Raw genomic sequence first — 144,179 nt, 5'->3', positions numbered from 1 at the left:
TTACTGAAGCATTACACGTCCTGTAGGGGTTCCATGTCGTTCTTGTAAGCTGAATGATCACTTTGCTGAGCTCAGATATAACAAGGTAATACTAATTATCATAATCAATTACTTTATATGACTTTCCTTTAATGGTGTTTTTTAACTGTAAATATAAGCAGCTGATTTTGATTTTTTTTTTAAATGTTATATCTTCTGTTCATATTTTGATTTGATTAAATTACAAAAATATTGGTAAATGTAGTGAAGTATTAAAAGCGAAAGTATTGCGAGTTGTAGAATAATTACTCGAACATAAAAGTACCTCAGTACTTTTGTTCCTTTAATACAAGAAAGTATGAAGGCAAACCATTGTTCTTAAGGCAAACTGAGGGAAAGAAACTAGTATCTAACGCTCATCATTATCAATATTTGACTATAATGTTATTATTAGACTACTGACTATGCTGTAACAATCATACATCAAACTTTCTGAAACTTCTCGAACAGGAAAAGGAAACAAAGCGTCACAAAGGAAGCAGAGCAGTGTATCAGAGTTTAATTAAATGTTTCATCACGTTTGATGTAATACCCGACGCATCTATTTTTACAAACCACTTTCAGACTCGATCCTCCGAGTCGTATTACATGCTTCACTCCTCTCTTAACGAGTTAGTCATCCCTTATAAATACATTTTCCTCCTCACATTTACACCATGTGGACAAATGTTTGTGGACAGTGAAGGTGAGGAGGCCTGGGGTCAAGTCGGCTTTTCTATTAATTACAAAGGATGTTCAGTGGGGTTGAAGTCAGAGTCGAGGTACGACATTTTAGAACCGAGGCCCCGAGTCACGCACAGGCTATTTTTACGTTCATGAAAATCCTAAACGTTCTTAGGGGAAATAAATAAATAAACCCTTCATGTCAATAATCGCTGTCCTGAATGTGTAAATTTGCAAAACCTCAACTTCTAAATCACATAATTAACACAGATTACTGCAATTTTACATTCTTTCTTTTTTTCCTTAGGGCCATGTCAACTTCTATGGTTATGCTCATGCTGAAAGCTTAGTTTTGTTATACGATTCGATAGAAATTTTTTTAGAAAACATTTAAGATTAATTTCTCTAAAAACTTTAATACTTCGTTTGGGTTGATTTGCTTAAAAACCTTTTCTTTAAAGAGTGTCAACAGAGTAGAACAATTCAAGTATTACAGTCCATCAAAACATGCTTAATGGACATCGGGATTCGACGGGTTTGGCATTTTGTGGGGATTTTCTCTCGTTAGTAAAAATGTGTGTGTTCATCTTGAGTGTCCTATTCGGCATCGTGTGTAAATAACTTCATCCCAGCGATTGTTAATGAGAAATATGTCCCCACCCCCCCAACAAGAGCTTTTTGGCAGCATTGTCTGCTTGCTCAATTCCAGAGATTCCTGAGTATCCAGGTACCCCGCTGAAGAGAATACCAAACTTAATTTTTAAGATTTATTATTAAGAAAACCCATTGTCGAGAAAGCTTTATAAAATGTATGCCAAAAGTCGGGCGTTTGCTTCTGTCACTTAGCATTTATACAGCCAATATATTCTTTTTTTTTTTGTCTAACATTTAGGACGTGAAGTTTGTCTCCCATCTGCGCATGCAATTACAGCATAGATGTGTAATTTCGAAGAAACAGCTGAACACAGCGATGATGTGCATTGTGGAACGCAACGGCGAAGGCTCCTCACCGTGGCAGCTCGAACAGCCTTGATATTCTCTAGAGTGCGGGCTGTTCGAACACCACCTGGGCCCTTCTTTTATACAGATTCAGAATGAAGTTACACAAGTTGCGAGACCAACAGCAGCTTTTGTAAACCGCAAGTATTTTTCTCTATAGAGATCAGCAGAGTGAACAACTGGCTTATACATGACTCACAGTCATCATTTTTAATCAGGAGTTATCAAAAATATTTTCATAAACAGGCAAGATAATATGGTAATTAACCCGGAGTGGCAGAAAGTTCCTCTTCCTATTGCTTTGCAGCTTTAAAAGAAAAGGAAAAAAAAAATGTATTGCCTCGCCAATGATGTACAAATTGAAAGCAGTGTTACCCGAGACTCACCCATCTCTCATTTTCTGTCCATCATGAAAAGTCTATCAAAGAATTTTTGACTTGAACAACTTTATACAAGTGTATATGGTATTTTTTTTTTATACCATTCTACAGTATTTTGAATGAGATTTCAAAACTTTTACAGCTGAAAGAGGAATAATATATATTTTATATTTCATTTTCACATACACATTAATTTATACTTACACAAAAATACATCCGGATACAATCTTTAACATGTTAGCTTAAACACGTTTCTAATAATGTTAGCAGTCAAAATAACTAAAAACATCACAAGATTCCGCACAGACATGTGACGTGTAAAAAAAAATAATAATATGTTTATTGTGGTGAGGAAACTTGATTGCTGGGTGTATGTATGGATAGATAGTATTATATAAATAAAATAGACATATATATTATTATAGTGAGGTCATTATTCGACACGCCCCCTCAAAAGACATCTTGTGATGTATCGAAACGATCATATTGCTAAGGAAAATCGCTGTATGTTTTCCAGACACAAGTGAATACGTCCAGTGACGAGTTTGACACCGTTGCGTTTTCTTTAGCGAATCTCACAATCTAGTTTGAAACCTACAGTAATTAATTGTTTCATGTGATTGACAAACAGCATCATGGAGTAAGTGTTTTTTTTTTTTTTTACTGATTTATTTTACAAATCAGAAAAAAGTAAAGATGAATTCAGAATCAGCATCAGGTTTATTGGCCAAGTGTGTTGACACACAAGGAATTGGTTGCAGCTGTTGGTGACTCTTATGAGTACAGACATAAATACCACTATGTTTATCTTAGACAACACACACAATATACAGAGTATATAACTGACCAGTAATTTACATAAAGTGTGAGTCTGCATCCTAATTATTTCAATTGTTCCTGAAGCAAAACAAAATTATTTTCCTTTTTTTTTAACCCTATAGATGGTTACTGAGCATTAAAATCATCACACTACTCCGTTTTTTTCATTACGGTTAGTCTTCAAATGTTAAGAAACTCCGATACGCAGACTTCAAACCTACTTAAAGTTTGGTTTCAACTCGACTCAAGTATTTGCCTTCCGAGTTTTCTTGATTTGTAAAACTTTACAGAGCAAGGACAGAGTTCTCGATTTGAGAATTATAGCTCATGACAACAATCAAGACGACAGCAGGACACGTTCATAGGATGCTTAGTCTTCTCTAATTACAGAACCGAGTTACTTTAACAATGTCTTTATTTCTTCCATCCTTCATTCATTCATTTACTCCTTGATATGCAGAATTGTGAAGATTTTCTCCCTTTAAAAGGATTAACACTATGGATTCTTTAGCATTTTCATGCATACGCAAAGCAAATCTTATTTTCAGTACGGTGTAAGTGGACACAGTGAATCATAATTTTGTGTTGTTTTGTTAATACCCCCAGCAGTGTTGTAAATGTTTGAAGTTTAAAAATAGTAAAAAAAACAACAACAAAAAAAAAGATCAAAGTGCGAGGCACAGACTAAAACTGAAGTAAAAGGTACACTTTAGGTACCAGATATCGACTTGTAAAAACTGACTGCAGCAAAGTGTACTTTGACTGATGTACCTGCAACAGACAATGATAAAGAGTACTTCAGGTACCTGAGATTGACTGTGGTGAAATGTACTTCAGCTACCTGGGACTGACTGAGGAAAAGGGTACTTTATGCACCTGAGACTGACTACAGTAAAAAGTAATTTAGGGTATTTCATGTACCTAAAAAGTTGCCTTGGGTACCTTAAACTAACAGTGGAGAAGTGTACCCGAGTCTCTAGACTGACTGCAATGAGGGGTACTATAGGTACCCGAGTTTCGACCGACTGCAATGAAGGGTACTATGGGTACCCGAGTCTCCACTGACAGCAGTGGAGGGTACTATAGGTACCTGAGTCTCCACTGACTGCATTGAAGTAAACTTTATGTACCTGAGAGTGACCAAGAAAAAGTGTAGTTCAGGTATTCGAGAGACTAAGCAAAGAGTTCTTCTGGTACTTGAGAGCAAAATTGTACTGCAGGTACTAACAGGTAAACTAACAACAGTAAACGGTACCTTGGTTACCCGCAACTGCAAAGTTGCGAGTAACCATGGTACCCGCAAGTACTTACCCGGTAAGTACTTGGGACTTAAGGTACCTTATGTACTTAAGGTACTTGGGAATGGAAACTAACAGCACCGAAGTGTACCTCTGGTACCGGACCCTGACTCCATACATGTAGCTTGGACGGTGGGCTGGTTAAAGTCGCAAGCACGCGCAGAGTATAAGAAATGTATTAGCCTGTTAGCTTCACCGCCATTAAACCACCCGCTAAACACTAGCTGTACACTGAACTGTACCACGGCTAGGCTAATGTTATTTTAAACCTTACTGCTAATTAAGTAGCCGTGCTAACGCGCTACTTGCTAACTCATTCCCCCCATGTTCATTAATCTCTAAGCTAGCTCTCTAAGCTTTAGCATAGTTAGCCCAAACGCTACTCACATTTGCGCAGCCACTTCAGCCAGGAGCGCACGATGACACTGTGATATTTCTTGTTCTCGATGCACCAGGTGGATAATCCCTGAATGGACTCCATTGTGTTCGAGACGCCTTGAAACCGCCGGTCTAAAGACGACTCGAGGACCGCGCCGGACCCGCGGCTATTGCCGCTTACAGCTTCACTACCAGCCGCCATTTTGTATCAGCAGCAGTGTGAGTGTGAGGGTCAGAATGAATCTCCTTTCCGCCTCCGGGCTTTAACTCCCATCCTACAGCCTGAACATGAGCAGGGGACATGCAGGAAGCACTTAAAGGAACAGGTCACTGGGAAACAGGATTTAATATTTTCATGGCCAAATAATATAAGAAAGTAAGAAAGTTAAAAAGTTAAAACACCAAGCAAATAAACCAGACTAAGTCCAAGTCCAGAGTTAAGTCAAGTCACTGTCATTCCAGCCATGTACAGTACAGTATACAGTTTATAAGACAACATCAATGAACAAGTAACACAAAATTCCCCGGGACATGACAAAAAGTGCATGTGTGTGTGAGACACAAGACAGTGAGACGGAGGACGAAGGGACACTGCAAATAGTGCAAATAAATTGTCCATATAATAATGAATAATGTACATGTAAGCACTGAATTGAAATGTGAATACAGCATTTCTGTGCAAACAGTTTATGAGTTTGTTTATTTGTGTGTGTGTGTGTGTGTGTGTGTGTGTGTGTGTGTGTGTGTGTGTGTGTGTGTGTGCGTGTGTCTATAAAAAGAAACTCTTACACAGTATGGATGTGAGGAATACTTTGATTTCTTTTGTGTGTGTGTGTGTGTGTGTGTGTGTTCAGCCACTATGCTGCTGGCTGTGTAGATGCACCATGTACTGCAAATCTCCACGATGGAGAATAAAAAGACCTTGATGATTTTCTCAGACATCCTCATTATTCACTGTGGGGTCTTGCGATCTAAAACAATGCAATTCCCAAACTAAGCAGTGATGCAGCTGCTCAGGATGTTCTCAATGGTCCCTCTGTAGAACGTTCTGAGCATGTGTGGTGGCAGCTGGATCTTCCTCAGCTTTCTGAAGAAATAAAAAAAAAAAAAGATTGTGTTCAGTAGAAACAAAGTCAGGCAGTTCCATACCCTCTTCTGCACTTTTACCTGATCTGCCACCAACGTATTCTGATAAAATAACGATGAAACTATCCATCTCTATTTTTTAAAAGGTAACGTGATCTATTCGTGGTCAAGGCTTTGGCCTGTTCATGACCCTCTAACATAGAAAACACCTTAAGCCCTGATGATCTATTCTTTTAACACACCACACATTCAGAAAATAGAAATAAAGCACATTGTGTTCACTTGTGCTTTAGATATGCTGATTCTAACACACATTCACTTGCTTTAATTATATATTTTGCCTGCGTATTACAAGAATACACAATAGAAACACATGATAATACGTGTAAAAAAAAAAAAAAAAGTACCACAATCTCTATAAAAAATATCGCTGCTGAAAAAAAAACTGGAAAAACCCTAAGAAAATCTATAATGTAATAATATTTATAATTTGAATTTTATTGGTTTTAATCAGCGCTGAAAATTAAAGGTTTTTTTTTTAAATAAGCAACTTTATTTATCAGAGTATTTTCATTTTGGGGGAAAAAAAACTTCACTTTATTTTAATGTGTAATATTTTACCTTCTATTTACTACATTAAAAAAAATTATATATATATATATATATATATATATATATATATATATATATATATATATATATATATATTAAAGAATTTAATTAAATTCCATCACTGCAGTCAGTTTCCAGTCTGAGGTTGCTGAAGCACACAGTCAGTATCAGGTACCTGATGTACCTTTCACTTTACCTTTTATTTAGCTTCAAGTACCTGAAGTGCAATTCACACACAGTCATGTTCCAGTACCTAAAGTACCCTTAACATAAAAATTTTTAAATAATATTTTATAAGTATCAATGCATTATCAAAGTATAATTTATATTTATAATTTTTTTTTTTAATTGACAATTTCCATTTGTAATATTTCTCTTTACTTCACTACATTTCAGTCATAAAGCAGAACCTATCACTAGTTTAAGTTCAAGAAGCTTTTATTGTAATTTTAACCATATATAGCTGATGCAGTACACAGTGAAATGAAACAACGTTCCTCAAGACCACAAGAGTAAGTTCTTGCGAGATTGAGGGCCAGGGGCCGAGAGTAAATGTTGCTGTATACCAAAGTATATTATATTAGTCAAACCAAAGTCAAGTAAGATGCTTTTATTGTCATTTCAATCATATATAGCTGACGCATTACACAGTAAAATGAAACAATGTTTCTCCTGAACCCTGGTGTGGGGAGGTGGTATTTCATTGATTAAGGTGATGGGTTACTGATCGGAAGGTTGAAGGTTCAAGTCCCGGTATCGCCAAGGTGCCACGCTTGGGGCCTTGAGCGAGGCCCTTAACTCGCTGTGCTCCAGGGGCTTCCGAGCAAGCTGGGATATGTAAAGAAAGAATTACACTGTGCTGTAATGTATATGTGACAAATAAAGGCTATTCTATGAATAAATAAATACACACAAATATAAAGCAGTAATCTGCTTGTAAGTTGTGATACGTTTTAATTTTTTAAGTTTTCTAATTTTAAAGTTTTAAAAACAACAATCTTATGGTAAATTAGAAATGATGATCTGTGAATGGCATTTTCTCCCTTTTTTTTTGATTTACGGCATGTGGCCTCCAGAGTGTTTAATTTAAACTTATTTATGCAGCTGATCAGCTGTGGTGGTGAAGGCCTTGCTTATGGTCCCAGAAGTGGCAGCTTGGCATGGCTTGGATTTGAAATCATGACTTTTGGATCCAAAATCCAATGCCTTAACCAGTAAGCTGCCACCTCCCACCTCCTCTAACCACCTCCACTTTTTGCCTTTTTTCTCATATATGGCATTGTGGGACATATATGCATTTAAAGGTTAAATATAGAGCTCTCATAGAGCTGTACTTTTGCTTTTGCTATTAAAGTCGATTCCAAGTAGAGGACATTCCCTGCTGGTTTTAACAAAATCTCTAATGGTCCCCGCTGATCTCTAATGATAATGTTTTGCATTCTGTCAATTACATGGTAAATCAAGTGGATACAGTTTGGGAATAAGTGAACACTTTTAGCAACTTGTAGATCTGACAGGCTGATTCTTAAATCATGATGATCATATGCGGTGCAGTGTGCTGACTGGACAGGCCATACCATTAAAGAGAACACTCCAGCGACTGCTCTCTAAATAACACTTACAGAGCTTGGACATGTGCATCGGGTGCAATTCCATCTGGACTGCGGCTAATTAGAACTGACTTCAATGTACAACAATACAATGACCCGATGCACATGTCCACATGTCCTTTCATTAATTAAAGCCTACGTTCCCACATCAAGACTCCCAATGGTTTATTTTTTCTTTATTTTAAGAAGAGGTTCCATGACACTTGGATTTTTGTAGCTCAAAAACATGTTTAAAAACGAAAAGATGTAATTACTTCAGTTTTAACCAAGTCGAATGCAACATTGATTCACAGAGACATTTAATAGCTATGAAAAAGCTTGAAGGTTATATATTCTTTCCAGATTGTGCGTTAAGTCCACACTGTGATCAGGAATAACATTTCATACACATTTTCGGGTCGTGTCCACTCTATATATGTGCTGTTCCTCTTTGGTGCTGATCAACACCCCAACCACGGATCTTGTCGATTGGTCCTGGAGACGAACGAGAGCTTGCGCGCCATCTCCATGTTGTAGATCCTCTTGCAGTTCTCATAGTTCTCCCTCTGTCTCCGTCTGCATGGCTTCTCGTAGTAGCGTCCACGCTTTACCGTTTCTATGACTCCATCCAGCGATAAGACTCTGAAAGAAAACACAGTTACATGAAACTTAAACATCCGTAATCGCTCACAGTCACAGCAATCTTCATAACCAAGGTCAACATAGAGATTATGGCTAAGGAATTATACTGTGTGCAGGCCTAATACTAGTAATCCAGCACCTGTGGAACATAAACGTTTACTGAATTTACCATTTTAGCTATTTCTCAATAATGAGAATTCTTTTTGAAACAGGATTACCCTGCATTCACACAACCAAGGATGTGTGGTATACCGGTACTGGAAAAATACCCGTATAGATCATATTTTAAACAGTACGGTAGCATAATTTTGCTGAATTCGGTATGTCATACGCTGCTATTCCAAAATTCACCTGTAGGCGGCAGTGCTTCTCAAATTGGTGAGAAATCGTTAAAAGAGTGAAAAGATATTCACATGCATTAATTGTTACTTCAGTTGCATTTTGTTTGGTAGGTTTTTGGTTACATTTTGATACATTTTGTTTGCACTAAAAAGATAAGATTTGAATATATTTATATTGTATTACTTCAGTGATATATCATTTTTTTCCAACATCAAAATATGTTTTCTGTAGGTTTTTTGTTACAGTTTTTGGAACCTATTTTTTTTTTTATATTCTTTTCAATTTACTTATCTTTTGAGGCAGGTTATTTGTCACTTATGGTATTGATTTAGTATCGATACCGAGGTATTACATTCTGATATCGCCCCAAAAATTATGGTTTGGTATGGAAACATCTGGGCTTAACTTCATTAGCTTCATGCAAATTATAGTAGTCAAAAACTACTATCAATTAAACCAAAGCCAACTGTTTAAACAATACTTTGGTCCATCCTATTAAGACTTCAAAACATGTTCAAATACAACATTCTATGACCATGTCCTTATACAGTGCTGACTTCCTTGGGCACAAGCCCCGAATAACATTATATTCTCAGCATGAGTTTACTGGAATTTACAGATTACATATCATTTCTTTATAAATTAAACAATACATCCTGATAACTATTCAATTATTTTAGAAAAACGAATTAAAAATACTATCTAGTGAGCAAACTGGAATAAACAGTGTATATATATATCTCCTTGAAGTAGTAATAGTGTTTGATTACACAAGTATCATTATTACCATCCAAGGACAAATAACACTTTAAACTGCTCAAACCAAAGGTGAGACTCTAACACACACATTTATACACATTGTCTGTCAAAAGTTTGGAAATACCTAGTCTTTTATGTTTTTTAAGACACCTGCATGTTTCTTTTGTTATATGCAAGAAACTAGATAAACTGCAAAACAATAAAAAATAAAATAAAAACAAAGAAATCAGACAGTAAATGTCTGTAATAAAGAAATTAGAAATCAAGAAAAAAGTCTATTGTTAAAAGTGCTATAAAAAAGCATGGAGTGATAATAGAATATAGTATATTATAGTATATGTAGTATAAGATATAATATAGGTGGGATTGATGGTCAGACATAGTTTGGGCCATAAAGTGTTGCTTTTTCTCTACCAGAACTGATGATAAAGTGCATTATTGAATGTTCTTTTGGCTTCTTTTTTGCCAACAGACAGAAACAGACACCAGACAAATGGAAGTGAGGAGTTCTGTATGGCTTTCAAAAAAAAAATTCCTGTATATAAGCCATCAATATAATATATAATATAATGTAAACATATAACCCTACAATATAATAATATAATGTAAACATATAACCCTACAATAGAAATGTCACATGTCATTGAGTGTATATAGTTATATAATAAATATTATGCAGGGTATTAGATCTTTATTTATATTTATATAAGACATTTTATTTACACAGCAGCTCGTAGCACCGACTACACGCAAACTGGAGATATAGAACATTTCACATGCATTAACACTTATGACTACATTAAATTTACATAATATAACAATTATAAAATACCTATTAAGGGCTTTATATGCAGCATCCACGTTTCCCTCCTGAACCATCACTGTTCGGGCAACGAAGCGAAGGTGGTTCGCCATTTTGCGCTGGTGCACCAGTTAACGCTGCTCAGCCGGAAACGACGAGCGCGTATCGTTTCGTTCCGATTCAACCCTACTGTGCATTTGAGCGAAAGTCATATGAAGGTCATACAAAGCTAGCGAAACAGACTTTAGATAGCCGACACTGTGAAGACAACCGAATACAAGGCATATATATGTGTAAAAATATGCGCTCATTCGTTTTAAAGAACATTGATCAGGTTGAAAGAGAAGGCCTGTGTAACAGTCGACATCCCCCCTTTTTTTTTAATCCCAAAGGTGTTTTTTAAGGTTAAGGTCAGGGCTCTTTACTAGCGCTGGAGTTTCCTCACATTAAACTCGTCAAACTGTGTTTAATGGTTTGTGTATGGGGGGAATATCATGTGGGAACAGTGTAGTGATAGATTTTATGTGTATTTGCCAGTACTAAAGGTAACCACTAGGTGTCAGCACTGCTACACTTACCAGCAGTGTGTGTAGATCACGAAGCAGTAGTGAAGCTATCAGAAATCAGAACTTTATCAGAAATAGCTTTATTACCAAGTATGCTTACACACACAAGGAATTTGACTTGGCGCCAGGAGCTTCCAGTGCAGGAGAAGTACAGACATAATGTAACAGAATAGTAAACCAGACAGTTAAATAATGCAATATACACTAGCAATCAAAATTAGAGAACAATTTATAAACACTTCAAATGACTTCAGCACATCTGCGGCCACAGGACAGCACTAGTCTCTCACACTGCTCTGGTGTGATTTTGGTGCACTCTTCTTCCAGTCTCCTTCACAGTTCGGTGACTGTAGTGGGTTTCTTGGCCATAACTTTGTCGCCAAGGATTTTCCAGAGGTTGAGATCAGGACTCTGTTCCTCAGCAAAGCTTAGTCTAGCCTTTTGATTCTTTCTGGTAATGAGAGGTTCGGTCACTGCAGAGTGGGCTTTCAGTTCAAATGCTCTTAAACGTTGAGACACTGTATGACGAGACAGATCCTTACCCTGTTCAGAGCTGAACTGGTGAGCAATTCCAGCTGCAGTGTGGAAATGATTGCCCATTGAGATCCTCTGCAGTTTCCTGTCCTCTCTTGTATTTGTCTTCCGTGGATGACCAGCCTTCTAGGCAGACCTGAATGAGTTTGTGATGTTGTAACGATTCAATATTCTTGAAATCACAGATTTGGAACGACCGACTTGTCTTGCTATGGCTAATAGGGTCATCCCTTTGGCCTTCATCTGGACAACCTGCTGCCGGAGGCTTTCAATCACTTTAGAACGGCCCACCATCTTGCAGAGTCAGTAAAACTGGAAGTTAGGCTGCCAGTTTAATAGGGGTTGACAGATAATCAAGGAAATTAGCACCAGGTACCAGATTAACACTAATAACTGGGAGGTATCTGAAAGTGTTCTCTGATTTTGATCAGTGTGTTTTCTGCAAAATAATGTTTTTTTTTTTAAATGCCTTAGTTATTTTGTGGAAATGGTGTTCTGGTAGCATGGTATAGACAGGACAAAAACTTCTTCAACTGTTGAGCAGTGAAGATGACATTATTTCAGAATTGTTCAATTGTTTATAAATTGTTCTCTAATTTTGATCGCCAGTGTATACAGAGTAAAAATGATTTTAAATAAAAGTACAGATGTTATTTACAAGTGTTCAGTTTACAAATGGACCATTTGGATTGTATGGATTCCATGTCAGTTCTGATGGACAATGTGTAGTTATGAATATTTGAATTGTTTATGCTGAGTATAGCCTGCGGGAAAAAAAATTGTTTTTGTGCCTGGCTGTTCCGGTGGACGGTGCTATGTAGTGCCGACCAGAAGGTAACAGTTCGAAGAGAGAGTGGGCTGGGTGTGTGGGGTCCAAAGTGATTTTCTTAGCCCTTTTCTTCACTCTGGATGAGTAAAGATCTTGGAGATTGGACAGTGGGGCACTAATAATCCTCTCAGCAGTCCTGACTCTCCACTGTAGCCTCTTGATGTCTGATTTGGTAGCTGAACTAAACCAGACATTTATAGATCTACACAGGACAGACTCAATGATGGCAAAGTAGAATTGATGGTGCTTTGATCTATCTGGGAAGAGAGATACACTTGATACACTCTTCATAAAATAAAGATGCTGAAGTGTTAAGAAGCCAGGACGAATCCTTTAAAGATGTGGACACCTAGTAATGTTTAACCTGGAGATAAATTTCACATAAAAATCTACAGTTAGCTTTTTCCTTCTAAGTCTTCTCAGCTTTGAAGGTGAGATTGTAGATGGAAGTCCATACTGCTAGACTTTGGATTTCCTCTCGGTTGGTGGAAGCGACCTACCTCCATGGTATCATCTGCTTGCTTGGTGATGAATTTGGAGTTATTCAAAGGCACACAGTCAAAGGTGGTTAGGGAGTGGAGCGATGAAGTTTTAAAAATTAATAATTAAAATGAACATATATATAATTTTGGCCATATGGGCACTTATTTCGGATGATTGTTGAGAGATTGGGGAGGGAGCAAAGAAGAAAGAAGGACATGGGGCCGTCCTACTTTTAAGAAATGCAGGGACCATGAAAAACAAATGGTAAACATAATAATTTTCATGGTAATTTCTCTTTAAATGATTTCTCTATCCAAGTCTGGAAATGGTCACAAACATTATTACGAATGTTCACACACTGAGGTCATGTAAGCACTAATACGTTTTTGATTGAAAACACATATTTGTCTCTCCAGTTTGGCCTTCCAAACACACTGCAACAGCATTTTCAGGCAACGAATCTAAAAAAAGCTGTTTTCGTGTTGAAGCGTGGACTGTGAAAATGGAGCCTTTTGGAAAACGGTGGATTTTTAGTCATTGGCACAATATTTCAAAGAGACAGAAAGTAAATTAAAGCAAAGCAGAAATTAAGCATGTTATGTTTTGCTCATGTCTAGTACGGGGACGTATTAGTTTTTAGACTTTTCAGCATGGATGAGCAACTTCTGTGAAACAATTGAAAAACGAAAGTCAAATTTATCCAGATTAGTGTAGATGTAGCATGAATTCCAACCCACCACACCCTACCCAAAAATGTTGCAAATTGGAATAGTATGAACTATGCATTAAAAGCCCATTATTTTTAGTCTAACATGTAGTGTTATAGCGCTCTGGTGATGACACTGTCCACTTAATTTATGTCTAAATTTTTAGGGTTTAGGCCGCTGCTTTTAGATTAGATTAGATTAGATTAGATTAGATTAGATTAGATTAGATTAGATAAGATTCAACTTTATTGTCATTGTACAGGGTACATGTACAGAGCCAGTGAAAAGTGGTAACAGTTTCAACAAAAAATTTCAACATCACTACTGTTTTATAAATACTTTCTTCATCTGCAGGAGAACAAGCCAGTGCTAAGTAACTATAAGAGCTGGAATGTTATGTTTTTCCAGTTCAAATGATTGCTATTGATTTTGTCAGTTCCAAAAAATAGGCCACTGAATGTAATTTTAATGAAGCATTGAGAAATGCATTGAGAAAGAGTTCTACCCCTGACTGAACTTCTGCCACGGACTCGATGTGGAGTTCAAAAAATTCAGCCCCCACTTTTTTCCATCTTCCCTTTCCATTCTCCTCATTCACTCTCTCCGTCTCTGTTTCTCTCTGTTCATTTTTTTTTCAGGGGTATCGTTTATGCAGACATGCTGAAATAGAGCTTTTGAAATGGGCTTGAGGGAGGGGGGGAATGTTGGAAAGAGAAAGGGAGGTGAGAATGGGAAGAGTGGGAAAAGGAGAACTTGGTAATTACCCCAGGACGTTTGGAGCGAGGGGATCTGGTCTCGGTTTACACGACCTCGCTTATCTACTCACTCTCTCTTCACTCGCTTCTTTTCTCTCTCGACCTCTTTGTTCCCTTTTAATGAAAGTCTGACCCTTTGTCATGCACACACCGCATTTCTGAGGTGTACCTTTCACAATTTGTTTTGAATCCATTAAAGATAGACAAAAGTTTGTACAGCTAGCTATAGATTAGCAGCTAGATTAGTAATGTGAAAGGTGGGTCTAATCTGTGGTAATGTGAGTGGGTGGAGTTAGTCTGCTGTAATGTGAATAGATGGGGCTGTAACCTGTTATCCGTTCTCTGCCTTAACACAATCAGCATCTTACATCACATATAAATGTTTCTGGTCCAGGTTTTGCTCCAAACCTACAGATAAACCATGTGCCAGACAGTTATCTATATCATCATATACGTGCTCACACATTAAAAAGTCTGCGAAAAGCACTGCGGAAAAAAGAATCTGAAACTAGAAAAATTCATTGCTGACATTAGTAAGCTTCATGCGGTATGCTTGCCATTTCTAGCAAAATCACGGACTGAAGATCCGCTAGCAGATTAAGTGGTAACAATCCATCTGCTGTTGAAAGTTTGGATGATAAATGATTTTTATTTTATGATAAGAAGTTTGAGGGTAAATTGTTTATTTAGCTCAGCTAGAGTCACGATCGAGTGCTAAACACGATAGCCAAATCTACAAAGGCTTTATTTGGAATCTAGCAGAGGTTACATTTGCACATTGTTTTGGAAAAATTATAAACTAGGTGTCAAAAAAATAAAAAATAAAAATGAAATATATATTTAAAAAAATGCACACACAAAAAATATATATATAAATAAATACATTATTTTATTCTACTGATTATATAATGAATAAATGCAATAAAATAAACTACATAACATATACTAATATATCTATATTATTTATTTATTTATTTATTTATTTATTTTGATTTTTTTTATGTAGTTTCTTTTATTGCATGTGGGAACAGGCCTCAGATGACAATAGGGATAAGCAGGATAACAAATCAGGAATGTCTGTTGTCCCCAGTTCTCAGTGGCCTGCTGAATGAATCTCCTTCCGCTTTCCTCATTAGCACGCGTTTGTGCAGTGCATCAATCGCAGTGTGGCGAAAGCAGCAGGAGTGACTTCTTTCATCAAACAGTCAGAGCTGCCTAGTGTACAGTGCTGATGACAACTTATTTTCTCTGGCTGAAGCTCTGATAGCTCAGCACGCAAAGGTTTTTTCAGGCCTCACAGGAGGATGTTAAATCTAACAGGACTGGCCACATGTTCTTTCCATTACCTACAGAATGCTGATCTGGAGCTTTCTTCCAGAGGCTTGAGCCGGACAACATTTTCCATTGTCAATAGAACAGTTACTAATTTTACTGTATATATGAAAAATTGAATTATGTACACAGTGGATATAATGGGTTTCCATTATTTCTTTACGGATTTAGCAAATGTTTAAAAGCTTATATGTTATGAACCTTGCAAAAAAGAGAATTAAATAAAGTGAGCAGAAGTCAAAGACTATCAAACACTATCATATATTGCCAGGAATAGTTTTGCGTTCAATCGTCTTTCCGTGATTGGCTGATAACCTCGAAAATGATGGAACGATAATGAATGGACATTCGATGTCACCCTGATGTAAACGGGTTCTCTTCTGAGTCTGGATCCTCCCAAAGGTTTCTTCCTTATGCCATCTCAGGGGGATTTTCCTCAACACTGTCACCACTGGAATTTACAGATTATTTATCACTGTAAAATTTAGGACAGTGTCTAGTGTTCAAATCGTAACACAAATGAAATTTAACTGAGTTGAACATTAAGGCAATTCTGCAGGAATTACAATCCATTTCGAAATATTTTCTTCACCATTTCTTTTGCAAGCGGCAATTTGGCAGCATCTTTCCAACATTATAGAGTAACCACGGAGATGTCCCAACATCCAATGCTGCTGCCAATGAAACCAATCAACTGTTCAGGGCCAACATAATGTCCATAACATGAATTTATCCATCACATACAGATAGTTTCCCTTTCGTTATTCACCAATTAAAGGAAAGGCATAATCATGCTTTTTACAATTACGTTGTGATCTTCGAAAGGAGAACGTGTAATCTCAGGATAAAAAAAGAAAAATCTTTTGTTATTGCAAGATCACTAAAAAAGGTTAGAATCTAAATCTTTTGTTATCTTAGATGCTCTGATAGCTCGGATATGCTTGGCCTCATGCCTTGATTAAGAGAAATGACATTACTGTGTTGCATTGCTTGTGTAACAGTGTAATATTACGTTGTTTATGTGTACATAAGCTGTTGCAGCCTGATACTACAATCATTTACATTTATGGCATTTGGCAGATGCCCTTATCCAGATCGTATTACACTTATCTCATTCATACAACTGAGCAGCTTTAGGGTTGAGGGCCTTCCTCAGGGGCCCAGGAGTGGTATCTTGGTGTGGCTAGGATTTAAAATCTGATGCAGTCATTCAAATTGATGTTTATTTCTCATGAATCTACACTACGAGCCCATAATGACAAAATGAAAACCAAATTCTTGAAATATCACATGTACATAAGTATTTAGACTCGGAATTTCTTTTTAGTTAATTCACCTGAATTTCTGAATGATCTTAACAAAACTCAAGATTGTGTTATCTGAGGATAAAGAAGGAAAACATTTTTTCTAAAAAAAAAAAAAAAAGAGAGAAAAGGAAATGGGTGTTTACACCTACAGGTAAACTTGGATTTATATCTTATATTTATATATATATTTCTGCCAATTATTATAGGGTTATTTATCATCTTATCATCATATCAAGAGAGAGGGAGAAGTGGAGAGGTTCAGAGAGTTAAAGACAAAGAGAGGGAGAGATAGAAAGGGGAAAAAGAGAGAGGGAAAGAAGAAAAAAGTAAGAGTGGAGGAGGGGAGAGAGAGATGGAGAGAAAGCGGGAAATGAGAGAGAGGGAGAGGGAAAAAAAGGAAAAGGGTAAAAGGGAAAAGAGAGGGGGGGGTAGAGATGGGGAGAGATGGGGAGAGAGATGGAGAGAGAGAGAGAGAGAGAGAGAGAGAGAGAGAGAGAGAGAGAGAGAGAGAGAGAGAGAGAGTGGAGGGGGCACCTTGGAAATTTTAGCGGTGAACTCGCACGAAGGAGCCGTTTGGAGAGAATAAATGAACATGGAAGACCAAGTGGCCAATTTCTCTGGAACCTGGAGAATGAAAAGCTCAGAAAGCTTTGAGGAGCTGCTTAAAGCACTGGGTGAGTTTTTATTATTATACTTATATATTTTAAAGATGATTTCATAAAAAGAATCATAATAAAAATGCAAAGTTTTACTTCTGGTACTTTGAGAATGATGAATGCAGAGGATCTGGATGCTACTTTTGAGTAAATATTGGTCTAAACTGGAGATATTATTGATGGTATTGTGTTGTGTGAGCAGCATGCGGCTGTATCCTTTTCACTGTACCTTTATAACACAGTTCACCAAGTCATTAAAGGCTTCAAGAATCATATACAGGCGGGTTTGGGAATAAATATCACCTCTACTGGTTCTGAAAGGAAGTTCCTTTCCCATTTCCATTGTGCAGACGAAGGCCAATTTGTTTTAACCAATTTTTTGACATGAAGTAACACAATACTGATGCTTTTTGCTTATAATAATGGTAGTGGAAATGCATGAAGTCTATGTATTTATGGGAAATATTAATTGAACATGGCTAGTGGATACACAATTGTTGGATTTATAAGTACACTATGGAAAGAAAGTATTGGGACATCTGTCTTTTCCAGCCATATCTGCTTCTTTCCCAAACTGTTCCCACATATTTGTAGGTACACCTTTGTATAGGACGTCTTTGGATGCGTTAGCTTGAAATTTTCCTTTAAATCTGTACCAGCATGACCTAAAATACACAAAGTGAGTTCTATGAATATTAAATATGTATGGGCTGGAGTGGAACTTGAGTGGCCTGCTAGAGCTTTGACCGCAACCCTACTGAACACCTTTGGGATGAATTGGAATGCTGACTGCACCCCAGGCCTCCTCACCTACATCAGTACCTGATTTTGCTAACACCCTTGTGGCTGAATGATCACAAATCATTATATTATTCTTAACTTTTTTTTCATACATTATAGTTATACTTATATATTTAATATACTTTTTATACTTTTATACTTTATTTGTTTTAATTTTTGGGGGAGTGGTGGCTCCAGCGGTTGAGGCGCTGGGTTGCCGATCGGAAGGTCTGGGGTTCAAGCCCCGGTATCGCCAGGCTGCCACTCTTGGGCCCTTGAGCAAGGCCCTTAGCCCTCTATGCTCCGGGGGTCCCTTACGAGGGAAATATCAAGGTCCGTGACGTCGGAGTGACGTGGGGCCGCCTTCCCGTGGGCTCACCACCTGCAGGAGGGGCCGTAAGGGACGGTGCTGTGAGGATTGGGCAGCAGTCGAAGGCGGGGGCCTGCTTAGACTGCTGCCCCCGCGACCCGAATTACGGATAAGCGGGGGGAAATGAATGAATGTTTTAATTTTTATATTTTGTATTGATTATTTTGTTTGTATATTCTATTTCTATTTTTCATGTTTACATGTTGGACAGTTGTAAAAAGTATTTCACTGCATATAAAGGTATGAATGTGTATGTGACAAATGGAATTTAAATTTAAAATGTAAATCTAGTGGAACATCTTCCCAGAAGAGTGGATGTTATTATAATGGGGTCTAAATGTGGAATAGGAAGTTTAAAACGCACAACCTTATGATCAGGTGTCCACAAACCTTTGTCCATACAGTGCATATAAATAAATATAGATAGATATTATTTTGGGGAAAATATTAAGCTTTTAATGGTTTTAATATCAAAACTCTTAGTGCCGGTCCCAAGCCCGGATAAATTGGGGAGGGTTGCGTTAGGAAGGGCATCCAGCGTAAAACATGTCCAAATCAAACGTGCGGAGGATCCGCTGTGGCGACCCCTAACTGGAGAAGCCGAAAGAAAGTTTTTAATATCAAATCATGGGTCAGGAAATGATTATAAATTGAATAAAAAAAAGTTGGGTTAAATTATTAGCAAATTACAGGATACTACCCCATTCTGATCTCTATTCTTTAAGACTCCTGGGTAGATGGGCCATGTCTCAACTTATGATATTTTCAAGTTATGATGGGTCATTGGAGTGCATCTACATCTTAATTCAGGGTACTAAGTAAATTTACATTACATCCAGTTCCCCTGTTTCTTAAACACACCACAACTATATTCTGCTGTTTCATGCATCCATAGCATATATCACTTTACTTTTCCCTGCTCTACCTATTGTATTTTATGTCTGCTCTCACAAATAATCAAGCCATGTTATAAATGATTTAATTACCCAATAAATTAGTAACGGATAATTTATACCATTGCTAAAAATAAGCCTGATTGGCCCGGTATGTTTGTGTTTTTTTTTTTTTTTCTTCTGGTTGCAGGGGTGGGGTCTCCTTTTTCCATTTTAATGATCAACACATCACCTTATACATGAATGTCACGTCAATGAAGTCGTATTATTCTGTCAAGCTATTTTCACTTAAGGATTTTTAAAGGTTTATCATTTGTTCTCAATTCAATCTGTATTTGAGTTCTTAGTACTTTCCCTTAACATTTTTATTTGGACCATTAATTTACTTTTAGTACCAAATAATAAAAAAGTGTAATGCTGCTCATTTCGTTTTCTTTTTGGCCAGATGTTTTGCCAATCAGATTTGTTCTTGCATTAGATATAAATTCAAAATATTAAACATTAGTTCATCAGCAAACCAAATTGTATGTTTGAACAGGATGCCAGATGACAATATTTTACATAATAAAGAAATGTACACACTGACCTTACTTGAGTAGATTTTTGTCTCCATGCTTCTGCTTGTAATTATATTAAGTACAATTTGAATAAATATTTGTATTTAATACTTAAGTAAATATTCTGTGTCTTTTCCACATCTGCAAATGATTATTTTCTTTGCTATGTTTTGTTAGATTTCTGCTTGTCCAATATATTCATGTTCTGTATGGTGATGTTTTTGACTGTCATAAAAAAGTAATGAACATTGAGTGTCTGACCAAACACACTGTCATGGGCTCTGCTAGGGTCTTGCTTATTTACATTAAATTCTTTTGCCATTGCTTTCAGATTAAGTGGAAAAAAACCTTCTGAACAGAATACGCCACCCAAGGATAAAAATTTATTCATGATTCACTCTTTCCTTGGCCAAGCTGAGGGAAGTAAGGTTTGGTGTATCTGATTTTAATTACTTACAGGAAATGCATTCCATTCCATTTAATGCATTCAGTCAGGAAACCAGGTAACCACAAGAAGCAGTGTTTTGCTCCAGCGGTGCTCTCATTCCTTATTCGGTGCGTGTTTGCAGGCGTAAATGTCTTTTTGAGGAAAATCGCAGTAGCAGCAGCGTCCAGGCCCTCAGTGGAGATCGAGCAGCAAGGAGAGACTCTGTCGATACAGACATCGACCAGCGTACGCACGACTCAAGTGTCCTTCACCGTAGGTCAGGTTTTCAACGAGACCACAGTAGATGGACGACCTTGCACGGTAAATGTAGTTCTTTGGCATTTTGGCCTACTGTAGACTCAGTCCAACCTGATCTTATGCAGTTGTATCACATCTATCTTAAAGTTTATCATGATATGTTTTTTCTGTACACTTAACACTTGTAAAAAGTATTATTTGAGTCACTGTTACCTTTCTCCTTCTTTTTATGTTTTCACCCACAGAATCACGTCTCATTTCAGTTCAGTGTAGTTTAACCGTGCTTTAATAGCATGAATGTTACGAGTTGCATTTTACAAAAAAATTAAAATACACATTTCTACATAAAACTAATATAAAATCAGAACACAATCCAGAACACCACCAAAAAAAAAACCCTGCCAAAATGGTGTATAGTGGGTGTCTTACTGTCCCACACTCTTGATGCTTTTTTTCTTGTTGTTTTTTTGTGTAAAGAAAATCTCCAGAGATCATCAGTTTCTGAAATACTCAAACCTGCCCATCTGACACCAGCAGCCATGCCACCGAGCTGAGATAACTTTTTTGTTAAAGAAAGTTTTTTTGTTAACTAAAGCTCCTGAGCTGCAGAGGCCTAAATTTACACAGTGTACTGCTGCCACTGCATTGGCTGACTGGAATGTGTAATTTACAAGTGACAAAACCAATTGAGAGCATTCAGTTAGATGTTCAGCTATAACAACACACCTTTTCATGTGCTTGTCTTTCCACTTAAGAGTTTTCCAAAATGGGACACAAACAGAAAGATCACCTGTGAGCAGACACTGCTGAAAGGCGAGGGACCAAAGACATCCTGGACTCGTGAGCTGACTGACAATGGGGAACTCATTCTTGTAAGGCAATATCTATATTTGCCATAAAGATACCAGTTGCTATACACAGTATCTCACAAAACTGAGTACACCCCTCATATTTCAGCAACAATTTTAGTATATCATCTCAAAGGAAAATACTATAGAAATAAAACTTGGATATATTTTACAATGTGCAGCTTGTATAGCAGTATAGATTTACTGTCCTTTAAAAATAATTCAACATACAGCCATTGTTTTCTAAATAACTTTTGTGAGATACTATCTATACTGTATATAGTAATCCCCTATTTATTGTGGTGGTTACGCTAAACATTTGACTTCATTTTATGATTAATAATTATATTTCTATGAATTAATTTTTTTATCTCAATATAAAACTCCATAAAAACAATTCCCTATACGTTATTTGGTCTATTGTGCTATATATATATATATATATATATATATATATATATATATATATATATATATATATATATATATATATATATATATATATATATTTTTTTTTTTTTTTTTTTTTTAATAAATATTCTTTTTCCCCATTAATCTACACTCAATGCTCCATAATGACAAAATGCAAACAGAATTCTAGAAAAATCTGTAAGTATAAAAAAAAAAATCAAATGTATATAAATATTCAGACCTTTGCAACAAACAAATTAATTCTGACCCCTTCCAATTCTCTTAAGTGTTGCTGAGACGTCTCTACCCAAAAGTTTATTGCTTGGACATGATTTGAAAACAAACATCCCTATAGAAGGCCTTACAACTGACAATACATATCAGAGCAAAGACCAAGCCATGGAACTGTCTGCAGAGCCCAGAGACAGGATAGATGTAAGGCACAGATCTGTACTACAAAAAAATTGCTGCTGGACTGAAGAGTCCCAAGAGCAGAGTGGCCTTTATTATTTTTTATTTTCAGAAGTTTTATTTTCAGATGTTTTATCTTTTATTATGTTAGAAGTGTGGCACAACCAGGACACTTCCAGGAGCTAGTCGCTTGCCTAAACTGAGCAATCAGGGGAGAAGGGCCTTAGTAAGAGAACCCGAAGGTCACTCTAATTGAGTTCTATGGATCCTGTGTGGACAACCATCACTGCAGCCCGCCACCAATATGGGCTTTATGGCAGAGTGGGTAGATGGATGCCTCTCCTCAATGCAAAACCCATGGAAGCCTGTTTGGAGTTCGCCAACAGGCACGTGAAGGACTCTCAGACTCTTTGGAACAAGATTCTTTTGTCTGATGAAATTGAACTGTTTAAATATAATGTCTGGAGGACATCAGGAACCGCTCATTTTCTGCCCTAAAGCATCCCAACAGTGAAGCATGATGGTTGCAGCAGCATGCGGTGGAAGTGTTTTTCAGCAGCAGGTGGGCAACTGGTCAGTGTTGAGAGAAAGCTGAATGGAGCTAAGTAAAAAGATGTATTCAATTCAAACCTGTTCCACAGCACTCAGAACCTCAATCTTGGTTGAAGGTACATGACAGAAACCTTTATAACCCATATAACAAGCCAAAGGTGCTTCAACTAAATGTACTGATTAAAGGGTCTAAATATTTATGTACATGTGATATTTCAGGTTTATTTATTGTAAAAAAAATGGACGGATATACAGAGTAACTAGGACCAACTTATAAATACTACTTCTACTGGTCTGCTAGTTCTATTAAGATTTTATTTAGGCTTTTATGTCAATGTGCTCTCTCCAGTGCTGTTTCTAACTCAGATGATTAGGTGTTGGAGGCCCATAATTGTATAGGATGTCTTTGGAAGCAGTAGCATTAAATTTCTCCTTTACTTAAACTAAGAGGCCCAGATCTGTGCCAGCATGACAATGCCCCTGTGCACAATGCCAGCTCCATGAAGATATAATTTAAATGGGTTGTAGTGGAAGTGTAGTGGCCTGCTAGAGAACTCTGACCTTAACCGCACTTAACACCTTTAGGGTGAATTGGAACACTTACTGCACTGACAGGCTACTTAGGAACTGATCCTAGTTCCAGTAAAAGGAAATTGTATTGCTACAGGATACACAGACATTCTACAGTAAAACCCTGTTAAACGAGCATAATTCGTTCGTGAAAATTGCTCGTAGGTCTATTTGCTCGTGAATAAGAATGAATGTAAAAGCGATTTTCTGTTCCGAGACGTCATTCGATTGCTTATTTCTGCATTTAAAAAGTATTTGTAGCCTATTTTAACAAATAAATACACCACAAATACCCGTAATGTAAACATAATTTAACACTTACCCATGTGGTAGTGTGAGACGCACACCATGCTCATAACCTTCTTGGTTTCAATGGTAATTCTATTTACTTTCTTTTTCCCAGCACCATTACTGATTTTCTTGGGAGACATTTTTTAAGATTTCTAGTGAAATAAAAATATAACACAAAAAGTTAAGTTTTTGCTGCACTGACGAACGAAAGCGACGAGCGACACAAGATCAACTAAGAGACTGATGCTTCCCTCGGCCGAAAGTGGGGAACTGGCATCATGGGTTTGCTCGTGCCTTTGAAATATCTTCGTTTGCTCGTACTATTAGTTGCTTGTACAATAGGGTTTTACTGTATACACTTGTGTGCTTGCAACTTTGTAGCAACAGTTTGGGGAAGAATCACATACAGGTGTGATGGTCAAACGTGCACATATGTTTGGCCGTATTGTGTGGTTTAGGTCATTTTAAAAGACAGTAGAGCAACATCTGGTGCATGAAGGCAGGTCTACATTGGAATACTAAATTCAAGATCCTATTCACTGAAACCTCAATAGTTCAATTATTTGATACTAAACTGATTGATTGCTTTAACGGCTCTTTTTTTTTGTTTCAGACTATGAGTGCTGGAGATGTTGTCTGTACTCGTGTCTATGAGCGAGAATGAGGGCTCTCAGGTTTTTGGCCTTCTTCAAACCACCCCCTTATCATGTATTCTGTGGTACAAGTGTCTGTCTTTAAAGTTTGCTATCTACTATTGACTGTTCTGATAATCGTTTGATACATGCTCCTATTTTACTGTATGTACAGCACCATGAAAAACTTATTTGCCCCTTCCAGATGTTTTCTATCTTTGCATGTTTGTTTCACTTATTTTTTTGTATTTTCATTTAAATAAAATCTACGAAATCTATATGTTACCTAAAATGAAAATGAAAATCTCAACTCACAAGTTGAGACAGACAAAGAAAACGAACATTATTGGAATTTATTAGTCTGGGAAAGGGTTACAGGGCCATTTTACTACAGAGTCACTACCAGAAACTGTGTTGAAGCTTCCCAGACACTGTGTAGAAGATTCCAGATACTGTGTTGAAGCTTCCCAGAAACTGTGTTGAAGATTCCAGAAACTGTGTTGAAGATTCCAGAAACTGTGTTGAAGCTTCCCAGACACTATGTAGAAGATTCCAGAAACTGTGTTGAAGATTCCAGAAACTGTGTTGAAGATTCCAGAAACTGTGTTGAAGATTCCAGAAACTGTGTTGAAGCTTCCCAGACACTATGTAGAAGATTCCAGAAACTGTGTTAAAGCTTCCCAGAAACTGTGCTGAAGATTCCAGAAACGGTGCTGAAGATACCAGAAACTGTGTTGAAGCTCCAAGAAACTGTGCTGAAGATTCCAGAAACTGTGTTGCCGCTTCCCAGAAACTGTGTTGAAGATTCCAGAAAAACCACAACAAACCAAGAGGAACATATAGGCTACGAAAAATAAATAAATATATAAACACCCAAGTTTTTCATGTTAATGTTAAAATGACCTTTATGGAAATGGTTTCTGTTACATCTGGCTTAAACAAAACACAGCATTCCATAATCAAAACCAACACTAAAATGTGGTGGTGGTATGATCACATTTGGATTCTTTGATGTATACTTTGGAGGAACCATGAACCATTTTGCTCTCTGCAAGGGAGATTACGCAGTGATTTTCGTATCTGCATATAAAACATATCCCATCATCAGATCTGAAGCTCAAATGAAACTGTCTTATGCAGCAAAACAAGAGCAAGTCCTTCTCTGAATCCCATGAAAGCGACATAAATGAATGCTTTCAAACTGGCTTAATCCTGAAAACCCTTTAAGACCTTAAATGAAAAATTTGAGCTTGAAAATCCTTTATTGAGGCTGATATATTCTATTTCTTTGACATTTTAACCATAGTTACTGCTAAATGTGGCAACTTAAATGTGGGGCTGTGGGCAATAACCTTTTCAAATGTGGTGATGTACAGTAGGTGTGAATAGATTTTCCCTTTAAGTAACTGTGTTATGTCATGTTTTGTATTACAATTGTTGTAATCATATACAGATATTTTCCAAACAATAATAATAATTCTCGAATTTCAGTGAACAAAAGATAAAATTTACATGAAGATTTGACAAGTTTTCCAAGCTTTTTTCCTGATGATTTCTTTTTAATTTCAAGGGACACATTAAGCATTTGCTTCCCCTCATTCCGTGATCGTTTTTCACTTCAGACCGTGTGTAAAAACTCATGAAATTCTCATGAACACATTTTTTTTTGGAAGTAATTCAGTGAAGGAATGTTATGATCATAGACCTTTTTATTATGAATATCTGACCAACTTATTTGCTCATCAGTTCATCCCATTTGAGAACATCGCAAGCTTTCTTTTTCTTCTTCTCTCTCTCTGTAGCTGTAGCATGACAAATGGAAAAAAAAAAAAAAAAAAAGCTCTTTATTGGATCCTATTCAGATTGAAAGTCGAACAAGCTCTGCACATACTTTCTGACTCATTAGAATTGTATGAGAGAGACAAAACAAATCCAAGTCCAATTTTATTTCAGTAAACTAAACACGGCTACACACACACTCTTGCAAAAAAAATTAAAAGGGCATTAAACAAGGCAAAATCACCAAAAGGAACATTAAATAAACACAAACACATTCTTTTGCCTTGGAAAATGTTCTGCTCTGGTGTTAACTGCCCTGACGATTCAACAGGGGCGACATTAATCATCGTGTTGTATTACAGCGGGTCGTTGACTCCGTTCTGTGGAAGCCCTTTCCTGCTGGTTTTGGTTTGATTAAGGCCCTGTTTTCTTCCCCCACTAATCCAAACCATACAGACTGGATACAGGGTACAAAACCCACAACCCGCCTGGAATATGCTTCCATCTACTGCCTGTTGCCACAGCAACTCGGCCTCATTCCTGAGACGGTGATGTCATGGGGCCGTGTACAGCTCAATTGGCTAAGGAATGTTTTTTTCCTTTTTTTTTAAAGACCTGAGGGCGAAAACACTGTAAAGCAAAGAATTACAAGGGTTTTTTTTTCCCATCCTGCCTGTTTTTCTAGATCTTATAGACCAATATTGCAAAATATATATTAAATATTATAGCTGATATTCATCATGTTATTACATAGTCAATGTATTGAATATATTTAAAAAAAAATATTTTATATATTTGGGCTTCTCCCATTAGGGGTTGCCACAGCGGATCATCCACATGTTTGATTTGGCACATGTTTTTACGCTGGATGTCCTTCCTAACGCAACCCTACCCATTTATGCGGGCTTGGGACCGGCACTAAGAGGGGCTGGTTCCCTGACCGGGGATCGAACCCGGGCCGCAGCGGTGAGAGCGCCGCATCCTAACCACTAGACCACCTGGGAGAATATAAATTTTTATTTAATTAAAATATTTAATTACACAATTTTATTTGTGCTAAATGTACCTTAAATTAATACTTTTCAAGTTTTTAAGAATCTAATCAACATGGGCATGGACAAATATGGATGCTTTATGCAAATTAATGTTTGTTATTAGTAACATAGAGCATGAAAAATAGACAAGTTTCAAAGGTCATAGAAGAGTTTTCAAAGTACTTGTTCATCTCTATTCGAGACATGAAAACAAGAACATATAAATACCAGGGATCTATTACTTCTCTTTCTTTGCACTGAGTAATTTACTTACACAAGCCTGTTCACATTTTCAGGTGACAGGGCAGCTCATTAAAATAGTCTTGTAGATGTTTTAAATGGTGTTTTAAATTGCGTAAATCATCAAGACACCAAACAGAACTTTTGCTATGTTTCCACACGGACGGTTTTAATTGCTGGACATGTGCATCACGGAGGATTTTGGTACTTGATTTGAGACTTGGCGTATCAGTAAAACAAATGTTTAATGTTAAAAAAAAAGGTTAAACACCATTTTCCACAATATAAAAGTAAATCAAACTTTATAAAAACATGCCAGTAGGTGGATTAGCAACATTGCCTCTAGGTAACCGTGTCTATAAGTGTCAGTTTTTAAAACGTGCTCTTTAAAGACCTACATACCCTGACCAAGATAACAGAGGCAAGTAAAAAACTTTTCAAGATGGTATAAGGATGAAACCTTGAGAGGAACCAGATTTAAAAGGGATTTCATCCTCATCTGAGGAACACCAATCATCTATTCATTATATTTCAATTGTTGCTGAGGTTATCAACTGTTCACTGCTATAGAATAACATCTTAATCATTTCCTGAAGTGATCATTTACATGGGAGGCGAGGATGCTTGTCCATTTACTTATGAAGCAGCGAAACCAACTGAAGCAATGCCAGATCATAACCACTGCTACCACAGGCTTGTACAGTAGGTTCTAGGCAGATCAGTTTGAAGCAGGGTAAATCTGGACTCATCAGACCACATAAATTCTTTCCATTGCTCCAATCTTTATGCCCCCTAGCGAACCAAAGCTATTTTTTGCCAATTTGCTGCATTGATAACTGTTTTTAAGGCAACACAGCTTGTCTTAGCATGTATGTGGAAATGCTCCTACGTTCACTATTAAACATAGCCTTGAGTTCTGCTGTTGGTTTTTTTTCTTCATAATTTGGGTTATTAAATGTTTAAGTGATCTCCCATTACAATCATTCAAGATTTTTTTCCGACCACGTTTTTTTCCTCGAAGATGATCCTTCACCACTGTACTTCTACATTTTGATGCGTTAAACAGTTCTTAACCGAATTTTGGTACTTCCAGAAATCTCCCCAGTTGTTTTCTTCACTTGATGTAGGGTAGAGAAGAACAACCTCCTGGAAGTAATAGTTTTGGGCCCCACAGTGTCCTGATCTCAACATCATCGAGATCAGGATTCGTCATCAAGATTGTCACCTGGGATTAATTGACGAGACAGGAGAAGGAGTTGAGCAAACCCATATCCACAGAACATCTCTCCAAGATATTGGTAACAACCTGGTGGTAGCTCAGCGGTTAAGGCTCTGGGTTACTGATTGGCAGGTTGGGGGATCAAGCCATAGTACTGCCAAGCTACCGCTCTTGACACCATTGTGCAAGACCCTCATGGCTGACCCCAGCTTCATAACATAGCAGAATAAGAATTTCACTGTTTTGTAAAGTACACGTGTAAAGCAACTTTCTTTCTTTCTTTCTTTCTTTCTTTCTTTCTTTCTTTCTTTCTTTCTTTCTGTTTTTCTTCCTTCCTTCCTTCCTTCCTTCCTCCCTCCCTTCTTTCTTTCTTTCTTTCTTTCTTTCTTTTTTCTTTCTTTCTTTCTTTCTTTCTTTCTTTCTTTCTTTCTTTCTTTCTTTCTTTCTTTCTTTCTTTCTTTCTTTCCGAGTTCCTTATGAAACTGTATGCAAGTGGACCTAGAATAATTCACGCAATTTAGCAGGCAAAGGGTGGTCACACCAAAATGACTTGGACAGAGTAGCATATTTTCTATTTTTACAGAAGTAATAGAATAGAATAGATAAGAATAGAATAGAATAGAATAGAAGTGATCAATTGCATAGTACTTGAGGATGCTTGAACATCACACCACAAACGGGTTCCTTTTTAAACAGTGAAATTAATTTGTAGCAGCATTAATAACGACATATTATGAAACAAAACGAATTGAAAGTCAGTAACACCAGATCAGACATCTGACCCACAGTGTAGGACCTTATTTTCAGCGGATGAGTCCCGCTTTCAAGTTTCCTGCTCGTCCTCAACGTTAAACGAGCGCATTGATATTAACCCTGTACCTATTACAACCAGAACTACTTTCCGAGCCAGATCGATTGTACCATCTTGACCAATCAGAATCGAGCTTCCAGCCGCGCCGTCAAAAAGCTCGGGCACGCCTAGTTGTGTTCTCACTGCTCACGTGTTCTTATCGCTGCAGTCACATGACAGTTTACTTCCTTATTCCTTTCCTTTTTGAGTGACGGCACAAGAAAGCAAATGTAGCGATCGTCAAATTTAACGGCACACCGTGATACGATTCATCTCATCGCCGAGACTTGGAGATTTTTAAGATTTAATAGTCTCCTTCCCAAGGATCTGCTCTGAGAGAAAACCTGGATCAGATGATGATCCAGAGATCTTTCTAGGCGTTTGGCAGGAAAATAAGATTATTGTGTTCTCCAACTTCAGCAGAGATGTCAAAGTACACGAGTTTTCCTGCTCCCAGCGAGGATCAAAATCCATTTCAGGTGAATTTTGGATGATCTACTGGATTTATTTTATTATTATTATTATTATTATTATTATTATTATTATTATTATTATTATTATTATATATTTTTTTTAAATAAGGTTGATCCACTAATTTTGTGTGTTTGTGATTTGTGTGAAATGTTCACAGGATCCTTCAGTGACACAACACAGCAACAGCACAGACTATCCCACACTGGATCTGTACAATCCCTTCGACAACAGGACGGCTGGGGTAAAGGAGAAAGATCACTGATTATTCTTCCTCACCTTCTCATACATCATATAGGTGTATATATAGGGCTTAACAAGCAATTCAGCGTTCAGGATCTTTCATTATAATCATATACATGCAGGCCTAAACACATTATTATTATTATTATTATTATTATTATTATTATTATAGTCACTAGATTGATCGATCTATCATCAGTGATGGATCATTTCCACATTAGTGTCTATCACCTGAAAAGCAACTCTGCAGCTACACCGTCATGGACACTACATTGATCCAAAACATGTGATCAATTTTCATGTCAGTCTCCATGGTGACCCCATCATATTAACGATGATGCTGCCTAAATGCTTTGCAGCCCACAAGATAAACAGTAACGAGAAATCTTCAGGAATAGGACATAATTACTGCGGAATTGCTATAAAACCAATATCTGTCAGTTTGATAGACCGAGACTACAATATTACTTCTGGAAATATCGTTAATTATCACAGGAATGTGTATGAAAAATATAATCTGTTCTTGGAAAAGTGGTGCAGGACTACACAACGAATAGGTTGGACTATCAGGGGAGATGTGTCTTAGTAAAAACGATAGTGAGTGTTTGCCGAGCTGGTGGTGACTGTGGTGGAGGAAAATCTCCCAGAGATGGCATAAGGAAGAAAGATTGAGAGGAACCAGACTCAAGAGGGAACCAATCCTCATCTGGGTTGCACCGAATGTCCAAATATTACAGTTAAACGATGTTGCGGGGTACAGTGATGGTGATCAGAAGCAAACTGTAGTCCTGAGTGTAGTGTAGCAGACTGTTGACATTAATCCATAAATAATTAATGTCCAAATCCGTCCTCAAAGCTCCTGTTCTTACTCTGTAATTTCTTGAAACCATCCCCAGCTGCACAGAGTGGCCTCCAATCATAGAGAACACCATTCAGAGGCAGGCTGGGACGAGTCGGGCAGATCCGGGAAATGGAGAGCGGCAGGAACAGTGGTCACTGGCACCTCAAGAGCATGTTTAACTAGAGAGAGAGAGAGAGAGGAGGGGTAACAGGAAGAGAAGGTTATGGATTATTATGTGTTCTTATTGTTGTATGAAAGTTAACATCACTGTGCAGTTTGGACTCCGGCAAGTCTCGCTATGGCAGCATAGCTAAAAGGGAGAACCAGAAGGTAACACAGACATGAGGGATCTCTGGGATAAGAGACGACCCACCACACCACCGTCAACGAACCTGAGTGAACGTGTGAGAGTGAGGGGACGACAGCATACAAATATCCCAGTTCACCAATCACTCTATATCCATGATTCCTCCAGATCTGCGCCTTTACCTAAGAAAAAATCTACTGATAAAAGACTTGAATAAATAAATATGTTTTCAGCCTCCACTTGAACACTGAGACTGTGTCAGAGTCCCGAACACTGACTGGAAGGTTGTTCCATAACTGAGGGGCTTTATAAGAGAAGATCTGCCCCCTGCTGTAGTCTGCATTATTTGAGGTACCAACAAATAACCTGCACCTTTTGATCTATGTAGGCGAAGAGGATCATACTGGTACAGAAGTTCACTCGGGTACTGCGGCACGAGACTTTTAAGTGCTTTATACGTCAGTAGTAGTATTTTATAATCAATGCGAGATTTGATTGGGAGCCAGTGTAGATTAAAACAGGGGTGATGTGGTCATATTTTCTAGATCTGGTGAAGACATTTGCTGCTGCTTCCTGAACTAACTGAAGCTTATTTATGCACTCGAACACACAGACAGTAAAGCGTCACAGTAGTCTAATCTCTTTTTAACAAAAGCATGAACTAGTTTTTCTGCATCCTGTAACGACATCATATTTCTAATTTTAGCAATATTTCCAAGGTGAAAAAAGGCGATCCTGGTAAGGAAAGGCTACAGTCAATAATCACACCGAGATCTTTGAATGCTGTACACACTGAGACATAAACACAATCCAGAGATGCTTCGAAATCAGAAAGTTTACTTCTAGCTGCATGCGGTCTGCAAGTACTTCCGTCTTATCCGAGTTAAGCAGAAGTCTAGATTCGATGACTTCAGTGCATTTTGTACTTCTCCCCCATATTCTAGCCTCCACCTCCTTACGATGCCAATCCACCAGCCGCCCCACCGACCATCCCGTCTCAGAACCTGCCTAGCAGGACGACTCCCACGGAACCCAGGAATTACGGATCCTACAGCACTCAGGTGCTTTTCTTTCTTTTTACTTTCCGTTTTCAACCTCTGTCTAAGAAAACCAAAGAAACTAATGTAGAGCCACTTCACTTTGAAAACAGACATATTCAAACAAACCAAAAGGGGAAAGCTATCCCATAATAAGCTACTCCAACTTTTTGTTTAATTTGCTGATCAATGATTTGTTACCATGGTTACTAAGGTTAAAAGCATAATATTTTTCCCCAATCTAATACCTATCTAGATTTATTTATATACACTTATGGACAAAAGTTTTTGGACACCTACCCATAAGATTTGTGTGCTTTGTAATCATCCCATTCCACATTTAGCCCCTATTTGCTCTATAATAGCCTCCACTCTTCTGGGAAGATGCTCCACTAGATTTTGGAGTGGGCTTGTGGAGATTTCTGCTCATTCATCCACAAGAGTGTTTCTACAGTCAGGTACTGAGAAGGCCTGGGGTGCAGTCGGTGTTCCAGATCATCCCAAAGGTGTTCAGTAAGGTTGAGCTCAGAGCTTCATAGCAGCTAATCTTCTATTTGAGCTTCATGAAACTGGCTTTGTGCACTTTGTGTCATGCTGGAACAGGTTCAGATCTATTAGTTTAAGTGAAGGGAACATTCAATGCTATTGCTACCCCCCCCCCTCCAAAAAAAAAAGAAAAAAAACCTATAGCATTGTGTGTCTCCATCGGTTTGAAGAAGAAGTGCATATGGTTGGAAAAGTCAGGTGTCCCAATACTTTTGTCCAAACACATTTACGGCGTTTGACAAATGCCTTATCCCTCACATTGATCTCATTTGTACATCTAAACAGCTATAGGGTTAAGGGCTTTGCTCAGAAACCCAGGAGTGGTAGTTTGGTGTGGCTGGGATTTGAACTCGCAACCTTCGGATCCAAAGTTCAATTCAAGTGTAACCTGAGTAGCTCAACCAATCTTTAATAGAAGCATCCTGGATTCCAAAATGATCAGGGAAAAGAGATAAACCGCATCCTGGCACTACATGGACACAGTGTAATATGATGGTGTATTTAGCAGTATTGTTTTTTTTTTTTTTGCAATCAGTAAAGTGGCCTTTCTAATCTCGCTCTCTCTCTGTAAAGCAGTCTGCAGTGAACAACACGACGGCTGACCTGCTGAAACAGCAGGAAGAGTTGGAGAGGAAAGCAAGGGAGCTGGAGAGGAGGGAGAGAGAGCTGGACTCCCAAAGCCGTAGCACCGGCGGGGCGTGTGAGTATACGAGTCATGAATGATGAGCTAATTGGCCAGAAGTTAACGCCCCCCTGGTCATTTACGGCATTTGGCAGATGCCCTTATCCAGAGCTACTTACAACCAAGCAGTTGAGGGTTAAGGATCTTGTTCCAAGGCCCAGCAGTGGCAGCTTGGTGGTGCTGGGATTTGAACTCATGACCTTCCTATCCAGAGTCTAATGCCTTAACGATTGATCTACCACCCTTATCCAGAGTGACTTACATTTATCTCATTCATACAGTCGAGCAGCTAGGGCCTTGCTCAGGGGCCCAAGAGTGGCAGTTTGGTGTGGCTGGGATTTAACCTCACGACCTTTGCGTCCAAACTCCACTGCCTTAACCACTAAGCTACCACCTTCCATTTTTATTAGCTTTATTTATCAGATATTCCAGTTCATCATATTTCACAATGCATCTGCCACAGTTGGTGTCCTTCTCTTCGTGTACCCACAAAGTCTTAAGCACACAATAGTTTCTAAGAAAACACAAACCCGTTTCAGCATGACCGTTCCCCTGAGCACAAAACCAGCTCCACCAGCACACGGTTTTCTTAGAACTCGAGTGTCCTGCCTAGAGCCCTGACTTCTAACCCCCCCCCTGTACACCTTTTGAAATAAGCTGGAACATCTCATCACAATCATCTGCACACTTTTTTCCCCCCCATGAACCGGCTCTGACACTATTTTTAGCTCTTCCTGTATGTCCACTTTTGGAATGTATGTGCGTTATGTGGTTGAGTGACATAACTGTGTTTGTTTCAGCCTCTCAAAAGAATTGGCCTCCGTTGCCATCTTTCTGTCCGGTGGGTCCTTGCTTCTACCACGACATTAACGTGGAGATCAGCCAGAGCTTTCAGCGCATTGTCACCACCCTGTACTACTTCTGGATGTGTAAGATGCATTTCAGTAATTGTTTCTTCACCGAGTAAGAGAGAATGCGTTAAATCGGGTTTGATGGTACACAGTTCGAATAATTATGCAAATGTATTTAATTATGCATTTTTTTTATTTATTTTTGCTGTTAATGTATTTCATTCAGTCTTCAGCATCAGCTGATTGAATCTGTAATGCATTTCTTTTTTGAATATGGAAACAAGTCAGTTAGTTGTAAAAAAATTTTCATTGAGTTTATTTAAACAATTTATATTTTTGCATATTTATATTATATAATATAATAATATTAATTGCATTATGAGGTTTTGAAGTCCAAGCTTGCAGTATCCTGTTTAAACCACTAGAGGTCCAAAATTCATAGTTGGCTTTAATAGTTAATACACAATTTGTTTCATATTTACTTAATATTAATTAACAGATTTTTCTGTTGTCATTTGAATTTTTTTTATGTTTCTACATAAAGTTTCAGCATGCACTCTGGCCTTTAACTTCCTCTCCTGCCTCGCACTGTTTTGTGTGGACACGAGTAATGGTGTTGGCTTTGGCCTAGCGATCCTCTGGCTTCTGCTCTTCACCCCCTGCTCCTTTGTCTGTTGGTACAGGCCTGTGTATAAAGCTTTCAGGTATGTAACACTGGTTTGCGCAATAGTTTGCAGTACAAATGTGTTAAAAAATCTGGTGAGAAATAAAAATTTTGTATTTATTAACAAAAAACAATAGTGCAAAGATTTTGCGACACCATTTATTTTTATTAGCTCTGGTGCAAACCACTGTAAAGGTTGATTTGATGCATTTCTTGTCATTAATTCAGGAAGCTGAATCTCTCTCTGTCTCAACAGGAGCGATAGTTCCTTCAATTACTTTGTGTTCTTCTTCATCTTCTTCGTCCAAGTGGTGCTGTACGTCCTTATGACTATCGGCATTCCCGGCTGGGGCTTCAGGTGACACGAATAACGTATTACAGTACTGAATTTTTGTGCACCAGCCACTCTTCTGTTGCTCACGTGCTGTTTTCTCTGCCTTCATCTCACTCTCTGATTATGTAGTGGATGGATAGTGGGACTTGCTGCATTGAGGACAAATAAGGGAGTTGGGATTATCATGCTCTTGAATGCCTTGGTCTTCACTGCTCAGGCTTCCATTGGTGTGGTTCTGCTAAAGAAGGTAACCTGAAAATGATCTCTCACTCTTAAACATCTTGCACATCAACGAACACACCTTTGCTATAGGAATAGGAGGGGAAAAAACGATGTTTGTGAGTGTGTGTAATCCCAACGGGAAAGACAAAAATAATGTACTTAAGTATTCACAGACTTTGTCATTGACACTTAAAATTGTGCTCCTGTTTCCACTGATTATCCTTGAGATGTTTCTACAACTTGATCGGAGTTCACCTGTGGTAAATTCTGTTGATTGGACATGATTTGGAAAGGCACACGCCTGTCTACATGAGGTCCCACAGTTAACAGTGCATGTCAGAGCAACTCCAAAGACCTCTGAGACAGGATTGTATTGAGGCACAGATCTTATCATCCATAAATTGAAGCAGTATGGAACCACCAGGATGCTTCCAAGCGATCCGGGGAGAAGGGCCTTGGTCAGGGTGGTGAACAAGAACCCGATGGCCTCTCTGAAAGAGCTCTAGCATTTCTCTGTGAAGAGAGGAGCGTGGCCAGACAGAAGCCAAAAAGCCTCAGTAAAAGGCACATGACAGCCTGCCTGGAGTTTACCAAAAGACACCTGAAGGACTCTCAGACCACGATAAGCAGAAATATAACACTTTTTGCCCTGACTGCCAAGCGTCATGTCTGGAGGAAACGAGGCACCGATCATCACCTGGCCAGTACCATCCATACAGTGAAGCATGGTGGAGAGATCTGCAAATGGCTGTGCAGCAATGCTGTCCATCCAACCTGATGGAGTTTGAGAGGTTCTGCATAGAAGACTGGGAGAAACTGCCCAAAAGTAGATGTGCCAAGCTTGTAGCATCAAACTCAAAAAAAACTTGAGGCTGTAATTGGTGCCAAAAGAAGCTTCAACAAAGTATTGAGCAAAAGCTGTGAATACTCATGTACATGTTTTTACAAAAAAACATTATTTTTATTGTTTTTCATTTTTAATAAATTTGCAAAGATTTTAAACAAACTTCTTTCACATTGTAGGAATAAGGCTGTAACATAAAAATGTGGAAAAAGTCAAGCTGTGTGTGTGTGTGTGTGTGTGTGTGTGTGTGTGTGTGTGTGTGTGTGTGTGTGTGTGTGTGTGTGTGTGTGTGTTTTTTTTAATTTATTTTTTTTTTAAAGCAGGCTGTTCATCATGAAATAACACTTATATGATTGAGACTAAATATAAATTTTTCCCCTGTGCTCTAGATACTGTATGTAGACCTTAAACTTCACATTTCACATTAACATGCATTTCCTGTTCGATCTCTGTTCTGTTATCTTTGTTAAATAACAGGTGAAGTAATTCGAGATTTATTTCTGTTTCTGATTTATTTTACTTCATCAGAACTAAAGGTCAAAAAGTTTACCTACACCAAATTGACTGTCTCAAACAGTCTGAAGGATTCTAGAAATTGATCCAACTGACCTTTAGAAGATATTGATTGGCCAGTGGTATAAATAGAAGTTAATTGGGAATGTACTTGTGTCTGTTTTTAAGGGCGTAGCTTTAGGGCTACATTTTTGCCTCCTGATACCATCAAATTCAGCTAAGACCTCAGGAAACTAATTGTGGCCTTTCATTCATCCTGTTCCTTATTAGAAACTATTACAGAATAACTTAAGGTACCACAGAGCTTCTAGGGTCAGATATAGTACATACAGAATGTGTTGAGTGAATCTTAAAAGCCCCTGACTTGTACAATGTAGCTTGTGGAAGGATACAATCAGTATTGAATATAATAAAAAATCAGTAGTACTAATGTATGTCAAATTTTGACCCAGTGGAAATCTGATATCCTGATATCTGCTATGGGAAGTGGTAGCTCAGTGGTTAAGGCTCTGGGTTACTGATCGCCAGGTCGGGGGTTCGAGCCCTGGTATTGCCAAGCTGCCAGTTTTGGGGGACCCTCTTTGCTCCAGGGGCAGTGTATCATGTCTGAAGTAAGAATTTGACAAGGACATGTGAAAGGCATAAAAAAAAATCTCTCTCCTCCAAAAGTATTGGAACAGCAAGTCCAAATTGATTGCGATCCAGATGATTTGGTTCGTGATCAAATGACCGAGCACGTTTTCAGGTTTCATTCCCGATATTTGCAACCGGATATCTAATATAGCACGTTACTAATCCTGAAGGAAATTCCTTTTTCCAGCGTCTGCTGCAAGAAACAAAAATAAATATTAGTGGGATATCAATAAAAAAAAAAATGAAATATTCTATATATACAAATGTATTTTGAAAACAAAATGATACCTTTGAAATCCGGCGAGTTGTAACACGCGTATAATCTCGGCGCACGACGAGCCGCGAGCCCAGCTGAAACAGAGCCGCGCTGTGCGCCCCTGATGTCATGTCCAGTTAGGAAAAGCAGCAAGCAAACGATTAGGCATGCCGCCTTGATTCATGCAAAGTAGTGTAACATTCGGCGAGCTTGTCTCATTTCCCTATCCGCTTTAATCGTCGTACGCCAAGATTGAAAGGCCGCTCATTTGCATTGCTTCTCTGCTTGTAGATGAACTGCTAATTCCATCACTTAGATCGTTTTTATCCCCCTCGTCCAGGTCCACTCTCTCTACAGGCAGACCGGTGCCAGCTTCCAGAAGGCCCAGGCAGAGTTTACCACCGGAGTGCTTTCTAACGAAGCTGTGCGCCAAGCGGCCGTGAACGCCACCGCCTCGGCAGCACAAGGGGCCTTCGTCGGAGCACGTTAAAATACAAGGCAACGTGATTGTTTTGGGGAGGTGGGGTGGGGGGGATATAAGGTGGATAGGGGAGAATCCAATGATGAATAAGAGCCCAAAAAGGGTCTACAGAAATATGAAGAATTCTGTATACTTTGTAATTTGTAGTCCAACACTGTTAACAACCAAACATTAGGCCCTTTTGCCTGCGTGTGAGTAGATACAATAGATTGAGTGGAAATTTATCTTAACACATTTAAGTTTTGTAAGTCAATTATGCTTGTTTATCATACCTTCGGCCACTTGGCAATCATTTCTGATCGGCAAAACCGTAGTCTTTTGGCTTTTTTGTTTGTTTGTTTGTTTTGTTATAGCTCTTCATTGATATTGGGACTGTTCAGGAAAGCATTACCAAGTGGATTCAGCTTCCCCACACAGGCATTTTTCCTTTTCTCTCGCTTTTTCTCTATCTATTACTTCCTAGGAAGGTGGAACGGTGGTAGCTTAGTGATTTAAGGCTCTGAGTTACTGATTGGAAGGTCCGGTGTTCAAGCACTGGTATCACCAAGCTGCCACCCTTAGGGCCCCTGAGCAAGGCCCTTAATCCTCTGTGCACAACTGGCGCTGTGTCATGGCTGACCCTGCTCTTTGGCCCCAGCTTTCTAACATCACTGGGGTATAAAAAGAAAGCATTTCACTGTTCTGTATATGTTCTGTATATTCGTTCTTTCTATTGTTGATATGGCCACTCCGAGTTTTCCGAAAGGATACCTCGAGGACAAAACCCCATACTAATCATTTGAAAGTCATAGGAAAGTCATGTCCTGGGTTTTGTGTTCCTGCTTGAATAAATTTGGGTTAAAAGCTTCAGAGGCGTCAGAAATTGAATACGAGTCATATTTCGGATGACTGTCATCACGGGGTTCGTCTCCACCACTGTCCAAAAAAAAAAAAAAAAGGGACTTTAAATCCAAGCGTTCCAATTTGAAAATAAAGCTACAGTATATAACATTTTCCCTACAGGCCAAATGAGCGAAACAAGTCGTAAGTTAATGCATGGTAATAAAGACTGATGCTAATATTGGCCTGTATTAAATTTGCTTTATAGCCTCACACTGTAATCTAATACTGTGTGCCAAACTTCCTGAGGCTCTGAATGAAAAAAGTCGGGAGAAAGACGGCTCATTTTCGCTTCTTTTTACAAATCACTAAAAGATTCATGGATTAAATGTAATGTACGGTGGATTTCCTTTTCCTGGTGTACCTTGGTGTCGTTTGAGTCTTAAAACATCTCTGTAAACATCCAGAAACCTCATGATCCAGCATCCGTTCATGAGTAAGTGTCTTGAAAAACGTGATACATACATATTACCATATATTATAAACATTTGAACTAACACATCAAAACCTGTACTTTCGATCTGTCATTTTGTAAAACAGTTCCAGACTGTTAAGACTGTAGCAAAGTGGCAGCCGCCATCATTCAGGAAATGATCATTTAGTTATTTGGATGTGACTAAAAAATGCTACCTAACTGTATAATTTGTCAAGTCATATTTGACTTGACTTGACTTGTCCTCTTTCTCGTTTTCCTTCAATCGCCAGTCTACGTTTAAGCACATGCCAAATGTATTTATCCAATGATGTATGTATCTTGGTGCTTTCTCTGTGCTTTGTGCTCAAAGTTTTTTTTTTTTTTTTTTTATATATCTAGATTTGGTCTTAAAATCCAAGCCTTTCTGGTATGATTTCGGTGTGTGAGACCACTAAAATGTGCTACAAGTAATGTTTGTGTGTGTTGTTCATTTGTATTAATAAAAGAAATACATCAGCCTCAAAATGAATTGGACTTTCCTTCATGTTCTCTGTGGAAAGTTTGTATTAAAGGGTGGTATTTATTTTTTTATTAACGAATTATCTAGTTTTCCAGATTAAAAGGATTATATATTATTTTAATAGATTCGCTTCTGCACTGATTGGAATGGAACAGTTTAAAAAGCTCCAGCGTTTGTTCATTTTTAATGAAGTTATTAGTAGAAAGTGAACACAATAGTGATGATATTTCAGTGGGTAAGATGTTGGACTTCTTATCAGAAGGTCGTGAGTTCAAATCCCAGCACCACGGGCGTGCCACTACTGGGCCCTTGAGCAAGGCCGTTAACCATATAAATGAGATAATATGATAATAAAAGTGGCCCTGGATAAGAGCATCTACCAGAATTATGGTTCTTTATATTATGTCAGTTCTACTTTTAACACAGTTTGTAGTCACTATAGCAGTACACATACAATTGTGTTACAACAGCAATTCCGAAAAAGGTGAGGAAAAAATGTAAACTAAATAAAAATTGATCGCAGTGTTATGCAAATCTAATCATATATTTTACTCACCAAAATACAGAAACAGAATACCTATCAGTTGTATAAACTGAGAAGATTTACCATTTTAAGGGGAAAGGCTGGAAAATAAAACAGGGTCAAGTTTATCACTGTGTAACTTCCCCTCCGCTTTTCCCAACAGTCCGTATACATCTGGGAACTGTCCTGACCTGGAGGTTGTGTCTGAGGCAAGATTCTATTCAGGGTCTTCCTGGGTCTTAATTGTCAATAAAATGTTTTTTTTTTTTTTAGATTTGCCAATCATTGAATTCTCTTTTTATATGCCTTTTTTATGTTTTTTCCCAACTGTTTTGGAATCGAGGTTGTAAAAATATAAAGGTATACAGATTAGTAAGAGCTATTGTAGGGCTAGAACGGAAATCATCTCTTAAAAGTCCAATTTAGTCTGCATCTTATCAAGATAGAAGTGCGATTGATTACATTTAAATTCAGCATTTGGGAATCACTGTCAAGTACGCAACAAGGCAACATAATACTCTAACAGAAAATATTTTACACTCAAGGTGTTCATTATAGCTGATATAGTGATGGTAGTGATATGGTGAAAAATAAAACAGCATAATAGTTTACCTTGAAATAACATAGGCTCTAATAGACTGGTGTGTGTTCTGCCTCAGGCATAAACTACTATATAAATAATACTCTTTCTGAGATATAAATGCTGTACATTACTGACTACCATTTTAAGACCATAACTATTTATACTAATATTTCCATTCCCCCTTATCTTAGTTTACAGGCAGAGGCTCTTCAACTAGTCCTCAGAGTGTCCCAGGTGATCCATCAGTTCAGTCAACACAGTAATAGTATACAGTTGTGAATGAGATTAGGCATGAGACCTGGGTTGGGAGACTGATCGTTCCACTTACCTGTTACATTATTTAACAAATGTTAACATGAAATCACTGGTGAACCAGACAATCAGAAATAGGCCTAAGCTAAAAGTTTGTGGCACTTGACCACTACACCCCAAATTGTTGCCTCAAAGTTCCAATCAAACTTATTGAACGTCTTTGCATGCTGTAGTATGTAGATTTCTCTCCACTGGTTGTTGTTGTTGTAGTGGATGAACCTGAGCCTCTAATTCATTTACATTTACATTTACATTTGCGGCATTTAGCAGACGCCCTTATCCAGAGCGACGTACAAAAGTGCTTTAAATCTCTAGTAATGAATAAATCTACACTGGTACGCAAGTTCCACCTCTTGCTGAATGATCACAAATTCCCACGACTCCAAAATCTATCAGGCAGCCTTCCCAAAATTTTAGCTTATTATAATTATAGGGAAATAGGGAATAAATCTGGACTGGGATGTTCAACGAGTTGTTTGTGATGGTCATGTGTCTACTAAATGTTTTTCCATATAAAATAAAATTATTATTTTTTTTTTTAACAGATTTTTACTCTCTAACCGCACATAACATGCATTTACTGTATCCCATTTACTGGGAAGGTTATTTTGAATGTTTGAACACTGCATTCACTCTGGAGGTTTGACTGCAGTCATGATGTGGATGGAACGTCATGGTGGTGCAGTGAGTAACATTGCCTCTACACAGCTACAGTGTCCATAGTTTGATTCTTAGCAATGGTTACAGCCCATGTGGAGCTTCTGTGTATGTTTCTTTCCATCCCCCTAAAACCTGCCACTAGGTTGACTAGCTATACCATACAAATGTGAGTGTGTATGTTTGCAATGGACTGTTGTCCTACCCAGGGTGTATTCCCACCAAGACCAATGTTCCCGGAATAGGATGTGGGTCCACCATGACCCTGACCAGGATTAAGTGGTTACTAAAAAAGGAGGAATTAAATTACATGAAGACAGTGTGGACCTTAGAAGTTTAACCACACCACTATTTCTGTCACTGCTGGATTAAAGAAAGCAAAGAGAAAAGAGAATTTTGTAGCAGAACCATCAAAACCACCTTGTGCTTCATGCTATAAACCTGTGACTCACGTAAGAGGTTGGCATAAATAAAAAACATGCATGCGCTAAATAATGGATAGTTATACCTGGTAATATGCAGGAACTTTTCTTTGCTTTTTCTATATTATTTCTACATGAAATACCATACATCCATGTATGCACAGCAAGTCCTTTATGCATAATTCAAGAGGGCCCAAAGTCCAGCCCACAGAGGAATCTTAACTGGCACATGGCAAAGGATGTGATCTTAAAAGTTCGGGGGACAAAAATAGATTTTCATTAAAAGTCAAAATAAATGTGTGTACTTTTAATGTTAACAGATGGTTAAGGAAATAAAGGGCAAAACAAGCATGGAGCAGAACAGGGAGCTTTAGTTTACCGTTCAGAAGGTCATTTTTGGGTACTTGACGTCTTAACGCTCTCTGCTCCTGGGGTGCCATATCATAGTTGAACCTTTGCTCTGACCACAAAAAATTAATATATGATAAACTAAAAACTGCTGCTTCTTTTTAAGTAATGATGCATCCGAATAATAACATGGAAAACCTTTTGTGAATTCCTGAAGGAGTCCTTAAATTAAGTGGCCTGTATCAATTTTCCTGAAAAGAAGCACAACATTATGGATATCAGCTTGCATCCACTGATATCCTGCTCCATTTATTTATTTTTTATTAAATTGAGCAAATTGGAGTTTAATATTCTAGCTCTTGGGTGTTTTAATACAGTCCAATCTGTAAAAAAAAAAAAAATGTCCACTGTTATCAGTCTGTCTTTATGAGATACAAAAGAAATGCACCCTGAAGTAAACAACAAACCATCACAAGGACTGTCTAGATACTAAATGTTTCCATTTATTTGGGAAAATAGATCTATTAAATAAGGCCACTATGGAGCCACACAAAGAACTCTGGTATCTGAATACTTCATTCATGCCATGTGAATTTGCAGTAAAGGTAGAAAGTAGACAGTGGGAGCAGTTGTAGGCTATTGCACCCTGATCTAGTGAGCTAACCCAGGAAGAAATTCAATTTAGCATTTGCAAAGAAATTCAGTTTAGCTGCTCACAATGTTAGCTTTGGGTTAGGAGTCAGTTTGTGTCACCCTGATGATTGATGTAATGGACCATCATAACATTATCCAAATGGAACAGTGCATATGTGGCTAAAAATGTAGTTCATATTTAAATGCTAGACAGACCACCCTTAGTTCCATCTGGTTTTATACAGTTATCTTATTGACATGAGAAAGTCTTGTTGTTGCACAGCATGAATAACATCTGATAGCCTTTACATATGTTAAAAAATGGGAGGGTTTTTAGGGACTACTTCAGCCCTCTTAAATCTAGAACTGTATGTCAAAACCATTGTCCTTCTGGATGTACCCTAAGTAGAGACTCCTGTTCTGAATGGCTGGGTCATCTTTTTCAATTGGGCTTGAAACCAAGCTGCAAATTTTAGTGAGCTATATGGTTTACATGGACTGGAGAGGAAGATCTTGAGTGGTCTGCTATAGAGACCTGACCTTAACACTATTGAACACCTATGGGATGAACTGGAAATCTGACTGCACTCCAAGTATTCTCAGCTGATTTACATCAGTACCTAACTAATGCTCTTGTTAACATACATCTCCACAGAATGTAGAGGAACATTTTCCCAGAGGAGTGGAGGTTCTTATAAGAGCAAATTTGAATTAAATGTGGAATGGGATGTTAAAAAAACACAGCAATTTTACGGTCATGTGTCCATATAGTGTATATCCCCAGGGAAGTCTTATAAGGTTTACTCTAACCGTCTCTTATTTAATCTGCAAGTCAAGTCACTGACAACATCAACAAAATAACACAACTTTTTAAAAATGTTATAGAAAAAAACTTGTTCTATAATACTTGTGCAAGTAAAAGTATGCTGAACAAAAGAAACCTTATCTAATATCTCTGATTATGAGACTGTTGAAAAATAATGCTATTTCCATGCCAATTTAAAAAAAAAAATTGTTCTTTTATATTATAAACTCAAAAGTGCCCTTTATACAGTATATGTTTAAAAACAATTTCATTAAATTTATATATTGCCTATAAATAAATTATGCCAGACACCCCAATTGGGAAAGTTGGCATGATGTAAGAAAATATTAAATTAAAAATAATAAAACATGCAATGGGGGGGGAGTGGTGGCTCCAGCGGTTAAGGCGCTGGGTTGCCGATCGGAAGGTCTGGGGTTCAAGCCCCGGTATCGACAAGCTGCCACTTTTGGGCCCTTGAGCAAGGCCCTTAACCCTCTATGCTCTGGGGGTCCCTTACGAGGGAAATATCAAGGTCCGTGACGTCGGTGTGACGTGGGGCCGCCTTCCTGTGGGCTCACCACCTGCAGGAGGGACCGTGAGGGACGGTGCTGTGAGGATTGGGCAGCAGTCGAAGGCGGGGGCTTGCTTAGACTGCTGCCCCCGCGACCCGAATTACGGATAAGCGGGAGAAAATTAATGAATGAATGAATGAAAACATGCAATGCACAAATTTTTTAATTCGAATCAACTAAGCGTTTTTTGCGATCGTATGGAATTAAGGATATATATATATATATATATATATATATATATATATATATAGATAGATAGATAGATAGATAGATAGATAGATAGATAGATAGATAGATAGATAGATAGATTTTATTTACATACTACATAATTCTTCGCACTTCGCACTTTGTAGATACCATATGTAAATATAAATGTAAATTATCATTTCTTTTCCTGCATTATTAGGACCGGGCACGTTATTAGACACAAGGAAGTGTTATAAAGCATAAGTCAATTGTCTATTAAAGTTGACATAAATGTATCATCCACCAAAGGATTATATAATTTATGTCTTTCTTTTGCATACTTTGCAGTCACCACACCTTTTGTTTAATGGGGAATTTGCCAGCAGTTCTGGCCTGGTAATAAAGGTTCTCAACCGTCATCACCAGACAGAAATGTAACTATTAAATGATTTAGTGTCATTTTCATTGCGTTACTTAGTGCCGGGTTGTGCATTTGATACCTGGGCCGTCAGTGGGGACTTACCCGACTTAATCCACCTCTTAATACCAATATCACCTCGCAATTATAAAAAACCAACAATACAATACAAAAATATATAACAACGAGTGGCATTATAGAGAGAGACGCATTTCACATATGCAGGGTGAATGCCATTTTGGTAATGCAAGCTCCAAACCTCTACACTACAACCACAACTGTGCCACCTATATAATCTGTAGCCGTTCAAAATCAATATTTGTCTAATAACATGACAAAAACATTAAATAAAATTGTAATAAAATACAACCTACTCACCAGAGATGAAGACTCATAATTTGCAGCGCTCCTCAGAGGCTGTAAGCCAGTGGTACCGCTCGTATTCACTGGTTTGGAAGTGGCGAACAAACCCTTTCCCGGGCTGAGACAAGCTAGCTAGCTTCGGGGTTAGCCGACCTCTTCTCATGAGGTCTAACTTTTTTTCAAAATGGATTTTTAAGAATGTCTAACCCAAATAATTTTCTCTTTCTCTGTCAGCCATTGTGGGCGTAATAAAGTCTAACTCAGATGTATTAATGTGTGCAGAGCGCTACAGACATGTTTTGCCAGTCGAACTTGGCTGTAACAGTTTTCCTCTGACCAACCAATCAGAGGATAGAAAAATGTTGTAAGTTTGTCCCTAATGAGCAAGCAAGTGCCAACTGTGGCAAGGAAAAACATTCTGTGGACAAATGCGTTCAAATTTGATATTTGTGGCTCTAACAGTAGAACGTATGTAAGAAGAACAGGAGAGAAGACCTTACCAGACTGCCTCACCCCCAGAGTGAAACATAAAGGTGGAAGGTTAATAGTTTGGGGTTGTTTTAGAGCAGGGAAAGTTGGAGACTTCTTCAAGCTGAAAGGAAAACTAAACCAAAATGGCTACCATTCCATACTTCAACATCATGCAGTTCTGTCTGGACTGTGGCTTAGTTAAGTTAGTTATTTTGAGAGCAGTCAGCTGATCATACATTTTATCAGAACATTTTATTTCCCATATGTATAGAGACTTTCAGAATGACTAAAGGATGGTTTATAAGGGTTATCTTGTTTCTTGAGTCTGGAAGGTTGCACTCAAACCCCTGTAGACGAGAGATTTCGATGTAGTTCTCACACAGGTGGGTGGTGTTGACCACATTTGTATAATGAGCTTGTTATTGGTTCCTACAACATTTAGCTCCCTTTATTTAGACCATAAATGATCCTGTCTCCCCCTCATACTGCAATGCCAACTCTCGTTCCTGCAGTTGTTGGGTCAGTTGGAGAGCACTGGCCCTCTGCCAGCTGACAAAAAAAAATGATCTCACCCTTTTCCTACTATCCAATTCTCCTCAGAGCACTCTGGTGAGTTCCCATCATCCCCTGAGTCATCGCACTGACCACCATTTTTCATGTGTTGCTGCATAATAAAAAAAGAAGGCCCGCCCACATATTTCTGGATGTAATACAAGGAGGGATTTTCCAGTTTTGTTTTTCCAGCTTCTGGCAAAGCATCCCTCTAGAGCCAATATCAATTTAATCACATTGTATGGCAAAATAATGCAAATCCTAATTATCCTTATAAATAATAGTGTATCATTGCAACATCAAAATGATTTCATAATATAAAGTTTGAGCCAGATTTACTTTTACATAACATTCTCTTGTCAGATGAAAATCCTTGTGATTCAACTTCCAGCTAACCCCTTCATGTTTCTCTTTTTACCTCTTCTCTTTCCCTTTCCCTTATGTTTGTCCTGTGTGTGGGGAGGAGTATCACTACCCACCGGAGGAATTGGCCCGACAGCTGTCCCGTCTATGCTATTTTCACACTGACCACATATTGCTTTGGTTACAATTGGTGCGCGATGACAAAATGGACAGTCATCTGATGCCTCTTGAAAGTTACAAGTACTTTATCTAGTACAACAATATACAGAAATTTCTCACCGCCCTTCCATCCTAAATCTTCACTTCTGTTCCCTTGGCTGATTATTCTTATGGTGAGACTTAAGAATAAATTATGAAACTAACCTGATTTTTCAAGCAGGTTATTTTTCCCCCTGAGAGTGCTTGAGCAATCAAGATGCTTCTCTAGATCAGGTGGGGGGATTTTTTTTCCATGACAGAGGCAAGACCCTTGGTTTTAATAAATCGCTGCTTCACTCAGTGGTGGATGAAGTACACAAAGCATGTACTTGAGTTAAAGTAGAGATTCACTCTGTGAAATATTACTCCAGTTAAAGTGCACACTTTAAACTTTCACTTGAGGCAAAGTGCAAAAGTATTTGCCTTCAAATGTACTTAGGTTTCCAAAGTACTATAATTTATAATGGCTGTAATGTTCCTATTATCATTTTTGTCACAAGACTCTTTGCCTAATCAATTCAGTAGAAGTTGAAGTACTGACTACACTCAAGTTGAAGTAAAGAAGTTTGGGTTCTGACATGTACTTAAGTAAAAAGTAGCCGTTACTACTACCTGTTTTGGTGTCATGCTGGTAACTGAACCTCACATTATAGCAATGTATTAATAAAAAATACCTGAATGTATCCAGTCTGAACAACCACCATAAAGAATACAAGCAGAGAAACGACTAAGATGACATATGTATGTGTGTGTATGTATATATATATATATATATATATATATATATATATATATATATATATATATATATATATATATATATATATATATATATATATATATACAGTGCCTTGAGAAAGTATTCGGCCCCCTTGAACTTTGCGACCTTTTGCCACATTTCAGGCTTCAAACATAAAGATATGAAACTGTAATTTTTTGTGAAGAATCAACAACAAGTGGGACACAATCATGAAGTGGAACGAAATTTATTGGATATTTCAAACTTTTTTAACAAATAAAAAACCTAAAAGTTGGGCGTGCAAAATTATTCAGCCGCCTTAAGGTAATACTTTGTAGCGCCACCTTTTGCTGCGATTACAGCTGTAAGTCGCTTGGGGTATGTCTCTATCAGTTTTGCACATCGAGAGACTGAAATTTTTGCCCATTCCTCCTTGCAAAACAGCTCGAGCTCAGTGAGGTTGGATGGAGAGCATTTGTGAACAGCAGTTTTCAGTTCTTTTCACAGATTCTCGATTGGATTCAGGTCTGGACTTTGACTTGGCCATTCTAACACCTGGATATGTTTATTTGTGAACCATTCCATTGTAGATTTTGCTTTATGTTTTGGATCATTGTCTTGTTGGAAGACAAATCTCCGTCCCAGTCTCAGGTCTTTTGCAGACTCCATCAGGTTTTCTTACAGAATGGTCCTGTATTTGGCTCCATCCATCTTCCCATTAATTTTAACCATCTTCCCTGTCCCTGCTGAAGCAGGCCCAAACCATGATGCTGCCACCACCATGTTTGACAGTGGGGATGGTGTGTTCAGGGTGATGAGCTGTGTTGCTTTTACGCCAAACATAACGTTTTGCATTGTTGCCAAAAAGTTCGATTTTGGTTTCATCTGACCAGAGCACCTTCTTCCACATGTTTGGTGTGTCTCCCAGGTGGCTTGTGCCAAACTTTAAACGACACTTTTTATGGAAATCTTTAAGGAATGGCTTTCTTCTTGCCACTCTTTCATAAAGGCCAGATTTGTGCAGTATACGACTGATTGTTGTCCTATGGACAGAGTCTCCCACCTCAGCTGTAGATCTCTGCAGTTCATCCAGAGTGATCATGGGCCTCTTGGCTGCATCTCTGATCAGTCTTCTCCTTGAATGATCTGAAAGTTTAGAGGGACGGCCAGGTCTTGGTAGATTTGCAGTGGTCTGATACTCCTTCCATTTCAATATTATCGCTTGCACAGTGCTCCTTGGGATGTTTAAAGCTTGGGAAATTTTTTTGTATCCAAATCCGGCTTTGAACTTCTCCAAAACAGTATCTCAGACCTGCCTGGTGTGTTCCTTGTTCTTCATGATGCTCTCTGCGCTTTAAACGGACCTCATTTATACGGAGACTTGATTACACACAGGTGGATTCTATTTATCATCATTAGTCATTTAGGTCAACATTGCATCATTCAGAGATCCTCACTGAACTTCTGGAGAGAGTTTGCTGCACTGAAAGTAAAGGGGCTGAATAATTTTGCACGCCCAATTTTTCAGTTTTTTATTTGTTAAAAAAGTTTGAAATATCCAATAAATTTCGTTCCACTTCATGATTGTGTCCCACTTGTTGTTGATTCTTCACAAAAAATTACAGTTTCATATCTTTATGTTTGAAGCCTGAAATGTGGCAAAAGGTCGCAAAGTTCAAGGGGGCCGAATACTTTCGCAAGGCACTGTATATATATATATATATATATATATATATATATATATATATATATATATATATATATATATATATATAGTATAGTATTGGGTCACCTGGTCATAAGTACGGTATGTAATTTTTGAGCATTAAATTCAACATTTAGTCCAGATTTGCTCTTATAAGTCCCTCCACTCTTCTGAGAAGATGTTGCACTAGATTTTGGAGTGTGCTTATGGATATTTGTGTTCATCCGCCACAAGGGTGTTACAAAAGGCAGGTACTGATGTAGGTGAGGAGGCCTGGGGTGCAGTCAGCATTATAATTCATCCCAAAAGTGTTCAGTAGGGATGAGATCAGAGCTCTACCACTCAAGATCTTCCTCTCCAAACATGTAAACCAGATCTTCCAGGAGCTTACTTTGTGCACAGGGGCATTGCCATTCTGGAACAGGTTTGGGTTTTCCAAGTTCAAGTGAATGCAAAATGTTAATATAGCGCAATTGAGTGCCTCCAGATTTGTGATAAAAGGTCAGGTGTCCCAATACTTTTGTATATATATATATATATATATTATTCCAAATATAATGTGAGCTTTTCTGTGCATTTTTTTGAAGTTCAAACAGGAAGTTTATCATTTATACTTCACCTGTATAGCAGTTCTACCATATATAGAAACTATCTGAAATGACTATACTTATATATAGTATACTATAATTCACTACAGAAATTAAGAACATTAAGAACATCCTTATTATAAAATATAGCAACATGTGGCAGCATCCCTTATTTAAAAGACAAACAAAATTGTAGGGAAAAAAACTTTAAACGTTAAAATGGCTCATGAAAAGAAAGATATAACCATAAAACATTAGATTATGTATGTGCTTTCTCGAATTTGCCGGGAATTTTTGAAAGCCAGCACTTTTTTACACCGATAATTTCGAACATCTCTCTTTTATATGGCCATGGTGTTGAGGAAAGTATTTGTACTTGGGTACCTCTGGTGAAAAGACTCTAATGTTACTTTTAGCAAACTGATCTATTAATAGAAAGATATTAATGAGTTAAACACTGATTAATATCTATTCAAATTATCATGAGAACAAAACCTTCTTTTCAACTACTTCATATAAATAAACAAATAAGGTTTTTTGGCAAGTTACAGTCAAGAGTTTCTTCCATCATTATTAGTCTTAAACTGTTCTGCTTAAACAATTTCTTAACCAGTTTGACCAGTTAAGTTTTTATCCACTAATAAAAAAAAAGGAATTTTTATTTACACATTAAATCAGATTTACTGTAGATATTTGACTTTGAAATGTAGTGAAGTGAAAGTAAAAGTCTCCGAAAATGGAAATACTGTCCACCACTGGTTTCACTTATATTCTGGTTGTTACTCAAAAAGGGATGTGTTGTTAATACTGCGAATTTCTGTTGATTTTAATACATTTATTTCAATAAATTTCATGTCAGATAACATTTCTCTAAAATTGTGTAAGCAATTCCACCTAGACTTGCCAGCCTAATGACCATCTACACTTTAAGCCAATGAAGTAATCCAAAGTGTGGGAAAATCTTTATTTATTTATTTTTTTATTTCACATTTTTGGCTGGAAAGGTCCGCTTTAATTTGACATTGTTTTTCCTATGCTTTTTCCCGGTCCTGACAAAAAGCCCATCTTTACATCTCTACTCAATACAAATGACTGAATCTGATGAACTTCCTGGATAATACCATGAGCTCTTGGCCTGAGCTTCTGTTATAGCAACAAGATATACAGTATAGTTCAATACATCTAAAGATGTCTCATTTTCTACAAGTCTCTGCCAAAAATTCTTTGCATACAGCAATGTTTTCCTGAGGAAAGACACCTACATGTTCCCTTTGTATTTCAGCTGAATGTTTGGAGAAACAAACTGTCCGGATGCCAAGAGCGTTTAAAGCTGTTATTCCTGCTAGTCTTATAACTTGTCTGTTATCTGCATTAAACTGAAGAAGAACATATGCGCCATTCTGTGTGCTGTGTGATTCTTCCCTGATCAGAAAAGGCACCACAGGCATCGTAGATCACATGGAAAACGTCTCCAAGAATTAAGTTTTGTTTGGGCACTTGGTCACATTAAATCTTCATACCAATAAATTAGCTTGTTTGTTGCATATAAACAGAAGAAGAATGCATGTATCTCTCAAAAACCTTTTGACAGCCACTGTAGCTACATTGTTGAATTAGATGCTAAGTGAAGTGTAAATAGTTTTGAAGCCTTTCTGACTGATTTATAGCCAATAGCAAGGAGATGCTTTGATTCAGTCATCTAGACCAGTGGTCCCCAACCTCCGGGCTGCGGACCGGCACCGGTCAATTCGTACTGGGCCGCACAGGAAGAATACATAACTAACATTATTTTCATTTTATTTATTATCTGATTCTTAAAGATGTTTTATTTTGGAAAATTACCGGATTCTCTCTGCCACATCCGTCTATGACTCACTCTTGATGCATGTCATGATGCCTCGGTCACATGTCTTACCTCCATCCTTGAAACCCCCAAGCTAGCAAAATGAACAAAAACCAACACAGTGGATTCATGTTTATTATTATATTTCGAAAATACCAGTTTTTATGCCGGTCCGTGAAAATATCGTCCGACATTAATCCGGTGCGTGGCGCAAAAAAGTTTGTGGACCACTGATCTAGACATCACTTTTTGGCCCCTTCAAAGTCGTTCCATTTCTTACACTTAGCTATTTTTCCTGATTCCAACGCATCAGCCGTTCGTTTGTCGCCTAATATATCCCACCACATCCGAAGTGACGCTGTAATGAGATAATCAATGTAATTCATGCCATCTGTCAATGGTTTTAATGTTATGGCCGATTGGTGTATAAGTGACATAGAAATCGTTGTTGTGTCTTGTATAGTAATTTAGATTCCATTCATACATATTCATTACATATTATAAGTCAGTATTTGGAGCAGTTTTCTTCATGTTTTTTTTGGCACAGAGACTCCTGTCTCCCAAAAAAAGGAAGCTGTCTACATGCCATGTCATGCCTAGTGTTTGCCTATCTGATGAAACGTATTATCATGGACATAATCAGTTTATTGATGCCTCTATAAAAGACTCCCTAAAGAAATGACTCGCTCCCAGAGAGTCTAAATTAGTGTGATTAATGACTGTGGGATGTGAATGTGCTGAGCACAGTCTGACTCAGTCTTCATGCATGTGATGAGAGAAAGCATACAGAGACCAAGACGAGCATCTTAATGTTTTATTTGGGCAAACATTTACATTTAATTTGTGGGCCCTTATCCAGAATCCACAATTATCTCGTGTTTATACAACTGTACAGTAGAGGGTCTTGATCAATAGCCCAACCATGACAGCATGGTGGTACTGGGATTTGAACTCATGACCTTCCGATCCAAAATCAACACCTGGGCTACATCCCCAAGCAACATGATCAGGAGATGTCACCAAACTGCTGCAATCTTTAATTTATCTCTCAGCGATCTAACAATCGCCAATACATTCCACACTTTGCTGTCTTCTATTGACATCATTTGGCATGTGTCTTCCACATCAAGAACGCTTTTGTTAAACCACAGTATTAAGCTTTAGTTGTCTCTAGAATCAATGGACGTCTTTTGATAATATAGAAACATTACATAACTAAAGGTTTGTGAACGCCTTACCGTTACAGCCATACTTGAAAAAGAAAAAAAAAAGATACAATTCTGCTTCATTTTGACAGTCATTCCTGGCTTTACAGATATCCCCAAATTACGATGGTTTACTTACATTTATTTTTTTTTTACATTAAATCTTTTTAAAAAATCACTGCTATCGCTATTATAACGTTATAACATGTTAGGTGACATGACATGCCTTCAAGACTAATCAATGTTCTAAAATGTTATTAATAATCTCTGCTACGTCCCTGCTATAACATGTTATAACTCGTGACGTGGCATGACGTGCCTTCAAGGTTGGTCACTGATTTAAAAAAAAATCTAATAAATCACTGTTATGTCCCTATTGTAACACGTTATAGCATGTTATAACATTTTAGGTGCATGTTATAACATGTTAGGTGACATGACATGCCTTCAAGACTGATCAATGTTCTAAAATGTAAAAAATCACTGCTACGTCCCTATTGTAACACGTTATAGCATGTTATAACATTTTAGGTGCACGTTATAACATGACGCCTTCAAAAGTGGTCAGTGATTTCAAATTTGAAAAAATTACTGCTATGTTCCTATTGTAACACATTATAGCATGTTATAACATTTTAGGTGCGCGTTATAACATGCTAGGTGACATGACATACCTTTAAAATTGGTCAGTGATTTCAAATGTGAAAAATCGCTGCTACGTCCCTATTGTAACACGTTATAGCATGATCGAAAATCCATCAATGATCTACGATGTTATTTTAAAAATCCCTGCTACGGCCTTATTGAAGCACGTTATAACACATTACGTGGCGTGACGTGCCTTCAAGATTTAGGACACCAAAGAGGGACCCAAAACTCGTCAAATCGAGACGTAACACATCCGCAACATAATCTGAATCTGGATTACGATCGAAATAATCGATTGAGTATCAATCATGGAGCCAGTCGACCTGTGCAGGACGTGTAAACAGACGTGGGGATTGACGAAGTCTAGGCCAAGCCTCCCTTTTCCCCCATGCAACCAATGGGACGGCGTGAATCGGCGTGTGCGTGGAAAAACATTGAATGAAAACGATCACACACGCCCGTCCCGCCCCCACTGTGTCTGTGTGTGTGTGTGTGTGAGTGTGTGTGAGTGTGTCTGTCTGTCTGTCTATGTGTGTGTTTCCGCCCCGCGCCCCGCGCCTGCCTCCTGTTTTCTTGAAATTTTCCCTGTGGGTAAACACTGCCACGGGCGCCCTATCTATTCCCCCTAAAAAAAGAAAGGTCTTATAACCTTTGTATGAGCAGTTAGGACGTGATCACGTGGGTCACAACGAGATGTGCTAAACTTATTACGTAATAATCCTCAAATTTTGTTCTAAGAAAGCACAGGGCTCCATTTTGGGAGGCGAGGAAAACAGTTGGGAGAAAAGTGGAAAAGACGTCCTGCTCTTCCTGACTTGTGTGTTGTTTTTTTTGTGTGTGTGTGTGTGTGTGTGTGTAAGAGAGAGAGAGAGAGAGAAAGTGTGTGTGTGTGTGTGTGTGTGTGTGTGTGTGTGTCCCTGTGTCTCCCTCCCCTTCACTCCTTCCCCTCCCCTCACTGGGAGAATGCCCGTGTTGTACTGACAGAAACGCTACGGGCTCATCAGACATGGAGGCCCGATTAACGGGCAGAGGCCCATTCTCACGCATTTAAAGACGCAGGTTCCTGGACAGCAGAAAGCCTGCGGACATTCCGGAAATATTACGGGTAAAGACAAAAATATTAAGAGAGACTCTCATCTCGGAGGAGGCCAAGAAATTTGAGAGAGGGAGAGACACACCAGAGATCCATTTCGGGTTTCTGTTGATTCAACGCGGCCGCCATTTTGTTGACAGTTCGTGTGTGTGTGTATGTGTGAGGGTTTTTTTTTCTTAATACGGCGTGCAGTCGCCTTTTATACGAACACGGCGTCCGAGTGTAGTGGCGCGTTTCTCGGCTTTTTTGTTGGAAGGAGGATGCTTGCGGTTTGAATGATTTTAATGGCTGTCATTCGGGAAGGGAGAGTTTGCGGAAAGCTTGTGGAGGTGTCTCCGGTGGAGCCGAGAGCTCCCGGGTTGCTGCTTGTAGCTTCTTAGCCAGCTAGCAGTATAAGCAATGTGCCACTGACAGGATTGATCTACTCCCCCACCACCACCTCCAACAACAACAACAACCTCCTGTACCACCACCACGGCTCCGATGGCATGTTTATTCCCAGGGATCCGATCCTAATGATCGTAAAAAAAAAAAAAAAAAGCAAAACGATCCGCCATGGAAGTTATTCGTGGGTTCCTGCCACGTTGGTAGGAAGGCCACCTCTTAGCTTTTGCTTTGCAGTGCGAAATGATCGCTAGTCGATCTAGCTAGCTGAGGTATTCGTTTCTGGGCTAAATAGCACGGAGTAAACCTCATCATCTGCACCAGATGGGGCTCAGATCTCTATCCAGGTTCTAGCTGTGGTCATTGGAATGTCATAACATATGTATGAGGGTTCGTCCTGATGGTAACACAGGGTTTTGGATGGGATCGTTGTTGTGATTCTACAGTAGGGATTGAGTTCAGGAGTCAGGACAGCCATTATTACATACATACACACACACACACACACACACACACACACACACACACACACGAGTACACTCAGGAATAGTTGGTACACTGCTTCCTGACCCAGCTGACTTCTTCCTCCTACGGTTTGGATCCTCGTTCTTTTTTTTTTTTAGGGGGACATCACCACTTTTCCGTATTGGAACCGAAGGAACCGTATTGCCCTCTGGGAAGGGATCCCATTTCGCGATTTATTTGCAGGTTTCTCGAAAATCCCACGGTAAGTCGTTTTGGACGCCCGATTCGGATTCGATCGAGTGCGTCCTCGTGTCAGGCGGACGGTCCGAGAAGAAGTGGAGCATCTGGGTGTCTTTTATGACTTAGGTGTGGAGGTCATTCCTTTCAAAACAACTGCGAGGGATAAACAAGGCCGGATTGGTCGTCGAGGCTTGTGTTTTTAGACATCACAGACGATCTTGTCGGAATTTCGGATTTGTTTGGTTTTCCACAAATAAACGTAAGGGCAGGCGGGTTTCGATTTGGATTTCGTATCGCGATTCGACGAGCTGAAACAGTTCCTCCATGTCGGGTTTGGGTTTATAACTTATTTATATCTCTGCAAGTGTCTGGGGATTTCTGCTAGTGTTCTTTTGCACAATCAAGGATCTACATAGTTGACGTGGGATAATCAGTCTGGAACCTCACGTTCAACTTTGACCGTTGACCTTTTCGCCCCAGCGGTGTCAATGGCTGTCAAGGCAACTACGGTCACGCCGGCCTTCCCTTTTTTCTTCTCAGCGTATGTTTGGTTTCGAATTGGAAGTATTTCAAAGTAACTTTTCTCTAAAACTATTGTCGGTTGAAATTCATGATGGTTTTTTTTGTCACGTTTGTAAAGACAACACGGGATATTTGGCGTACGTGAAAATCCTGGAAAAAAAGAGAAAAGACTAAAAAGATGACTGACTTTAAATCAGATTTGGAATCTGTCAAGGTTAAAGTGCAAATTTTTTCGATTTGGTTTAGTTCAGGTTCTCTCCACTAGCTCACTAGTTGTTGTTGTTGTTTTTTTTATTATTTTGAAAATGAAATAATTCAATAAAAAAAGAGAGCCAGCCCTGACAAAACCCCAAAATAATGGACATAAAGACAAATAAAAAAAAAAATAGAATCGTTTTGTTTGGATAAAAGAAATGCAGATGTATGAACAGAATAAATGTCTCAGATTTGTATTATTGGTATTATTTCGATTGCCGTAGAAGCGATGTATAAATATCTACCGTCCACCGCTGAATGTTCATTTCATCTTCCCAGCTCTCTGTGCTCATGACCGTATATGGAGTTTTGTGGGCGTCACTATATGCAAATGAGCCATGTAAAAAAAAAACAAAAAAAAACTGCGGACTGTGGCGCAAAGAAAATCCATCAGAAAACATTTACATGCGACAATCTGACTCAGCTGTTCAGACTTAAAACCGATCGATAGTTTTGTTATGGTTATTAACATTCGCAGCTGTCCGGAGTGGGTCTGTCCTGTACGATTGTCTTTTTTAACGGGTTCGTCCTTATGAATTAAACCTGCGATATTGTTCTGCGCGTACGCGAACGAGCAACTCCCGGTCGTTGTCCCGATCCCTCGACTCGCTTGGTGTGAAATGGTTGTAATAATTTGTAATATATGATCATGAAAATGTCTTTAAACCAGCCTTTATTGACTCCTTATAATCTTTTGATGAAGAGCAATAATACAGGTATATATAATATAAGTAATTATATTTGCATAACCGCTTTGCGATCATGGAGCATATTGGGTATACTAACGAAACTAAATCTCGTGAAGAGGTATAAGATCATGTGTGGTAATTATCTGGTCTCTGATCTTGAACCTTGTTGTCGACTCTATGCTCCATTGATCACCGCTAAGTGTTACTATTAAGTTTCTTGTCTTGTTAGTAGGTCCTTTTAAATATTTGTATAGTGTTTTGACAGCTTGGAAGGTCGGAAGTTTTTTTGCCAGTCTGTTTCCAAACACGGACTAATTGAATTCTGCATTGCAGCCACTTGTAGCTGTCTAACCGCGTTGATCCAAACACTTAGTTTTTTTTTTTACATTTGAGGTGTTTTAGAAACGAGTTTATTAGAGGGACAGCGCATGTAGGACGTTTTGAAGACAAGATGAGGGAGGTGAGATTGATATGGTTTGGACATGTCCTATATCAGTAGGAGAATGCTGAAGATGGAGCCCCCAGGAAGGAGAAAAAGAGGAAGGTCAAGGAGGAGGTTTATGGATGTGGTGAGGGAAGACATGCAGGTGGTTGGGGTGAAAGAGGCAGATGTAGAGGACAGGGGGTATGGAGACGGATGATCCGTAAGAAGAAGTTTTAGGCAGATAAAACCTAGTTTGTTCCTCATTCTGGCAAGATTTCAGCCACTGCGTCATTTTCCCAGGCCGACACGAGTATGTATGCTGATAAGGCGAAACATTAAAACCGCACACTGGTGAAGTGAGTAACTTTGGTTATCTTGTTACAGAAGCTTCCATTAAGAAGTTTTAGCCAGATCTTATTATCTTATGTTATTAGCCAGATCTCAAAGTCGATGTGTTCAAAGCAGGAGGAATGGGCAAAGGGCTAAATTGGGAGCAAAAAAACGAAGAAGAGCATCTATTTAAAAAAAAAAAAAGCATGTTTGTAGCGTGTTTTTTTGGTGTGCAGTGGTTAGTACCTACCAGAGGTGATCCATGGAAGGAAAACCCACGAACTGCTGACAGGGTCACAGGCGGTTATGCGTATAGAGTGAAGTATAGCCTGTCTGGTGTATCCCATGAAAAAGCTTGTGTAATACACACTGGTGATAAAATTAGTGATACAAAAGGTGTCAGAATACACTTGCTGTGGTTTTGCGTAGCCGTGAGTCGAATGCTGAGCCCAGTACAACTCCGAAAGCTCCTTCAATAGGCAAGAAGATGGTCTGGGCTGAGGAATATGCTTCTCTTTTGCTGATCACGTAGACGGTGGGGTACATGTGCGCCAGCTTTTCTGGGGGAGACATGGCACTAAGATACACTGTGGAAAGAATGGGTGGTGTTTATTTACATTTATGGCAGATGCCCTTATCCAGTGAGACTTACAGTTACCTCAGTTCTACAGATGGGCAATTAAGGGTTAAGGTCCTTGCTTGAGGGCCGAGCAGTGGCAGCTTGGTGATTTTGGTATTTAAACCTTCTGAACAGACGTCCAAATTCCTACCCACTGACTTACCACTTCCCCATGTACAATATTCTGGGCAATGTTTTGTGAGGAAACTTGCTACTTTGACCCACACCAACTACCTACGATTGCTCTTACCCAAGTTTTCGCCTTCATTATAACTGTTTAGAAAGGTTATGATGACCACGATAAAGCGTTTGAAGTTTTGACTTGACCTCCAAATTCCCCAGCTCTCAGTCCGATCAAGCATATCCGGGATGTGGCAGACAAACCATTTGTTATTGAAGTTAACCGTTCAGTTAAAAGAGAACTTCTGGAAATTGTTCCACAGGCATTTTTATGGGTTTCTTTGTGATCTTTAAGCTGTTTATGTTGGACTATTCTGGGTTGATCAGGTGGAGATCACAATTAAAAAAACAAAAAAGAGAGAAACTACTGATTTTTCGATGAAAGCTGATGTAACTAATGTTCTGTTGAACTCTTGTTTAACGTCAGAAACGATCTGGATGAGAGAAAATGTTGAGAATATCATTGCTGATGTCAGTTTTTCGCTTTCTAGAAAAGAAAAAGCCTTTTATTGTTTCGTTCAGGATGTCATGGTTGGGTCTTTTGGTCTGTTTAGGCACTCGGGCAGTGGATTCAAAAACGTCAGCTTGAAGTGAAAGTGAGAGAGAGAGAGAGAGAGAGAGAGAGAGAGAGAGAGAGAGAGGTGGCTTGTATGGCTTTCTTTTGTTACAGTTGTGGTTACAGGAACAAAGAATATGTTTCTTGTGTCGCTGCGTTGAACAAAAAACTTGTGATACGCAGACTTTCAAGTGCCACAGAAGATGTGGTTTTAAGCTTCTTTAATCCTTTTTCTTGTCCTAGGTTGCTTAGACTATCAAAAAGGGACGCCAAAAAACACAACCGTTCGCAATCCTTTTTTTTCTTTTCTTCTTTTTTTCTTTTCTTCACCGCAGCGATTTTCCAGTGAAAGATTTCACTCTGTAGTAGCGAAGCGAGTTTGTGCGAACGCGACTTAATAACCACACAGCGAATAAGTTTGTAGGGCCAAGAGCACTTAGGAAATAAGAAAATGATTGTCACTGAGGGAGGGATAGACAGAGGAAAGCGGAGAAGGGAGGGGGCGCAGGAGAAAATGTGTTTTCGATTAGCACGAACACAGCAGCTTTGACCGCTGTACTGTGCGCTTTCCAAGTGAGTAAGAAAACGAGTGTGAGCGAGTAAAAGGGAAAAGGCCAGGGATATGAGGTGGTGGTGGTGGTGGTGGTGGTGGTGGGGGGGGATTGTTGTAGCACGGCAGAAAGATGGCTGATGTCATTCGACAGAAATTAGGTTATGGGTTTTAGCGATATGTAGTGACTAATCATAGTAAACACGGGGAAAGTCAAGACACCCCTATTTTACAGCGGCATGAGTCCCTGCACTGATTCTAGATCTAAACGGCTTTTTTTTGTCCCTACTGCTCGAAAAAGCCTTTTGAACTTTTATCCTTTTGAGGGGCATAAAGTAGCCGTCTGTATGCCTCTACTTTCGTATTCTTCCTCTTTCTCTTCCACCATCCGGTGGTGTTTTGAGTGGCGATCACCTAGGACTGGAGATGCCAGTCAGGTTCCTCGACTCCCAGGGGGCTCTCATTGCCGAGGTCACAGCTCTGACTTGCCTTTCAATTTTTTTAGCCACAGAAACCACCTGCTCTTGGTAAACCTTCATCCCAAACACTTCGGAGCCTAACGGGAGCAGGATACTGTCACTCCTTTCGATGTAATACGAATGTCGCCGATAGGATTATCAGCTATTATTTGATGCTGCGTGACATGATTCGAAACGTTCCTGCTAGTAAGCGACTAAGCATAACGGCACGATTAGATCATCCCATTCATCTTGGAAGGCAGCGTGAAAAAAAAGAAAGGGGCTTTTTTTTCGTCACACGTACATCACAGCACAGTGAAATCCTTTCATCGCATATCCCGGCGATGTCAGGAAGCTGGGTTCGGATATGATACACCTCCCCTGGAGCACAAAGGGGTTAAGAACCTTGCTCAAGTGTCAGTTTGGCGATACTGTGAGCTTGAACCCTCAACCTTCCGGTCAGTCCCTCAGAGCCTTAGCCAATGACCTACCACTTCCACAAATCGTTGACAGAAGTAGGGGTTCGAAAGCAGGAGTTGAGAACGATAGGAATGAGTGGCACATGTGAGTCAGGGCCCTATTTAAAATGCTTGGTTACAAGGCTAAACCAACCTTTTGGGCATGTTTTTAAAATTGCGATAATAATCATTATCACAGGCCATGAGATGCAGTGGCTTCACTATTGCTCACGTGTAATTCCCAGGTGCATCTCCCCTTTATATGAGTACGTCAAAATGAAAGGATTTGTTTGTCCAATTGCAATTTAGAGCAGGAAAAAGTACTTTATAAGACTCCAGTAACACATAACTACATCGATCTATTATTTATAGTTGAAGTAATAACGTACTAATACTCAAATAACACATTTATTTGCTTTTTCAGTGTAATAACGCGCCATTTGTTAGCTCGCCTGTATTTTGGAAGCAATACTGTAAATTCTGCTTACTAAGCATAATTCAGTGCTGCGTAGTTCTTTCAGGGCTTCAACTAGAACTTCTGATTACACAGATATTATTAAAAATTGCCCAATCGCACTTATGTTTGTTTAATGCCTATTTTTAGCTGGCAGGAGTCCGATTTCTGTCTGACACATGGGTGTCTGACACTCGAGTGCTTTTTCACTGTATATTATCACTCTTGCCTAATGCTGCCAGTAAACCATGGCTTTTGGACATAAACCACAACTTGGAATGTTCTGGTGTTCTGGTGATATATCTGGTGCCTTTGCTGTACTGTGAATGGTCCGCTAAAGTGTGGTGGACAGTAATAAAGTAAATGTAATGAATACAAATGTAAAGTAGCTTTTTTTATGTAGCTGTACTTTGATATACTGAAGTATTTCCACTTTTTTATTTTTTACTTCACTACATTTCAAAGTCAAATGGACGATACGAGTGGATAAAAACGTAACCGGTCAAGCACTCAGCAAGCGACCAATCAGGGTCGAGCGTACGCTTCGTTTTTAAACTTGTTTTGATTGCCGCTTGGTGGTATCTACTTATCACCAGATATAGTTCAGCATCATTTTAACAGCAGGAGAACATTTTGAGTGTAATAAACAATGGAAATCGGACTGGTTGAGAGTCTTTTCACATAAACTGAGGTGATTAAGCAAAGAGCCATAGCCATAATAAATCATAGTAGTTCGGGTACTTAAGTACATTTGAAGACTTTTGTACTTTTACTCAAATGCAAATGCTTTGGATACGTCATCCACCACTGCCGGTAACTAAATAGCAGGACCTGTGGCGGATCATTTTCCATCGATACACATCATAGAAACAACTGTCATCAATCAGATGACAAACCAATAACTATGAGAAAGAGCGCATTTCATGTATGAGGTCATCATTTCAAAAGACGTTTCTCTGATAATCAAGACGCCTCTCGCGGATGATTTGAATATATACGGAAACGATTCGTATTGGCCAGCTTGTATATTTCACCAGGCATGCAACTCCAGCGACAGTCTATTAGGGTAATGATTTGCCAATGCTCTGGCTTTGTTCAGAAACATTACAAGATGATGCAGTGCAAAATATCGAGCGGCGGTATGAACGCTTTGACTTGTGGACCTATTGGGAATCCGAGCGTTCATTTAAATGCTTTCAAACAGGTTCTTAAGTTAAAATATTTCAAATGTTGCAACTCTTAAGGGAAACGGGAAATGCTAGTTAGAACAGCCATTTACAGTCTAATTGCTAACAACTATGTATGACATATTTTTGCATTCATTTTGGATCAATTTAATATTGTAGTATCATTTAATATTGTAATATCTCTCTCTCTCTCTCTTGTTTTTAACAGTTTGAAGGTGATTAGGGCTGGGCGGCCACGAAAGGACGACATTGCTTCAACCCAACAACTGTTCTAATATCCCTACCCATATTCCCCCTCCAGCTGGATTTTTTCACTCTCAGTTCTGTACTGCTTGTGAGCAGACCCTGCTCAGCCCTTCTCGGTTTCTCCTATCATCAATGGATCAGAGGACACAAGGAGGGCCCACCACACCACCTCCTCTCCCTACAAATGCCCTACAAGTCGAGTGTGAGAAGGAAGGAGGAGGTGGTAAGAAAGACGATGACGACGATAAAAGGAAGCGCGAGAAGGAACGAGATGCAGCGCCGGCTGTTCCCTGCAGCTCTGAGAATGGCGAGCAGCAGCAGCAGCAGTCGGCACAATTCTCTGTCAAAGAGACCAGCTACTCAGAGGGCAGTGTCAAGCTTAAGATAGGCCTCCAAGCTAAACGAATGAAAAAGCCCCCTAAGATCCTAGAGAACTATGTATGCCGGCCCGCGTTCAGAGCAACGGTTAGACACGGAAGCCGAGGCGGTGGACGAGGCAATCGTCGAGTGGGACCCTCCGATGGCAGTGGAAATGCCCCTAGTATGCAACATGTTAAAGAAGCAGAAAAGGACCCCACTGTCAATACAGGAGTGCCTCAGATATCGGGTGTTCCAACGAATACTGCACCACCACCTTCTTTTCCTACTACCACTTCCACCAACCCTGAATCCCCTATGAATGGGAATACCCCAGCTAAAAGAGTAAGTTGTTCAGTTTTGTCTCTTTGGGGTTTTGAAATGGGAAGTGGGAAAAACTAAAGTGAGTTTTGAATTTTTTTTGATAAAGCAATTCTTTTTAGCTTAAACTGTCAAAGCTGTATGTTTCATGTGTTCCTGTTCAACTGTCTTTCCATCCACCAAGATACATTCCTTCCTTGTTTTACTTTGTCTTTCATCTGGTGTCACTTTTCCTTTTCTAACACATTGTACAGTTTTTCCAGTCTATCCCAAAATGAAAGACACATTAAGGATATAGAGTATACAGGTAATCCCTGAGTCACGATAGTTTGACGATGACTATAGCGATTCGGAAAAATAGTGAAAAAACTTTACGTTTTGCACAGCACGCAAATGGTACGATAAGTTGGGACCTTGCCAGGATGTACACATCTCTCTCCTCCAGAGATGCTTTACTCTCGGTAGTAGTAGTCGACAGAAGTGCATTGTGTGTTAATGCACTTGTTCGTTTCACAGCCCATTTTAAGCTCTTGACTCTTTGTTATTAACTGACGCTAAAACAGAGCGCGTCCCCCCCAACCCCCCCCCCCCCCCCCCGATGCCGCATACATATATACCGGGGGTCACCAACACCTGGTGCCACCAACATGAATCACCCGCGGGCTTTTTCTAAAGAAAAAAGCTCACCATAGCGCCACTTACCAGTGAGCTGAATCAAATTTTTTTTTTGTTGCTATTCTTTTTAAAATCACACTTGCAAAAAAAAAACTTTAAAAAAACTTTAAAAAAATCTTTCATATTAGATTAGAGCTAGCTGTAACTAAGTAACTAAACTAGAGCTAGCTAGCAACTAATCCAAGTTGATTTTTGTATGTTACGTAATTGATAATCAGTACAAACATGATGCAACGTAGTGCATGATTTGTTAAAAATTGTTAGTGGCTAGTGAAAAAGTTGTAGAAGTGATCATTTGAAAATGTAAATACTTGCAGAGATTTATAGAAATTGAGTTTTGCATATTGATATTTATCTGTTTCCTACCTTGTTAAATCATTGTTGATAATTATTGTGATAAATCATTAACATGATCAGTGTCTTCACATAGATGAGTTTTATTAATGATTTATAATAACATAGAATTAAAGGTAAATTGAGCGAATGTGTTATTTCAGAAGTTTGTATCAAACTGGTAGCCCTTCACATTAATCGGTACGCAAGAAGTAGCTCTCGGTTTCAAAAAGGTTGGTGACCCCTGATATATACTGTAAAGTTTAAACATTACAGTAGTGTAAACTGCTCTGTTTTGCTAAATAATGTACTGTAGTTTGTTAAATTATTAACAAATTAAAGTACACCTGCCCATACTGATTACCATTCTTTAAGACTCCTGGGTAGGTTAGGCCATGTCTCGATTTACGATGTTTTCAAGTTACGATAGTGTCCTCGCAATGCATTTCTATCATAAGTCGGGGACTACCTGTATTGGGAAATGTTTCGGGGTGCTTGACCATCACCCCATGTAGGCTTGTTGAATAGCCAATTAAAAAAAATTTTTGCCCCTTGCTGTAATAAAATACACTCTTAAAGACTAGATTTTGTTGCATGGCCTTGTGCTGTGTACAGGATTTTTGAGTTCTTCTACTCCAGCTTTGGCAACCACGTCTGAAGCTTGCTTTGTGCACAAGGGCATTATCATGCTGGAACAGGTTTGGGCTTTGGGCTTTGTTCTATTGAGAGGACATTGTAATTCTACACCACACAAAGATATTCTATACAATTGTGTGTCTCAGACAGAGCAAACTTTGGAGATTGCACATTTATGGGTGTGATGGTCAGGTATCTACATAACATAGACTGAACATTGTGCACTTATATGACAAACTGTATTAAAATTATTATAATTTTCCCCTTTTCACCAGAAAACTACGTCTCACCAATGAGATTTATTTTTGGTTATATCCAGTAATTAAGTAAATGTAAATAGTTACTGTACTTTAGTAGCTTTTTCATGTATCTGTATTTTACTAATTTCCATTTGGGGAGACTTTTACTTTAACTACATTCCAACTTCAAATATTGTACTTTTTACTTAAATAGATTTTGCGAAATCAGTCTTTGCATTTTATTTATGAGTGAATAAGTGTGTTATAATATGTTAAAATATATGTTTTACTATATTATGAATGCTGGGCATGGTTTTAGTATAGGAATGTTTTAAATGAAAATGAAAATCAGGTCCTGATGTGTACATACTTTCTTGTTCTCGCTTTTTCTTTCATTCCTTCTCATTTTTCTGTGAGAGTTTTCTCCCTTGAGGTCTCCTTCACTTTTTTTCTAGTATTTTTTTTTCTTAACTAAAGTTTTTTCGATTTAAAACATTCACTTTATTACATTTTGGTGTTCACATGTATCGTAATAATTAACTCCTGTTTAAACTTGTACCTTTCTGAATTTCTCACTAGGGTCCGCCAAAGCTGGCATGCAAGTCAGAAGGAAAGGCAGATGTAAAATCCCTTGCATCTTCAGAAAAACCCCTTAACAGTCACTGCCCTGTATCAGACAGCAAATTACACTCCTCTGGGAAAAAGAGCCTGTTACCCCAAACTATTACACCAGCTCCTTCACTACTAACTCCGTCTCCACATGACTTAAAAATGGATGGAGTTACAAAACTGCCTCAGTACACTTATACAGACAGCCCGAGGGAGCAAGAAAGAGGAGCTTCAAACTGGGGTACTCCGACGGTCACTGAGAAGCTTGCACAGCTTATAGCCACCTGCCCACCTACTAAGTGTCCTAAACCCAAAATCCGGAAAGTAACCCCAGCTCCAGCACATAGCAGCTCGCCTCCCCTGATTTCTAATTTACAGCGGCCTGAGCGGGCCATGGCCAACAGGAACACATATTCCAGAGTAACCCATCTTGTCCCTCCTCCACCTGTGTCACGACCCCCAGGTCGTCCATACGGCTCAAGAAACAAAGACAGCATCCTGGAGAAGTTATCTGGCTTACCTAGGAAAGAGGAACCTAGTGGACTTTCAAAGGAAATGACAAGTAGCAACAGCATTCCTGCAGTGTCTTATAACAACAATCGCTTAACAACCAATACCGATTGCAACAATGATGATAATAGCAATGGAATAAAATCGCAGTCTCGCCTTGGGCCCCATTCCATGCCATCTCTTTTCTCTTCTTCCTTAGAGAGAATAGGCAGTGGAATTAGCCACCAGGTGATTCCTTCCTCAGTTGGATCAAGGATCGTTGCAAGCCCCTCACAAACAGAGGACCCGGTTGACCGAGAGAAAGAAAGGGACAAGGACATTTTTTGTCTCAGAGAAATAAGTAAAGCCTCTTCCCCTGCAGTGTCAGGGAAACAGGACACTAAAGAGAAGTGCCCCTTCACTGTACCTCGAGGAGAGAGGGGGAAAAGCTTAAGTCCACCTGAAAGAAGTCCTGCACAAGAAAGTCATGCTGGTGGAGAACACAGTATTCTCGAGTCCACTAAACGTGCTGCTTCTCCTTCTACCCCGTTCGGTACTAGCAGCAGCCTCTCTCCGCTTTGTGATGACCATGACCCTGAATCCCCTGGATCACCAGCAGAACAGGAGTCTAAACCTCTGAAAAAGCGGCGGGGTCGAAGACCTCGGTGGACTAAGGCAGTCAGTCGCACGCAAAAAATGTTAGAAGATGCTTCTCCTTGTCAAACCAAAGCCACCACTCTGCCTACAGACCTTTCATCCCCCCCACCTATTCGTCGGCCCGTTGGAAGGCCACCCAATGCTAATCGTGTGCTCCCTGTTGTCTCTGAACTTTATTTGCCTCCGCCGAAGAAACGGGGTAGACCCAAATCCAAAATGCCAACACTGGATGCACCTACACGTGGCCGTTTGCCACTCAAAGTAACACCCCCTAAAGTATACTCCATGTCCAAAGAGGAGCAGGATCCCCCCGTTTTGCATCCAGAAGTGGATCTAAATCTTCCTAAACCAATGCCACGTAAGAGAGGAAGGCCAAAACGCTTGCCTCCAACCCTGCCACAGGAGACCCAGCCTCCAACACTTGCTCCAGAGTCAGGGGATACTGTGACAGGGGACAAGGGCTTTCACAACAAGGGCAATGGGCAGCTCATAATGAAGACGATTATAGGCAAGATCAACAAAATGAAGACTGTAAAGCGGAAGAGGTTTCTCAGCCAGATTCTTATGGGGTCGAGATCAGGACCTGAGCCGGAAGTCACTAAAAGTTCAAGCATGTCAGGAACAGTAACTCCTGCTTCACAGTCGCTCTCAACCCTTGCTGCAACATTTGGTGGCAAACTTGGGCCTCAGATTAATGTCAGCAAAAAAGGGACAATATACATGGGAAAAAGAAGGGGCCGCAAGCCAAAAACACTAGCCAATAGTTCACCTGGTGCCCCTACTCCTCCCCCTGAACCTTTTTTGACCCCGACCACCTCGTCCCCTCAACACTCGCATCAGACTTTGGCTTCACAAAACCAGCAAAACCAGATTCCCTCCTCTGACATTTTCCCCTCCCCTTCACTTTCCCAGTCCAGTGGGGGGCAAAGCCCTATCAGTGATGCTAGTTTTGTGGAGTCCGGGTCAGTCCGCACACACTGTAGCCACCATTCATTTCCTTTTACCCCACCAACTTTTTCAGCACCCTCCCCACGGTCTTTAGGTGGTTCTACATTTTCACACTCCTCTCAGAAGAAGCCTTCTTGCAGAGGTCACCACCATCACCACCACCACTATCGACAACATTACCATTGTCGTAAACTTTCACCTCCCAGGCCTCTGTTGCCTACATCCCCTGCTCCTCTTAGTGAGCTGAAGGAAGCCACACCTTCTCCGGTCAGTGAGTCGCACAGTGAGGAGACTGTTCCAAGTGACAGTGGCATCGGAACAGACAACAACAGTATATCAGATCGTGGGGAGAAAGCTGGTAGTGCGAGTGGCTTAGCTGGGCTAGCTGTCTCCCAGAATATGACTAATGGGCTACTAATGCCTGGAATGATAGGGTCATCTGTGGGTATCGGGGTAGGGCATAACTCTAGAGGCAGTAGAAGACATTCTACTGTATTACTTGATTGTCCTTCACCTACACCATCTCCACTTGGGGAGAGGTCTTCAACTGATCCACGGCGCCCACACCCATTAGCTTCTGCTTCAGCGCTAGTGGGGCACAAAGAAAAGCATAAACATAAGTGCAAACGACGTGGGCATGGATGCCCTGGCTATGACAAGTTGAAAAGGCAGAAACGCAAACGCAAGAAGAAGTACCTGCAGTTGCGTTCACGGAGACAGGATCCTGACTTCCTGGCTGAGCTTGATGAGATATGTGTGCGGCTTTGCGGAATACGAATTTCACACCGCACACCTGCTCTTCGATTGGGAAGTAGCCTGGGTCTTGGTGCAGGAACAGCGGCCACAGGTCATGGGCCTGGTTTGGGTACTACCAGAGCAGGCAGTATTGTGAGTGGCACAAACCCCACACCTCATCATTACCTGCATAGAGACCTTCTACCCACAATTTTCAGGATCAACTTTAGTGGGTACTACTCTCCTCACCCGGCCTACCCATGCGATTCCCTGCACTATGTCCGTAAGCCCGATCTCAAGAAAAAGCGTGGAAGGCCTCCCAAGCTTCGAGAGTCGATGTCAGAGGTGCCTTTCGTTCCTGGCCTAGGATTCCCCCTTACCAGTGGAGGGTTCTATCACCCTTCTTATGGTGTTCCGTACTCCTCAGCCCCTCTTGGACTCGGCTATTATCGGGGCTATCCCCCAGCCAGTGCACTGTACCCTCACCCTCACCACCAGGTTCCACATTCAACCCCATCTCACCATGGCCACCATAGCCCTTCCTTCCCTCCACCTCCACCTCCTTCATATGTTCATCATCATCATCACCCTCCACACCTGCTTCTTAACCCTTCCAAGTTTCACAAGAAAAAACATAAGCTTTTACGACAAGAGTATCTCAGTGGAGGGCGTTCAGCAGTGTTGTACCCTCCTATGTCTTCTGAGCTGTCATTTAGCTGGCACCATAAACATAAGCACAGACATAAACATCGTGATCGCTGTGGAGAGGTAGAGGGCGACGACGGTGGAGATGTCGTTGGTGCTGGTGGTGGTGGTGTAGGGAGAAGTGGAGGTGAAGGCATGGGAGTTGGAAGAGGGGAGCGGGCAAGAAGAGGGGGAAGCATGGAATCACTTAAGCATTGTGGCTATGGTCCGGATGGCTCAGCTGACTCCAGTGCCAGCAAGCAGGCAGCTGCCACCTCTGGTAACTCCCCTTCTTCTTCCTCATCATCCTCAGCAGAAAGGTACAAGCAGAAAGAATCTTCTATGTCCTGTCTGGTGCCTTCTAAACTATCCTTGGGCCAAGGAAGCAGGGCGCACCATCCTCCGGACTCCTGGTTCAGGAAGAGCAGCTACGATGCTGATTACTCCAAACTCTCCCATAATCAGACCCTTGGGCAGGGGGCATTCTCTGATGGGCATGGGCATAACTCAATGGGTTGCTCAGACAGTGACGATGAAGATCCCACTTCACCAAATGAGGAACAGGACTCGGGATCCCAGCACACCAACCTTTTTGCTTCAGCCCTCACTCGGACATCTCTTAGATGCAATCAGGGAAGGAAAGGCGGGAGCTTAGAAGGCTCAAGTCTGGCGCGTTTGGACAGATCACTGAGGAAAGATCTCGCTACATCAGCTGAGAGGAGAGAGTCAGGTGAATGAAATGTTTTTAATAGCTAATAAATGGATTATTTTTTAATTTTCTATTTGTTATCCTACCTTGCCTTACTCAAAATCTTTCTAAAGACCCATGTTTCAGTCTGACATTCAAATATTGAATCATAAATTCAATTAGCTGCATCACAAGATGCACAGCAGCACTCACTTGTTATTAAGATAATTAATGCTCAAATGCACAGCCTTGTCTGAAACATTAAAGATGGGGACAGATACAGCAGTAAATGTAACTTGGTGAAACCATGAATCAGTGAAGCAGTGAGTATGCAGCAGAAGAATGTTTTTTCTGTTTATTTCAACATAGAAAGCAAGCCTTGTACAATTGTTGTATTTAGTACACCTAAACAACCTAAAGTGTAACCCATGTAAGGTATACAAGAACTTGATTCATATACATGTGTACTAGAGAGGTCGACCGATTTTAACAATACCCATCACTAGGTTGGATTGTACTTGTCGATAACCGATTAATCAACTGTTAAAAAAATCCAAACATAGCACTCCATGTAAAATACTACTAAACTTTTCTACAAAAAGAAAACCAAAGAAAACAGTACTACTAATCTGGATGTCTGGGTACTATTTTATCTAGTGTTTATTGGCGGCATCTATAAGCTATACTGGCCAAAGAACATTTTTGAAAATAATTGAGAGAATGGAACAGAAAAGGGTTATGTTTATTTTGTGTCCATGATTTAAAATATAATAAAACAAAAAGCACAATGTGGCTTGGAAAATCAACTTCAATTACTACGTTCTAATAGATAAGGTTTTAAGAACATCCTAAAGTGAGTGCAAGGATTAAATAGATGTTTTCTGTTTTTTAATTTCGGTCATCTTCGGTAAAAGTCCGAACAGATTAGCAGGATTAACAGTTGGTTCTACATTTACCCTTTCTTTTTTTTCTCACATAGCTTTTTTTTGTGCCCGAAAGGAAATAAGCAAAACTGTGTCTACATTATTTTATTACTAAATATAAGTTAATTAAATATCACAGAGCTCATCGAGTTTTTCTCTGCAAAGAAATTTTCCAGTTATGAGCAAAAAACTCATTTCAACCCATTTTAAACCAACTACTCTTAGTGCTGCTTTAAACTAAATTAGCTGGACAAGTCAAATGCACTTAAATCCCAATCTTCCTTTGTTTTTATTAAATGTTAATTTGCTAAAATGTTACTAAATGTAGTCCCCTTCCCCCCAAAAAATAAAAAAAATTATTCTAAAAGCGTTATATAATGATCTTGTCATGTCCTCTTACTGCAACTCTTCCTTTTCTCAAAGGAATCTGTGGTATACAGACTCGATACGGTCAATTCAGTGCCCCTGATTTTTCCGAGTCTCCTCCGCACCGACATCACCACCATACTCCTCTATCTGTCTCCCACTCTACCTCCTGTGTCTCAGTCTGTGGCCTGGAGCAGCCAGGGGGAAGTCCATCCTCGCGCTCTTTACAGTCTGCGTGCTGCGTGAACTCCTCCCCCTCACGTCCTTTGCAATGTTCAGCCCCGCCTCCCCCCAAAACCAACTTGCATCATGTCAACAAGATTCTCCGGGCCAAGAAGCTGCAGAGGCAGGCACGCACAGGAAACAACATGGTTAAGAAAAGGGGACCCGGACGACCCCGCAAGAATCCCCTCCCCTCGCCGTCAGCGTTGCCCCCGGCATCACCGCCGATCACGGAGCCCGAACCGGAGAGGCTTAGCATAGAATGGGAGGAAGATACAGTTACAGATGCCATCGAGTCTGTTATACAGAGGCAAAAACGCAAGGGACGGAAAAGGAAGCACTGGGATAGAGAAAGGGATGAAAATGGAGAGGACGAGGATGAGACGGTGCATGAAAGGGAGGATGAAGAAGAGCAAGAAGCAAGGCCTGAGGCCACAGAAGAGGAGACGGTGACACAGGGACTCCCCGCGAAAGCTTGGCTTGCACATGAGGAGATGCAAAGCTTTCAAAGGTCTGCCTTTTATTTACTGTAACGCTAAGCTCATGCATTAGATGTACAACTATGGGTATTTATTATAACAGCTGTGTAACAATGTTTCCAGACGATTCACCACAAGCAAAAACTCCTGGGTAAGCTTAACGTAATTGTATTTACTTTTTAGTGCTGTGGAAGGGAAATCTGATGGCCACTCCTCTCCTGAACGCACAGGTCCACCCCCAATGGTACAAGCTCCGCCTACATCAGTGATTACTCCACGAGAGAAAAAACCTGCTAGGCCACCCAAGAAGAAATTTCAGAAGGCTGGCCTATATTCTGATGTATACAAGACAGACGAGTAGGTCTAGCACACAAATCATTCCGAATGGGTTCATTTCCAGGATGCTCACTTTGTTTGCAATCGTAATAACACCAAATCGTTTTTTTTACCCTTTTTTCCTGTGCAGTCCTCGTGGGCAGCTGCTCCAGCTAAAGAAGGAGAAGTTGGAGTATATTCCAGGTGAACATGAGTATGGTTTGCTTCCCGCTCCCATTCATGTCGGTAAGTCTACTTATTAACAGCGATTGTGATTTAGGTGATTTAAAAATTACTTTAAAAGATGGCAAATGATCTTAGCGTGTCGCTTAATTATGCTAGCTACTAATGGTGTAATGGTACTTAAAGTATGCTGGAATAAGTAAAACAGGTACCGTATTTTCCAGACTATAAGCCGCTACTTTTTCCCCACGCTTTGAACCCCGCGGCTTAAACAATGAAGCGGCTAATTTATGGATTTTTCCTGGGTTTTTCTCGGTTTTTACAAACTTCATGCCAAAAAACTGAGCACCAAAACATTAGACTAATGAAATTGCCGAACGGGTTCAGGTGAACCAATGAAACTCTTTATATTAATCAGATGCGCTCCCACTGAATCGGGCCGCACCACATCATAAATATGGATGAGGTTCCTCTGACGTTTGACCTGCCGCTCACTCGGACTGTCAACAGGAAATGCGAATCATTCGTCACGCTGAAAACAACCAGGCATGAAAAAAAACGCACTTCACCTGTGTTCTGAGCTGCACGGCATCGGGAGAAAAGTTTCACCGATGGTGATTTTTAAACGCACGACGATGCCAAAAGAAAAACCCTCGAGAGAAATAGTTGTGAAAGAAAGGAGGAAGACAGTGAACAATGATTTTCTTGGTAGGCTACTGTTTAGATACAAACCGTGTAACAGACACTGTCTTTCATTAAAGCTTGTGTAAAGTTCATTAGTTTCAGTGTAGACACCTGCGGCTTATAGACAGGTGCGGCTTATTTATGTTCAAAATAAAAATCTTTGTAAAATTCAGTGGGTGCGGCTTATATTTGGGTGCGCTTAATAGTCCGGAAATTACGGTATATAAAATATATCTTTAGAAAATGTATTATTAAATGTAAAACACACACACACACACACTTATACACATCTATATTACCCAAATGGAGTTTAACAAATGTAAACTATTAAATAAAATTTTTTCTTTAAATAAATCAATGTAATTTGTGCCATTTTAATCAATTAGTCAATGTAATCAATATAATAAAAAAAATTATTTTATTAATTTGTATATATTTTATTATTAAAAAAATAAATAAAAAAGATTTATGTAACCAAGCGGGCATTTTATTCAAAATTGTTTTAAAAATGAAGACTGTTGATGTTCACTAATAATAATAATAATAATAATAATAATAATAATAATAAACCTGTGTAAAAAAAAAAAAAAAAAAGCTGCAAATTTTGTTTTGCATTTCTTTCCCCAAACCGTACCAAAATTGAACCGAACCATGACTTTAAAACCGAGGTACCGAAAAAACTGTATTTTGTGTACCATTACATTCCTAAAAGCTACTGCAAGTTTGCCAGTATGTTTACATTTCTGGTTAAAGCTAAAACCAATAAAAGATCGGTTTTTTTTTCTTCACCTGGGATACTGACATTGAACCATTTCAAGTAATGGATTACGTACATTTTCAAAAAAACCTCTGAGCAGAGCATCGATTAATTAAAAGTTCACTAAGCGTCGATGCCGATTGTTAGTTACACATTTGCTCGCGAGGTTATAAATTGATCGGCTAGGTAGGTATTCAGTAACGTTGGCTTCTGTGTAAAACCGCAGTCTGCGAAGTTAAATGAGCGGTACAGTGTAACAACCCCGACTCAGTCTATTATTAACCACCTTCATACCTCCTGTCCTCTCCAGGGAAGTATTTGAGACAGAAGCGCATAGACTTCCAGTTGCCTTATGACATCCTGTGGCTTTGGAAACATGACCAGGTACTTTGCCGGCTCAACTTTGATATACTTTCCACAGCTCATTCCGTTTTATCACCTTTTAACCATTATCGTCTATCGCCCTGTGAACGTATCGTACTTATTTTTGTTTTTTAGCTGTATAAGAGACCCGATGTCCCACTCTACAAGAAAATAAGATCTAGTAAGTTTTTACAAATGCACAAAGGCTAAACATTGAAACTTTTGCAAATCATTTGAACTTATTCCTATTCTCTGCTGTAGACGTGTATGTGGATGTAAAGCCGCTCTCAGGCTACGAAGCGACTACCTGTAACTGCAGGTTCTCTCATGATAACAGTTCTAAGGGCTGTTTGGACGACTGCCTTAACAGGTAATAGCATTTTAAACCATTTACAATTACCATTTACAACCAAGTACCAAATCAGGGCTTTAAAAATTCAAATACAATGTCAGCTGTCTAATGTATACGAAGGGGTTTTAGTGGCACCTTTAAAAAGTCTTAGCACTACAGGAATAAAGTGTCGATTGCGCCGGTGTTTAACTTCCTCAGGGTCGAATTCTTTGATTATCATACCAAAAGTCTCTTGACTATGAAACAACATATAACCATCGATAATATTCAGACTGCACATTCACTAATGAAAACTCCATGTTGATGCGGAGTTAAAGCAGGGGGTTAAGTCGCGACCTAAACGTCAATTGTAATTCTGTGATTTTTCTCAAAATATTACCACTTTGTTTTGCTTTTTAAATTTTGACTTCATTCTCATAGACTTTAATCTCATAATCTTAGTATTTTTTGTATAATTTTTTTTAAGGTGGCACTAAAACGCCGTCGAATTATAGTACCTTGATGTTTAAATTAAATAATAAATCTAATCTGAAAGGCCTCTCCCTTTTTAAGATACTAAAAGTATTTGAGCAAATAAAATTTTGGTGTCATTTTTAATACTTTTGTTTCAGAACCCATAAACCTACAAGATTTCTTCCCTAGTGATGCTCTGCCAGGCCTTAATTGTATTTTTTTGCTTGTTTTTGTAGGGTACACTTTGTTCAGTTATACATTCAGCAAGTGTAATGCATAGTTCGGTCAGGTGACTGACATAGCAGATTATTCCATTTTATTGCTTTTAAAAGGTCTTGGGTTGTTTCGAAGTGTGCTACGAGTCCATGGCCATCCTGACATTTTTTCTCAGCAGTGACGAATATGAATATATACAAGGAAGCTTTCAGCTGTACACATGCATGTCATGTGATCATGAGCAGTTCCTTTTCTTTTCCCATACTGTCCAGTTCATTCTGATACACGTTGCCACATCTGTATATAAAATGTTATTGCAGACTGTTAGACTTTGAACCTCCTCCATTTTTCTTTAAAATGTCCAGCTCTTTGTGGCTGGACATCACACCCCTTGATGCAAATGGTATGCAAACATTGTTGTTTGTAGCTCTAAAACAAAAAGTTGTTCCTGAAATATTTCAAAATCTTAAATATCGGATGAAAAAGTACATTATAAATATATTATCACATTATATGATCATCATGTCTCCCCCACGTTGTCTCTATTTTTTCAGAATGATTTTTGCGGAGTGCTCTCCCAGCACGTGTCCTTGCGGAGAGCAATGCGATAATCAGCGAATCCAGAGGCACGAGTGGGTTCAGTGTCTGGAGCGTTTCAGGACAGAAGAAAAGGGCTGGGGCATCCGCATTAAAGAGCCACTGCGTGCTGGCCAGTTCATCATCGAGTACCTTGGAGAGGTGGTCAGCGAGCAGGAGTTCAGGTTAGACACACACACACACACACACACACACACACACACACACACGGGGATGAAAGAATCTAATAGTTACAACTCAATAAAATCTATTGATTATTTTTAGATATACTGATTATAACTTTGGTACATTTATAAATGATATAAACATTACAAACGAATAAACCGATGTACAAAGCAAACCGTTTTAACTAACTAACGTTTCCATTTTCACGTATTACCTGTTCGTACTAATTATTAGCCTGTAGCCTAATAATGAATACAAAATGAAATTACCGTAATTTCCGGACTATTAATCGCACCCAAATATAAGCCACACCCACTGAATTTGACAAAGATGTTTATTTTATTCAGGCTTTAATGAAAGACAGTGTCTGTAACACGGCTTGTATCTAAACAGTAGCCTACCAAGAAAGTCATTGTTCACTGTCTTCCTCCTTCCTTTCACAACTATTTCTCTCGAGAGTTTATCTTTTGGCATCGTCGTGCGTTTAAAAATCACCATCGGTGAAGCTTTTCTCCCGATGCCGTGCAGCTCAGAACACAGGTGCAGTGCGTGTTTTCATGCCCGGTTGTTTTCAGCGTGACGAATGATTCGCATTTCCTGTTGACAGTCCGAGTGAGCGGCAGGTCAAACATCAGAGGAACATCATCCATATTTATGATGTGGTGCGGCCCGATTCAGTGGGATTGCATCAGATTTAATATAAAGAGTTTCATTGGTTCACCTGAACCCGTTCGGCAATTTCATTGGTCTAATGTTTTGGTGCTCAGTTTTTTTGGCATGAAGCTTGTGAAACCGAGAAAAACCCAGGAAAAATCCATAAATTAGCCGCTTCGTTGTTTAAGCCGCGGGGTTCAAAGCGTGGGGAAAAAGTAGCGGCTTATAGTCCGGAAAATACGGTATGTCGTTTTACTCTTGTTGGTTCCTCTCACTCTTGTGGCTTCTTGGTAGCCTTCTAACACAGTTGATACGTTTTGTGATAATTGTTTGGATTGAAAGTGTCATTTTCAATTCATTGTCTGAAAAAGCAGCTTTGAAGATGACAAATATACATTTTAACATCGTATATTTGTCCTTATACATTTATACTTAATGAGCAATACAGTGGTTATGGTGTTGACGGAGATGGTAAAAGCTAGAAACCTCGATGAAAAAGGGAACCTATCCTCCTCCGGGTGACCCCAAATATCCATTCATCATAGTTCCATCATTGTTAAGGTTATCAACTGTTCACTGATGGACACTTTAAAACTCTAATTGTTCATGGCAACTGTAGCCCTAAAGCACTGTAGTGGTTATATCGGTTACAGTCCAAATCCTTTTTCATAGCTCTTAAGTTTAACCCTGTTTAGTAGCCTAATGTATCCTTAGGCTGCTTGTGTGGCGCCATCTTTCGTCACAGTGAGTGGTTTCGAGTCAAGGAGAACTTCCAGAATAAGATGTCGGGACGAATCAGGAAGGTCCGGAAAGAAAAGGGGACAGGATCACAACTAACGATATATCTTAGATTTATCTAGAATTGAGTTGCACTTTAAGATATTTATTTTTATTTTCCTTTCTAGACGTTTGCCCCATTCGTTTGTACACATTTCAACACAGCAAATAGTTTTAATCTTTATGAACTGTGTTTGTAGGAGTCGAATGATGGAGCAGTACTTCTCTCACAGCGGTCAGTACTGTCTAAATCTGGACAGCGGTATGGTGATCGACAGCTACCGCATGGGCAACGAGGCGCGCTTCATCAACCACAGCTGCGAGCCCAACTGTGAGATGCAGAAATGGTAAGAACCTACTAATGATTTTTTTCATTTGAACATGTACATACGGGGAAGTCCGATCTGATAGTGGCGAACGGTTCGGGCATGACATCACGCACGTATAGAGCAGCATCGAGGACCGATGCGATCCATAAAACTCGAATGCGTACTTGAAAACCCGGTCGTCTCGGGTTACATAGCGCAGTCTCGCAGTACTAAAAGATATACCAACACACACACACACACACACACACACACCATTGAACAAGTGCTTCCAGACTAGCGGCTGGTGGGTCATCCGTCTTGTCACTGGAGAACGTTTGTTTAGCTAGAGAGGGTGGAGGACACAGCTGTGCTGCCCACCAGACACCGATACCCACAAATGCGCATTCCTTCACTCGCACATGCTTTCTCACGTACCTAAAAGCAAAATGCGAACATGACTTCACACCATTGTCTCTTGCAGGGGCTTCGATGTAGTAGAGCTTGGGCTTGGATTAGTTTTACGGCGTTGACCAGAACATGGAGTTAAAAAAACATGTCCTATGGGATGCCGTTGCAGGACAGAACGAGTGTCACGTAAACGCTTTTGAATGTGCGTGCTTCTGTGGAAACAGTCATTTGTATTGTGTAAATAGTTTTACATTTTACGCCATTTAGCAGACGCCCTTCTCCAGAGCGACGTACAAAGGTGCTTTGAAGTCTCTAGCGATGAATAAAGCTACACTTACAAACTTAAGATAAATCAGCCTATAATCCTCGTTTAAGAGGATTTTATTTTTTTTATGGTTAAAAGACAAAGCAAACTTGGAAAAGTGCTCATTTTAACAAAGTATTGAGCGTATATATATGAACTGATCTAAAGCTGATCTTAATTTTACAGTTAAAAAAAGGGACCTTTACGCTTTTCATTGAACACAGACTTGTTGATTTGGTGTCAGTCGGTAAACATGGAAGGAAGGTGTTGGAGAAGACAAGCCCTAAGCAGGCAGTTCAACCGACCGACCCTAAGTGACCAATCAGGTTGCGAGTTGAGAGAAGTATAAAGGATAGGATGCCATTTAGAAATTGAATCAAAAGTACTTCTTTGCCATCTTATCGTAAAATTGATTTACAACGCTTAAATGTATTCTATTTGTTTGTTTTTGTTTTTACGGTTTCTGAGTCACATCCTGGTCACTGTGGATAGATGAGTTTATATTTGACATTTGTCGATGTGATCAGACTGCCTTACCCCCACACTCAAGCATGGAGGTGGAAGATTAACGATTCTGGGTTGTTGTGGAGCAGGGAAGGTTGGAGACTTGTTTCGGGTGAAAGGAAAACCGAGCCGACATGGCTACCATTTCGTTTCTACATTTGTTTGGTCAAAGTAAATCTCCATACCGTTGCATTATCTAGTTTGTTGCATATAAACAAAAGGAATATGCGCGTGTCTTTCAAAAAAATGGAGTGTTTCCAAATATTGCAGCCACTGTATATTATAATTCTATTATAATTATGCTTTTTATATGGATCAAAAATAGGACATCATCTATCAGAATGCATTTATTTACTGTGGATTTTGTAGTGATATTATGTGATTTATTATTTATACTTTTTTTTTTTTTTTTTTTTAACCCTTTTTTAAGTTCATTATTTAAGTTTTTTTAAGTTTTTCGGTATTTTTGTCTTGCTTGCAGTCAGATGTTACAAACAGAATATTAAACAATGTACCTTTTTTCCCCGATTATGTCCAGGTCTGTCAACGGAGTGTACAGGATCGGCCTGTTTGCCCTGAAAGACATGGACAGTGGGAGCGAGCTCACATACGACTACAATTTTCACTCCTTTAACACTGAAGAGCAGGTGTGTATACAAGCAGCCACTTATTTCTTAAATGCCAAAAAGATACACTCCATGAACAAAAGTTTGTGGACACCAAATCATATGATTCATATGCACCTTTTAGATATCCACTTCCACATTTCCCATTCACTGTTATAAAAACCTCCACTATTTTGGGAAGATGTTCCACAAGATTTTTTCGAATGTTGCTTAAAGGCGATTCAGCTATAATTGTGTTAGAAAAATCCGGTACTGATGAGGTGGAGGCCTGGGGTGCACTTCCGAGTCATCCAATAGGATTGAGGTCAGAGCTCCATAGCAGGCCACTCAAGATCTTCCACTCCGACTCCAAAAATAGCATTAAATATAACCTATAGAGTCACATTTATTAAGACGCAGCCTCATTTCAAGGATTAGACGATCTGTATATGAATAAAAATATAAAACTCAATTTCAAATGACTTTAAAAAAACGCGCTGTAGGGCGTTTTCTTTGTTTTAGTTTGAATGATCCCAATCTTTGGAAACTTTCTGCCGTTTTCTTTGGTCCGAATCTTCTCCTCACAGCTCGCTGTTTTCTCCCCGTTTCTTCATTTTTCGTTCCGCAGCGTCTTTCGCGTTATGTGTCCAGCGTGCTCCAACACAACTTCTTAACACAGATATGTGAAATAAAACTATAGAAGGCGATGGCATGCAAATAAGCTGTCTACAAACTGTATATTGGTGAAATTCATACAGTCACCGGCATGCACTGATCCCCTGCTAAGGTCAGATTGAATGGGATTGCGCTAGAGTTTGACCAATCGTGGATTTTATCGATAGCGATAGCTAGATCGGATCAGATTTTCCGCTAACCAATTAATCAGCCAATCAGCAGGGTTTTTAAAATGGATACTGGATATAAAAAAAAACAAATAAACATAACTTTCCATGAAATATAGTACTAAACTTTATTACAAAAACAAAACAAAAACAGGACTAAATCTTGAAAATGTGCTAATGAAATAAATATGAATATATAATATGGGCCAACCAACCGGTGGCATCATTATAATTGTTAATACGGTACTTCCCTCTCTTTATATTAAGCATTTATAAATTTCTTTGTGCTCTTTGACAGCATTGTTCAAGTACGCTAACAAATATTTGGTTATTTGCTATGCGCGAGCTAATCCGTGTGACATCAGTAGCATTCCGGTCGCAATTACGATTCCCGGCTTGACCGAAGTTAAATAACTTATACATAAGGTATTGAAAGTGAAAATATGGTTTGAAGTCTTTCTAACTATTCATATTGTTAATTTGTACTTTGCTAGAAATAAATCCTCAGTGAAGCAAGAAGCATCTTCGTTGCGTTTTGATCAGACATGCTACAGTGATTAATTCAACCTGAACCACCTTGGTCATTTACAAGACATGCTTTCAAACTAAAAAAAAAAAAAACCCCACAAATAAAAACAGTTACATCAAAAAATGAATAAATAAAAGGACACTTTAAATAACCAGCACGTTGCGTCGATGATTCACCTGTAGAGGCCGCTCTCGTACTGTATAACGCAACCCGGAAAAACTATCACTATTTATTTTTGCCTATAGTTAATCAGCAAAAACCAATGAATCGGACGATCTCTAGATTGCGCAATTCAGGGGAGGCAGAGCTCTCGGCTTCTGCACAGCCGAACTGTGCGATCAGATTTATAGAGATATGGCATTTATAATACAGATCAGAGAGAACAAGCTTTGTTTAAAAAAGTATACAAGTTCACATTTTATTGGAAGTGTCTGATAAATTATCGACGGGAAGAGATTTTACTAGAAGAGTCTGGCTGCTTGTTAAACACTTGAACACTCGCATCGCAAGCAAGAGATGTATTACGCAGGAAAATGATCTTTTTATGTGGCGCCTGTTTGTTCACAACAACGTTTCATAAAATATGCAGTTTGCTTTGTAGAATAACTAAACACTTTAATATTAATGAAATATCGGAGTCACAGGAATAATATTTAGAACAGAGGTAATTTTATGAGATTCCACACTTCATCCCGAAATCTCTTTATAATCCCAAACTTGTTCTTTTGTGTTCCTTTGTCGCCTTTTCATTCAATAATAATTATCATTATTCGTATTCCTGCTCAGCAAGCGTGTAAGTGTGGCTCAGAAGGTTGCCGTGGCATCATTGGCGGAAAGAGTCAGCGAATCAACGGGCTGCCTGGCAAAGCGGGAGGCTCAGGAGGCGGGGCGAGGAGGCTCGGGAGGCTGAAAGAGAAGCGCAAATCGAAGCACCATCTCAAAAAACGGGTAGGAGGGCGTGAGGCGACGGAAATTTCCGAATAAACGCAATTTCAAATTTTTGCTTAGAAAATAACAAACACTTTTCTCCAGGAGGAGGAGTCCAGCGACAGCAGCAAATTTTTTCAGCACCTCCTGATGAAGCCGATGTCGAACAGAGAGAGGTCGAATCCAACGTCTTTTTAATCTTGACCAATCGTAATACTCGTAATACTGCGTTTAAGTACATTTTCTCGGCATACTAAAAGAGCTCTTGCTGATTGCAGGAACTTTGTCCTGAAGCACCGAGTGTTCCTGGTGCGCAACTGGGAGAAGATGAGGGACAAGCGGGAGTTGTCCAAGAGAGAGGGAGAGAGGGAGCGGGAAAAGGAGAGCAGCCTGTCACAGTACGCCCGGTGGGGAGGGGTCATCCGTGATGATGGCAACATCAAATCAGGTGTGTGAATGTGTGTGTGCGCTACAGCCATTTTTTTTTTACAGAGGTGATCATGTTCAAGTCAAGTCGAGTTTATTTCTAAAGCGCTTTTCACGAGGGACATTGCCTTAAATTTAAGTAAATGATGTGTACTTATCCGTGATGATGAAGCCTGGGGCGAGTGTGGCAACGAAAAACTTCCCTAAATGTTACGAGGGAGGAACCTTGAGAGGAACCAGACACAAAAGGGAAACCCATCCTCATTTGGGTGATATCAAGAGTGTGATTATACATCTTTAAAACAAGATACCAGATAGTGTCCTTTGTGGTGATGTACTATGGCTTTAAGTTTTTGGTTGTGTGTGTGTGTGTTTTTGTGTTGTGCAGACGTGTTCCTAACACAGTTTTCAGCACTGCAGACCTCCCGTTCGGTGCGCACACGTAGACTGGCTGCGGCTGAGGAAAACACCGAAGTCACTCGCACAGCTCGTCTCGCACACATCTTCAAAGAGATTTGTGACATGATCACAAGCTACAAGGGTCAGTTCCGCACGCGCGCGCGCACACACACACACACACACACACACACACACACACACACACACACACACACACAGTAAGAGTTAAAAGACAAATTCCTGCTTTTTTTACATCACACTCTCTCAACACCTCCAGCTAATGTGTTATCTTAGTGTTAATAAGGAGTCTGCCTTTGGATCAGGGACACATGCTGTCTCCGCATATAAATATGTGTACACACACACATTCACACACATAAAATTGTACTTAAAAAAGTATATATGCTAATAAATGTGCACAAAGATTCGATAAACCCCGTCTCCACACACATCCAGCACGCTTGTGTTTACATACGGCTGCGTTGTCTTTGCAGTATTTTATCTAAAATCAGCAAAAAATGTTAGCTTATGTTAGCTAGCTATGCCACGTTTTTACTGAGGGGTTGCTTTTTAACGCTTGTGCTAGTTATGTTTGTTCAGCTTAGATGTGAGTTTATGGCATCTGGCTGAGCAGCACCTTGATCCCCTTTTTGCTGCCAAAACAGTCCTGACCTGTCGAGCTGTAACAGCATTAATTTCTGTAGCAGTTTGAGCTACAGGACCTGGTCTGTCCGATCAGACCACACGGATCAGCCTTCGCTCCCCACGTGCTTCTTCGGAGCACTTTTGATAGATTCTGACCGCTGCAGACTGGGAAATACTCCACAGGAGCTGCAGTTTTGGAGATGCCCTGACCTAGCCGTCTAGACATCACAATTTTGCTTTGCTCAAATCCTTACTTTTGCCTATTTTTCCTGCTTCTAACACACCAACTTTGGGGACAAAATGTTCACTAGCTGCCTAATAAATCCCACCCACTAACAGGTGCCATGGTGAAGAGATAATCACTTGCCAATGTTATGCCTGATTGTGTGTGTGTGTATGTATATATATATATATATATATATATATATATATATATATATAACAGAACAGTTGCAGGACATTATTTTATTAAATGATCGTATTAAATGTATTATGCTGTGTCTCACTCTTCATAGATTCCTCGGGCCAGACTCTTGCAGCTCCTTTGCTTAACTTACCTTCTAAAAAGAGGTAAGAACACGTATTTGTAAGTTAATGTATTTTCCAGCGATTTTGTAATTATTCATGTTAAAAAAAAAAAAAAAAATGTGTGTGGTATAAGAACTCACCACCTGATAAATGCACTGCTTCTCCAGTGAAAAAAAAAAAATAATAAATTTCCAGTTCTAATTTGGATTAATTAGTGCTTGTGGTTGTATTAGTGGCTCATTGCTTATATATGTGTGTGTGTGTGTGTGTGTGTACACAGGAACATGCAGTACTATGAGAAGGTGTCAGATCCTCTGGACCTCAGTACTATCGAAAAGCAGATCCTCACCGGACATTACAAAACAGTGGAGGCCTTTGACACAGACATGCTCAAGGTCTTCCGCAATGCTGAGGTCAGTCCAACAGCACCTTCTCATACAGCCTGAATATATAACACTTAAAAAAACAACAAAAAAAAACATCTCGCATGTCCGAGGTGTAATAGCATATACGGTAAAAAAAGATTGGAATTCCCAGTTAAGTTGGCTTTTAATCTAAAAAAAGCAGTGTCGTGGAATTTAATGGCCCAAGTCCAACACTGAATCTGTGCCCAGATCGAATGTTTCTAACTTTCTCTTATCCTTTTTTCTTAAAGGATGCTTTTATTTTTTGCTACCACGTTAATACTAGGGCACTGTTTAAATCAGCGTTTACAGCATTGTGTTTTTGCGTCTCCTCTGAAGAGACGCACACTGGACAAAAAATGTCTGAACCGTCCCATTTCAGTTGGATTGTTTTTGTAACAAATGGCACCATTGTGAAAACTTCTGCTCTGCCTTGTATATAGAAATACTATGGCCGTAAGTCTGAGGTGGGCCGGGACGTGTGCCGGCTGCGCAAGGCGTACTACGGCGCGCGGCACGAGGCGGCGGTGCAGATCGACGAGATCGTCGGCGAGACGGCTAGCGAGGCGGACAGCTCCGATTCCATGGACCGCGAGCACGCAAACCACGCCAACAAAGACGACGACATCATCCGCTGCATCTGTGGCATGTACAAGGACGAGGGCCTGATGATCCAGTGCGAGAAATGCATGGTACATACCGCAAGCTATTGTTCATCCAGGGCAAAGCGATGGGAATAAGTACCTGGGACTTAATGAGGGCCTCTGCCTTTATTTTTTTTTTCTCCAATACTGTATAGAACAGCAGGGGCAGTGTGATGTTCATTGATGATTATTTAGTTTCTATCAGTGGACTTTGTAGAGTCAGACATAGTCACAAAGTTAATTTCTTCACTATTCTAGACTTAAGGTTGCTTAGAGACCTAAATCTTGCTTCTTCACCTTCTTTCTCCCACGTTTTTTTTTTTTTTTTCCCCTTAGGTCTGGCAGCACTGTGACTGCATGCGTTTGGAAGCCGAGGTGGAACATTATCTTTGCGAGCAGTGTGACCCTCGTCCAGTGGACAGAGTACGTCCCCTTTGTAACGTCCCCGCTCCTTTTAAACAGGCAAAAACGTTCACGATCTTTGACTCCCTGCTTTTTTGCTTTGTTTTGCATTTTTTTTAACAGGAAGTTCCGATGGTGCCTCAGCCCAGTTACGCGCAGTCAGGTTCCATCTATTATATCTGCCTTCTCCGGGACGAGCTGCTGCTTCACCAGGGTAGGTGTGCTTGTGTGTGCCAAGAGATGGGAATTCTGTCATATATAACCAGTTAAGGTATAACATATATATATATTGTGGGTTTTTTTTACACGTTATTTCTGTATGTGTGTTTTCAGGTGACTGTGTGTACCTGATGAGGGACAGCAGGCGCACACAAGAAGGCCAGCCACTGCGCCAATCGTATCGCCTCTTGTCTCATGTCAACCGAGACAAATTGGACATCTTCCGCATTGAGAAACTTTGGAAAAATGAAACGTAAGCAATTTTCTTTAGGCATGTCCTGACTAATTTACATTTACAGCCACAAACAGGATGAACGATTTTATTGGGTCCCCAAACTGAGGGCAACATAATTTTTCCTTCATTTAATGTGGGGCCAGATCGGTCTGTAAGAGAAAGTTACATGGGCCGGAGACTACAAGTATTATTGTGGAGATGTTATTATGGTTTTAAATGGATTTATTATGCCTTCTAATGCTAGATGAGTTTATTATTTTATGTTATGTTCAAATGAGTATTCTATTATTACTTTTATTTAATATTCATTAATATGCATATGTATATGGCTGGTGGGTAAATCTACCAAATAACTAGGCAATAGCCAGGTTGGATCGTACTTTCCGTTAAATGAATACTGAATAAAAAAAAAAAAAAAACACATAAAACTCCATGTAAAATAGTCCTGAAATTTATTACAAAAAAATAAAATAAAAACAGTACTGAATCATGAAATTGTGCTAATTGAATATGTTAATTAATAAATATCATCATCATAATAAATATAAATATAATTAATCATTTAGAAAAAATTTTATATATAGCGCTCTCTGTGCAGCACGCAGTTTCTCATGTAAAAATAAACAGCATCAGTGATTCGCCTCTAGAGGCCGCTATCTTTCATAATAACAGAGGACATGAAATCCGGAAAGACTATTGGTGTGGATTTTTGCCAATAAGCTAATCGTTCAAACATTCAACTGTCGGTGCCTCATCCTCTATTAATAGGTTGAAAGCCAACTTTTATTATCAAATACAGATATTATATAAGTAAAACATATATTTTTTTAAATTTCCATTGTTTAGAGGGCCGTTCTAAATGTGGGGACCATAGTTTGGGGACCCCCTGGTGAAGTGGCTTCACTTTTTTATTTCCACTTTATTACTTTTGTGTAGGTAAGCTGCTGTCATGCAGAGATCGTGGGTAATCGTGCCACACAGGCAGTTTTCCTATGTGACTTTAGCAAACAATTTAGTACATTTCTGACACGTTATATGCAACAGTGCCTCCTAGAGGACACGCTCACATTACGTAAAAATACCCTGTGCAAGTGTCCATGCATGGCATCCTGACACGTACCCATACAGTAACCTCCTCTTTTTCCGGCAGGGGCGAGCGGTTTGCTTTCGGGCATCATTATTTCCGACCTCACGAGACCCACCACTCGCCTTCGCGCCGCTTCTACCACAACGAGCTGTTCCGGGTGCCTCTGTACGAGATCATCCCTCTAGAAGCAGTGGTGGGGACGTGCTGCGTCCTGGATCTTTACACCTACTGCAAGGGTGAGGCATGCTTCCCTGCGCTGAAACACACCTCAGGACATCACACGCTGACCTACACACACTCAAACACTCTCTCTCTCCTCCTCCTCCTCACTGGCAGGTCGGCCGAAAGGCGTGAAGGAGCAGGACGTGTACATCTGCGACTACCGGTTGGACAAATCGGCTCATCTTTTTTACAAAATCCACCGCAACCGCTACCCGGTGTGCACAAAGTCCTACGCCTTTAACCACTTCCCCAAGAGGCTCACACCCAAAAGGGACTTTTCAGTAAGTTTGTGTCAGTCTTGTCCTGTGTAGTGTTTACAATATATTTGTGTTTATTTGCGGCATACTCATTTGAATACAGTGGATATAAAAAGTCTGCACACCCTTATGAAATTGCACTCTTCCTTGAGATTATGAAAATATGATTTTATGAAATAATTTCACTTTCTCATAATAGTGAATTATCTTAAAGAACAGTGGGTTTAAAAGTTAATGAGATTCACACTACACACACACATACAGATTTCTTTTGCCTTTTCCGGTGTCTGTCTTGTGCTTTGACACATCTTTTGCTATGATTTAACAAACCGCTCTTCTTTTAGAGTCGCAGGCAACAAAAGTAAGTACACCTTAAGTCAACATGTCAAAACTTGTGTGTCCGACGTTTCAATATTTTGTGTGAGCATCGTTGTTATCCAGCACTGCCTTAATCCTCTGAGCCATGCAATTCACCAGAGCTGCACAGGTTGTTGCTGGGATCCTCTTTCACTCCTCCATAACAACATCACAGAGCTGCTGGATGTTAGACACATGGCGCTTCTACACCTTCTGCTTGAAGATGCTCCACAGGTGCTCAATAGGGTTCAGGTCTGGAGACACTAAATAGCCACTCCATCACCTTCTACTTCAGCAAGGCAGTTATCATCTTGGTGATGTGTTTTGGGTCATTATTATGTTGGAAAACTGCCGTTCAGCCCAGTAAAGAATGGGCATCATGTTCTGCTTCAATATATCAGTACATGTTGGAATCCATGCTTCCCTCCATGAACCGCAGCTCCCCAGTGCCAGCAGCACTCATGCAGCCCCAGACCATGATGCTACCACCACCATGCTTGACTGTAGGCAAGACACAGTTTTTTTTGGTTCTCCTCACCAGGGTGTCGCCACACATGCTGGACACCATCTGAGCCAAACAAGTTTATCTTAGTCTCATCAGACCACAGCACATGGTTTCAGTAATTCATGTTCTTGTACAGGTCGTCTTCAGCAAACTGACAAGCAAAAAAAAAAAAAAAAAATCAACATGATCATGATGAATAGGACATGCATGGTAACACAACGTACAGACGTACAGTCAACCCCCGATAATTCACTGCTGGGAACTCGTGGCTTGGAAAATTCACGGGTTCTCATTTGGAACATAACTAACAGCAAGTTGCATATTATATTAAAATGTCATATTCAAAAACCTTAGGAATAACATTTTAAACTGTTTTCACTAACAAATTTCATAAAAATTATTTTAAATACATTATTGTATTAAAGTGGCAATGTCTAGATGAATTTACTAACTTACCATAGGGGCTGCGTCTAAAATTCCCGGAGGACCACTATAATCACTTAGGGTGTACTCACTTTTGTTGGCAGTTATTTAGACAATAATGGCTGTATGTTGAGTTATTTTCAGAAGACAGTAAATCTGTACCGCTGTACAAGCTGCACATTAACTACTCTAAAATAAACCCATGTTTCATTTCTATAGTATTGTCTCTCTACATGATTTACTACTAACTGGTTGCTAAAATGTGAGATGTGCACTCAATTTTACGAGATTCTGGTATCTGTTTTTCGGGAAAATATTAAGCAATCTGCTTAGCCTTTTTATGAATCCTGCTATTATCCCAGCTGTTATGGTATGTTTACTTAGGAGCATAAAATTTAGGTAAATATTTAGTTCCAGTTTGTAAACTGGGGGAAAAAAAGTTTAAAACGAGTAAAAACCTTATTCAACCCTGATTGAAAAAACCTTATTCAACCCTGATTGTTTAATTTTCTGTTTTTTTTTTTTTTTTTTAATACTTGTAAATTTTATAGGATTTTTTTTCCTGTTTCAACTACAGTGAGTTTGAGCTTTTTGGGCATGAGAATGCATTTGACTATTCAGTGGCAGCACTTAGGCTTCATAACAAATTAGACAGTTTGTCAAGTTCAGTGGTGGGCGACTTGTGATTCACACCGAGATTACACAGAGAAGATGAGGGAAAATGTCACATAGGATTATGAGCCTACTTGAGAACATCACACAGATCTTGGTTCAAACACCTAAAGCAAATGACGTGGTGAAATCAACAAAATCAACATCACTCTTAGCTTCTTCTTCTTTCGGCTGCTCCCGTTAGGGGTCGCAAACAGTGGATCGTCCGTCTCCATACCCCTCCGTCATCTACATCTGCCTCTTTTAAACCAACTACCTGCATGTCTTCCCTCACCACATCCTTAAACCTCCTTGGCCTTCCTCCTTTTCTCCTTCCTAGTGGCTCCATCCTCAGCATTCTTCTACTGATATACCCCATGTCCCTCCTCTGCACATGTCCAAACCATCACAATCTCACCTTGTCTAATAAACTAATTTCTAATCCTGTCCATCGTCATCACTCCTAACGAAAACCTCAACATCTTCATCTCTGCTACCTCCAGCTCCACCTCCTGTCTTTTACTTAATGCCACTGTCTCTAAACCATACAACATCTCAGGTCTCACCACAGTCCTATAAACTTTCCATTTCACAGATACCCTTCTATCACAAATCACTCCTGTCACTCTTCTCCACCAACTCCACCCTGAATGCACTCTTTTCTTCACTTCTCTAACACACTCTCCATTACATTGCACTGTTGACCCCAGGTAACTGAACTCCTCCACCTCTTCTCCCTGCAACCGCACCACTCCACTGCCCTCCCTCTCATTCTCACACATGTACTCTGTCTTACTCCTACTGACTTTCATTCCCCTTCTCTCCAGCATGTATCATCACCTGTCCAGGCTCTTCTCCACCTGCTCCCTACTCTCACCACAAATCACAATATCATCCGCAAACATCATACTAAACGGAGACTCCTGTCTGACCTTGTCCGTCAACCTGTCCATCACCACTGCAAACAAGAAAGGGCTCAGGGCCGATCCTTGATACAGTCCCACTTCCACCTTGCTCTCACGCTGCCCTCATGCATTTCCTGCACCACCTTCACGTACTTCTCTGACACACCTGACTTCCTCATACAATACCACAATTCCTCTCTCGGCACCCCGTTGTTCACTTTCTCTAAATCCACAAACACTCAACGCAATTCCTTTTGACCTTCTCCATACTTCTTCAACATTCTCAAATGCAAATAATGTGTCTGTGGTGCTCTTCCTCAGCATGAAACCATACTGTTCCTCACAGATGGTCACCTCTTCTCTCAGCCTGGCTTCCACTACTCTTTCCCATAACTTCATGGTGTGACTGATCAACTTAATTCCCCTGTAGTTACTGCAGGTCTGCACATCTCCCTTATGCTTAAAGATCGGTACCAGCACACTCCTTCTCTATTCCTCAGGCATCTTCTCACCTTCCAGAATCTTGTTAAAAACTCCACTGCTATCTCTCCTAAGCATGGAGATGCTTAGGATGCATCTCCCTCCATCTTCTCAACACACTCTCCTCACCAGTCAACACATTTCCATCTCCATGCTTTATTGCTCTAACTTGCAGAACATCCTTCCCAGCTCAGTCCCTCTGTCTGGCTAATCGATACAAATCCTTTTCTCTTTCCTTAATGTCCAACCTCTTATACAGCTCCTCAAATGCCTTTTCCTCGGCTTTACCAGCTGCCGCATCTCCTTGTACTCCTGCCTACTTTTCTCATCACTCTGTCGATCCCAATTCTGTTTTGTCAACCTCTTTATCCTTATGCTCTCCTGCACTTCCTCATTCCACCACCGGGTCTTTGTCTTCCTTTCTATTTCCAGATGTCACACCAAGTACCTTTCTAACCCTACGATCATCCTTCTTCTTAAAATAAGTGTTCACCACTGCCATGTCCATCTTTTTTCTCCTCTTCTTCTTCTTCAACTCCAAAACCATCCTACAGACCCCCATCCGATGCTGTCTAGCTACACTGTCTCCTGCCAACACCTTACAGTCTCCAATCTCCTACATAGAACATAATCCACCTGTGTGCACCTTCCTCCACTCTTATACATCACCCTACGATCATCCTTCTTCTTAAAATAAGTGTTCACCACTGCCATGTCCATCTTTTTTAGTAATATCTACCACAAGCTGCCCTTCCACATCCCTCTTCTTAAAGCCATACCTACCCATCACCTCCTCATCACCTCTGTTCCCTTCAACAACATCATTCCCCTTAACTACTTCTCAGTAATTTAGAACAAGACACAAAAAAACGGCATATTTTTCTATCACATTACTTTTCGTTTTCTATTAGTAATTAGAAAGTAGTAGGTAGAATTATTTTCTATACATTTTATGTTGTGTATAAATTAGTATTTTTTTTTTACCTCTCTTTCTCTCACTCTTTTCTCCCCATCATCTTGCGCTCTGTCTTTCTTGATTTCTCCCCCCCCCCCTCTCAGCCTCACCACGTCCCCGACAACTACAAGAGAAACGGCGGGCGTTCAGCCTGGAAGAGCGAACGCTCCAAAGGGGTCGGACCTTGCGACGAAGACCCCTCCCCCGGCGGATCATTAGACCAGCCGTCCTTCTCACGAGATGCAGAAGGAAGAGGAGCAGAAAGCCACCCGGTCTGCAACCATGAGGAGTCCATCACCACCGCGCTCTCGGTACTAGCACCGTCGCAGGAGCAGAGAAGGCCCGGCGAGGATGAAGACGAGGAGGAGGATGAAGAGTTAGGCGAGGAAGAGGAGAGGAGGGAAGCAGAGGAAAGCTCGATGGAGAAAGCAGTAGCCGAGGCGTCCCCGATCCCCTCTTCGCCGCTGCATCTGTCCGTTTTGGGACGGAGGGAAGCGCAGAGGGAGCGCCTCAACAAGATCCTGCTCGACCTCCTGCACCGGAACCCGAGCAAAAACGGTGAGGAACGAACGCACGAGAGAAGCACGAGCAGGCAAACCTGCTCATACAGTGCAGAAGAGTGTTCAGTAGACTAACGCTGCCTTTTTGTCTGCAGTTATAGACGTCACTTATCTCCTCGAGGAGGGCTCCGGGCGCCGCCTGCGCAGACGCACGCTCGGACTGAGCGACTTCGTGAGCAGAAAGTGACGCCCTCACTGCAAGTGACACAATTAAAACGAATAAATAAAAAAGACAGAATATGCAGGAACAGCAAAACAAGGATGAAGGTATGAGAAAACAAAGACTCTCCTTTAAAAAAAATCCTCCATCATCCATTTTTGCTCTATTTTTCCTAAAAACTGGTGTATATGCACAGGACAATGAGAGCGAGTTTTTTTTTTCGCCAGCAACGAGAGAATTATTGCTCATAAGCGTTAAAAATATGTTGCTATTGACATATGAACATAGGAATATGTAATATTTAAGGCTATCACGTGTCGCATCACGTGTCGCGTCACGGCCGCTCGTTTTTTCCGTTTCTAAGACAACAGAGTTCAATGTATTTTCAAGGTGGTACTACAGACAGAACGAATGAGGAACCCGGACCCGGGGTGGGGTGGAGGGGTGGGGAAGGCGGACGGGGTCGGAGATGCAGTTTCGACATGGGAGAAAACCCGAACCCCGGCTCCTCTTAGTGGATAGAAACCCGTATTTACTGAGACGCGAGAAGAGGAGCAGCACAGGAGGCGCAGTGTAGCGCACATACGCACCGCCTCGCCCACCGAAAGAGGGCAAGCGCAAAAAGGAGGGAGGAAGAAGAAGAAGAGCTAACTGCACTTTTTTTCTAACACGGACGTCATTCGCTCCCGGTGGTGTACACTAACGCACGTCACAGTATCGCTGTGCGGCAAAGACGGTTTAAAAAAGGAACGAAACAAACGAAAAAACATCATTGAGTACATTATATGTTTTTTTTAATTCATTGGTTTGTTTGTTTGTTGCTCCGTCATACTGTATTTGCGTTCGGATCAGGATGGATGGGGAGGGGTTTTTCTTTTGTAAGCTTTGAGTTGGGGGTGTGGGGTTTGGAGACGGGGGTGGGGGTGGGGGGGATTTTTAATTTTTAATTTAATTTTATTTTTTTTCGAAAAGAAGAAAAGCTCGGCGATTTCGGTCTGTGAAGTAGCTTTCCCTGATTTTACCAGCTCAATGAGATGTTTAACCAGTGGGAGTGCACTGACTTTAACTGTAACGCCTTAGAATGATTTCGGTGTGATATGTGTGTGTGTGTGTGTGTGTTTGAGCGCTACCCTGAATGTATGCATCTCCGTCAAATAATTTTTAGGCAAAAACGGCATTTTAAAAATGAAAACGTTTGATTCGCTATCGGCGATTGAACACATCTGGGTGTGTCCTGAGAGAAAGGTGGAGTTTAGGATTTTTGTTTGTATGTTTGCTTGTGTTTCAGGTCGCATAGGACATTGTTGTTGTTGTTTTTTTTTTGTTTTTTTTTGGACCCTTAATATGAATTGTTTCGATTTAGCTGACAAACGCCAGAGAATAGAGGGGGGGGGGTTAACTGACACGGGAGGAAGATGTATATGATGTGCCAAGCTATGTATATATGCAGACGGGAATATGTGAGAGAAATGTCTCCAAAAAGCAATATCTTGATTAATGGATTTTTTTGTTTGTTTGTTTGTTTTTGTTTTGTTTTTTTTGGTTTGGTTTTTTGTGTATTGTATTGTACAGGACTCGACCCTATATGTATTATTATTATTATTATTATTATTATTATTAATTATTATAATTATTACGCCGTTTGTATTGGCATCATTGTTCATTTAAGCTTGGGGCGTCACAAGGACATGGCTGAACGTTTAAAAAAAAAAAATTCAAAAAAACAAAAGAAGAAGAAGACAGCAACAGAGGAAAGAAACTAAGCGACTTGTCCCAATTTTTTTTGTCGACATAGGAGGAAATGGACTCGGTGACCCCAGACCTGACAACTGTCATTGTAATTATTAATTTTTAATGCTATTTTAATTATTATTATTATTACTTTTGAAGGGGAGGGGAAAAAAGTACTCCTCGTTACTTTGCTGCAAAGTGTTGAACACTAAAAAAACAAACCAACATAAAAATGTAAAGATGCTATTTTGGAAAATGGCAGAAACCAACTAAACAAAAGATTTTAAAAAAATAAGAATCTATTAGCTGACTATCATGTTCTTAATTTTTTTTTTTCCCTTATCCAGATTTTTTGGGGGTAAAAAAAATACAAAAACAAACAGCTCCTTTTTTTTTTTTTTTTTTTTTTTTTTTAATAACGGTCATAATTCTGATGCTTGTGATTTCTTGTATTTGTGTGTTTTTGTGTGATTTGTTTAGTTCTTTTAGACAATCACAAAAATAACATGCAAGCGTTGTATATGGACAGACTGACAGACATTTTGTGTTGTGTACAGTTTGTCGAAACGTTTTCCACTCTGGTTTAAAGTTTGTAATTATGATTCTAAAGTCATGAAAAAAAAAAATGCTGTTGGTTTTTACTTTTTGTTTTGTTTTATATTCTATTTGGGTTTTTATTTGTTTTTTTGTTTGTTTTTTTGTTTGTTCGTTCGTTCGTTTGTTTGTTTTTTAATAAAAAGCACTACATTGTTGTGAATATACCTGCCTGTTGCTCTTACATTTAGCCAAGAATCATGTGATAATTCTTTACTAGGTCATAACTCTTGATACTCAAGGTATACAGTCAAAGCATATTTTAATTGTATGGATAGTCAATTAATACATCTGCCAATAAAGTGAATTTTAACGATTGCATAGAGCATTTACATTTGTGTACCGGTGTTTGAATTATTGAGCGTGTCCGAAATGTGGAAGGGGGAAAAAAAAAACACTTGGGAGGGCACAGAGTCAGGTCCGATTTGGATGTTTATGGTATCGAGGCATTATACAGGCATCCTTTGGTGTCCTTTGTATCCCAAAATACCAGGATAAACTAGTGAGAGGGATGAGATCAATGATGATATGATGTCATGATGCTTATTTATTAGTCATTACGATACACAGCATAGCTAGTTGCATTTATATACTATTAATGACTGTTTTTACTGTCACCCCTGCATTAATGACAGCTAAAGAAATTGAAGTAAGAACTAAAGAAGCAATGTTTCAGGGGAAATGAGTGAGATGTTTCTGTGTGTTATAAAAGGTGAAACGTGTGTGTATAAGATATTTCAAAATTTATTCCGTGCTTGGACCCTTGTTGTTGTTCTCTCAATCTATCCATTCACGTTTTTTGTTTTTTTTAACGGGATAATGCACCTCGACACTGTTCATAAATGGATGGAGGAACATGACGAGTCTATTTGCTTAAATTCTCCAGATCTTAACCTGATGGGGCATCGCCTTGCTTTTGCTGGACAAACGAGTCTGATCCATGGAAGTCCCATTTCACAAAAGAGGTCTTGTGGGGTTCATGCTTTGATGGATCAGAGCAGTTTTGGTGGTGTAAGGGAGGCTTAGAACACACACAGGATCCGAATCAAAGAGCCGAAACAAAGAACCGACTCGCTTGCAAACGACACATCACTCCAGTTTGAGATCATTACAAAGCGTGTGTCGCTGGTTTTTTTATGTGATTTGTATAAGCAGCGTGATTACGCTGACGTAAAAATATTATTTTTAACTCTACTAAAACCAGTGTAAGATAAATTAGGATTAAAAAACATTTGTTTTTTTATATTTATTATTTTAAATATTTTTTTCATAAACGCTTCCGCATACGTAACCGGACACGCCTCTCCAACAACCAATCAGCGTTCACCGGTATGCCCTCTCGCGGTGGTTACACATATAACCACTGCGTTTCCACTCAGAATTATAAATCATGCATATGAACCTTGTAAACGTTTAAAATATATAATAGTTATAATAATTTTAGTAGCTCAAAAAAATTCTCCGTGCGAAGTACGTCATTTCCGCTAACCCAGGCCCCTATGTTTTTGCAGAATGGTTACTATGGCAACCGAGACGCAGCGCCTGAATCTGTTCAATGGTACGTTTGAAATGTAATGGTTCAGTGATAAACAAAACAGACTGTATAAATACATTAATACATTTAAACAACAAGAATAATAACAATACGAGTTTCCGCGCATCGATTAGAATAGGTTATTGTGTATAAAATAAACAATAAAAATAAACAAAACATGAAGAAACGGATGGAAAAGGTGAACAAGGAGAAAGGAACTTCCGGTTTGGAGGAAGAGACTTCACAAACTGCAGGTTGGATTTATTTTTTTTTGTTTGAACATATCTATCCAGCTATGATCTTTAGTTTAATTTAATTATCTTAAGCTTTAATTGACTGCAATTATTTTTAATTTTTTTATTAAGTCATTACAGGTGTATGAGGTCATTTTGGGCCACAAGTATGTGGACACTTGACCATTTGTTGGTTGAACATCTCAAAAGTGTTCACTATGGTCAGGGTCAGAGCTCTATACTACTTAAGATCTTCCACTCCAAAATCTTCAAACCATATCCCTGGCTTTGTGTATGAGAATATTTTCATGCAGGAACAGGTTTAGTTCCAGTGGAGAGGAAACGCTACAGCCTACAGAGACCTACTGTACAATTGTGCTTCAAACTTTGTTGTTAAAGATCTTTCGGGAAGAACCACATATGGTGTGATGCAAACTTGTCTGGACTTTTGAAATGAATTGTCAACATATTTTATTTTTCTCAATAATGCAAATCTGTTTATGCAAGCGAATTTACAAATGAAATGTGTACTTTTCTGCATATTTAATAAAAAAAAAATCACCTTTAGTCCTGGATGTTGTCATCTTAAAAAAAAAAAAGAAACATTGTAGGACAACCACTTAGTTTAAAGTTTTATAAAAACCAATTAAAATTAAGAAAATGTCACATGAATCATCGATGGACACAAATCTCCACAAGCGCACTCCAAAATCTAGTGGAACATCTTCCCAGAAGAGTGTCATATCAAGTCAAGTCAAGTTTATTTCTATAGCGCTTTTCACAACAGACATTGTCTCAAAGCAGCTTCACAGAAATTAAGTTAAGGCGAACGGTGTGTATTTATCCCTGATGAGCAGCCGTGGAGACTGTGGCAAGGACTCCCTAAAACTCCCTTAGATGTTATGAGGAAGAAACCTTGAGAGGAACCAGACTCAAAAGGGGAACCCATCCTCATTTGGGTGACATCAAGTGAGTGGAGGTTATTGTTACAGCAAATGTGGACTTTTGGGATGAAATGGAACACTGAATTATTCCCAGGCCTCCATACCTTACATCAGTACCTCACTTAACTAATAGGAGCACAAATCTCCAAAACTACCCACCAAAATCTGGTGGAACATCTTCTGAGACGAGTGGAGGTTATTATAACAGCAAACATAGGAAGTAACATGGGATGTTCAAAAATCACATTTGAATCTTATGGTCAGGTGTCCACAAACTTTTGTCCATATAATGTAGATGCAGTTTGTTCAATTATCCATTCATTCATTTTCTCCCGCTTATCCGTAATTCGGGTCGCGGGGGCAGCAGTCTAAGCAGGCCCCCGCCTTCGACTGCTGCCCAATCCTCACAGCACCGTCCCTTACGGTCCCTCCTGCAGGTGGTGAGCCCACGGGAAGCAGTTTGTTCAGAAATCTGTAAAAAAAAAAAAAAGATTCAATCAAAACAGTTGTAACTCTGACTGATTGTCTGACTTGTAGTATTTAATGTGGACTTGTTACCTTGCTGAATATTCTCTGTTTTCTAACATTTAGGACTGAATAAACAAAACACCTCCCGTGTCCAAAACATAGGTAAGCGGAAAACCACGGTCGTTCTCCAATAGCACCATTTTTAGACTCGTGGTGCTTTGCCATATTTTGTTAAACAATGTTTTGTTGATCACAGATGACTACCAGTGCACAGGCGATCTGCGAGTGGATATCCCTGAGCTGTGTGCTTTAGTTGGCCTGAAGGAAATCCCTGATGTGAGACTGATTACAACAGAATCACCTTCTACAGAAAGAGCACCAGGTATAAACAAATAGCCGTCAATTCCCTATGATGATTGATGCAGAGAAAGTAGTGTTTACTGTCTTGATTTTCAGGTGCTTTTTTATAAAAACACACACTAACACACTTTTTTCCATCACCCTGCTCACAAGCTAGATAGATAGATAGATAGATAGATAGATAGATAGATAGATAGATAGATAGATAGATAGATAGATAGATAGATAGATAGATAGATAGATAGATAGATAGATAGATAGATAGATAGATAGATAGATAGATAGATAGAAGGGCTTTTCTTGTCACATATACAGGATTTGTGGTGAGAGTAGGGAGCAGGTTGAGAAGAGCCTGGAAAAGTGGAGGTCGAAAGGAGTAAGACAGGGCACATGTGTGTGAATGAGAGGGAGGGCAGTGGAGTGGTGCAGTTGCAGGGAGAAGAGGTGGAGGAGTTCAGGTATCTGGGTTCAACAGTGCAAAGTGATGGAGAGTGTGTTAGAGAAGTGAGGAAAAGAGTACAGGCAGGGTGGAGTGGGTGGAGAAGAGTGATATCAGGAGTGATTTGTGATAGAAGAGTATCTGCAAGAATGAAAGGGAAAGTTTATAGGACTGTGGTGAGACCTGCGATGTTGTATGGATTAGAGACAGTGGCATTGAGTAAAAGACAGGAGGTGGAGCTGGAGGTAGCAGAACTGAAGATGTTGGGGTTTTCGTTGGGAGTGACGACGATGGACAGGATTAGAAATGAGTTTATTAGAGGGACAGCGCATGTAGGACGTTTTGGAGACAAGGCGAGGGAGGTGAGATTGAGATGGTTTGGACATGTGCAGAGGAGGGACATGGGGTATATCAGTAGGAGAATGCTGAGGATGGAGCCACCAGGAAGGAGGAAAACAGGAAGACCAAGGAGGAGGTTTATGGATGTGGTGAGGGAAGACATGCAGGTAGTTGGTTTAAAAGGGGCAGATGTAGAGGACAAAGGGGTATGGAGACGGATGATCCGCTGTGGTGACCCCTAATAAGAGAAGTTGAAAGAAGAAGAAGAAGACATTACAGCATAGTGAAATTCGTTCTTCGCATATACTGCTAGCTGTATAAAACCTAAGAAATATCTAAATCTGATAGTTCACATGCTATGGGTGAGGGGAAAACATAAGTCTCTAGGTTTACAGGGGAGGAAGAAACATATAAAAGCTTGCACAGAAGCTATTCCTCTTTGTAGACTGTTTTTTGTCAATAAGATTTTGGCACAGTTTTTTGACAGTGAAAGTGACCTAGAGGAGAATATGTCTGAGAAAGACGATAATGTTGAGGAGGACTATTATTATGAGGCATCCTTATCAGATGAGAATGAGAATCCTAGTGTTGACCCTCCTGTTGTCTCTCAACCACCAGCAGACACATTAGCTTCCAAAAATGGAAAGTTATTATGGTCCTGCTCGATGATAGAGGAGCCTTCAAAAACACCTTGAGACTATTTATCATTACAATATTAAGAAGAACCATCAGTAACCCAATTCCAAAAAAGTTGGGACACTGTGTAAAATGTAAATAAAAACAGAAAACAATGACTTACATATCTCATACATCCATATTCTATTCACAATAAAAAATAATAAAAAAAAGTTTAAACTGTGAATATATAATTGTAATGTAAAAATTAAGCTAATTTTAAATTTGATGGCTGCAACGGGTCTTAAAAAAGATGACACAGGACCATTTTTACCGCTATGTAGCATCACATCTTCTGTCTGTATACATCTGGGAACCGAGGAGACCAGTTACTAAAGTTTTGGTAGAGGAATGTTGTCCCATATGTGCCTGATATGTGCCTTATAGCTGCTTAACAGTTCTGGGTGTTCTTTGTTGTTTTTTGCGTTTCATGTGGCAAATGTTTTCAAACGGTGAAAGGTCTAGACTGCTGGCAGGGCAGTTTTAGAAGGAATCACCCTATTGCACTAGATACAGTATGCAGTTAGTATTGTCTTGCTCAAATATGCAAACTTTCTCTGAAAAAGATGTTTTCTGGATGGAAGCATTTGTTGCTCTAAAACCTGTATATACCGTTCAGCATTGATGGAACCTTTTCAAATGTGCAAGCTGCATATTTTGCGGCTTTTTTTCACACGGCTTTTTGAACTGAGTGCTGATCACAAGCCAGATGGTTCCTCTCCTCTTTAGTCTGGAGGACGTGGTGTGCATTGTTTTTAAAAAAGATATTACTTTTTCTATTTGTATAGCCACAAAACAGTTTTGCCTCAGTTATTTAAAATGAGCTTTGGCCAGAAGAGGATGGTGACGTTTCTGAAACGTGTTCACGCAAGCCTTCTTTGCACGATAGAGATTTAACCTGCATTGTGGATGACATAGCAAACTGTGTCCACAGACATTCTTGAGGTGTTAATGAGCCCATGCAATGATTTCCATTACAGAATCATCACTGTTTTAAATGCAATGCCACCTGAGGAGTTTTCTCCAGATCGTTTGAAAACGTTGATCATATTATGTACTGTAAATGATGAGATTTTTTATCTGTTTTGTAATTTTACTCAATTGTGCCACAATTTTTCATAGTTTGGTGAAGCTCTGCCAATTTTTATATCTGAGAGACTGTGCATCTATAAGCTACACCATTTATACCCAATCATCTTAATGACCTGTTGTCAATTAACCTAATTAGTTGCAAAATATTTCTTCAGCAGTTTAATTATAAAAATACAGACACAGACTTTTGTTGCCCCGACCCAACTTTTTTTAGACGTTTTGCAGCCATCAAATTCAAAATTACCTTATTATTTCCTTCAAATGGTACATTTTCTCAGTTTCAACATGTTTTCTTTGTTCTATTGTGAAGAAAATATAGGTTTATTCGATTTGAAAATCGTTGCATTCTATTTTTATTTACATTTTACACAGTCCCAATTATTTTTGCAAATTTAATTGTATATTAATGAATGCGTTTGTATTCTACACTCTTATATTTTTGTTACTAATCAGTGATATAAGATTATGAATTAAGCTCTCTAGCAGTTTGGTAGTTTTCCAGGACAATAATGCGTTTGGTTTATAAAATCTTTCTGAGAAAAGAAATGCCTAGCATATATTCAAAATGTATGTTGAAATGTCAACCCATTTTCCCCTGTTTAGACGGCAGCCATGAACAGGTATTTTCGGAAAGCTGTATGGTAACCTGTTCACCCAAACCCTGCCTTCACATAGAAATGGAGAATGAGGAGCCTCGAAGCGTAAAAAGAGTCAGAATATCTGGTAAGACAGTTAATATATATATATATATAGTATATTGTATATTGATAATATATACACAAGGTAATGAAAAAGGTATTGGGATATCTGGCTTTATTACAAAATTGGAAGCACACAATTTCCTAGGATTTTTGTGGACATTTTTACTAACACCGTTGTGAATGTCAGAGGTGAAAAGAAAATGTAGGTTACAAGGGAAGAATTAAAGGCATCTAGCAACTGTTCTACATAAATGGAAGTAAATTAAGCCTTGAAAGTTGATGCTAACAATTCCTATCGCTGTCCCAACTTTTGTTGTTCGCTTTCAAACCATTTGTCTGCACAAAAGCAGTGTTAGAACAGACTGTGTTACTACACCCTCTTAAGCAGTACTTAAACAATATTGTACTGCAGGAAGTAGTGTATTGCGCATATAATATTGAGGGAAAAGGCAATCGAAAAATGAAGACGTCATTATTACAACTAAAAGTGTAGTTTTTTCTCTCCAGAGGATTTGCGAAGAAAGCCAGTTCTTAGTGAGTAGTTTCCTTCCGTACACCATCAAGACTACTGAACACTGGATGAAGGTCTCATGAACCAATAAATCGAAATTTGAAATCTTTAGTTCATCACACAAGGTTTTTGTAAGCAGTCAAATAGGCCAAAGGATGTTTCTTGATGTGTGACACCAACTGTCAAACATGGAAAATGAATCGTGATGGTCTAAGGCTCTTTTGGTGGATCTATAGTCCGTGACTTGCACCAAAAAAGTTCTATCACTTATCGCATTTTGCAGCACCATGCAATACCCACTGGTAGAGACCTAGTTGGTCAAAAGTTTATCCTACAGCAAAATATTGACCAAAAACCTACCTCAGAACTTCCTTAGAAGGAAAGAACATAATGATAGGCTTTAAATCATGATTTCTAGACTTGTGCTGGTTTGGGTGGAACTGGATCGAAGAGTGAAAGCAAAGCAAACTACCAGTGCTACACATTTGGACACTCAACTTTTGGAGCATTATGTGATTTCGATTGTACAAAAAATGCTATGATGATTTAGTTATATCTACAAAAGGTGCCACTTCCAAATAGTCAAAAATGTCATTAAGCAAAACGAAATCCTGGTTTCTTTTTATGTCCATTTGTTTATTTTTTCTATGCTTTTTTTTTAACGAAGAGATATTAAACTGCGTAAATTTCAATAAAAGTAGGGGACGATAGAGGTGAACTCAAAATTTTGACTGGTAGTGTATATAAACCATTCAAAGACCATTTAATGATTGTCCTGCCAAATCATCTTCTAATGTTTCTGTATAAGTCACTATGAACCAGGTTGATTTCTAATCCTAATATATAGAAAACCAAAACAATTAGCTAACTGTAACTTTGAACAAACGGTGGCAGCTGTATCTTCAGTCTTCAAACAAAGAAGTCCTGCAAATATACTGAATATTGTGAAGCCACGCTTTCAGGGGAATCTTATAAACACAACTGCTGTAATGTGTGTTACCTCTAGGATGGAAGGTGGACGAGAAGATGGCACAAATCCTGAGTAAAGCCTTACCATCCCTCAGCAGTCTACAGAATCTAGAGTAAGTAGTTGTATTTGGATGCTAAAAGTTTCTGACCGATGAGGACACTGTCTGAGAAAACTTGCAGAGCATAGAAGGTGATTAACGTATTTTTCGGACTATAAGCCGCTACTTTTTTCCCACGTTTTGAACCCCGCGGCTTAAACAACGAAGCGGCTAATTTATGAATTTTTCCTGGGTTTTTCTTGGTTTCACAAAATTCAATCCAAAAACCTGAACCCTATAATATTAGACCAATGAAATTTCCGAACGGAAACGAAAAAACGCACCTCACCTGTGTTCTGAGCTGCACGGCATCGGGAGAAAAAACTTTTTTTTAAACGCACGGCGATGCCAAAAGATAAACTCCAGAGAGAAATATTTGTGAAAGGAAGAAGGAAGACAGTAAACAATTACTTTCTTGGTAGGCTACTGTTTAGATACAAGCCGTTGTAACGCATTGAGTCTGGGTGAAGCGCTAACTCCAGTTACAACAAAAATCATATAAGCACAAACAGGTTTCCAAAACAAGTGTTTTTTAATTTTTCTTGGCAACAGTGTTAAGGGTTAGTCAAAGAAACTTAGAAATGAGCATCAGAAAATAATAAGGACATAATCCTCAGTCTTACACACACGCAGAACTACAGGAAGAATGCAGTGCCAGGCTATTCCCAAAATACCGCTATGCTCCTAAAGGAAGCGCAACATATTTCACCCGTTACACCGTGTGTAACGTGTCTTTTATTAAAGCCTGTGTAAAGTACATTAGTGTAGACTTATTTATGTCCGGAAATTACGGTATACAGAGCATATATTTTAAATAAAGAATGCGAAATTATGTATATATACCTTCGCTGTCATTGATGACAGACTTTTCAGGAAAGTTATACATATATGATACATGTATACACATATTTCTGAGAGAAATACAGCTCTAGAGTTGTACTCAAAGTTTTGCAAACATCACATCCATGTATGTTCTACACTAAATCGTTGCCACAACGTAAGAAGCCTGTAACATTACAAGTTTCTTCAATAAAATTACGAGGTCCAAACTGGTTCCAGCATGAACTCAAGCATCCATCCTACGAGAGCCCTGACCTGAACCTCTATGAATACAGTAAAGTAGGAATAAATCTGGATTAGGATTTTCAACAAGCACATATGTGTGGATGTGATGGTCAGGTGGACACAAGCATATAGTCATACAGTGTATTCTGCATTCGATTGTTCTGTACCTGTTGCTGCTTTTGATTTTGGTGTTGTATTGAGATGATCGAGCCTCATTAAAATATCAATCCTACCCGGGGATTTAATAATAGGAACTGTTTTAGTCAAAGTTCAAACAGGCTTAAAGGAGACTCTCTTTTCTCTTTTTTTTTTTTTATATAAACTGGAATAAATGTTAATCATTTAAATATGGTTTGTGTGATGGAATGCATTTTGTTAAAATTTTTTGAATGTATTGTATCTGTACCACGTGTCATTTAACCACGCATTTAAGCAATTGTAATAAGATTGTTATGGAATAATACGTAATACAACATAATGTAATACAATTTCAACTACATAAACAAATACATATTACACATCATCAGGCTTAAAAGTCATGTGGTACTTTTTACGAAAAAAGGGAACTATTCCCAGCACAGGCCAAATTGTTTATTTTATATTGATGCTAGCATAGTGTGCAGGCGGACGAGGTTAAATTATATTGTGCAGCATAAAGAACGGTGATATTTATGTGGTTTTATCTATCTATCTATCTATCTATCTATCTATCTATCTATCTATCTATCTATCTATCTATCTATCTATCTATCTATCTATCTATCTATCTAATGGTATATCATCTATCTATCTATCTATCTATCTATCTATCTATCTATCTATCTATCTATCTATCTATCTATCTATCTATCTATCTATCTATCTATCTATCTATCTAATGGTATATCATCTATCTATCTATCTATCTATCTATCTATCTATCTATCTATCTATCTATCTATCTATCTATCTATCTATCTATCTATCTATCTATCTAATGGTATATCATCTATCTATCTATCTATCTATCTATCTATCTATCTATCTATCTATCTATCTATCTATCTATCTATCTATCTATCTATCTATCTATCTATCTATCTAATGGTATATCATCTATCTATCTATCTATCTATCTATCTATCTATCTATCTATCTATCTATCTATCTATCTATCTATCTATCTATCTATCTATCTATCTATGAACTGGAAAATGTATTGCAATGCACTATAAATATGCTAGATGGCGCTTTATTTATGTTAGATTGTGGTATATTTGACAGGATGTGGCAGACTGGATTGACTGACCCCATTCTGACCTCTATGAAGAACACAGTTTTTATGTGCTCAAAGCTCAGGTGAGGAAACGCAAGGTGCTGCTTGTGTGCTGCTTTAATACGTTCAGTAGCTGGAAGTTAAAATCAGCTGATTCTTGCAACTTTTCACTAAGCAAACCCTATGACTTCATAAAATCCTTAACAACCCTGTCTTGAGTTTTAGACTGCCTTGCTTTAGTCACACAGAAATCCATCTTTCATGACATATTTACTTCTGAAATGAAGCTTTAAATTAAACTGCTTATTATTTGTATTGGCAGACATTTACACACTATTAAGTATCAACTAAACATGGTTATACACTATAAGGACAAAGTTCTGTGGACACCTGACTATAAGATGAGGTCAGATGTGGTATTTGAACAGCCCATTACACATTCAGGCCTCATTTGCTGTTCAAATAACCTTCACTCTCCTGGAAAGATGTTCCACTAGATTTTGGAGTGTGCTTTTGGAGATTTGTGCTCATTCCACCCCAGGGGTGTTACTAAACTCACACACTGATGTAGGATGAGGAGGCCTCGGGTGCAAGTGAAGGAAAGATTTGGGTGCTACCCCATCCAATCCAATATCCTATACAACTGTGTGTGGTAACAGTTCGGGGAAGAAGCACATATGTAAAAAGTCCTAATACTTTTGTCCTTATAGTATATGTGTATAATATATGGATTGTACATAAAGACTTAATACTATATGTTCTATCTCTGTGGCAGGACAGTTTTTTTGGAAGGAACCCCTATTCCAGAAAACAGTTACCATATTCTCATGGCGGAAGACAGTATGTAAGTGTTTTTCTGTCACACTCATGTCTACATACATAATACATTTTAATATTAAAGTGGGATGTGGCTCCATAATGATTTGGGAAGCTCTTACCAGTGTGAATTACTTTTTTTTACGCCATTTTTGTGATCATGGCGTATGCGTAGAAACAAGGCGTGAGGCAATATTTTACTATGTTCTTATCGCTTTAAATAAATGCATTATCTAGTGTTGATGGTGAAGCCATAAATAGTTTCATTTGAGATCACTAAGAGATATTATATATTTTTGTGTTAGAAATAAGAATAATTTCTCTCCATTATTTTGTTTATTTCTGAATTAGTTTTTTTTTTTTTTTTTTTTTGACTGAATCTTTTTCCTGGTTTAGTATAACGTGCCAAATCAAACATGCGGAGGATCCGCTGTGGCGACCCCTAACGAGAGAAGCCGAAAAAAAAGTTTTTGTATAGTCATTTAAAAACTAAACAGGAACAGAAGAGAAATCTGAATTAAAAGGAATTAAAGATATTACGTGCAGCGAGGAATATAGACAGAATGGCACAATTGCACACTACGACCACATATGCAGAGACCACTCTTTGCATGATTTTTCTATTTCTCTATGCATAAAAGTTGGAAACACTTAGTCTTTTATGGATTTGAAACACTTGCATGTATGCAGCAAGTTAGGTCAAATACAAAAACACACTAGACTTGGATAGGGAATGACTGGAAAAAAATTCTGTGGACAGATGAGTCCAAATATGACATTTTTTTAAGCTCTAACAGAAGAACTTAAGTGAGATAGAGAACAGGAGAGAAGATGTTTGCAGACTGCATCACCCCGACAGTCAAACATGGAGGTGGAAGCTTAAAGGTCCGGGGTTGTTTTGGAGCAGGGAACGTTGAAGACTTATTCCGGCTGAAAGGAAAACTGACCAACATGGCAACCATTCCATCTGGACTGCAGCTAATTGGAACCAACTTCATCATACAACATGACAAAAAAAACCCACAAAGCTCTGAAAGCATTATTTAGAGAGCAAACAGTCGGCTGGATTGTTCTCTATCATGGAAGGGCTCAAAACCATAAAAGACTATGTGTTTCCAACATTTTTGACAGCCACTGTAGAAACAACAAAATACAAGATTTACATTGTAAAATCTTAACAAACAAACTAGTTTGGAAAATCCGCACATTTTGGACCCACCCCCGCAGCCCCATATGGTAAATTAGTGAATACATCTAGACATTATATTACTTTATAAATGTGATAATGTACAGTATTGGACCAAATTCACACACAACATAAATCAATAATGTATCACTTATTTAATTAGCAATAATAATAATAATAATAAATTGATGTATATTTCTTGTCTCGATGGAGTGTAGATGTTGCTTGGAATGAATCTTCGCAGACACTGTTATTTCTTTGTAAATAAAGTTTATTATTTAACACAGAAATTCAGCATCTTCACAAGCCTCCTGGATCAGCTCGGAGCCGCCGTATGGATGAATCGACGACTCCCGATCCATGGCTACACACACGTTAAATAGTTTGCCCGTTCTCTGGGTCCGCCTCTTAATGTATAACACATGTATATGAGCCTATTTCGCAATAATGTTTAACACAAAGCGAAGCCTGTCTTTGTCCAGACTAAATGTATCTCAGATGTACCAGAGCTCACTTTCCCAGACCATTCATCTTAACATCTAGTGAACGGGTCAGAGGTCGTCTCCCAAGAGGACATGCATAGTTTGCCCGTTCTCATTTTCCCAGTCATGGCTCTTAAGATGGGCCTTTCATACATTTGGCTTAAAGGAAAACATCTGGCCAGACAGTTCAGTATAGGAGCAGAGAATTATCTTCAGCTCCTTCATGAATTTCATCAGAAGAGAAATAATCTGAATTAAGGCATTCAGATACTACATATTTAAGATATTACATATTTAAGATACTATAAAATAAACAGTATTCTGCACTGTAATTTATATAAAAAAATGAAATACGAGTACTCACTCAGTTATTGGATGTACAATAGCAGTCAGTAGTTGATGAAAATGAAGGTACAGTACAGTGTATTCTACTTTATGCTGTGTAATACGGTGATGATGAAGATGAAGGTTTCTTTTGTATTGCACAGCAGAGAAAAGGAAGGCTTTCTTTAAATGTGGAGGCTCATCCCCTTCCTTTTTTATCCATTATTGAATACATAGTTTAAAATGTTACTCCTAACGTTCCTGAATATTCGGAATTTTAAGATAATCCGCAACCTGCTGTCAGTTATGTTCCAAATGAGAATTCGCAAATTTCTCCGAGTCGTGAGTTCCGAACCCCATCATTTCTCATGATGTCCATTCACAAGACTGGACATCATGAGTAATGATCAGCAAACAAAACGTTCCAAAACAGTTATTAAGCTTTTTCATGGACTTTTGTGGGTTTTTTCCTGTAGAATTTTTCACAAAAACACAATTTGCTTTTATTTGAAATCTCCAGGAAAACCGTAATGCTTGAAAAACATGCACCAAAATGCATTTACAGCCTCAATCACTAAATCTGGTTCAATTACAATCACGGAAAAAGCCTCAGTCAGCCAATAAACAATAGCGCATGGTGTAAATACTGTTGTTTCTTGTTGTGTTTAGTATAATTTTTTTGTCTTATCTGCCAGGATAACACACCTATCATTGCGAAACAATCACATAGGAGAAGATGGAGCACGTCTGATAAGCTTAGCTCTCTGCAAGAGCCTCCTGTCACTCAACTTGGCCTTCAACGCCGTCGGCAACGTGGGCGCTACTTATCTCGCACAGGTGCCGACATGTACATACGTTTAAATACTAATAGAATCTATTATAATCTGTTCTTATTTGTTTTTTGTTTTTTTTAATTGACGCTTTTTTTGTCAGCTTTTCATCCAGCCTCTTGTCTAGCCGCCTAATAGCCAAGTGTCAGCTGTCATCCTGTATTTTATTGTTCATTTTACAGGGATTGCGTCTTAATCGGACTTTGCTGTATCTTTCCCTGGCTAACAATCACATCAGCGACGCAGGAGCAGCCCAGTTGGCTCAGGTGCACCTTCAAATTATTTTTTAATTGATTTATTAATTACAATTTTACACTATTAAGAACAGAATTATTGTTTAAATAATTTAATTCAATGTACAAACTGCCTGACAGGAAGCTTGTGTTGTTTGTGGTTTTGTGTTTGGTTGGGTTTTATTTTCTGAAAAAGTAATAAAGATGATTTATGGCTGGTAAAAAAAATTGATAATTACCAACTCGAACATCAAGTACACTATGTGGGACACCTGGCATTTCCAGCCATGTGTTTTTTTCCCCCCAAACTCTTACCCCAAAGTTGGAAGCACACGATTGTTCACGTCTTTGGATGCGGTAGAATGAAGTTTCCTTTCACTTGAACCAGGAGACCCAAACCAGCATGCACCTTCCAGCATGACACAAAGGCAGTTCCATGAAGATATGTTTTCCATAAAGTGGAAGATCTAGACGATCTAGGGTTATCTGTCCTCAACCCTATTGAACACCTTTTGGGATGAATGTGAATGCTGACTGCACTCGTCACCTAACCTACATCAGTACCTGACTTTATTAACACCCTTGTGGCTGAATGAGCACAAATCTCCACAAACACATTCTTAAATCTAGTGGAACATCTTCCCAGAAGATTGGAGGGTATAATAACAGCAAATGGGAACTCGTGATGTTCAAAAAGCACATATGAATCTTATGGTCAGGTGTCTACAAACAAATCCTTTATTGTTGGACAGATTAAATAGATAATAGTTTGGAGTCCAGACTGCTTGACCCTCATCTATACAACAGAGAGAGAGTTCACTAGAAAGAAAATAGAAACCCAGGTGTGGGTGTGGTTTCTCTCATAAACGTAAGGTATTTTATTTCTCTATGTAAATCCTGGTCACCAAAGATTTCTATGCACACCTTGTGTAAAAAAACAGAGGTAGATTTCTTCCTTTAGTCTTCATAGCTATTAATAAGTCAATGCTAACATGTCTATTGATTTCTTTAGGTGTTTGGCCCCTTTGCTCTGACACATGAAGAAATAGTCGAGAGGAGGAGGGAGTTGAAAAAGAAAGAACAACTGGTGAGAAAAGACATGCTGTTTCTAGTTTTTAATACCTCATGATTATATATTCATCTCATTTTTTTTCTTGACCCTACTTCACTACCAATCTCTAAATCAAATCTGAATCAAATCTTTCCTTTTTTTTTCTTTCTTTCCTTTATTTTATGTTCCTCCTCTCTCTCTCTCTCTCTCTCTCTCTCTCTCTCTCTCTCTCTCTCTCTCTCTCTCTCGTTATGTCATATTTGCTGAGCTGCCTTACTTATATCTCTATTTTATTTATTTTATATTGTTTTTTTCACCAGTTTTGTATTTGTTCTATTGTTTTTTTTTTGCATTTTTTTGTCTTGTCAGATTACCCAGACTGTGGTTAATAGATCATATATATTTTCATACAGTGGGACAAAAAAGTATTTAGTCAGCCACCGATTGTGCAAGTTCTCCCACTTAAAAAGATGAGAGAGGCCTGTAATTTTCATCATAGGTACACTTCAACTATGAAAGACAAAATGAGAAAAAAAAAATTCAGAAAATCACATTGATTTCTAAAGAATTTATTTGCAAATTATGGTGTAAAATAAGTATTTGGTCCCCTACAAAAAAAGCAAGATTTCTGTCTCTCACAGACCTGTAACAACTTCTTTAAGAGGGTCCTCTGTCCTTCACTTGTTACCTGTATTAATGGCACCTGTTTAAACTCGTTATCAGTATAAAAGCCACCCGTCCACAACCTTAAACAGTCAGACATCAAACTCCACTATGGCCAAGACCAAAGAGCTGTCAAAGGACAACAGAAACAAAATTACTTACAGAAAACGTTTCATCTCTGTCATTGCCATCAAAGGGTATATACCAAAGTATTGAGATGAACTTTTGTTATTGACCAAATACTTATTTTCCACAGACAGTGATTTTTTTTTTCTTTCTTATTTTGTCTCTCATAGTTGAAGTGTACCTATGATGAAAATTACAGGCCTCTCTCATCTTTTTAAGTGGGAGAACTTGCACAATCAGTGGCTGACTAAATACTTTTTTGCCCCACTGTGTATATATGTATATATGTACTCAGTGCTTTAAAATGTGTTTTTTCATACGTTTTTTTAAATATATAATCTAGCCTGCTATGTCTAAATATTATACGTGTTTTACTATAAAAGATTTGTACCAACTAAACACAGTCACAATACACACACTGAAACCCAACAGCTTCCTGACTAATCTTATAACAGACCTGCAGTGATAAAATAATTAAATGTTTTATACCGTTTTAAACATTACATTTTCATTCAGCTGATAGACAGTGTATCAGTGTACTGTGAGAAAGAGGTAAAGCGAAGATGGACGGTTATTATTTTGCATGGAGTTGATTTTTTATTTTATTTTATTTATTTTTTTTGTGGATTTTTTGTGGATTTTTTTAAATCATGATAAAATTATTCAATCATTTAATAATTTTCATTGTATCGGGACTCGCAGGGAGCATTCAAAAAGATTATATGTGAAGTTCATGGATTGTTGTTCATTAACACTGGATTGTACATGTTCACTGTGTTCACTTCATCATTTATAAGGAAATGGTCAGGGTTTTTGTGGTTTGTATACTTTTTTAATACACACACATCTAAAGGATTGTTGAGAGGTCTTTCAGGAGTGGGTGTACACAGCACTCTCTAGTCTTTTTGGGACCCTAAGTGAGATTCTCATTTCATTGCGAAATTACTTCAATTCAAGTATGAAAATGTACAGTATATCAAACTTCAGCTGGAAAACAGGTAAATCGTTTAAATGGGCCAGGGCGGGGCAGCTAGTTTGCCTATGCCTAGAAATGGTGCTTTGTGTACAGCATCAGATTCAAAATGTAGAGAAAGAACATGTTTAGAAAAGGGCACATGAAAATATGAATGTTTTGCTTGTTTTGTAGGACGACACCAAAAGAGATGAGAAGCCATTAACAAATCAGACCATGACAATGACAGGAAGAAAAGAGGACACCAAAGGGGAAAAGAAAAAAAGTGAAGACTTCTGCTATCTATCTATATATAAAAGAATTTGATATACAGTATATATATTTTTTACTGAATCTAAGTAAGTAATTAGTTACTAAGTAAGTAGTTAGTAAGTCATTTTTGCTGTTAATTTCAGCTTCAGATACCAAGCTGTTGCAAGGTAAAGGTGCAAAATCAGATGTAAAGGACAAGCAACCTTCAGTGAAAGAACAAGAGGTAGGACACTGGAAAACAATTGTCTAGAAATTTACTTTTTTTAATTCATAATTTGAATGTCATTGCGATTCATGGCATTCGTGCAGATTGTTTTGTTCACCAAAAGGGTCTGCAAAATGTGTATTTATCCCCTTATTAGGAACACCCATATACCTGTTCATGTTTGTTGCGTTTTTGTGTGTAAGACAGATGAAGTGGTTGAGACGCAAAGCCCTTTGCTGGATCCTGAAATACAGACCATTGCAGGGAAAGTGATTTATCCAGGCAACACAACACTTCTCTCTCTGAACTTGTCCGGTCAGTCATTAACACGTCCATCGTTACATTTCTGTGTGTGTTAACAGTAACGTAATTGCTTCCCATTCATACAGGCAATGAACTGACACAGCAGTCACTTCAGATGTTCCTGCAATCTGTGGCATGTCAAGGGACAAGAGGCCTCCAGCATATTTCTTTTAATGTGAGGTTCAAACTGTAATTATGAATTATATAAATATGTACACTATATGGAAAAGAGTTTGTGGACACCTGATCAAAACATTTATGTGCCTTTTAAAAAAATCACATTCCACATATAGTTCCCATTTGCTGTTAGAATAAACTCCACTCTTCTGGAAAAATGGTACACTAGATTTTAGGTGAGTTGAGGTCAGAGTTCTATAGCAGACCGCTCAAGAACTTCCACCTCAACCCATGTAAAAAAAATCTCCATGGAGCTCACAGGGGTATTGTCATGCTGGAACAGGTTTGGGTTTCCTGGTTCAAATGGAGGAAAAATTCAATGCAACCACGTCCATAGACATCCTATCTTTGTGGTAACAGTTTGAAAAAGAAGCACATATGACTGGAAAAGACAGGCGTCCCAATATTTTTTTGCATATAGCATACATTTACACATTTGTCTGATTCCTTGATTTCTTTTTTTTATTCATGTTGTCATTTTTGTTTTTTCAGAGGAACAGCTTCCCTCCAGATTGTGAGACCTTTGTGAAACTTCAGGAACTGATGTCACTTAAGGATCCACTAAAAAGAACCACTTCAGCTCAGGTGGATGCTGAGCAAGGACAAGCAGCATAACCTTGTATTTTTCACCTCAGAATTCACTTTTCCTCAGAATTATCTTTAGGGGCCAGTTGTTCAAAAAGTTTAATCTGGATTAAAATGATCCGGATTTGGAAATCCTATTTTTTTCTATTCAGGATCAGGTAATCCATCTTACTTTTATGCCATTTTTTTAAAGCAACATTGGACTGGATCACCCTGATCCAGATACACAGTTTTCAAGATTACCAAATCCGGATGACCTGTGCTCTAAATGGGACAACATTTCACAACTTGGGCTACCAGCTATGTAAAGAACAGGTAGAAGAGCCAAGATGGGGGTCACTGTAAGAGTTTTTTTTTTTTTTTTTTGACAAAACACAAAAATAACATAAACATCCACTTCCATTCATAATTTATTTTATGACCCCTCATCTGAGTCACAAAAAATAAAAAAACAAATATACATTAACAAATACATTGTGGATATTTTGAAAACGTCTTAAAAAAATAAAATGGCTAAATGTCCAATAGTTAACAAAATAAAGAATGTTCAGGGTTCTTTTACATCTTAGGAGGAGAGACCAGCATTTTCAAGCTCTGCTTTTAGGAGGTGGATATAAAGTTTTGCTTTGGTTTGCTGCAGTTTGGTCGGCTTGATTTGTTTCTCTGCCAGGAGTATCTGTGCTTCTGCTCTTTCAGTCTCTCGTTTTAGAAGTAGTTCATGAGCCTGTTGAAGAACCAGACCAACCTCTGGCATTCTGTCAGAATGAGGGACTGACTGGACATATAGTAAGGGATGCAATTGTTAGACATTATGTCTACCTATGTCTAATATATCTACTTTATCACTGTTACCACGGTTACACAAGTCGAGTGCAAAATATAAATAAAAGTATATACACTAAATGATACAAATGTATTATTTGACCAATTTTAAAGTTTTACTACATTTTCCTTCTGGAATCCACCTTGAAATCCTACCCCCTGTTGGGATCAAGATAATCCTGTTTTTTGGATCAAAGTTATCCAAATCCTACTGACAAGTTTTGAACAACACAAACTGAAGGTTTGATCCAGTTAAAAACTAGGATTGGATTCCATGATCTAATCTGATTTTAGATTCCTTCTTTCCCTTTTGAACAACCCATTTTCAAGATTTGATCCAATCCGATAACCAAAATCCGATCAGCTTACCTTTGAACACCTGGCTTTAGAGAATAGTAAGAACACACGTTTCATAGATGCCTAATAATATGGAATAAATCACACTGGTACATGATGTTATAAAAGAGTAATCAATAACATGGTAGCGTGTAACTATCGAATTTCGACATTTGTATTAAAATCAGAGGCATTTTTATAACCATAGTAAACTTCTTGGCATATGTACTACTGAATGCATCTTAATATTTGTGTTGTGTATCAGTGCACCCGCTAAAAATACAGTAATTGTTCTGTTTATTTTATATTCTAATCCCAACTGAGCTTATTGTTAACAGACCCGACACAGAATTTTTTATAGTTATTATATCATATAATAAATTGAATCATATATTAAACACTGGACTTGTTTTTTGCTGCCTTTTAAGTAAATCAGGAAGACATCTCTCTCTCTCGCTCTCTCTCTCTCGCTCTCTCTCTCTCTCTCTCTCTCTCTCTCTCTCTCTCTCTCACAAATATAAAAGCAGTGTTTAAAGACAGACTGAATAAGGCTACTGAAAACTGATGTTCCCAACAACCAATCACTAAACAATACTTTTCTCATTGACCAATACTGATCACAACTCTTACCAATCAATACTTTTAACAAAAAAAACAATCACTCATCAATAATGTTCCCAATGATCAATTATTGGTCACTACTCTTCTCAACAACCAATCACTGATCACTACTGCTGTCAACCACCAATCACTCATCACTACTGCTGTCAACAACCAATCACTGATCTACGGTGGCCGAAAAGTGCAAAACAGATTAACAAATCATAAAACAAATTAACAAATTAGAAAACACTAACAAATCCGAGAAACAAAATAACAAATGCAAAAACAAATGAACAAATCCAAAAACAAAATAACTAGAAACTAGCAAGCTAGGATATCACAGGTGGTTGCTAGATGCTTGCTAGGGAGTTTCCTGTGGAAACCCGGGTAGTTGATGGGTGTATTGCTAGGTTCTTGCTATCCAAGCATGTTTTTGAGATATCACAGGTGGTTGCTGGGAAGATTCTGTGGTAACCCAAGTTGTTGTTGGGTGTATTGCTAGGTACTTGCTATCTCAGGTGGTTACTACGTTGTTGCTAAGGAGTTTTCTGTGGTAACCTAGATAGTTGGGTGTGTTGATAGGTGCTTGATATTTTAACAAAGTGACATAAGTGAATTACATGCTTCTTTTTAGAAAGATAATGATGGATGGACTCTGCCAGCAAAATGAAAAAGAACCTGGACATTCCAAGATCAGGATGGTGGATAAAGGAATGTGTGGAAAGTATTAAAAAGATGGCTGTTGCACATATAGCTGAAGGAGGTACATAAAGTGTGTTGTAAATGTGTGTTTATTGTGTTTTTGGATGCTTCCATGGACTGCTGACTTGACTGTTGTCCAGTCGATGATCAATGACACCATGCACATAGAGGGTAAGACACAAAAGGTGTATCCAAGCACATTAATGAAAAGTTGAATGGAAGGAAATAATGTGGTAGAAAAAGGTGAAAGGAAGCTCATTCAAGAATTTGGGGAGATTCACAAAGAGTGGACTGCAGCAGGAATCAGTGCTTCACAGACGTATCCATGAGCTACAACTGACGCATTCCTTGTGTCAATCCACTCCTGAACCAGAGACAACGTCAGAGGTGTCTCATCTGGGCAAAGGACAAAAAGGACTGGACTGTTGCTTAGTGGGCCAAAGTTGTTTTTTCAGATAAAAGGAATGAAAATTTAGCATTTCATTTGGAAATCAAGGTCACAGAGTCTGGAAGAAGAGAGGAGAGGATCAGAATCCTAATTGCTTGAGGTCCAGTGTAAAGTTTGCACAGTCAGTGGTGGTTTGGGGAGTCGTGTCATCTGCTGATGTTGGTCCACTGTGTTTTATCAGGTCCAAGATCAGCACAGGCGTCTACCAGGAAGTTTTAGAGCACTTCATGCTTCCTTCTGCTGACCAGCTTTATGGAGATGCTGATTTCATTTTCCGGCAGGATTTGGCACCTGCCCACACTGCCAAAAGCACCATAAGTTGGTTAAATGACCATGGTGTTGGTGTGTTTGACTGGCCAGCAAACTCCAGACCTGAACCCCATAGAGAATCTATGTGGTTATTGTCGAGAGGAAAATGGGAAACTAGAGACCAAAAATGCAGATGAGCTGAAGGCCACTGTCAAAGAAACCTGGGCTTCCATCCCACCTCAGCAGTGCCACGGACTGATCACCTCCATGCCACGCCGAATCGAGGCAGTAATTAAAGCAAAAGGAGCCTCTACAAAGTATTGAGTACATTTACAGTAAATGAACATACTTTCCAGAAGGCCAACAATTCACTAAAAATGTTTTTTTGATCCGTCTTATGAAGTATTAAAATTTTTCGAGATGGGTTTTTGTTAAATGTGAGCCAAAATCATTCAAATGAAAAGAAATTAACACTTGAAATACATTACTAAAATAAATCACCTGCACATCAGGTTTCATGTCTGAAACCAGTGGTTTGGCCTGCAGAGCCAAAATGCGTGTGTGTGTGTGTATGTGTGTGTTTCCCCGGACTACACCCAATCACAGCTCAGAGGGCGGGGCTTGAGTGAACTCAAGGAAAACTGGGGGAAAAACGTCCAGTGCTGGTTCTATTCTCTGTTTCTACTCTGGTTGTGAGTTTCAGGAGATGCAGGATCTCCACCTCTAAGGTCAGTTCTTTTATTTTGTACGCAGGAACACGTATGAGGTGGAACTCCAGCAGCACTGAGGCTGGTGGCTTTGTATGATGAAGTTCTCTAAACATCTACGTAGCCTCAGGGTGCTTTAGATCGTTAGCGTCACAACGTTCTTCTCTAAGAACCTGCGCAGGAACCCTGTTGCGAACTCAACTCAAACGCCGGGATGTTTTTTTATTTTTTTTATTTCTGCAGACTTCTTCTTAGCTTAGCGAGTATGCTAATTGAGCTAAAGCTACCGGTGTGGGCCAGAATATCTATATAATGTCCATACAATGGTGCTGTGAGTCTGGATATCAGCCGAAGTCTAATCTCAGGTCCGATCTGAACTCCTGCAGCAGCAGCAAACCCAGATCCATTTACTTCTCTCAGAACCATCAAAACATCTAAGCTGTCCAGGCGCCATGTCTGTGCTCCATGCTAGGAACCTGGTTCTATCTCGAACTTGTGTTTCTTTGTGGAAATAGACTGGATGAGGGGAGAGCTAATGATCTAATGATCTGATCTGTGTGTGGTTGAGAAGCTGCACAGTCGCTTTCCCGACTTATTTTGTACCATTAAGGCGCGTGGAAGTTCTGGTGGTAGATCCGGTATGGCGCCCCTAGTGTACAAGTCTTTTCACACCTGCCTAATTACCCCTGATTGTCCATTTACCTGATGTTCAGGAGCCTTTTTGTGTATGAAATGAGAAATTTAGAGAGATCACACACACACACACACACACACACACACACACACACACACACACACACACACACACACACACACACAGACGGTTGCCCAAAAGTATTTGGATAACCGACTATTCCAACCTATATGTACTTTTTCAGCTTTTTTTGCACCAAGCTGGAGGCTCACACTTGTATAGGACATTTCGGATGTGATCATTTATTTATTTATTATATTCTCTAACCTTTTGTATCATCATGGATCTGCATGAGTGTGTTTTTTTTGTTGCACATGAGCACTTTGTGTTGTTTAGAGTTCTGTGTATGTTGGATGATGTAGCCCCTTGGTCTTGGGGAAGTGTTTCATTTGACTGTATACTACACTGTATTTGGTTGGAATGACAACTTGACTTGAAGGGAAACGTTTCTAAGACTGGTAATATGTTGTATGGTTTAGAGCAGGGGTGTGAAACTCAATTGCACAGGGGGTCAAAACTCAAAGCACACTTTAGGTCACGGGCCGAACAGGATAAACATTTATTGAACACACGAAATATAAATGTTTTTTTAACATAAATATGAATAAAAATAAACCAGGAACATTATTCAAGAATAAATCAACTTAAACTTTAAACAACTTAAAATGTTTTGCTGAGATTTTGATGGACAAAATTTAAAAAATGAGTTTATTTGAGGGGCCGAGTAGGTAAGACGTTTTGGAGACGACGTAAGAGAGAGGTGCGATTGAGATTGAGGTTTGGACGTGTGCAGAAGAGGGACATGGGCTATATCTGTCACTGGGCCAGTGACAGGTTGATTATGTCAGTGAAGACCTGTACCAGTTGTCCAGCACATGCTCTGAGAACACGTCCTGGTTTGCCGTCCAGACCGCTGCGTCCACTCTGCCAAGTCAAGTCAAGTTTATTTCCACAGCGCTTTTCTCAACAAACATTGTCTCAAAGCAGCTTTACAGAAATCAACAGTCAAGGTGAACGATGTGTATTTATCCCTGATGAGCAGCCTGTGGCAAGGAAAAACTCCCTTGGATGTTATGAGGAAGAAACCATGAGAGAAACCAGACTCAAAAGGGGAACCCATCCTCATTTGGGTGACATCAAGAGTTTGATCTTAAATCTTTCAACAATACAGAACACTCGAGAGTGAGAACTAACATGAGTACTGGAGTGTAAGATTATAAGTAATGTTCTTTCTACAGTCTGGTATAAGAGTATGGACGTGCTCTTCTATATGGAGTTGAATGTAAACTTGGCTCTTCAAATACCCCTTATTAGGTTTGCCCTGGCTCTGCTGCAGTCTTCTGCGTTACCAGATTTTAAAGCAGCATGTCTTGGTTTCAACAGGAGACGGACCTCAAAGTTCATCCACGGCTTCTGATTAGGAAAGCATTTCACGTGTTTGATGGTTTGACATTATCACTGCACGTGTTGATATGATCCAGAACAGATAATGTGTAGATGTCTGTGTGGGAGTCCAGTGTGGCCTGTGAGGCAAACACGTTCCAGTCAGTATCCTGAAACTGTTCCTGTAGAGAAGAAATGCCTCCCTCTGGCCATACCGTTACTGTCCTCGCTGCTGCTTGTACACGTTTACCTTTATAGAGTTGATTTCTTTTATTTGCCTTGACAGCGGTAGCACTCAATTTTCCCTTCATTTGAACTAGGAGACCCAAATCTGTTCTAGCATGACACACAAAACCAGTTTAATGAAGATATGCTTTATATGAGTGAAAGATCAAATGGCCTGCTCTAGAGTTCTGACCATGACTTTATTGAACACTTTTGGGAACACTGAATCACTGACTGGACCCCTCACCTACATCAGTACCTGACTTACCTAAAACCCTAGTGGCTGAATGTGTGAAAATCTCCACAAAGTCTAGTGGAACATCTCAGAAGAGTGGAGGTTATTATAACAGGAAATGAGGACTAACTGTCAAAAGGGATATTCACATTTTATATATATATATATATATATATATATATATATATATATATACTATATATGAGAGACATTATGAAACAGGATTATATATATATATATATATATATATATATATATATATATATATATATATATATATATATATATATATATATATATAAAATCCCGTTTCAAAATGTCTCTGAGTCTGACAGTAACAATTGATACTGTGTGTAAAGGGGAAAAATACAGAAATGTATAAACCTGACGATAATATAAAAGAAACAGTTGCAAAATGCTATCGAGTTTAAACGAGTTCACCAATAAGAGGACCCCAAAGGTTTGCAATATAATATATTCAGGGTGGGTAAAAAGAAACTAGACCTTAAAAATAAATGTACATAAAAACAAATCTTTAAATTTCAAATTAGGCAACGGTGGCGCCAACCAGTTTCCTCAAACGGCCAGAAATAAAATGTCTTCTTCAGTAAGTCTTTGGGACATTGCTGAGAACCTCCTGAATCCTGTTTCGTGCCTCCAAGTCATCCAGTGTGCAAGGCTTTGTCCTGTACACCTCCTAACCTCCACCCAAAACAAGTTCAAAACAGAGCCAGTTAAACAGTTTACTTTATTACGTCACCGGTTTCCTGCTCATAGTAACAGTTTCATTATGATGTGAAGCAGAGCGATGAACAGTGAAGAAGAGGACGAGAGGGTTGACATGACGCCGGAGGAGCTGCAGCACTGGGTGCGGGAGCAGGTGGAGAAGAACGAGCAGCTGGTGCAGAGGCAAGCGCAGTTGGCGCAGGTGGAAGAGTGGGTGAAGCGGAAAGAACGGGAGGCAACATACACCCAGTTGGTGTACAATAACGCCTTCGAGTAAGTACCTGCGTTTAATGCCCACTGTCTTGGTAATTATATTTTAAAGGGAGATGAGCATCTGATTGAAGTTCAGAAGGGTTAGGGGTTAAACTGAGAGAAAGATTAGGTTTAAAAAAAAAAAAAAAGCTTTACAACAGCATCAGGGAATAAAGCAGCGATTCCACCAGCAACAAAACTGAGTAAACATGTATGAATGGCCAAGTGAGAGAATCCAATAATCCTAGTGTCCCAGAACTTTCCATTCCAACCATGGGTGTCCTATCCTTTCCACAGGCCAGTGTGGGTGCAGGTTTTTATTAAAACCAAGCAAGTCCACACTAAATGTTTTTTATTTTCATTTGTTCGATGGGGATTGAAAACCTGCACCCAGACTGACTCTTTGTGTCAAAGTTTGGAAACCTACAATACACCTTCCAAACCTGTGCTTTTACCTGAGAAAATAATTCTTAACAAAAAAATAAATCAGTTTTCCACTCAAGATTTAAAGATTGTGCCGGTTCATTAACTGAGAGGAAACTCGGATTTCCTATTGCTCAAATATTGTTTTTGAGCTTGATCAAGTAATTGGTGACCTTGAGCTTCTTTTATTTTCTGGATCAGCTCGGTGCTCAAGTGCGAGTCTTTGATGAAGGGTTTGTATGGAATGCTGGGACTGGAGTATCGAGACACAGACTCGGAGGAAGAAGGAGCGGATGAACCGATTGAAAACGTCCCTCAGACCACCGATAATTTTGATCATGTTAAGGACGGTAATGATTGCGGTGCTGCTGTTGACGGAGATGACGGCTATGTCGTCATCGATTTGGGGGGTAATTAATTTTTTTCAATTATTTGAATAAATCCGAAAGGTTGCTAAAATCGGAATGTAGTTGTGTGGAAACTGACGACTCGGATTTTGTCCCCGTTTTACACTTAAGCGTCTGTTCCTGAAACATCGGTGAAGGAGGAACTGAAGGTGAGAGGATATATATGTATTTTGGAGGTCGGGGGTCTTAATTCATTTGGTTGTCTTCACTAAATTGCCTTTCGTCTATTCTGGAACACACTTGCAGGAAGTCACGCTTTCAGCAGACATGAATTCGGTGGGCACATTAGTAGAGACTTTTGTGAAGGTGAAAAAAATGGAGGATGTCGACCTTCCAAGTGAAATCAAACCACCATCAACTCTGACGAATGACGGAGCTTCTGACAATCCCTTAACAACCATAAAGACTTTAGGAAGCCTAATACCAATTAGTGAGCCACCGTCTTGTGATTTGCCTGCTCAGGAAGAAAGTTCTTCTCCCGTTTCATTGGAATCATCTATCCCAATGAACGAGACTGTTGAAACCCCTCCACCGACCACTATTCCAGACACAGCGTCAGCATCCACGAATGATACAAATAGACTTGAGAAGCCCAGTGAAACATCTGCGCCTACGACGGAGACTGCTTCCACAGAGGAACCTGTGGTAACTACTCCAACAGCCACACTCCCAGTGAAATCTGCATCCAAATCTTCAAATACATGCTCAACCGTCAAGCAGAAACTTTCCTCTAAGTGTAAAAAATCCAAAGCATCTAAAACCTCAGCAAAGAAAAATGATACACAGGCCAGTCCCAAACCCAGCAGGACACCTTCAAGCACCAGCACACCATCTAAAACCACAGTTCAACCTCAATCCACGGAAAATGCAAAGAGTATCAACCCTAAGCAAGGTGACAACCCTGAGGATAAATCTCCTACCCCCTCCTGCTCTCCATCTGTTACCTCAGACTCCATAAGTTCAGACAAGACTTCCAACAAAACTACTTCAACCAATCAAGCCGATGCCAAAGAAGGTGTTGTTTATTTCTTCTGGCTCTGTCCTTGCTTAGCGTTCATTAGCTTTTCATTCAACATGCTTTTTTTCCCTCTCTACAATGAGTAACTCAAACGGTTTCTCTCAGCCTCCCAGAATTCTCCGACCACTCCGGCCGCTTCGACTACTCCCACCACAACCGCGACGCCTGTTAAAGTTCAGAAAGAGGTCACGCTGAAGGTCAACATGAGTGTTCTTGGAAGGCGGAGGACTAAAACATGGCACCAAGGCACCATTTTAGACATCAAAACAACTGGTAGGTTTCCATCTCTGATTTACGTGGAAAAGTAACACTTTCTAGCAAGTTAACGATACGGTGCATTGACACAATTGGCATTTGTATCACGATGCGTCGTTTTTAACATATTGGCATCGGTAAAAAGGGATTTATTTCTATTAAGCGCACCCAAATATAAGCCGCACCCACTGAATTTGACAAAGATTTTTATTTTGAACATAAATAAGCCATAAATGTCTACATTGAAACTAATGAACTTTACACAGACTTTAATGAAAGACAGTGTCTGTTACACGGCTTGTATCTAAACAGTAGCCTACCAAGAAAGTCATTGTTCACTGTCTTCCTCCTTCCTTTCACAACTATTTCTCTCGAGAGTTTATCTTTTGGCATCGTCGTGCGTTTAAAAATCACCATCGGTGAAGCTTTTCTCCCGATGCCGTGCAGCTCAGAACACAGGTGAAGTGTGTTTTCATGCCTGGTTGTTTTCAGCGTGACGAATGATTCGCATTTCCTGTAGACAGTCCGAGTGAGCGGCAGGTCAAACCTCAGAGGAACATCATCCATATTTATGATGTGGTGCGGCCCGATTCAGTGGGAGCGCATCTGATTTAATATAAAGAGTTTCATTGGTTCACCTGAACCCGTTCTGCAATTTCATTGGTCTAATGTTTTGGGTCTCAGTTTTTTGGCTTGAAGTTTGTGAAACCGAGAAAAACCCAGGAAAAATCCATAAATTAGCCGCTTCATTTGTTTAAGCCGCGGGGTTCAAAGCGTGGGGAAAAAGTAGTGGCTTATAGTCCGGAAAATACGGTACTACAATTTAAAAAAAAAGCTTTGGATGTAATACCATGAGAACAGCTCACTGTTCACAACATCCGCTGTGGATAATGTATGGTGTTCACCTCTCGATAATCAATAAACCAAATGTTGTGATCTTCTGAGCTCCTAAGAACAGTGAAGCTAGCGCATAACACCATGCGCGATACATACACAGTCTGTAATTATTGGCAGATGCGCTATACTTTTATTATTTAGAAAGTGGCCGATGATTTGTGACCCAATATTTAATATGTAGATTGATTTCTCCTCACTAAAGTTTCTCAAACGCGTTCTCTCAGCACCGCTGCCGCTACGTGAATATGACGTATCACAACAATACTTTTTATTGCATCGTATTGCATTTAATCACCTTGTGATCGCATTGGATCAAATCTAAATCGGATCTCGTTGCATCGTAACATGGGTGAAGCGTATCGCGTCGGTAGCTGCTTCATATGTATCTTATTGTAATATATCGTTTCGTTGGATATGCAACAAGATGCAAATCACATCCGCCTCGGTTATGGATATGCACATCCCTAGTCTACAATGGTACAGCTCAAAATATTACAAAAGTGCAGATGAGTTCGTCGAAATACGAATGATTTGATAATTGCGTATGAGGTTTGACCGCACCTGCCCGTCCCTTTAAATTGTCAAGAAATATTTTATCGCTACAGCGACCATCTGAGTTCTTTACTGTGAATTAATTGTTTGTGCCCAATATTTCTATCTAAACTTGATGAAAAACTGAAACAGCCAAAGAGAAAAACTTTTTTGAAATTTTTTCCACTTTAACAGCTTCAGCAGCTGCAAGTTAACATTGTACTGTTGTAAAAATAAATCAAAACGAACCTGCATTTTCTCTAATTTTGCATATTTGTCACACTCGTACATTATTGTCAGAATTTTTTTCTACAAAAGCACTAATACCTGGTTTAAGGTCCATGGTATCCATGTGCTTGATTGGCCAGCAAACTCACCAGACCTGAACACCATAGAGAATCTATGGGGTATTGTAAAGAGGAAGATATAAGACACCAGACCCAACAACGTAGAAGAGCTGAAGGCCACCATCAGAGCAAACTGTGCTTCCACAACACATCAGCAGCATTATAGACCGATCGCCTCAATGCCACGCTGCATTGCTTTAGTAATTAATGCAAAGGGAACCCCGACCGAGTATTGAGTTCTGTACATGTTCATACTTTTCAGTAGTCCAACATTTCTGTGTTTAATTTGTAATTTTTTGCTTGTTCACTTAGAGTCTGGTCCGAGGTATAAGATCCTGTTTGATAATGGTAAAGGGAAGAGTGTTCTATCTGCTCATCACCTGGCATGTGTGAACCCTCCTATGCTGAAGGATCTGTTTGTGGGGTGTCGAGTTGTAGCCTGCTACAGAGAAGATAAACAGTCCTGGCTCCATGCTGCGGTAGTGGCAGAGATGCCTGACCGCAGGAATCGTATGAGGTGAGCATGTTCACTCTTCTTTCGTTTGTTCGTTTTCACCTGTTACGACTAGTAAAAGTACTGACATCTGTTTGTTTTAGGTTCTTGGTGTTTTTTGATGATAGCCGTCCAGCCTACATCGCTCTGCCAGACCTCTATCTGGTCTGTAAGCCAAGTAAGATAATAAACATGTTTTTGGCCTGTGATATTTCACTACCTACCTACCTACCTACCTACCTACCTACCTACCTATCTATCTATCTATCTATCTATCTATCTATCTATCTATCTATCTATCTATCTATCTATCTATCTATCTATCTATCTATCTATCTATCTATCTATCTCTCTATCTCTCTATCTCTCTATCTCTCTATCTCTCTCTCTATCTCTCTCTCTCTCTCTCTCTCTCTCTCTCTCTCTCATCCATCTATCCCTCTCTCTCTCCCTCTCTCTCCACCCTCTCATCCATCTATCTCTCTCTCTTTCTCTCATCCATCTATCTATCCCTCTCTTTCTCTCTCGCTCTATTTCTCTCTCTGTTTATCTATCTGTTTATCCGTCTAACTATTTGTGTCTCTCTGTTTATTTGACTATCCGTCTATCTACATATTTATCTATCTGTGTGTCTATCTATTGGTCTACCATCCTATTTATATCTGTCTCTATGTTCATCTGTTTGCCTACCTATTTATCTGTCTGTTTCTGTCTATCTATTTGTCTCTCTATCTGCCTGCCTACCTATTTGTCTGTCTTCTGTTGCTCCCTCCGAAGTGAGCAACATGTCTGAAGACATAGAAGACGAGGTGTGGCGTGCCGAGCTGGACGAATATTTGCAGGCGTATCCGAACCCCGTGTTTGTAGTGATGCGGGTGGGCCAGGATAGCGTGGTGGAGCGTGGCGGTCAAATGGAGGAGTGTACCGTCACTCAGCTGGATGGTAGCTTGATTCAGGTCTGCTACAGGGTAAGTGTGGGATGGTTTAGCCTGACCTGGACCTCGGGCCAAGCTTGTAGTTACTATTAAAAAATATCGCTGCAACTGAATTAAGTGAATGTGTGGTATATATATTTTTTGATAGATGGTGATGGTAGTCGTGTGTATGGGTGTTTATTAACTGTTTCAGAAAGAGGGGGAGAAAGAATGGCTGTATAAAGGCTCAAATCGATTGGAGCAAATCCAAAAGATCAAGAAGCGAATTGCTGAGCACAAGGAACAGGATGTAAATAAAGGTATCGAGTGTGCTTGTGTATCTCAGTGCATGTGCATGTGTGTGTCGGAAAGGAATTGTGTGAGTGAACACACTTTTCTCAAATTCCCTCATAAGATGGACGGATTACACCTCAGAAGGGTACCACCGACACAAGTACCACCGCAAGCACCACCATCGACACTCCAACTACCACCACCACCAAAACCAGCACCACCACCACCACCAAAACCAGCACCACCACCACCAAAACCAGCACCACCACTGCTGCTTCCCAGGCAAAGGTTACCACAAATGCTGAACCCTTAAAAACTTCTCCTGCTTCAAATGTTCCTCAGATCGCTTCTCCAGTCACAACATTATCAAACCTGACAAAGGCATTTGAGGGTCATCCAATATCACAACCTAAAATCGTCCTGAACAGAATCGCTTTCCCGTCGCCTCTGACGACCGTGAAAACCACCACACACCCTGTGCCCTCGGGTACCACACCATCTAACACAGGGTGAGTCAGTTATTTTTTTCTACGGATGTTTACAGACTGTCGAATTTTAGCATCGGTTAGCGTTAGGGAAGAAAAAAAAAATTAGTTTTTCCGGCTGTCATTACGAGAGCGGCCTCTAGTGGTCGAATTCCTGACACCACGTGCTATTTTTTTTTACATGTGAATCTGCTCGCTGCACGGAGAGCCCTTTATTATATTTATTATTTATAATTTATTCATGATATAATTCTATTTTTTTATGACTATATTCCTATTTTTTGCCGTTGGCACGTTCTTTATTCAATACTTTTTTGTGTGTGTAAAATAAAGTACAGTACTATTTTACATGCAATGTTATTTTTGTTTATTTTTAAATAAGTATCTTTTTTAAAACTAGCGGTTGATAGTTGACTAAAATGCATCAGTCAACCTCTAGTTATTAACGTAGCCTAATTATTTCTTCGATTCCCTCACCAACCATATGCACAAGTAAATGTTTTGATTTCAGTAGCAATGAATATGAAAACATGTCTTTAATAGTAATAATGCTCTTTTAATAGGCTATGCATGTGCATAACAAAATAATAAACTAATCTCCAGTGTTCAAAGTTTAAGATTATGCATTGTGTCAATGTGTGTGTGTGTGTGTGTGTGTGTGTGTGTGTGTGTGTGTGTGTGTGTGTGTGTGTGTGTGTGTGTGTGTGTGTGTGTGTCAGAAATAAAAACAGTAGTCTGGGGGCAATAAGATACAGGTGAGAATAATCATGATAAACACGCCTCCTTTTTGTTTTAGTTTGAAAGTGCCGTATGTCCTACATGAATAAATAAATTGTAAGCCCCCCCTAGGAAGAAGTAAACATTTCCCGCCACCCCAACTCTCCGCCGTGACTGTAAATAGTATCATTTGTCTATAAAATTGTTATAAGTACACCTCTGTATAACATTGTATCCTGAAGAGAAAAAAAATGTCCCCCGGGGTCACCCACGCCCCCCCTAGCATCGCCCCGACCATCGTCAATTATTGGCAACAGAATGTTCTCGAAGCTTCTACAAAGACTAAAAATAAATAAAAAAAATGGAAAATACATTAGCTCAGTAATTAATTTTTAATTTTTTTTTACAGAACTAAACGCCCCTCTTCTGAGGAGGAGGACAACAGGTCACAGAATGCTCTTCTCCCCGTTGTTGAACCCCGGCTAAAGTATGTACCTCATCGTTGCTGCCCGGCTTGTCTGTATAGCGTGAGGCCGATCCAAAAGGATCAGCACCGTGGCCAGAATCCACTGCTTATCCCGCTGCTCCATGGCTTTCGCCGCATGACCGCAAGACGGCGTCTAGATGGGAAGGTGGGTGTGATGTGCATATCGGCAGCATTCAGTACAACATTCAGGACAGTGATGGGAATATTATTTTACTGCTTTTAAGAATGTACAGATTGTTGGGCGGAAAAATCCGATGTGTGATACCCTAGTAACGATTTCCCTGATTTCCTCAGATGTCTTTTCACGTTTTCTATCGCGCTCCGTGTGGGCGGAGCATGTGCGCTATGGAAGAGGTGCAGGCCTTCCTGTTTGAGTCACGCTGTGATTTCCTGTTCCTGGACATGTTCTGCTTGGACCCATTTGTGCTGGTGAAAAGGGCCTTGCTCCCGTCCTCGATGGTCAGCCATCCTCGTTTGTTCCTGCCAGACATATCCGGAGGAAAGGAGGCGGTGCCCGTGCCCTGTGTTAATGAGCTTAATGATGTCTCTCCACCCGCTCTGACCTACACCAGTCATAGGCTGCCTGCTTCTAGTGTCTTCATCAACAACAACCTTGACTTCATGGTGGGCTGCGACTGCACTGACGGCTGCCGAGACAGGTGTGTGTGTGTGTGTGTGTGTGTGTGTGTGTGTGTGTGTGTGTGTGTGTGTAATAGTAATATCTTTTTATAAGGTTATGACTGAAAAAGACAACGGGCTCATCTGCCATATTTGCATTGCGATGCTGAAATGTTAAATTTGCATAGCTATTTTTCGTATTTGTCATCACTCCTCACCAGTTCCTTCATGCCCCACTAACTTCTGACATGGTATAGTTTGTGGTGCGTTCCATTATATTCATATTTGCTGCGCTTGTGTTACAGAACCAAGTGCGCCTGTTACCAGATGACCATCGAGGCTACGTCGTTGTTCACCGGTGGTCCTGTGGATGTCACCGCCGGATACACACACAAACGGTTGCAACGTTACGTCCCCACTGGGTGAGAATAACTTCAGCGAAGATGCTCTGTATGATACATGTATGGTGTAGCATTTTTAGGGAAGTGATAGCTCAGTGGAGCCCTCTGGAGGAGGGTGTCTGCCTAGGAACTCCAGGAACTTTTAAGTATTATTTTTTTTGTGTGTGTATTATTGTTAGGATTTGTCAAAGCTTTGAATGTTCCTTTGAATCTCATTATGTAGGATTAATAAATGGTCAACGTGGACCTACTGAGGACCTACTTACGAATTGTTTCCCTCTGCAGGGTGTACGAGTGTAACGCTCAATGCCGCTGCGATCCGTGGCTGTGTGGAAACCGACTGGTTCAACACGGCCTTCAACTGCGCCTGGAGGTTTTCATGACTCAGCACAAAGGTTGGGGCCTGCGTTGTCTGGACGATATGTCCAAGGGTACTTTCGTGTGCGTTTTCACAGGTAAGTTCGCCATCACTGAATTCGCAACAGGGGCAGCGGTGATTTATTACACCTTTTTCTCACGTTTCGCACAGGCAAAGTCATTGATGAGACGTCACATGGGGAAAGTGCCTTGGCTGGCAACGAGTATTTGTTAAACCTGGACTACATTGAAGGAGTGGAGAAACTGAAGGAGGGCTATGAAAGTGAAGCTTACTGCTCGGAGACGGAGAGCGAGAAGAAGACTCTTGTAACCATGACGACAGGGGCATTACAGAAACATAGGATGTTCCAAGTGGACTCGAGTTCTAGCTGTGGTGAAGGTACTGTCTGTGCGTATGTTTGTCTGTCTGTCTGTGTGAGCGTCTGTCTGTCTGTCTGTCTGTCTGTGTGAGCGCCTGTCTGTCTGGGTGAGTGAGTGTGTGACTGAGTGTGTAAAAATCTGTACTCTGTAAGGTTTTGTGTGTGTGCGTGTGAGTGTCTGTGCACGAGTGACTGTGTGTGTGTATGAGTGTCTGGGTGTTTGTCTGTGTGTAACTAATTGTGTGTCTGGTTGTGTGACTGTGTGTGTGACCAGTTGTATGACTGTGTGTGAGAGTATCTATGTAAGATTGAGTGTGTGTGTGTGTGTGTGTGTGTGTGTGTGTGTGTGTGTGTGTGTGTGTGTGTGTGTGTGTGTGTTTTTTAGTCTAATCTATTTACATTATTTCTTAGAGAAGGTAGAGGCAACCCAACAAAAGACAAAAACGAAAAGGAAGCTCGGTAACGAAGAGAGAAAAGCAAGAGATGTTGAATCAGAAGATGATGATGATATAGATGATGAGGATTATAAAATCAGCTCGAACGATGATACGGGAACCAAGTCAAACAGGAGCTACACCACACGGAGAAAGGCCAAGATCCCAGAGAGTAAGAGCCTAGGCTGAAAAATCAGTGTCCGCAGAGCTGCTGTTTTTTTTGTTTTTTTTTTTTAAATACATTTACTCATTTGTCCTTTATCCTTATACAGAGACAGAATTGCATAATAATATCCAGACATCTCCTAAACTCTCAGAGAAGCAAACCGAGGTGACCTCTTCCATGGCCAAGAAGATGAGAATAGAGGGTTCATGTCTTTTTTTTTTTTTTTTTTTTTTTAAGTTTTTTTTATAGGTCATGCCGTTCTTATAAACCTCAAACAGATCTGGCTGTATATCTCACTTCATATATCCATTTTCAGGTCCAGGAAGGCCAAAGACCGGATTTGCCAAAAAGTCAACACGTTCTTTCGCCATCAAGTCGAGTCATAGGAGAGTGAAGCCACTAGCAGCACCTGAGCAAAGTGTTCAAGAAAAGAAAACGATGCATGACAGGAAGTGCACTCGGAGCCTGTTTAACGGGGAAAAGTCCTGCTATCTCATCGACGCCAAGCACGAGGGAAACCTGGCAAGATTCATTAACGTAAGAAAATAAATGTGGGTTTTGTGAAGAGAGAGAGAAAACACACCGGTCCAGGGTTTCAGAGATTATTCTAATGCTAAAATTGAAAAATAGGAGTGTTTCAAAAGCACGTTGTGTTGAATTTGTTTCCAATCAAAATAATTGAGAAAGAAAAACTTCATAACACGATGTTCTGTTCTGACTTTGAATTGGCTAAATATTACACACACAGACCATACCAACACAAACAATATTACAGTAATCCCCCGCTTGACCGCGGTTTGAATCTGGCGCCCCCGGTTTATTGCGGAATTGCGTTTGCCACATAACTAATTAGTTTGGATGATTTTCCCGGTCTCTTGCGGAGAGCACCATAGACCAATAACACTTATAGGGAATTGTTTTACAGAGTTTTATGTTGAAATTATAGTACAGTACAGAAATTAAAGAATGCGAAGACGTCTATCTTTAACTCTGCCTCTTTTTTGCCGCCATAGGACACTTGCACACCAATAAACAAGCAGAGAAACTACGCATAGGCTACTACAGAAGTGTATACTGTACACCAGTGGTCCCCAACCCCCCAGGGTAATTGGTACCGGGCCGCACAGAAAGAATACATAACTTACATTATTTCCGTTTTATTTATTATCTGATTCTGAACGATGTTTTATTTTGGAAAATATCAGGATTCTTTCCGCCACATCTGTCTATGACTCACTCTTGATGCATGTCATGATGCCTCGGTCACATGTCTTACCTCCATCCGCTACCTTCTTAAAGGGGCTGCTCCGGCCGCTAACACGTAATACGTTAACGCTAAATTAAAACCCCCAAGCGAGCAAAATGAACAAAATGAATGGTCCGTGGAGCAAATAAGGTTGGGGACCACTGCTGTACAGAACACGTACTCACTATGAATTTACATTTACATTTGCGGCATTTAAGCAGACGCCCTTATCCAGAGCGACGTACAAAAGTGCTTTAAATCTCTAGTAATGAATAAATCTACACTGGTACGCAAGATTACAAACTCAATATAAATATAATTAGAATTCTACAAACTTGGAAAGTGCTCATTTAGGTATTTCAGGAAGAGGTAGGTCTTCAGTCGTCGCTTGAAGATAATCAGGGACTCCGCTGTACGGACATCTAGGGGAAGTTCATTCCACCACCTCGGTGCCAGAACAGAGAAGAGCCTTGAAGTGTAGGCTGTGATAAATGTGATACGGTGCACTGTATTTCTACCAATTTACACAAACTTCATCTCGATATATTCTGCCAAATGTTTTTTATGTGTTTAAAGTGTGTGGGAGTATGATATGGGTTTGCGGGGGATTACGCTACTATTATGTGGTGGTATCTTTTTCCAATGATGGCATTTCGACTTACATTTATCTCATTCATGCAGCTGAGCAGCTATAAGGTTAAGGGCCTTCCTCAAGGGGCCCAGGAGTAGCAGCTTGGTGTGGCTGGGATTTTAACCTCATTACTTTCAGCTCCAAAGTCCAATGCCTTAACCACTAAGCTACCACCTTCCTATAAAAGAGAATCAGGTCATGAGTTTAAATCCCAGCACCACTAAGCCGCCACTGCTTAACCCTCAACTGCCCAGTTCTATTAAAGAGATAATTGTGAGTGGCTCTTTACACTTAAATGTAAATGTACTATCTATTGTTTTTGTATAAATGCACCAGACAAGGTAACTTAATGATATTCATTTTCATCTAAATGGCAACTTAAGCACGCAGGTTTATATACATGTAGGTTAAATGTGAAAGAAATTCTGATCCTTTCTATGTTCTTCCATTTCATACTTTAGTGCTCTGGTGCATAAGATTTGTATGTGCTTTTTTTTTTTTTTTTATATCCCATTCCACATTTTGGGTCTCCCTTCAAGTGAAGGGAAGTTTTAATTGAAAAGATTTCTAGTGAATTTAATGCTACGGCATCCAAAGACTTTGTATATAATTGTAGGCCTCCAAATTTGTGGTTACTGTTTGGGGAAAAACCACACATTCATGGAAAAATCAGGTGTCCCAATACTCATATGTTATATATAGTTTACCTGTTAAAGTGCACCTTTTTAGTGTGTGTGTGTAAAAAGTTATAAAAATGTTTGCTCACTAATCAATCTGTCCCTTTTGTCCACAGCATAGTTGCAATCCAAATTTATTCGTCCAAAATGTTTTCGTGGACACGCACGACCTTCGCTTCCCCTGGGTCGCGTTCTTCACCAGCAAGTGAGTGACTCAGGGTTTAATGCAGAATGCAATTCATGTGTTCATCACAGACCCTGTAGGTGGTATTTAATCACTGCACTCCTACTAACAATGGTGCTTGTGTGTGTGTTTTAGGCGTATCAGGGCTGGAACGGAGCTGATGTGGGATTACAGTTATGAAGTAGGCAGTGTGGAGGGCAAGGTGCTGCTTTGCTGTTGTGGCTCGGCCGAATGCTCCGGACGGTTACTTTGAGTTCCTCCATGTAACGTCGAGAAACCTTTCAAAACTGACTGTTCGATTTCTGAATTATATCGCGCTCAACTGTAAAGGACCAATGGAAACTAGAGATTTGTGTCACATGTTCTGTTTTGCAATTTCTATTCCGGGAAATAAAGTCTGGTTGTAAACAGCATGATTTTAGCATGTTTTAATCAGTTAAACGTCTAATAAGTTGAAAAATGTTACATTTGTTGTACTTGTTAATAAAACAGTTGAAATCTTGACTAAACAGCTACATTTTCTTAACTGTAGTATTTATTAAGCAAATATATCTAAGTATTTTAAATGATAAAATAATGATGGAAATTGTGTAAATATTTTATAAAGCAATGCTGGAGCATTTGTGAAAATTTCATGACGTCTGCGAACAGGATACATTCTGGAAGATTTATGCAGCTTTGTTTTGACATGGAAAGTTACAGGTTGTTATTGTTATTTATTTTAGATCCATGCAGTGAATTTGATCGCCATGACACGTTTGAAAAAGTTTAAATGGGGCAACAAAGTAAAAAAAAAAAAAAAAAAGTATTACACCTGGACTTGCAGTGGTTGGCCACTGGTTGGGCCACTCTTATCAGCAACAACTGCAATCAAGCGTTTACGATAACTTGCAGTTAATCTGTTACTGCGCTGTGGAGGAATTTTGCTCCACTCAAATATACAGAATTGTTGTAATTAAGCCACATTGGAGGGTTTTGGAGCATGAACCGCCTTTTTAAGGTCATGCCACAGCATCTCAATAGGATTCAGGTCAGGACTTTGACTAGGCCACTCCAAAGTCTTCATTCTGTTTTCCTTCAGCCATTCAGAGGTGGACTTGCTGGCAGTTCGCTTCAGCTTGAGGTCACGAACAGATGGCCGGAGATTCTCCTTCAGGCTTTTTTGGTAAACAGATGAATTCATGGTTCCATTTATCACAGCAAGTCTTCCAGGTCCTGAAGCAGCTAAACAGCCCCAGACCATCACACTACCACCACCATATTTTACTGTTGGTATGATGCTCTTTTTCTAAAATGCAGTGTTACTTTTAGGCCAGACGTAATGGTCAGTCCACAGAGTATTTTCCCAAAAGTCTTGGGGAACATCAAGATGTTTTCTGCCAAAACTGAGACAAGCCTTTGTTTTTGTTTTTTTTTTGCTTAGCAGCGGTTTTTGTCTTGGAACTCTGCCATACAGACCATTTTTGCCCAGTCTCTTTCTAATGGTGGAGTCATGAACACTGACCATAACTGAGGCAAGTGAGGCTGCAGTTCTGTAGATGTTGTTGTGGGGTCTTTTGTGAGCTCTTGGGGTAATTTTGGTCAGCCGGCCACTCCTGGGAAGGTTCTCCACTGTTCCATGTTTTTGCTATTTGTAAATAATTGCTCTCACTGTGGTTCGCTGGAGTCCCAAAACTTTAGAAATGACTTTATAACCTTTTCCAGACTGATGAACAGGTGTAGCAAGAATCAGGCCTGGGTGTGGCGAGAGAAATTGAACTCGGGTGTGATAAACCACAGTTTTAACAGGGGGCAAATACTTCTTCACACAGGGCCATGTAGTTTTGGATTTTGTTTTTCCTCAATAATAATTTAAAAAAAAACCTTCATTTAAAAACTGCATGTTGTGTTCACTTGTGTTCTCCTTTACTAATATTTAAATTAGTTTGATGATCTAAAACATTAAAGTGTGACAAACATGCAAAATAATTAGAAATTAGGAAGGGGGTAAACACTTTTTCACACAACTGTATATTTTCTAACTAATTTGGTTAACTGGCAACATGTCAGTATCATGATTGGGTGTAAAAAGTGTATATTTGTCAGTGGTATAACTGGTCCATGCACATGCAAGGAGAATCACTACTGCATTCTCTACACCTCGCTTAGCTCTACAGTGAGGAAAATAAGTATTTGTACACCCTGCTATTTTGCAAGTTCTCCCACTTAGAATCCAGAAATCACAATATATAATTTTTAAACTATTTATTTGTATGATACAGCTGCAAATAAGTATTTGAACACCTGTCTATCAGCTAGAATTCTGACCCTCAAAGACCAGTTAGTCTGCCTTTAAAATGTCCACCTCCACTACATTTATTATCTTAAATTAGATGCACCTGTTTGAGGTCGTTAGCTGCATAAAGACACCTGTCCACCCCATACAATCAGTAACAATCCAACTACTAACATGGCCAAGACCAAAGAGCTGTCCAAAGACACTAGAGACAAAATTGTACACCTCCACAAGGCTGGAACGGGCTACGGGGAAATTCCCCAGCAGCTTGGTGAAAAAAGGTCCACTGTTGGAGAAATCATTAGAAAATGGAAGAAGCTAAACATGACTGTCAATCTCCCTCGGACTGGGGCTCCATGCAAGATCTCACCTCGTGGGGTCTCAATGATCCTAAGGAAGGTGAGAAATCAGCCCAGAACTACACGGGAGGAGCTGGTCAATGACCTGAAAAGAGCTGGGACCACTGTTTCCAAGGTTACTGTTGGTAATACACTAAGACGTCATGGTTTGAAATCATGCATGGCACGGAAGGTTCCCCTGCTTAAACCAGCACATGTCCAGGCACGTTTTAAGTTTGCCAATGACCATTTGGATGATCCAGAGGAGTCATGGGAGAAAGTCATGTGGTCAGATGAGACCAAAATAGAACTTTTGGGTCATAATTCCACTAAACGTGTTTGGAGGAAGAAGAATGATGAGTACCATCCCAAGAACACCATCCCTACTGTGAAGCATGGGGGGTGGTAGCATCATGCTTTGGGGGTGTTTTTCTGCACATGGGACAGGGCGACTGCACTGTATTAAGGAGAGGATGACCGGGGCCATGTATTGCGAGTTTTTGGGGAACAATCTCCTTCCCTCAGTTAGAGCATTGAAGATGGGTCGAGGCTGAGTCTTCCAACATGACAATGACCCGAAGCACACAGCCAGGATAACCAAGGAGTGGCTCTGTAAGAAGCATATCAAGGTTCTGGTGTGGCCTAGCCAGTCTCCAGACCTAAACCCAATAGAGAATCTTTGGAGGGAGCTCAAACTCCGTGTTTCTCAGCGACAGGCCAGAAACCTGACTGATCTAGAGAAGATCTGTGTGGAGGAGTGGGCCAAAATCCCTCCTGCAGTGTGTGCAATCCTGGTGAAAAACTACAGGAAACGTTTGACCTCTGTAATTGCAAACAAAGGCTACTGTACCAAATATTAACATTAACTTTCTCAGGTGTTCAAATACTTATTTGCAGCTGTATCATACAAATAAATAGTTTAAAAATCATACATTGTGATTTCTGGATTTTTTTTTTTGGTTATGTCTCTCACAGTGGACATGCACCTACGATGACAATTTCAGACCCCTCCATGATTTCTAAGTGGGAGAACTTGCAAAATAGCAGGGTGTTCAAATACTTATTTTCCTCACTGTATATGCAAATTCATTCATTCATTCATTTTCTTCCGCTTATCCGTAATTCGGGTCGCGGGGGCAGCAGTCTAAGCAGGCCTCCGCCTTCGACTGCTGCCCAATCCTCACAGCACCGTCCCTTACGGTCCCTCCTGCAGGTGGTGAGCCCACGGGAAGTGTATATGCAAATGAAAAATGAAATAAAATTTTGCGTAATTACTTTTTTTTAAAAACATGTCATACCCAAGAATGTATGTGCCACAGGTTGAAAGTCATCTAGTGTCTACATTTTATTTCCAGTGGAATCACTGTAGCCCACTTCCACTGTGCAGGAACTTTTGTTGTTGAGAGAAATACTCGTATAAAATATTGCTCCTAAATGCTTGGCACCTTGCTCAAGTAATCTACCACCTTATATTATTAGGGCCAGGTGCCATCCTGATCACCCATATTAAAAAAGGCACAATCAGACTCCTGGTTTATTCTACATTTATTTTTCCAACCCTCAATTTCCTGTTTAAAATCATAAGTATCAAATTCAAAATGAATAAAATCCTGTGACAAAACTGCATCTGAACTGTATTCATTTAATTGAATTCAGTTATTCTTATTCTATTTTCCTACTATCCTGACCTGTTAAATGCATCCCCTCCCAAACAGAACCTAGATTCCCCATTTTTTATTTTAACCCAAGATCTTCCTTATTGGCTGCTTTTGCCCTCTTAATTTCACACTTCATTTCTTTTTTTTTTTTTCTTAGAGACCTCTCTCTCTCTCTCTCTCTCTCTCTCTCTCTCTCTCTCTCTCTCTCTCTCTCTCTCTCTCTCTCTCTCTTTCTCTCTCTCTGCCCTATTTCTTTTTAAAAGAAGAATCTTAAATGATTTTGTAACCCAGGTTTTGCTGTAAGAATACTTCTTTAACAATTTCACAGGTATTAAAATATCCTCTCAAAACGTCACATAACTAAAAATTACATCTGTTACTTCATCAACGTCCAAGCCAGAGTCCAAAAAAACCAACAACAACAGTCCAATCTGTCCATTTCATACACCCTTGTAAATGTAGCGTAGCATCTTTGGACCAATTTATCATCTCGATTAATCGTGATTTTTCACGTTTCTGGACAGTTATACGTAGGAACAAGTATCACCATATTATAATCTGAGGTTGGATAATACAATTGTGATTTACTGCTTGTAGTGGCCCAATGATTTGCTTGGGGATGAATGTAAATTACTGTGACAAACAGCTTAGGAAATTCCTGAGCAAAAAATCTTAATGGTGGTCTTAATGCCACAGTCAATATCATTACCTCAATATACTCAATATATTTACTGCACACTTTCTCCTTAACCAACACGGATTTATCTAATATACAGAAATACACCACCTCCTAGCACTTTACCCGTTACCTTCACCATCAGAGAGCCGAGTCTTCACGAGCACCATCATGCGAACATTCAGGCTGGAACTTCGCCGTGGCTTAAAGATCATTGTTTGTTTTAGTTTTTTTATAAAGACTGCAAATTCGCCAAAATGATTTTAGGAAGATGAATTTTTTAAAGACTTTTGGGCTGGTACCATTGTTAAAGAAACTCCCAAGAAATACTGAAATCTTGTCCATAGTCTAAATTCAGATAAATACATACTCAGGTAAATAAAAGTCAATAAAACAACTACACCTCTTTTCTCCGTTAATCCCCTTAGAATTTTCTCCTTTTTTTTTTTGTTAAGAGAATAAAACTACAAACAAACAAAGCATGCGGATCTGTAGCTGCGAGTCATCGCATGGGCAGCACCACTTCTGATCTCTCTACAAATTGGGGAACAATTTCAGAATAATGTTCTTTAACATCAAATTAAGACTTTAAATTTTTTATCATCTACAGTACATAAAACAATGAAAAGCTTCAGAGAATATGGAGAGAACTCTCCACATTAGACAGTCAGTGCTGTACAGGCGTGAACTTCGGGCCCTCAGGCACCACTGCATTAAAAGCAGGCATAGTTCTGTAATGGAAATCATTGTATTGGCTCAGAAGCACCTTCAGAAAACATGTCATCCACAAATGCTGGTTAAATGCAAACAAGAAGCTATATGTGAACATGATCCAGTAACGATCCATCTTCTTCTCATTTGAAATGGACTGAGGCAAAGTGGAAAACTGCTATGTGGTCAAATAAATCAACATTTTAAATTCTTTCTGGAAACCGTGGACGCTGCTTCCTCTTGGATAAAGAAGGTGGTTAGGGGGATGTGGGGGGAGAAGATGTGTGTGTGGGGGGATGCACTTGGGTTGTTATCAGCGCTTTGCATCTCTGATGGTATGGGGGCTCATAAGTGCATATGAAATGGGCAGATTGCACATCTGGAAAGGCACCATTAATTCTGAAATGTATTTACAAAAGCACCTTATGCTTTCATTTAGATGACTTTTTTTTCTTGAATATTTCATCAAGACATTGCTAAACCGCATTCTGCATCTTTTACACCAGCATGGCTTCGTAGTCAAAGATTTACTCTACATATGCTTACATATATATCACATGCTGTACATATGATACATATTTATCTGCACTATTTGCACGATTGCTACTTTTTGCACTTCTGGTAGATGCCAAAATGCATTTCATTGCTGTGTACCTGTACAATGCAATGACAATAAAGATCGAACTATCTATCTATCTATCTATCTATCTATCTATCTATCTATCTATCTATCTATCTATCTATCTATCTATCTATCTATCTATCTATCTATCTATCTATCTATCTATCTATCTATCGAATTAATATGATGTGAGGTCCAGTTAACAGCTAAAACATGTAGAAGTAATAACTACTTTTTGCTTAAGTACATGTCAGAGCCAAGACTTTTTTACTTTCACTTAAGTAAAAAAGTTTGATCAGTACTTCAACTTTTACCTGAGTATTTTAAAACATGAGTATCTGTACTTCTACTTAAGTAAAGGATGTGTGTACCTTTGCCACCTCTGCACTTCTTACTGCCTTCTGCCCTGCTGATTCTTAGCTTTGTAAACTAGTCTACATCTGTGGTGAGTGAGAGTCAGGACTTTACACCAGTGGATTGAAAAAGACGCGCAGTAACAGGAAATCGGTTGTTCGGCTGAAATCGGCGCGCAGTGAAAATAAAAAATATATATTTCACCTAATTAATGGATAAAAAACTAAAGTACCGAGTCTGTTTTGAAAATGTAAGAAGTAAAAAGTAAAGATATTTGTGTAAAAATGTAATGAGTAAAAGTAAAAAGTTGTCTGAAAAATAAAGACAAGTAAAGTGGAGTAAAGTACTGATACCAGACAAATCTACTTAAGTACAGTAACGAAGTATTTGTACTCTGTTCCTTCCCACCTCTGAATTACGTATTGTATATGCTCTGCCCATCTTTACTTCTGAGAGACTCTGCCTCTATAAGATACATTAGAATATCATTAAAAAATTGATTTATTTTAGTAATTCAATACAGGAAGTAAAACTCGTATATTATATAGATTCATCACACACAGACTGTTATATGTCAAGTGTTTATTTCTTTTCATTTTGATGATTTTGGCTCACATTTAACAAAAACCCACCAATTGAATCTAAAGAAATTTGAATGCTTTATAAGACCAAAACCTTTTTAGAGAGAGAGAGAGAGAGAGAGAGAGAGAGAGAGAGAGAGAGAGAGAGAGAGAGAGAGAGAGAGAGAGAGAACCAGTGAATTTGGGTCAGTCCATTGTAGGTATTTTTGTGAAGGGGAAGCTTCTAGGAGAAACAACAGTTCAGTCATGAAGCCATGCAAAATGTTAAAAAGCTGGAACACATAAAGAGTAAAAAGCAACACCAGCAAAAGAACAGTGTCTCATGAGATACAGCTGTTCCATATCTGTATCTTCATGAAATGACATGGTCAAGCAGAGGTACACAAGTTCATTGTTTGCAGTACCAAATGTGGTCAGAATGCTGTAAAGCACGCTGTCACTGGACTCTCGAGCAGTGGAAGTATATTGGATTTAGAGGATAATGGATTTCGGGAGGACATAATATATTGGACTACATTGTTCCAAAAGAGTGCTGGAGAAAAGACGCTGCTTGACCTTAAACCCAATGTAAACCTTTGGGATTGGATTGGAAACACAAATCTGGACACCAGTTTTAACAGACAGACTCAAAAATCTTGTAGAAATCTATCCTGGAGATGGAAGTGACCATAGCGGTTTTATAGAAGCTCATACAGGTGTGATAATGATGATGATTATGTGAGGCGTCAACATAGTTTTGTACAAGAAGTACAAGAACACTTCCTATAAAATGGATTGTACTTCCCAAGCATTGATACAGTGCTGTGGAGCAGTAAAGACAACATCCATTCCAGCTTTGCAAGTCTTGGTATTAGAGATGCCACTAGAATTGAGAAGGAAGCAATTAATGATTACCTACTGGGCAAACCTCCAGGGGCATAAAGATCAACAGCTCATAAAAAGGGTCTCTCAGAACTGTTCAAAACAAAATGTAAGATGTAGTTTTGGCTGGAGAAGTAAAATATATGCAGAAGAAATGCAAGGAAATAATATCAAGATGTAAATTTGCATCTGTTGGTGGTAAAAAAAAAAAAAAATCAGAACGAGATGTTGACTTGGTATCGGCATTTTCAATATACAGTGGGTACGGAAAGTATTCAGACCCCCTTAAATTTTTCACTCTTTGTTATATTGCAGCCATTTGCTAAAATCATTACATTCATTTTTCTTCCTCATTAATGTACACACAGCACCTTATATTGACAGAAAAACACAGAATTGTTGGCATTGTTGCAGATTTATTAAAAAAGAAAAACTGAAATATCACATGATCCTAAGTATCCAATACCCCCGACATATACAAGTGTATACAGATGGCTCAAAAGACCTAGAGCGTCCAAGTCAGTGGTAAACAGTGGATCAGTGAACTTCAAATCATCTGCCAATGCAGTGGGTAGAGGAACACAAACCTGAGAGTTTTAATTTGTTCTGACTCAGTTTCAGTCTTAAAGAGTTTGATATCTCTTAAATCTAGCTACCAATATATTCTCTTTAGTGTCCTCCAAACACATTCAAGAATTAACTAAACAGGTTGTATGGAGAAAAACAATAGAGATACAAGTTCCATTAAGTTAAATACAATAATGAGGAAAAGGGTAAGTTTCTTTACAGTCTAATAAACAAAGTCTATTCAAATATAAAGTGTTTTGGTAAATAAAGGTAGGAAAAGATTATCTATAAGAGAATAATGTTGGGGCACGAAAATGTAAATAGCACACTTCAAATAATAGAGAAAAACTCAAATGGGTTTTATGAACAGTGTCAGGTTGAAGAAGGTCTTTTTCTTCTTCTTCTTTTAGTTTTTTAACACCAACTGCCACTTTCACCTTCTGTTCCGGGAATGCACTTATTAAGCAAGCGCCAGCTAACGTTAAAAACCAAAAAGAAGAAGAAGAAGGAAAAAAAGAAGAAAAAAGAAGAAAAAGACAAGAAAAGGAACAGGAAGAAAAAGAAGAAGAAAAAGAAGCAGAAGAACAAAAAGAAGAGAAAAGGGGGAAGAAAAGGAAGAAAAGAAGAAGAGAAAGAAGTAGAAGAAGAAAAGGAAGGTGAAAAAGAAGAAAATGAAAAAGAAGAAGAGGAAAGAAAAAGTAGAAGAAAAAAGAAAAGAAAAAGAAGAAGAAAAGGAAAAAGAAGAAAAGGAGAAAAGGAGGAAGAAAAAGAAGAAGAAAAATAATTAAAAAGAGGAAGAAAAATAAGTAGAAGAAGAAGAAGAAGAAGAAAAGGAAAAAGAAGAAAAGGAGAAAAGGAGGAAGAAAAAGAAGAAGAAAATAAATAAAAAGAGGAAGAAAAATAAGTAAAAGAAGAAGAAGAAGAAGAAGAAGAAAAAGAAGAAGAAGAAGAAGAAGAAAAAAGGAACAGGAAGAAAAAGAAGAAGAATTAAAAAGAGGAAGAAAAATAAGTTGAAGAAGAAGAAGAAGAAGAAGAAGAAGAAGAAGAAGAAGAAGAAGAAGAAGAAGAAAAAAGAAGAAGAAGAAGAAGAAGAGAAAGAATTAGTAGAAGAAGAAGAAAGAAGAAGAAG

At 39.2% G+C, this 144,179-nt stretch overlaps 7 protein-coding genes across 19 annotated transcripts in view; 5 read left to right on the top strand and 2 right to left on the bottom strand.

The window, feature by feature from the left end:
• Positions 1–4,906, bottom strand: part of rprd2a (regulation of nuclear pre-mRNA domain containing 2a) — a 24,042-nt gene extending 19,136 nt beyond the window's left edge. For both annotated transcript variants that reach the window (XR_014534055.1, XM_083544262.1), the window contains exon 1: positions 4,586–4,906. Coding sequence is in view for 1 of the 2 variants with exons in the window: in XM_083544262.1 (XP_083400388.1) it covers positions 4,586–4,778 (193 nt within the window). In the remaining variant the exon portion in view is untranslated. The remainder of the gene's footprint in view (positions 1–4,585) is intronic.
• A 3,126-nt stretch (positions 4,907–8,032) lies between these two features.
• On the bottom strand, positions 8,033–10,598 carry mrps21 (mitochondrial ribosomal protein S21). Its single transcript, XM_083544463.1, has 2 exons — positions 10,439–10,598; positions 8,033–8,505 (listed from the first exon to the last, which is right to left on the bottom strand). The coding sequence occupies exons 1-2, from the start codon at positions 10,519–10,521 to the stop codon at positions 8,325–8,327; spliced, it is 264 nt and encodes an 87-aa protein (XP_083400589.1). The 5' UTR covers positions 10,522–10,598; the 3' UTR covers positions 8,033–8,324.
• A 6,807-nt stretch (positions 10,599–17,405) lies between these two features.
• Positions 17,406–24,855, top strand: crabp2b (cellular retinoic acid binding protein 2, b). Its single transcript, XM_083544453.1, has 4 exons — positions 17,406–17,595; positions 20,747–20,925; positions 21,618–21,734; positions 24,559–24,855. Exons 1-4 carry the CDS (start codon positions 17,508–17,510, stop codon positions 24,607–24,609), a joined length of 435 nt encoding a protein of 144 aa, XP_083400579.1. The 5' UTR covers positions 17,406–17,507; the 3' UTR covers positions 24,610–24,855.
• A 4,991-nt stretch (positions 24,856–29,846) lies between these two features.
• On the top strand, positions 29,847–40,443 carry scamp3 (secretory carrier membrane protein 3). Of its 2 annotated transcripts, none has more exons than XM_083544401.1 (9): positions 29,847–30,178; positions 30,331–30,414; positions 32,506–32,622; positions 33,721–33,844; positions 34,627–34,755; positions 35,222–35,381; positions 35,598–35,699; positions 35,805–35,922; positions 38,484–40,443. In XM_083544401.1, the coding sequence occupies exons 1-9, from the start codon at positions 30,125–30,127 to the stop codon at positions 38,631–38,633; spliced, it is 1,038 nt and encodes a 345-aa protein (XP_083400527.1). In that variant the 5' UTR covers positions 29,847–30,124; the 3' UTR covers positions 38,634–40,443. The 2 variants fall into 2 exon arrangements, with proteins under 2 accessions (XP_083400527.1, XP_083400526.1); XM_083544400.1 differs by having other exon boundaries at positions 29,854–30,178; positions 33,718–33,844.
• A 14,998-nt stretch (positions 40,444–55,441) lies between these two features.
• Positions 55,442–96,106, top strand: ash1l (ash1 (absent, small, or homeotic)-like). 2 transcript variants are annotated; one of them, XM_083544227.1, is made up of 26 exons: positions 55,442–55,676; positions 63,644–64,383; positions 66,822–71,094; positions 72,399–73,074; positions 73,226–73,399; positions 73,509–73,603; positions 75,292–75,365; positions 75,480–75,525; positions 75,606–75,714; positions 76,920–77,126; positions 78,759–78,905; positions 80,621–80,729; positions 82,845–83,006; positions 83,091–83,161; positions 83,264–83,433; positions 83,800–83,952; positions 84,971–85,025; positions 85,264–85,396; positions 85,831–86,079; positions 86,368–86,454; positions 86,557–86,647; positions 86,767–86,905; positions 88,038–88,210; positions 88,311–88,477; positions 92,834–93,287; positions 93,385–96,106. In XM_083544227.1, exons 2-26 carry the CDS (start codon positions 63,814–63,816, stop codon positions 93,474–93,476), a joined length of 8,676 nt encoding a protein of 2,891 aa, XP_083400353.1. In that variant the 5' UTR covers positions 55,442–55,676; positions 63,644–63,813; the 3' UTR covers positions 93,477–96,106. The 2 variants fall into 2 exon arrangements, with proteins under 2 accessions (XP_083400353.1, XP_083400354.1); XM_083544228.1 differs by lacking the exon at positions 55,442–55,676 and adding an exon at positions 55,717–56,775.
• Positions 96,107–97,126: 1,020 nt separating this feature from the next.
• Positions 97,127–116,161, top strand: lrrc71 (leucine rich repeat containing 71). Of its 2 annotated transcripts, XM_083544352.1 has the most exons (15): positions 97,128–97,562; positions 99,077–99,115; positions 99,210–99,335; positions 102,462–102,581; positions 104,077–104,152; positions 106,466–106,540; positions 107,233–107,301; positions 109,961–110,102; positions 110,278–110,361; positions 111,341–111,415; positions 113,316–113,406; positions 113,537–113,616; positions 113,802–113,913; positions 113,988–114,076; positions 114,571–116,161. In XM_083544352.1, exons 1-15 carry the CDS (start codon positions 97,487–97,489, stop codon positions 114,691–114,693), a joined length of 1,377 nt encoding a protein of 458 aa, XP_083400478.1. In that variant the 5' UTR covers positions 97,128–97,486; the 3' UTR covers positions 114,694–116,161. The 2 variants fall into 2 exon arrangements, with proteins under 2 accessions (XP_083400479.1, XP_083400478.1); XM_083544353.1 differs by lacking the exon at positions 114,571–116,161 and having other exon boundaries at positions 97,127–97,562; positions 113,806–113,913.
• A 2,237-nt stretch (positions 116,162–118,398) lies between these two features.
• Positions 118,399–134,911, top strand: setdb1a (SET domain bifurcated histone lysine methyltransferase 1a). Of its 9 annotated transcripts, XM_083544251.1 has the most exons (22): positions 118,411–118,551; positions 121,872–122,066; positions 122,670–122,878; positions 122,987–123,024; positions 123,122–123,890; positions 123,999–124,166; positions 126,236–126,440; positions 126,521–126,594; positions 127,194–127,384; positions 127,545–127,650; positions 127,746–127,848; positions 127,894–128,133; positions 129,236–129,458; positions 129,608–129,972; positions 130,237–130,353; positions 130,618–130,787; positions 130,862–131,089; positions 131,481–131,675; positions 131,776–131,871; positions 131,986–132,206; positions 134,340–134,428; positions 134,543–134,911. In XM_083544251.1, the coding sequence occupies exons 2-22, from the start codon at positions 121,876–121,878 to the stop codon at positions 134,658–134,660; spliced, it is 4,116 nt and encodes a 1,371-aa protein (XP_083400377.1). In that variant the 5' UTR covers positions 118,411–118,551; positions 121,872–121,875; the 3' UTR covers positions 134,661–134,911. The 9 variants fall into 9 exon arrangements, with proteins under 9 accessions (XP_083400380.1, XP_083400377.1, XP_083400378.1 ...); XM_083544252.1 differs by having other exon boundaries at positions 127,746–128,133; positions 131,821–131,871; XM_083544249.1 differs by having other exon boundaries at positions 127,746–128,133.
• The last annotated feature ends 9,268 nt before the right edge of the window (positions 134,912–144,179 follow it).

This window comes from Silurus aristotelis (assembly GCF_946808225.1).
Source record: "Silurus aristotelis genome assembly, chromosome: 6".
Lineage (NCBI taxonomy): Eukaryota > Metazoa > Chordata > Actinopteri > Siluriformes > Siluridae > Silurus > Silurus aristotelis.
This window is presented reverse-complemented; position numbering and strand designations above follow the sequence as displayed.

Bases quoted from the DNA above. Each gene is read 5' to 3' on its own strand.
- mrps21 (XM_083544463.1), bottom strand. From the start codon at position 10,521: ATGGCGAACCACCTTCGCTTCGTTGCCCGAACAGTGATGGTTCAGGAG. The intron at 8,506-10,438 runs GTATTTTATAAT...GTTTTCTTTCAG, and splicing joins GCATATAAAGCCCTTAATAG to AGTCTTATCGCTGGATGGAG.
- setdb1a (XM_083544249.1), top strand. From the start codon at position 121,876: ATGAACAGTGAAGAAGAGGACGAGAGGGTTGACATGACGCCGGAGGAG. The intron at 122,067-122,669 runs GTAAGTACCTGC...TTTCTGGATCAG, and splicing joins GTGTACAATAACGCCTTCGA to CTCGGTGCTCAAGTGCGAGT. The intron at 129,459-129,607 runs GTGGGTGTGATG...TGATTTCCTCAG, and splicing joins GACGGCGTCTAGATGGGAAG to ATGTCTTTTCACGTTTTCTA.
- lrrc71 (XM_083544352.1), top strand. From the start codon at position 97,487: ATGAAGAAACGGATGGAAAAGGTGAACAAGGAGAAAGGAACTTCCGGT. The intron at 106,541-107,232 runs GTGAGGAAACGC...TCTCTGTGGCAG, and splicing joins TTTATGTGCTCAAAGCTCAG to GACAGTTTTTTTGGAAGGAA. The intron at 114,077-114,570 runs GTGAGGTTCAAA...TTGTTTTTTCAG, and splicing joins TCCAGCATATTTCTTTTAAT to AGGAACAGCTTCCCTCCAGA.
- ash1l (XM_083544227.1), top strand. From the start codon at position 63,814: ATGGATCAGAGGACACAAGGAGGGCCCACCACACCACCTCCTCTCCCT. The intron at 75,715-76,919 runs GTAATAGCATTT...CTATTTTTTCAG, and splicing joins TTGGACGACTGCCTTAACAG to AATGATTTTTGCGGAGTGCT. The intron at 77,127-78,758 runs GTTAGACACACA...CTGTGTTTGTAG, and splicing joins GTCAGCGAGCAGGAGTTCAG to GAGTCGAATGATGGAGCAGT.
- scamp3 (XM_083544400.1), top strand. From the start codon at position 30,125: ATGTCAAAGTACACGAGTTTTCCTGCTCCCAGCGAGGATCAAAATCCA. The intron at 33,845-34,626 runs GTGAGTATACGA...TGTTTGTTTCAG, and splicing joins CCGTAGCACCGGCGGGGCGT to CCTCTCAAAAGAATTGGCCT. The intron at 35,382-35,597 runs GTATGTAACACT...CTGTCTCAACAG, and splicing joins CCTGTGTATAAAGCTTTCAG to GAGCGATAGTTCCTTCAATT.
- crabp2b (XM_083544453.1), top strand. From the start codon at position 17,508: ATGAACATGGAAGACCAAGTGGCCAATTTCTCTGGAACCTGGAGAATG. The intron at 17,596-20,746 runs GTGAGTTTTTAT...GCGTGTTTGCAG, and splicing joins GGAGCTGCTTAAAGCACTGG to GCGTAAATGTCTTTTTGAGG. The intron at 21,735-24,558 runs GTAAGGCAATAT...TTTTTGTTTCAG, and splicing joins ACAATGGGGAACTCATTCTT to ACTATGAGTGCTGGAGATGT.